The 116365-nt window shown below is 41.6% G+C and overlaps 9 protein-coding genes across 12 annotated transcripts in view; 3 read left to right on the forward strand and 6 right to left on the reverse strand.

Moving 5' to 3' along the window:
• LOC310991017 (proprotein convertase subtilisin/kexin type 5-like) overlaps positions 1-1219 on the reverse strand; it is a gene marked incomplete at its 5' end in the record, with an annotated part of 15914 nt that extends 14695 nt beyond the window's left edge. The window contains 2 exons of the mRNA XM_083978585.1: positions 20-122; positions 1189-1219. Coding sequence (XP_083834711.1) covers positions 20-122; positions 1189-1219 — 134 coding nt within the window. The remainder of the gene's footprint in view (positions 1-19; positions 123-1188) is intronic.
• Positions 1220-4714: 3495 nt separating this feature from the next.
• On the reverse strand, positions 4715-59171 carry pcsk5b (proprotein convertase subtilisin/kexin type 5b). Of its 2 annotated transcripts, none has more exons than XM_083978730.1 (21): positions 58520-59171; positions 53975-54079; positions 44375-44527; positions 42620-42763; positions 41604-41680; positions 38436-38524; positions 37451-37623; positions 33281-33493; positions 31817-31917; positions 26460-26563; positions 25170-25287; positions 19218-19406; positions 18467-18603; positions 17776-17919; positions 17407-17509; positions 14226-14419; positions 12128-12212; positions 9212-9315; positions 8870-9008; positions 7737-7852; positions 4715-6159 (listed from the first exon to the last, which is right to left on the reverse strand). In XM_083978730.1, the coding sequence occupies exons 1-21, from the start codon at positions 58697-58699 to the stop codon at positions 6053-6055; spliced, it is 2775 nt and encodes a 924-aa protein (XP_083834856.1). In that variant the 5' UTR covers positions 58700-59171; the 3' UTR covers positions 4715-6052. The 2 variants fall into 2 exon arrangements, with proteins under 2 accessions (XP_083834856.1, XP_083834855.1); XM_083978729.1 differs by having other exon boundaries at positions 4715-6168.
• Positions 59172-66405: 7234 nt separating this feature from the next.
• Positions 66406-83652, reverse strand: LOC310991133 (ubiquitin-associated protein 2-like). 3 transcript variants are annotated; one of them, XM_083978726.1, is made up of 30 exons: positions 83537-83652; positions 81952-82089; positions 81604-81681; positions 81332-81442; positions 80670-80829; positions 80270-80347; positions 79460-79523; positions 79151-79239; positions 78543-78595; positions 78326-78390; positions 77643-77862; positions 77255-77513; positions 76998-77132; positions 76226-76362; positions 75523-75770; positions 75055-75304; positions 74869-74908; positions 74487-74613; positions 74187-74244; positions 73834-74056; positions 73060-73151; positions 72578-72628; positions 71790-71868; positions 71289-71489; positions 69866-70039; positions 68941-69045; positions 68817-68849; positions 68410-68483; positions 67994-68185; positions 66406-67252 (listed from the first exon to the last, which is right to left on the reverse strand). In XM_083978726.1, exons 2-30 carry the CDS (start codon positions 82045-82047, stop codon positions 67157-67159), a joined length of 3588 nt encoding a protein of 1195 aa, XP_083834852.1. In that variant the 5' UTR covers positions 82048-82089; positions 83537-83652; the 3' UTR covers positions 66406-67156. The 3 variants fall into 3 exon arrangements, with proteins under 3 accessions (XP_083834852.1, XP_083834853.1, XP_083834854.1); XM_083978727.1 differs by lacking the exon at positions 68817-68849; XM_083978728.1 differs by lacking the exons at positions 68817-68849; positions 68941-69045.
• Positions 83653-84544: 892 nt separating this feature from the next.
• Positions 84545-91419, reverse strand: LOC310991018 (uncharacterized protein). Its single transcript, XM_083978586.1, has 15 exons — positions 91373-91419; positions 91078-91232; positions 90094-90972; positions 89801-89960; positions 89556-89653; positions 89155-89373; positions 88793-88880; positions 88228-88349; positions 87958-88063; positions 87769-87840; positions 87531-87640; positions 85593-87424; positions 85260-85497; positions 84856-84949; positions 84545-84740 (listed from the first exon to the last, which is right to left on the reverse strand). Exons 2-15 carry the CDS (start codon positions 91134-91136, stop codon positions 84594-84596), a joined length of 4224 nt encoding a protein of 1407 aa, XP_083834712.1. The 5' UTR covers positions 91137-91232; positions 91373-91419; the 3' UTR covers positions 84545-84593.
• Positions 91420-92853: 1434 nt separating this feature from the next.
• Positions 92854-95625, forward strand: LOC310991544 (Rieske domain-containing protein-like). Its single transcript, XM_083979291.1, has 4 exons — positions 92854-93106; positions 94357-94563; positions 94681-94715; positions 94935-95625. Exons 2-4 carry the CDS (start codon positions 94377-94379, stop codon positions 95223-95225), a joined length of 513 nt encoding a protein of 170 aa, XP_083835417.1. The 5' UTR covers positions 92854-93106; positions 94357-94376; the 3' UTR covers positions 95226-95625.
• Positions 95626-96054: 429 nt separating this feature from the next.
• Positions 96055-99831, forward strand: gtf2h3 (general transcription factor IIH, polypeptide 3). Its single transcript, XM_083978494.1, has 13 exons — positions 96055-96288; positions 96395-96474; positions 96570-96676; positions 97078-97220; positions 97392-97454; positions 97675-97704; positions 97809-97837; positions 97915-97989; positions 98076-98129; positions 98375-98443; positions 98543-98678; positions 99051-99087; positions 99229-99831. Exons 1-13 carry the CDS (start codon positions 96279-96281, stop codon positions 99296-99298), a joined length of 903 nt encoding a protein of 300 aa, XP_083834620.1. The 5' UTR covers positions 96055-96278; the 3' UTR covers positions 99299-99831.
• A 166-nt stretch (positions 99832-99997) lies between these two features.
• On the reverse strand, positions 99998-102334 carry psmd9 (proteasome 26S subunit, non-ATPase 9). Its single transcript, XM_083978495.1, has 6 exons — positions 102158-102334; positions 101932-102031; positions 100949-101142; positions 100728-100829; positions 100478-100566; positions 99998-100221 (listed from the first exon to the last, which is right to left on the reverse strand). Exons 1-6 carry the CDS (start codon positions 102281-102283, stop codon positions 100194-100196), a joined length of 639 nt encoding a protein of 212 aa, XP_083834621.1. The 5' UTR covers positions 102284-102334; the 3' UTR covers positions 99998-100193.
• Positions 102335-103197: 863 nt separating this feature from the next.
• On the reverse strand, positions 103198-109323 carry LOC310991246 (rab5 GDP/GTP exchange factor-like). The gene is made up of 9 exons (XM_083978880.1): positions 109087-109323; positions 107593-107777; positions 107134-107261; positions 106309-106460; positions 106144-106213; positions 105706-105841; positions 105514-105608; positions 104935-105191; positions 103198-104270 (listed from the first exon to the last, which is right to left on the reverse strand). Exons 2-9 carry the CDS (start codon positions 107748-107750, stop codon positions 103854-103856), a joined length of 1413 nt encoding a protein of 470 aa, XP_083835006.1. The 5' UTR covers positions 107751-107777; positions 109087-109323; the 3' UTR covers positions 103198-103853.
• An 878-nt stretch (positions 109324-110201) lies between these two features.
• On the forward strand, positions 110202-115993 carry cfap251 (cilia and flagella associated protein 251; the record flags this gene model as incomplete). Its single annotated transcript, XM_083978587.1, has 18 exons — positions 110202-110435; positions 110550-110690; positions 110823-110932; positions 111023-111131; positions 111464-111544; positions 111939-112162; positions 112254-112430; positions 112515-112765; positions 112879-113030; positions 113208-113384; positions 113499-113683; positions 113781-113895; positions 114154-114317; positions 114415-114505; positions 115066-115209; positions 115303-115531; positions 115655-115795; positions 115878-115993. The coding sequence occupies 18 exons, from the start codon at positions 110202-110204 to the stop codon at positions 115991-115993; spliced, it is 2841 nt and encodes a 946-aa protein (XP_083834713.1).
• Between the last annotated feature and the right edge of the window lie 372 nt (positions 115994-116365).

Genomic DNA, 116365 nt, shown 5'->3' on the forward strand with positions numbered 1-116365 from the left:
GTGTGTCAGTGGTCCTCACCGTGAGTCAGGGCAGCTGGTGCAGTCCTCGGCCTCCGGACCTGTGCACTGCTGGCAGGTCGCATCACACAGGTGACATGTGCCATGTTTACTCAGGTACTGTCCTGCAGACAGAGAGTGGGCATGAACAACATGACCACACACATGATGCTACACACTCTTTCTTTGACTTCCTTTTGCTTAGGCGTGAGCTCACTTCTTTTTTCTCTCTCTCTTACTTACAGTGACTTGAGTTGATGCTGTGATCTGTGTTTTATTTACACCAATTATAATAAACAAGTCATTTGTTACCGATTCATTCCAGTGAAGGTCCAGCTCATTATCTTTTGATTCCTGACATCTGTTGCACGATAACAACTATGCCTCTTCTTTTCTTGATTGACTTGTTTTTATATTACATGCCAATTCACAGATTTAAAAACGTGTTTGACAATGTTAAATCCGATGTACTCTCTATTTCCAAAGTGCTTTTACAATAAACAGAGATACAATTTGGACTTGAGATTTTTGTTTGGCCCCTTGTGAACTTGAAGCCACTGAGAGGAAAATCCAAGACTTGACAAACAAACAGAGATCATCACTGTTGACACACACACACACACACACACACACACACACACACACACACACACACACTTGCGCAAACTAATTCTAATCAGAAGAAGAAAGTTACAAAACCTTTATTCAAACCTTTGTGTGTCCAGTTTGCATGTTCTCTCCATGATCGTATGCTGTCTGGCTCACAGCTGGTGACTCTCAGTCAGTGACTGCAGCCTTCACACTCATACTATGACATTTTTTACTCATTGAACAGACACTTTTATCCAAAGCAATTTACACATGATGGACAACGCTAAAGCTTCAGTGCAGAAGGAGACCTTGAGGTGTGTACTAAGAAATGAATCTATTCAGTAAAGCAAAGTGTGAGGAGATAAGGAGACCATGAACAGGACAGAGTGAGAAAATATTGGTTGGGGGGAAAAAAACATCTTGGTGTTTTACCAGATTGAAGCCTTAGACATGAAGCATAAACAATGATCTGTATTAGTGACCAGATTTAGAAACCCTCAGCAGATCTGTGGCTCAGCTACATGAGGCACGCTTGATTTGAGCAACATCATAAAGAAACATCCTGTAACTATACCAACTTGCCATTTGCTTATTTTTCACTTGAGAATTCAGTGCCTTCCAAAGGAGTCATGGTCACATCCTCCGCCGCTAAAAATGTGCGTAGGTTCGGAAAGATTTTGTCGAGTTCAGCCTGGAAATTGACCTTTGGGTGCCAGAAATCTCAACACCTGGCAATGTAATTGCTGAGTTACTGGCACTGATCAAAACATGATCACACTCCAGGTAGATACATTACTGTGCATGTAATACCAAACATGTGATGCATTTTACAAAACATGTTCAGTTACTAAGCATGATCCTGACACTTGCCTGAATAAGTTTTTTTCGTAAACTTTGCTCACATTTGCTCAGGAAACAAAAAATATGTATGGAAGCTATTGTGTCAGGTCTTACTACAGTATAGGACTGAGAAAAATCCTTCAGCTTCACACTTGGCACCACTGAAAAGAGCTATAACAAAAGAGGCATAAACATTGTCTTCTACCCTACCTTTGTATTAGACAAAGGTGACAGACACTGGCTCAAGCATAAGGATGGAGCTCTCTGTGTGTATGTGTGTAAGAGGGAGAGAGAGAGAGAAGAGAGAGAGAGAGAGAGAGCGCGCTCTTCAAGGCAGCGGCGAGGTTGCCTGTGCTCTCTGGCTTTCTGTGAAAAGCTCAATTGTTCCTTTCAAAACAAAAGAGCTTCTTTGTGTACAAACACAACAGGCGGTGGCTTCCCATTCAGCAGAGCTCTGCTGAAACCATTCAAACAGCCCCCTAATAAACGCCGTCACTCTCCCTCTCTCTCTCTCTCTCTCTCTCTCACACACACACACACACACACATGGTCTCTGTCTCCCTGTCTTTCTGTTTGTCGTCCCCCTCACTCACTCGCACAAACAAACAGGGAGCCAAGTTCTCAAGGGATGGAAAGCCGCACAGCTCCACTCAGCAAAAGCAGACACTTTGGACTCCCACTGCCAGACGGGTAAAGAATGGAGGAGAGAAGAAAGTGAGCTTGTCACTCAAGGGAGTAAAACTTTTCCGCTGTTATGGACACGGCTGACCTTGTGAGGACACTGACAGTCTACTCTGTTTGCAGATATCACACCTGCGTCTCCATCCTTATCCTCCTCACACCCCCACCTCCACAAACTGGGACCAAGAAAGTAGAGCAACATATTCTCAGCGCCCTGCAACAGGTCAAGAAAGTATCAATCACTCTTTGTTGTCTGGTTATTAGCACAGTGAATTAACTTCTTCTTGACCTGAATTTAGGTAGACATTATTTGTCCACAGGATTTCATTTCCTATTACACCTTAGGGTCTTTAGAGGCGTCAAGCTCCTTAAGACAAAACACACTGTGATAACCATCGAGCCAGTGAGTTCCTGCAGGATTTACTAAGGTTTCTCACGGCTCCTCATATGACCTGACTGTCTTAAATATTAAAATATAATACTACATATTGGAGTTATAACATTATTTAAGTCAGCAAATTAGAGAGCTGTACCTCTGACTTCCAAGAGATATTTTCAATAGCAACATTTGTTTGGAGCTGGGTGAGGATTAAAATTTATTGGCCGACTTTTATTTCATCATTAAATAACTGAGCCTTTGTACGCTGGCTGTGGAAAAACCTATTACATTGTCTGATTTTATGACACTTGGGGGAATCCAAGCAAATTGTGCAACATGACAAACTAGGTCAGAACTGAACTGTGATACTACTGGTCAGAGCTGGTGTGTGTTTGTGTGCCTCCCCCAGATACCAACAGATGGCTGCGTGGGGTTGACTGGGATGTTTGGTTACAGGTAGTGATCAAAGATATGTTATATATTTAGTACATGTATGTATGTATGCACAGTTGTGTCAGGACTACGCACTAGCATTGAGATGTTGAAGCAAGGCTGAGGAACAGTTGATATTAATAGCACTATTATTTATCAATTAATATTGAATGGGTTTAAATGTAGCTGATGACAGTGAGGTTTGTTATCTACTCCCTCCTCTGACAGAAATGAGCTGATGAGTTATTTAAAAAAAACTATTAAAAGAAAATAGGATAAAAGAAGAAAAAATAGAACAGGAGATAAGTTATATTTCCAGGTTTGTATAACACCGTGTCCTAACTGAATGCAACGTGAGCGAGCATCGCATTCAGTTAGGACAGTATTAGCTGTCCTACGAATGTAAAAGTGGTTTCCATTGAATCCTAAGACAGAGAGATTTGCCCCAATAAGGCAGTAAAAGCTTGCACTGATGACCTGTTTTTAACTTCCATCTAATTGTCAGTGAGTACACACGTCTCCCTTCAAGTGTTCTGCCTAGGGCATGCGGAACTCACTTACTCTGATCAAGTGCTGAAAAACTTGAAGTTTTTGAAAGTAATGTTGTGAATTTCAATGGTCTTATGTCCTTTCATGAATTTTTCTTTAAACCAAAGGAAACACAAACAGGAAAGTGAAAACAAAGCCAAGGAAGTGAGAATAAAAGATGACCAAAAATGACGAAGGGATCAATTAATACTGATGAATATGCTGTAAATACAACTAATGAGAACTGAAAAGAAAACAAAAACAAGAACAGATTAAACATTTTAATAAGAACACTTAAGTAAAAAAAAAAAAAAAAATTTTTTCAAAACTAGAACTTTGAGTAACATTAATAATGCATTGTCACAGATATGTCACAGGTACACAATAAAAACAGCTTTTATATGAGGGGTGTGTGTGTGTGAGAGAGAGAGTGTGTGCGTGCGAGTGTGTGTGTATGTGTGAGTGTCTACTACCACACAATCTAAAAATCAATTCAAGTCATCTTAAACAATGACCAAGAATAAGTTTTTTGTTAACCAAAACAGGGGATTCATCAAGCTTTATTACAAATCATCAAGAACCATAACCAGTTGACAGTACAACAATTCATCTAATACTGTAAATGCTCAAGCTGCAGGTGTGAAGACCCACACAGAGTAAGAACCTTAAACATCATTATTATTATTTTTTTGCTGTTCTTTATTAGAAACCAGCACCACCAGAATAACCTTTGACTTTCATCGGGTAAAATTCAGAGACAGACAGGATGAGAAACCAGGCGTCTGAAGTCCGCCGGGCCTTAACACAAGTACAGTTTTGACTCGATATGAATGAACATTTCTGACACATTCCTGGTTCTGCTGTGATGCTTTCAGTTCACTTTCTGTTTTTAACAAATCGAGAAAAAAAAAATTGTTGTTAAATAGAAAATAAATTGATTGCCTCTATGTGTTTGTTGTCCAATTTTTCTTGGGCTGACTGAACAACAAGTTTCTACGGCCGAATGCGTCTCAATACCTACATTTTGGATAAACTCCCTTTTTGAAAATAACTGAAAGTAAAAAAAAAATGTCACAGCTCTGATTTGGACCACAGCAGTCTGTCTGCCCGTCAGAGACCTCTACCTGCAGATGAAACATGACAACAACAGAATATTTTCTGTGCCGATCATTGACCTTCTGTGTTGAAAGTGTAGAGCCATACCAGTACCATACCAGATGCGTATCAGTTGATAGGCATTTCCATTCAAATGGAATGACGAAGAGACATCTAAAACTCTACTTTATTTGACAGCAGTACATGAAGGGATGCACCGATACAGATCAATTATTCTTACTGGACAAACCGTCTTTATCATGGTTTCATTACGGCACATGGACAATCAAGCCAACATATGGAAAAGTTGAGGATCCCTGCAACAAATATAAGTTTGACTTCCATTATTCAATCCGATGACAACAAAATAATGGTGGAGCTTTAGATTGTTCAATCACAGTAATGGATGGAATCGATACTCGGTTTTGGGCCAAAGTTTGGTGTCCAGAATGTGCATCATGTGTGAAAAATGGGCGTTGGTGCATCCCTGGTACCACAAATTCATTATAACTCACTGCAGCATTGCCTTCCCTGCAGAAAGCTCCGGAAGGAATGACTATCGACTCGTCTTGTAGTACCTCTGGAATGAATCAATGCTGCCTGGGCTTACATCAGGAATTAATGGCATTCTTCTACACACACCAATAAAGACAAACACACTCACACTATTCAGAGGGCAGGTTTATGTTTTTAAATAAATGAAATGAGGTGGTTTTGGTCAGTAACGTGCATCAGTCTTGGCATATGGTGACACTGTGGCCTCTGTAACTTCAAGTGACGGCTGATTTATGTGTCTGAGTTCATGTTTATAAGTGTATGTGTGTGGTATATATGTATCTTTACGCTCTGCCTGTGTGTGCGTGTATGTGTGTGTATATAACTGTGTGTGAATTTGTCCTCCCTCCCCTAAACAGCCAAAGTCAGCCCAGACAGACATTATTTTCACATTACTGAGTGAGCTTCTCTTTTTTTTTTCCTCTGACGTATATTTACAGGCAGAAAACCAGAGCCTTTCCTACTGTATGTTCACTTTCCATCTGTTTATCGTTAACACTGGAAAGAGAGGAGGAAGAGAAGCCAAAATAAAAATGCACACAGACGTATTCAGAGTTCTCACAGGCTGAGTGGCTCCTGTTTTAGCTATGCTTCCTACACTGGCAACAAAAAAGAAGGTTCAATTATTTTGGCATCGATGCTTTGGTCACAAAATACCGACACGTTTATTCTTTTGTTTGTTTTCACTTTTGTTTTCATTTGCTTGTTTGTTCTTGAAATAAGTCCCAGTCATTTTACACCCTGACCACGTGTGTATGTCCCAGTACAGAAAAAAGGTAGGTTTGTTGTAGTCCTGTCATCGCACCTCCAATGCAGTCCCTTTAAGAGGCACAGATTCTCTTATAAATTATGTGACTGTGAATGAGTGGGCAGGGGGGCCTTGAGAAGGAGGGGTGCCCCCTGTGCCCCCACATCCCCCCCTGCACTCCCTTTACGCCCAGTGAGTACATCCCGTCACCCCTTTTGCGAGCACGTTCTGCAGCACAGTTGCTGCAGCACTTTCCTCTGGCAAAGATTGTTCTTTTTAACGAGCACGCAGAAACTGCCTTCCGCCCAAGATTCTTCATTTGCTTTCCACAGACCAGGAAGAGGAGATACAAGGGGAGTTTGGAAGGAGGGGAGAGGGGAAAGATGCACGCACACACACACAGACACACACACACAGGGTAGAACCATTAGAAATGGTTGAATGGTAGGCAGAGCCATGTGATTGGTCAGGAGAGGATTCAGGTAACAGGGAGAGTTTTTTGATCCAATCATAGGTGATGTTCATCGAGGTGGAAAATGATTGTAGTCCAGTGGAGTGATTGGATCCATGTCAGGAGAGAGGGAAAACAGATTCGGGAGAAAAAAAACAGAGAGAGAGAGAAAACAAACGTCACACAATTAGAAAATTGACGATTTTTTTTTTTCTCTTTTAAATTCACAACTCGGGAGTCATTTTTCAGCATTAGAGAAAACATAAAGTGGACCACCAGTCTGTAAAAACCTGTCAGCCAGTTCCTGCATTTATCAACAGCATCCAAACATGCTGGCCACTTCTCAGCTGCTTATCAGTTTAAACAATACTGAAGCAGTGAGGTAGGTTGTGAACAGACTGAGTGTGCACTTTGAGTAAAGTGTAAAGGTCACACAGCAAAGACCATTTTTCTCCTATGAGCTTTATCTCATCACAAGCCGTGAGACTTTGCAGCCACAGGTTCCTTTTGACTAGAAGGTCATGGCAAGAGCAGCAAATCACAGGCTAAGTCTCAAGTTAGTGAAAAAAGCAATGTTTATATTAAAAGATCCATAACTCAAAACATGCATTAATTGGAAAAGGTAAGACCACAAAGCATAGCAGAGGAAAAATGGTGAGAGCAAGTATAGACACAAGTGAAATCAGTAGAGTAGAGTACTGTAGAGGACAGCATGATATGGAACACGTCAAAAATGAGGAAAGGTGTTAAGAGGTAGTAGATGTTCAAGAAACTCTTTAGCCCATGCAGTGTGCGGTGAAAACTAGTAAAAGGGTGATTCATGTATGAGTGTGTAGCCCCAGAGAGTTTTTATATTAGTTTTACGCAAAACAGAGAGAACACAAAAGGCAAAAAGCAAGGACAGACCGCCTTCCTGTTTTGAAGCGACAACAGTGCCCTTTGAATGGTTTTATTCAAGAAGTTAGTGCAAAGCTTTAAAATGTAAAAAAAAAAAAAAAAAAAAAAAAAAGGCTACAGTTGAAACCTTAGCTTGACTTAATAAAGCAAAGTTTTGCATTTGTTTTATACCCTGTGGCATATTACACAATTTAATTTAAATGCAGATGCAAAATAGGCTCAGACTGGCAGTGAGTTGAGATGTAAATCTGCACCTCTGAGGCTTTTGGTATTTTGATTAGCTGGGGATTGTTTAGACAATAGTTTGTGGACTTTTGCCCTCAACAATTTGAAAAAAACATTGATGTGAATCTAATTTATTATAAAACTTTTTCTTTTCATGCTCTGAATGTCCAATTAAGTGCTCTAGGGGTCCTAGTCCTTACAGAAAATTCACTGCAGATCATACTAGTATGCAACCTGACCAAACTTTCCCTCTGAGGTGCAATGCAACAAATAAACACATCAAGACCATCTAGGAGATAAGAAAGCTGACAACTCACCATCTTTGCAGATGGTGCTGACCACACAGGCGCCTGCTTCCAGATTGTACCCACTGACACAGCTGCTGCAGTTTCTTTCACCGGGCCCCAAGCACTCGTAGCAGCTATGGTCACACCTGCAGACGGTTGAATGAAAGGTTAGATACTAGTCTTTCCAGCTCTGAACTGTGCTCACATATCCTCATTTAAAGCTGGAACTCGTCTTCAAGGACAATCCAGCCATCTTCTACTAACTTTGTTTGGTTTATTTCTTTGACCTGTTCATGAACACAGTAAGAGAGTACTTTTTTTTCTTATCTTTTTTTTTTAACACAACTGTTATCTCAAGAAAAACAGGATAAGAAAGTATCTGAAATAATCCTTGAGGAGCAAAAGACCAAAAATTAGGCAACAAGAAAACACTCTTATCACAATTACCCTCCTGCTAGCGTGAAAATGAGTCAAAACATTTATTGGAAACAATCTGATGTCGGTTTCTGAGACCAAGAAGGAGCTAACAGAGAATGAAGTAATCACGTATGGTAAAGGGTCAAGTGAGCAATAAAAAAAAAATCAAGGTTGGAGAGGAAAAATCCACAGGGAGGCAAGTCAACCTAAGCACTGATAATAATAATAATAAAAAAAAAGCAGCCAAGATGTCTGACTCCTATCACACCCACAGGCAAACTCCTCCACAGAGTCAAAGTAGTCATCAAAAATAGGAATATGAGTTTAGAAGTATGCGAGTATGGTCTCTCCCTTCTCTTTCACACATTCTAGGTTCACATTAGTGAAGAGTGAAGCAGAAGAACTGCATACAGAAGTACGCTCCTTTCAAAAATGTTCACATATACTGTACATACAAGTTGACTCAGGTGCATGCATGCTCTTATTGTAAACTTTTGATGGCAGCAAAGTCCATTGTAGTAGGTTATCTGGGTATGTTTCCTCTTGCTTCAGTTTATTAACCTTTTTTTTTACCCCAAGCAAAATTACTTAATTTCTATTTGAAAGGGATAGTGCAACATTTGCGACTACTGTGCACTACAGAGAGAACAAGTAGTGCTAGGAAAGAATAAACAGAGGTTAAAGATGAAACCTACACATATTTCTCTGTGGTGTGGAGCTTTTTGGATGTGTGTGGGGTGACTCACTTCTTACAAGACCTCTGCACCTGTCCGTTGTCTGAGGTCTGCTCTGACAAGTAGTAGCCAGTGCTGCAGGTTGACACACACCGCCACTCCTCAAGCAAGTAGCTCTCTGCACACTTAGTGCAGGCCTCGATACCTGTGCCTGACAAAGACATGAATACACGTTTCAGGGTTGTTGGTAAGGGATTAAAAAAAAAAAAAAAAAACATGATAAACAGAAGAAAATGACCAAAGAAATGTCTCTTAACGTTCAAAATGGCTGCAAAACAAAAAGTTAACACTGACCTAGTGAGTTTTTAGTAGGGGTGGTGCATTTTAACATTTAAATGGCTTTTGACCTCTTACCTGCACAAGTGGCACAGGCCCGATGGCAGGGTTCACAAGTCCTTCTGTGGCCATTGTAATAAGTCCCTACGTCACAGGTCATCTGACACTTGTTTGCTTGTAGACTGGAAAGAGAAAGAGAAAATAGATACATTTTTATTACATTGCTGAAATTGCTTGGGGAAAAAAATAAGTTTGTCATTTAAAACACAACAAGAAGCCAACATCACGAGTCAGTTAAACAAAATAAAAGCAGAGAAAACAAGCACAACAAATCGATTTATTTGCGGCGTCATAAGCCAGCTGCTAATGAACTATTTTCAAATATTTAGGGAGAAAGAAAAACAAAACACTGTAGCACCCGTGGCTTTGAGTGGGTGTACACATTAACATATGGCCTTTAGTTCACGTTCTGACTGATGTACAGGAATGTGACGTCTCCCGAATTCAAGTGAAATCAAAAGGAATTTGATGTTTAAACCAAAACATACAACTGATTTTGGAAACGCCAGATGTTGGGAGTAGCGGTCAGTTAAGAGGTAGGTGTTGAGGTTATACAGTCAGTCCTGTGAAGTCACAGTGAGGACAGGTTGGTGAGCTTGCTGCACTGAGCTGAAAAACAGCTGGTCTGTGTTAGCTAACGTTTCCCAGAAACGATCGCGCCTGGTCCTCTCTTCTTCCTCAGCTACTAACCGACCGTGAATGGTGAGCTAAATGTGAGAAGGGAGAGCTCTGCGTGAATGTGTGTACGTGTGTGAGCATGCGACTTGCTGTGGTCTCACTGGCTTTCAGAGGAAATTATGGCTTACAAGTGTCCCCACCTCCACCTCTGGCTACGCTGAACACCCGGTTCAAGACCACAATGTGTTTTAAACACTTCACACAAGTGTTTCCTTCCTGACCTATCCGGAATTCAAGCACTCTGAAACACCCTAACCATTGTCAGGTCCAGTGTAGTGGGGCAGTTTGAAAAGGCTGTCGCAGAAGTGGCCAGAAATGAAGTGAAACATGTCTGCATGGATAAGTAAATGTGTTAGATCAGAGGTTCGCTTCACTTCTTGTGGCTCTGCATAACATGTATATGTGGGCTTTAATAAGCCTGGGTCGCAGAGTGAAACTCAGTTTACTCAATTTGGGCCCCAAGTGGAAAACGGTTGGAAGGCCCTGGTTTCATTGGTTCATGCTGCGAACCCAAACCACAGTGTAACACAATGTGCTGGTCTACATTAGCAACACTGTGCTCCTACAGCATTTAAGCGTTTTTTTCCCCCTCAAACCACAAGAATGATATTCGAGTAAAACAGATGCAAAAAGATGCAACGGACTGTAATGTTAAACCTTACCAGCGATTTATACCAGCAGGTATGAAGGCAGCATGCTTGGGGCTGTATCACATGTTAAGGGACTTTTCCAAGCACACAGCCACATGGACAAATAATCGCTAATAATTTTTAAAAAAGATTAAGTATAAATAATGTCCCTCAGCTGTTTACATGTTAAATTTGGGTTGGCGTTAGTGTTCAGTTTCCGAAGCCAGAGGACACATGCCTGGAACATCACTATAAACCTTTGTTGTGCAGATGAGCACTGATCAAATTCACTGGACTTTATTTCAAATTGTAAAATTGATGTCCAAGTTTTAGTCTAGTCTTCCAGAGCATAAGAAAATGTAAAATATTATGCACAATACTGGAAGCTTAAAAAACCGTGTCTGGGATCATGTCACAGTGAGATCTGAGATGTTAGCACAGTGCTCCACTTGTTTGCATACACAGGTGGTGACAGTGAAATGCATAAAATGTGAAAAAAGAGAACCGGAGAGACTTTCAACTCTTGCTTACTGTCTCGCTTCCACGCACCTGGCAAATTTCCTGTGTGAAGTGGCTGCAAAAATTGCTGGAAACTGCAACCTCTATTTCTAATGTCAGAAAGGAGCAGGCAGAGCGGGCTTCAGACATTGAACAATGATTCTGCAAGCATTCAGTTTCAAGCACGGCGACGTCTTTGGAGGTCGACTGATTATGTGGTTGTAACGGGGCCACAGTACAACTCTGATGTAAGGTAGTGTTCAGGCAAACCCTACAGACCATTTCTGAGGCAGTTTTTCTAACTATAGCATTACTGTGGTAACAAGACTGGCTTAGGTCCTATAGTGTGGCTGGACCTTATAAGGTCTCTGTGCAAAACTGAGGACATTAAAACTAAAAACTGTTGTGGAAGCACTGTAAACAACTGATGTCATTGCAGTCTGCCTACTGTCAGGCAGTTTCAGTTTTGCTCTCTGTATTCAAACATACCCTGTATTTGATGCTGAATTGAATTCTCACTCCAACTTCTGATGTCAGATAACAGGACAAGGGCCGAGGAGCAGACCATTAAGACTGCAAGCTGTGCTGTGGCCTTTTGTCTATATTTAACTGTGAAATGATCATTTCAAAATAAATTTAGAAGCAGCAGGATGTCTTCCTCATATTGTGTCTCATCCAAAGCACAGCCAGCATCTAGGTAACAAGCTTCTGCAATGTCTCTCTACCATTTGAACAAAGTAAACACACAGAGGCCTGTGTCTGATGCTAGCAGGGGGCAGTGAAGACGACAAAAGAAAAAGAAGATGCTGTTCGACCAAAAAGTCACTTGATTTGTTCCTCAGTGCTTTTTTTTGAATGAAAAAAATTGATAAGGAGGTTGGCAACAGTGCAAGTTTTAACACAACTATATCACTCAGTCAAAAACATAATTGTTTATACTGTAGGGCTGGCCCTGCTTTTGTGGTCCAGCCAAAATCTAAACAGACTGCAAGTTATAGTCACAAGTCATGTAGCGGCAAACACAGCAAGACTGAAATCAGATGCTGTCAGGTCGCTAAAATCACAACTGTCACAACTTAAGTAATCAGTAACTCTGGTTAGGCTTTGCTTAGTGTGAATTACAGCTTACCTCATCCCAGGTTTACATTCTGTGCAGAGATTGGAGGCGTTGCACCTCTTACAGTTCTCTGGACATCTCCTGCAAATGTTGGAGTCTGGAAGACACAGGGTGAGCCAGTCATACACAGTGGCTAATATGAACCAGAGGTCTGGTTGCATTTGAAACAAAGAACGGGAGCAGAGAAGGAAGACAGTGGTGAAGGGGCAGAGGTAAAGAGAATGAGAGAGACCAGTGAGAAAAGTCGAGGAGGAAAGGAGAGGGAATAAGTGAAATAAGGGGTAGATTAACAAAACAGGAGGACAAAAGGCGGGGGAAAGAGATGGTAAGAGAGGAGGGGGAAGAACGGAAATGTCAAAAGGCTAGAGCTGCAGGGATAAAAAAGAAGATTGTAGTGTTGGTGAGGGACGAAAGGAATGTAGATGAATATTTCAAAAGGCAGACTAAAGGCAATGACACTTTGACACAACGCACATGGACCCTTCTGCCTTCAGCAGCGATGAGCATTGCCAAAAACATGTGTAAATAACACGTTTTATTATTCAGGGGAAACCAATAGACCATTTAGGAGTATGACTATAAATCAAAACTGTTATTTCTGCAAAATCATTGTTTATGTCTGACACAACCTTTTGTTTTGTTTGGAAAGTCATATGGTCAGAGCTTAGAGGAGGAGATTGAGGGTAAGTGAGGGATGGTCATATTTTCAGGAATCTGAACATCCTTAAAGGGTGGAAGCAGGATATGGACAAGTCACAGACAGAAAATGTAGAAAATATTTTACTGTTGCCTCCCAGACATTACTTTCCTATTTCAACTGCAATCTGAAGGTCAGAATAAGTGCTGAAATGATATAGTTGATGGAGCAATTAGTTAGTCAGGCACCAGTCCTGAAGATCTCAAATTTGAAGATCTGCTGCTTTTGTTGCTTTCTATTGAAGTATGTTGAGATTTTAGACTGTTGGATATGAGCATTTATTAGGGATATTAGGGACACAATAGTAGATTTAACACTAAAGTTAGTTCATACCCCACCAAACACAAATCTGTGTCTATGCACTGATAAAGGCAAGAATTCACCTTGACTTGCTGTCAGACTAACAAAGACAAAATAGACTCTAGATAGCTCATTTAACACAACGTGTTCCTCTTCAGTGCCAACAGTCGAAGGAAAGAAGTATCTGCTACATCTTGGCCTGCTGAAATGTTATGATTGAACTTGGATCAGATCACATCAGATCTGCTGCCAGAGACTCTCTGAGCTGCCAGGACTCACACTGTCTTGGCGGCAAACCAATATATAGATATAATTATAAGACATACATAGTTCCAGTCTCTCATTGCCGGTTGACTTTCATCCAGACTGACATACATCTTTGACATAAAACAAGGCAGTAAATGCACACATTTACCACTCCATATGTACGCACCGCTCTATTTATTATAAAGCTTTAGTTGACACAGAGAAAACAAGGTGACTCCTCGTATCATGATCCAAAGATAATCGTCTTGCAGTTCTGCTTTGTTTCACGTTTTGCTCCACAATAATCTGGTGAAGAAAAAAAAAACCTGCTAACTAGCGACCTCTTCAGCTTTGTTCGGTTCAGTAAGTGCATAGAAAATAAACAAGTGGCCAGACATTACATCAAGGATACAATGGCGTCATTCTGAGGTAGTGAACTGAAGCACTTCTGTTGATAGTTGTGATTATTTTTTTGTGATGCAGGTGCACTGGCATTGTCCTGATTATGGATTACCTCCTCCACCGGGAACAATACATTTCACTATACTCTAATCTTCAAGTCTTCAGACCTTGAAAATCTGATCGATGGGCAGCAAATTAACAATGGACTTGCCAGGATAGACAGTGACCTTGGTCGGGTGCAATGGCCAACTGCGGCTGAGCCACTGATGGATTTATCGTTAACAGATGCATTTTTTCCTGCAGCTTTTTGAGAACACTTACACACAAGTTATACGAAAAGAGATACAGACAGACAGAAAACACAAAAGAAATCCAGGCTGGAACAATGAAAGTGCAATCATGTGTGCACTCATTAGTTAGGAGTTTGTGCTTTGTAGAGCCAGTTTAGTGAGCAGTGAAACATACCATGATCGAGGTAGAAGCTGTCGGCACAGTTGGCAACACACGTGTTGGAGCCCTCGTTGAGGTGGAAGCCAGCCCTGCATGTGGTGCACTGGTCACTACGGCTACCAACACAGGTCTCACACAATGAGGAGCACTTCTTGCAACGCTTCCTATCATCACGGAAAAATCCACTGGGGCACTCCGACACACACATCCTGCGGAGAGTTGATTGAAGAGAGAGAAAAGAGAGATATATTAACTATATTTTCTCTGACAATGTTCTGCTTTTGTCACATATTTTTTTGCTGTTATTTGCTTCAAGTCCTACCTTGATCTTTTGTCTTTTGTTTAGCTCATGTATGTTGTATGCTTGTCTCTTGTTTTGTATTATTGACAGGGGTGGAACCTTGTACAAGTTCGCTAGGACTTCGTTCTCTCCTTGCGCAGCGTTATACACTTTTGTTTTGTGCTAAATAAATAAACCAAACCAAACCATATGGGGTAAAAAGGAGCGTCACTAAGGGCAAAAGTGGAAGACAAGAAGGTCTTCCTTGTTCAATCTGAAAATCCTTAAAGGGGTGGAAGCAGGATAGGGACAAGTTACGTAATTAAATGTAAAACATGGGCCTCTTGTAAGAGTGTGCAATTTTAAATTCAAGCTGAAGTAAAATACACTTTCATAGAGTTGAGCAGGGATATTTTGTTTATGATCATCTGAAGTAAATGTCAACTTCTTTTTCATGGATCAATAGCACATCATGATTTGGGAACATACAGACATCCAGGGACTGTGTGTGTGTGTGTGTGTGTGTGTGTGTGTGTGTGTGTGTGTGTGTGTGTGTGTGTGTGTGTGTGTGTGTGTGTGTGTGTGTGTGTGTGTGTGTGTGTGTGTGTCTGGCTGCTATATGGTGAACAGGTGTAACATCTGTTGGATAACTTCACAGGCCTGTGTCATTCCCCACTTCACCCCGAGGCTCCCTTCCTTAGGTGAAATGGAAATCTCTAGAATCCTCAGGAGCACAAAATACACACGTATGCACTCCTTAAGCCTTATTCACACAACTCCTTTTTCTGCCAAGAAACACATATGGCACGTGTGAAACACATAATCCACATGTGCCGTGCACACTACCATCCGTTTGTCCTCCAACTTCAAGACCATGTCTCTGCTATGCTGGAATGATTATGTAAAGAATGAAAGCATCTACATCAAAGTTCAAGGTTTTTGCTATCCACGTTCTTTAAATTGTGTTGACAATTGTGCTGTAAAAGTGTCCTAAAGTAACATGTCATGTTTTTTTCCCTCAAGGTGACTCTTATTTTCACATGGTTCACAATCATTCTTGTTATTGAAATGCAGTGAGAGTCCTCACCTCTCACATTGTACAATCAGGGTTGTAGCTACATTATGGATGTGATCATTTCCTCACTACTTTTTTCCCCAAACAGCACATGATTATATTACATCACCCTAAATTACCTCATCCTAAATTAAATAAAAGCAGATACAATATTGTTTTTTAAATTTAACAACTTATCCAGGGTTAAACTGGACAATTTTACCGGCGAAAAAGTTTTAGGCATACAAGTGTAACAAATAATTCTTCCCACTAACATTTTTTTTGTGGACGTAAAACTGCAAAGAGGGGCACAAAAAAAATCCTGAAAGTTCCCACCTTTTGAGTCTAGACCATCAAACACATATAAGGATGTAATTATCTTAACATTAAACACCAACACCACCTCTGCCCCTCCTATTTCCTCCCACCACTCCCCCACTCGTCATTCATCAATTGCTCCCTGTGGTGGCAGAAAAGGGCAGTGCACCTCTAAAGTGGGCTAATGATAAGGCAGGACCTAAGCTTGCACATTCTGATGCACCTGCATCGGTTTGTCTTTTATTAGTGCAGAGACCCGCTGACACAAAGGCAATTACAACTTTGATCCTAATGGGATCCTAAGGGCAACACAAATGTGCACACATGCACAAACTCATTGTCTAACACACAGTCTCTCTCTCTCTCTTTCTCTCTCTCTCTCTCACACACACTTGCAGACATATACCCACAATTAACAGAGGGGTGGGACAAACTCAACATATTATGACTAACAGGAAACAGCACCTCTGTTATCAGCCTGACAAGGTGAAATGAATCCGGTCACAACTGTTTCTTCACCTTATTCACACCATACGACCATCAAACAAGACAAATGAGCTGGGAACTACGAACTCACATGGTGTAGAAAAGGGAAATGTGTTGAATTCCACACTAACCACTGCAATACTAGTTTTAACACTGATGCACACTGTTTTACAAGGCTTTAAAATACAAGTGCGCTGAGTTCATCCAAATAAATACCTTAGTCACATCTCTTCTTTCTATTTTTCAGTTTCACTTGTCAGAAAGTCACCAGCTGCTCTGACTTCTTTGTTGTGTTCATAGAGAAAAAGAGGTAGATGGTCAAATCCTGCTGATGGGGTGATTATTAAATTCATTCATGCAAACTAGGCTTTTATACAAATGTTTCTTTGACGCATGTAAACTTAATGGAAATCTTGCCTCGAGCCGATTAAATCCAGTTATCGTGGGTCGGCAGGCATTAACATTCACTTTATAAAACTTTCTTATTAAGAACCCCTCAGCTAGTATTGATCCCTCTCTTTATTTGACTGTCTCTAGACTCCGAGACGACTCCACACATTTCAAAACAATCAGATGTTGTTTGAAGAATATACAGGCCAGACGTATCTTCTGTCTGTAGCGTTTTAGCTCAATGCATGTTTTAAATTCAAAGGAAAAAAAGGTGGCTTTGGTGGAGTTAGAACAGGCTGCTATTTAATTTGTATCATTATTATTATTATTAATTATTCCTCTAAAGTGACAAACATGAGTCTATTTTCAGCCACTTTCATTATGCAACCTAAAATTATCCAAACAAAAACATAGTTAATTAAGTCTGTTGTTTTGTCACTAACACACTCAGTATTTATATAACTTGTCACATAGTCTCTTATTTCACCTTTGTTATATACTAACTTTTTAATAGTTTGACTCATTTGTGAGCCACTTCGGGAATAAAAACAATGATAATGTGGAAGTTGATTGTCAGGCCAATATGTTCAGTAAAATTTTGAAGTAAACCAGTAAGAAAAAATATTGCCTGCAAAGCCAACATCAAGTGTGAAAAAATGCAGCCTGACCTGGTGTTGTTCTTAAATTTGAGGAAGTAGTGGAGGCAGTTAATGCAGTGATGGGGTCCAGGGCCCTCGCAGCCATTCTCATTGCATTCAGAGTCACAGGGGCCTGGAGACAAAGACACAATAAACACTTCAGTGATAGAAGAAAGAACCACAGGATCACAGCCTCATGAAGTCAACCCACTGTTGGAAGCAGCATTTTCCACGCTCTACACTCTCCAATGGCACCGTTAAACCATATGTTGCTGTATTTCTATTCGCCATAGTAACTGGTAAGTAAAAAAAAAATGTCTGCAAAAGAATTATGATACCTTTTAACACATGATAACATGGCTACTGCTGCAGCTAACCTGTCTGAGATTTATCTCTTACCATTGTACTCCTCTGTGAACTCCTCATCGGTGGGCGTCAGCATGTCTGTGGAGCGAGTCCTTTCATTGCGCAGAGGTGGGGATGAGGATGAGTATGGGTGCACAGAGGTGCCATACAGCACCAGTGACCACTCCTTCAGTTTGCCTGAGGAAACACAAGCACAGCAAGAGTCACTCTACAGACACAGCAACACTTCAATCGGTCCTGCTAGTGAGCGGATGAGTATGTGATGCTGTTTCTTTTTTTCTTATATCTCATATGTAGCACTGTCATTATGATCTAGTTATTTTTTGTCATGCAGTTGTGCATGTTTATTCTTCTACTGATATACATTTTTCACCATTATGTTCACACAGATCACATAACATGTAGAGACATCCACTACAACGAGGCACAAGTCAGCCGACACTACACTGATTCACATAACAGCGCTTTAGAAACTGCTACTCTCCATTTGAGACTTTATTATGTTGTTAAGTTAGTGGGTCATTTCAGCAGTTAAGTTCACTGCCTCCTGAGCGTGTGTGTGTTCTGCTAGTCCTGCACTCAACTCCACACAAAACGTCCCTCTTTTCTACTTACACCATATCTGTAAGTAACACTGAAAGTAGAAATTGGTTATCTGAACTTGTGATTCTTTTTGTTTGTTTAAAAAAAAAATCAATTACAGAAATCGTCATCACTTTCATACCCGGTACTTTCTGGCTGCGAAGCTGAGAAGGTGAGTCATAGATCTCTAGGACCCAGTCGCCTGCTGCCTTCTCTCCCCAGCAGTGGGTGGTCATGAACTCCCAGTTCTTAAAACCCTCCATGGAGTGATCAAACAACCTGCGTATCAGGAATACACATACACATGTACACACACGGAAAACATACAATGATATCAGATGAGGAAACAACTCAAGTGCTGCAAAAGCCAGAACAAACAGTCTCAACCACTCAACTCTGTACAATCACAGCCTCTAATGAACTGTGGACAAACATTGTAGAGGACTGTGGTTTACTTGAGGTGAATGTGGCCAATGTACATACACTGTGTATACACTATATCCATTATACAGACCCCTGGAGGTTTCTATATGTTTCTTTTGTACAAATTACAATAACTGTTGTTATTAAAGCAAGCATGGACAATTAGCATTTAGCTAATAATGCTCATTATTTCATTATTAGCTAAATAATAATGATACATAAATACAGAAATATTTTGTTAGCTAAGTATTTAACCCTACAACAAGACAACTGTCTTAAAGTACTTTGTCTCTTCACTGAAATCACACTTCACTCTATTTTACTGAACCGTCTTCAGCTTATAGATTCATTTACAAAAACATTCAATACACACTCACAATACAAAAAAATATATAATTAAGTATAAAATAATCAATTTGATCATTAGTGATGTGATATGACACTGCAGATAACTGATGGCATCTTTTTACCTGTTGGCGAGCAGCTGAGACTTGGTCCCTGAGGGTGAGGTCAGGTTGATTGACAGGTCTCCACGGCGAGGGTGTGTGATTGTAATACGTACAACCACGTGCTCCAGGTAGATCACATGGTGGTTGGGGTTGTCGTTGCATCCTGTGGCCTTGTACACCGACCGAACCACGTGCTCTGGACGGATGGTTCTAAAGGACAGGATAGAAACCAATAAAAGGATAAAGGTTGGTAAAAACATACTGAGACAGTTTATAAGTGACAGGAGTTGATGTTTCAGTTATGTTTTTGACAGCTAATGAACCACAAAGGGAAAATGTACCACCAAGTTTTTTTTTAATCAACACACACCAAATTCTTTAAGACTTTCAGTTCACTGATGGAAACAACAAAGTCCACTCAAAGTAAGCTTGACATACAAAAAGTGGGGAAATCTGAATTTTACAAATATTACAAACTACAACTAAAAACAACAAATCAGCAAATATCAGATAAGAGCAGAGTAACATATCCTGTTGCACTGATAAGATACACATTCATACATATGGCTGACGTCTGAGACAGTATAGGCTATACCTGTCTTTAAAATTCAGATATCTTTCTTCTTTGCAAATAATAACATCATCTGTGTTAAAATTAGTTCCCTATTAATAGTCACTACAGAATTCACTCTGCCACTACGCAACGCATAAAATTGAAGGCTTGATTCATGACATAAAGGAGGGGCTTCTGACAGGAACACATCAAAAGGTGAGGTGCTTTGGTTTCCCTGGAAGCTCTCCTCAGGTAATACAAATGGCAAAATGGTGGTGTGGGGCTACCCAGGGACTTGTTGACTGGGCCAGAGACACAGCCTTGGATTTATCCAGTCTGGGACTAGAGGGAGGACCAGTGAAGAGACTGGGATTTACCCCTTCAATCCAAAAGGTAATTATAGCTGCTGCGCAGCAATGGGTCGGGTCCGGGCTAATTTAGGCAAATTCTGAGCAACAAACAGGAGAATAGGAAGACAAGACAGTTGACCTTATAATGTTCAATTTGCACCAGTTGAGGATTGAACCCACAACCCGTGGAACCAAAGACCGTTGTCTATCGCACTGAGCTAATTGACAAGTGGCAGTTTAACAGTGGCTTCACAAATTCAGTAAACCATTCACTGTCGTGCAGGCCGATTTGAAACCACAGTAAAAAGAAAAATCTGTTTTTGAGGTAAAATTCTGGTATGTATTTGTCAAACATCTACTATGAGTCTAAGATGTTAGGAGCCTTCGCACATGGTCCAGTCCAAGCTATTTGTTTTTTTTTTAATTTAGAGGCTTGCTGTGATTCCACCATCAGTACAACTGTCTTGTATTTCATGTTGAGGACAACTGACATTTTGATCTATTATCATCATCATCATCATCACCCTTGCTGGGTCTCGAACTCACAATCTCTGACACCAAGAACCAGCTCCTAACGCGCTGAGCTAATTAGCTGGTAGTGAGACCTGCTGTGTAGCTTCATTTATCCACTCAGGGAGTCAGTGCCCGGGCAGCTGTTGTGATGAAATGGTCAAAATGTCAGAAATTCAGTCATCTAAACAAAAATCTGATAATACATGAATTGCATCTTGACAGCATGGAAATGTTGGTGATTTGTTTTTAATGATACGTGTTTTGCTTCATAAGAGAAAATCTGATGTTTAAAAATTAAAAAAGCAGAATTCAAAATGTTCTCAAAAATTCAGTTTTTGAGATAAAATTCTGATATTTGCTAAACTTCATCAACCATGACTCCAGAATATTGTCATTTTTTCAGGAAGTTTGAAAATGTATTTAGCAAGAATTGGATGGTATATGTTTACGGTAGTGTTTACAGTCAAACGTTTTCATGCACTGTTGGCTCAATTTTTGCTTAATCAAAAATCCGAGAAACAAGTTTTGTGGAGGACGGTCTGGAGATGCTCTGTAGCAAGTTTGGTGTCAATTGAGCAAAAATTGTGGGAGGAGATACATTTTAAAAGTTTTACAGTTATTGAAAAAAACAGAGTGATGGACTTCATAATTTGTAATAAGTTTAAGTGGACAAAAGTTTCAGCAGTATCTGGGCTACATTGTGGTGAAGTTTCAAAACTTTAGCATCTACCGTTGGTTTGGTAGGAATTTTTTTAAGTTTTTAAAGGGACAACGAGGAGTTTCTATTCGGTTATAAAAAAGTCTCACGTTAATGTGGATGAATCTCCGCTACCCACACTTGTTAATGGGCCCATTTTCGATAAATAGCCTATATCGTTTTGTCTCTATCGTTATTTTGTTATTATTAGTGGTGGCGGAAATGCTGGTCGAGCCAACCAGCATTTCCTTCGTGGCTTGTCATGAGAATAACGCAGCCGCATCGCTGTTTATGGTCGGAACTACGGTGGTATGTGGTATGCTCATTCATACAACTGGGTGTTTTAATCTGCCAGCAACATAGCACCAAGATCTTTCTTTAGACAGCAGTTGGGCTGATACTGGTGGCCATAATGCGAACACTAACAGCCTGAAACAAATCATTTATTGTTAATTTGATCATTTACACAAATAATCTTAAAATGGCTTTCTAAAAAGAAAGATGAGGAAACTTAGTGTTATACTGTAATATTTGATCCAGTCTTTGCGACATTCACCACTTTAATCAGAAGTGGCCATCATCTACACATCACAGGATTTACTGCTGAATGTCACTGTGCGCCCTCAGCGATAACGGACGTTTAGTCTCTTTGCTCTGTGTGGCCGGGGTCTGTTGCCGTTTCTCTACATTGAGCTATTCAGCCCTGTCAACTCTCGCCAAAAATGCTGCTAGTGACTGAAATAACACTCAATGTTAGGTTTCAATACACAGAGACGCCCATGAAAGCAATCTCATATGCTTCTTTTGGTTTAATCTAATCCAAAAATGCACCAAGTCCATATTAAGGTTTTCCATTTCTTAAACCTCAAGCAGGCAAAGAAACCAAGAAGCATGGGCATGATAAGAAAGACAAAGAACATTATTTGCTATTTCTGCTATGCACGGATCAGCAGCAGGAAAATCACCCAACAGTCAATACATCTAATATCTAATGACCCCTTCAATAACATCTGCTGAATGATCTAATACAATGGCATTACAATACCAAAAAAAAGTCAAAACATGGACAGATCCAGTACTTGGGACAATGAATACCATCTTGCCAGAGTGAGGCTTTGGAGAAAAAGAGTCAGACATTGCTGCTGCACAGCAGTTGGACATGGAGCAGCTGAGCCAACTCAACACATTAACTCACTGGATTACATGCAGAGTTTATTCACTGGAAACTAAAACAGAGCCGGTGAATTATACTTGCTGGCAGAATAACACATAAAAGGCTCATGATAATTAATTTTTGCAGGGTGGAGAGGTGAAAGATAAATAATGCCAGACTTGTGCTGTTTGATCCTGTATTGGAAACAATTTTATTAGATTCCCTGTCGTCAGGGTTATAATCACAGTGATGACACTTTTTAGGAACCAACTGACACAACACAGAAGTTCATCATCCTCAAGACAATTATCGGCTGGTAAAGACAATCTTTTCTTGGAACGTATTCCTCACGCTTGGCTCAGAGATTAATTGAGACAAAGAGTAACCTCATTGCTTATTTGATTAATAAGCGTTCTCTTTTACCATCCAGACCATGTAGTGCCTCTTGAGATCCAGAAAATATTCAATTACAGTCATAAATACTGGCTTTGAGCATTAAGTTGATTGCTCTAAGCTTGATTGTAACCATCTGAAATCATGAGAAAGTGGCTGTGTGGACAGTGGAAACATCTCATTCATTATTAATTCCTGTAAAAAAAAAAATACTATTTGTTCATGAACGGTCAAAATTAGCCATAAAGATGAAAGTGACGATTGCCGTCATTGGTTTACGTGGCAACAACAGTGCATCTCGCCCCTCTCTTATAAATCAGTGCATCAGTATGACAGGAGGGAGAGCAGTTTGTTATTCAAAACAGTGTTGTGAATTGTTTTCCCAGAACGCCGACAGGTAAACAATCTATGCCAATTTCTCCATTTGTTCTTTGACTCCATCTCTGATCATTTACATAATGCTAGACTGACCATGAGAGATTAATATCCAATATAAACAATTTACATTTAAACCAATGAAAACAATTAAAATAAATAAAAAACAAAAAGAAAATTGCATGAGTTCGAGAAGACTTGATGACATGAATAACAAAAAGAAAACACTGATTGTCTCTTTTGTAAGCAGTCAGTGACTGTTTGGAAAGTGGACGGCAGAAATGGCTGGGGAGTCTACGGCTGATATCACAGCTCTGGCTTCTCCATGACACAACACAGATAAGTGAACCGTACACATGGGAAGGAGCAGAGCAGATGCACAGCTGATTACCACCAGCCTGATTGCACACAGATCAGGCAGTGTTCCTGGTGTGCGCTCCAAGTGGAGTGAGGCGAGCGATTTTAGACAGACATTACCGAACGCAGCAGAGGGGCCAGCCAGAAGGTGTGTGGGAACACAGCAGTGAGGTTATGGCTGCACTTGCGTAGCAAGTTTCAGCAGAAGTACAAAACACACGCCCATGGCGATCTACCAACAAAGAAGAGACGCACATAGGCCCGGCTCCAGAACACGTTCCAGGAATCTTATGCTTTCTCTATGAACACGGCTGCAGTTCCCAGTCAGCCACTAGACAGATGTGTGACTGACCGTTTAACAAATCTCTATCCATAAAGACAGCCGACATGGGAAAAGGAGGACAAAATGACACGGTTGCTTTTATTTCCTCCGCGCAACAACATTGAGAATCTCCCCATAATCCAGCACACATTACATGAGTATGGAGGCCTGAGCACCACTGCCCGTGATACAGGCTTGACTTTACATAAGCCTCATATGGACTGACTTGTGCACTGGAGCAGAACAGACAGAATGACACTGATAATGCTGCAGTCGCTGGACACCAAGCCTTTGACTGAAAGTAAACCAGTTGAGGGCCAGAGTTTAGCCAGCCAGCCTAACACAGAACAGTGCTCAGGCTTCCAGCTGCATCAAGAATAACAAGCTGTGAAGCCCTGGCTCTCTTCTCTCTCTCTCTCTCTCTCTCTCTCTCTCCCTCTGTGTGTGTATGTGTGAGTGAGCGCACGCACATGTGGTAAAGGTCTTCTGTGAGAACCACCCTGCCAGAACTAATGCTTGGCCCCTATCAAGGTACAGCTTGCACAACCGCACTCTCAAACACATGCCGCTGCATAAAACACCAGGGAGAGGGAAAAAAAATTTAGAGAGAAAAGAAAGACAGTACAACTGAGGGAGTGCAGAGTGGACTGAGACAGAGACGCAGGGTGGGGGGGTTGTGACAGTCGCACAAAAACCACCATATTATTCTGCCTGTATTCAAAAATCAGCACGACCACATTTTGTCACTTTGGTTTTTCGGTTTCAAAGCTAGCTCACTTGTCTTGCGCTTCACTTTAAACTTGGACATTATACAAACACTAGACAGCATCAGATTTCTTCACATCTCAAGGGTCTGCTACAATTAATATACTTGAGGCTGTCCATTAATCTAGTTAACGGAAATCCTTATGCTCTGGCATATATTTTCAGAGAACAAAGGACTTGGCGAACTTGGCAGCAACAACGTGTCAAAGGCTTTTTTTCCTTCGAGGACAGTGAAGAAATAGTTGGCGAATACCTCATCACTAACATCAGTGTCTGACCTCATTTATGTGGGCAAATCAGGCATGAAAGCTGTTCAGAAAGTCTGGAGGCCGTCACAGCAGCGATTCAGCGTGTTCTGTCCACATACTTTCGGCCATGTAGTGTTTTCAGGTGAATGTGATATGTATGTGGTCTGTAGTATTGGCCTGGCCACTTGGGAGGATATACTGTAGCTCATCAAGGATGTGGTGCATGCTGAATGTGGTTGTATCTTACCTGATCTGACGGTCTGCGTTCTCCACACAGACGTGCTGAGTAGGGACTTGCCTCCATCGTTCTGCCTCCTTCACCATCGCTTCAGCGTCCATTAGACCGAAACCATACAAGTGGCTGACTGTGGGCAACAGTGAGAAGTCACAGTTGAACAGACCGGCACATCACTGTGTCTAGAGCGTCTCTTAGAAATAATGTTTGTTTTGTTTGGGGTTTTTTTTCTCTTCAAAATCCTGTTTCCACAAATAATACAAAAAAAGTGGTTAGGTTAGGAATCAGCAAAAACGTCCCTGAATAGGTCTGTAAGGAATCTAGTGCTGTGCTCTGTTTGGATTCCTGTGTACATTATTATCAAGTCAAAATATGGCCTGAAATTTTGCATTTTGAAAGGTACTTGTATAAAAATGTAAAGAGAAAGTTGGGAAGCTACTCAGTTTATGGGTAGAGCTAATCTAATATGAATTCCTTCCATACTTCTACCACCCCCCACCCCCCTCCCCAGTCCTGTTTCTCTTTAGTTCCTCTTTGAAAAAACAGTCACTTGGAAACTCTCCAGGCACACTGGGCCTGCAGCCTGGCTGACCCTTAGTTCTCACTCTCTTGGTTTCTCTCCCTAATACACACACGCACACCAAACACACACACACACACACACGCAGGTATGCATACACACTTAAACACGCACTCACAACATTACAAAACAGCAACCACAACATGGAGCCTGACAGATGGCAGCTGGCGGCGCAGTAGTTTAGCAAGATGGAAAAAAAAAATTTGGAAACTGCTCAGCTCCTATCTTCTGATTGGAGATTAAAGATCCAGGAATCAAAATAATGTTTTGTATTTTACTTTTAAAAACACTATATCCCAGCATAAACAGCAAATGCAATGGTTGCTACACCGACGTGCGTTAATGAGCTGAAACCACAGCAGCATTTACATTATGGCCCTCCATTCAAATTGGTGTCAAGTTGTAAAAACAGAGATTTAGTTTTTATTTTATTCATTGCTTGGGACAGGTTCTATCAGGCAAAAGACCTCAGGCGTGAGATGCTTTGGGAAGCTTTAATTTTAGGCGTATTTTTTTTCTCTTGATTGTTTATTTTAGTGATTTGCTGGTGGATTGAAAAGAAGATTTAATGTAGTATTATCAGATTAAATTGTGTCATGTTAAAATATGTTAAATAAGGGGTAGGGTAAAAAATTGGTACACAATGATGCAATTCAATCAATTCTGTCTGTGTCTGTGTATGTGTCTGTTCTGTGTTTGCGCGCGTGTGTGTGTGTGTGTACCATTGTAGCCAGCAGCATTGGTCTTCCAGTCAGGGGCGCTGAGATGCCCAGCTCTAGAGGTCTTCACGATAATGTGCTGTACATCTCTCCATGTTAGAAGAGGACTAGCAGAAGAAAACACACAAACAAAACATTAATTCATTTGTTGTTGTGTACAAATAATAATAATAATAATAATAATAATAATAATAATAATAATAATAATAATAATAACAACAACAACAACAGGAAGACATAACTGAGCATAAAATAAATAAGTGAAGTACAGCAATTAAGTGCATGGCATAAAAAACAAGAAAACAAGTGGTTAAAAGGTCAATATACAAAAGGTTCAGATAAAGGGGGAGGGAGGTTGAAAAAGAAAGCATGAGAAGCAAGCACAAGGATGAAATGTAAAACTAGGTAAAGGAAATATACAGTAGGTGGAAGATTACTGAGAGAGAAAATGAAAGAGTGCCATAGATGGCGGGCATAGATGCCAGTTCATCTGTCCCTCGTTTCTCAGATCTCACGTGAGATCCATTATGAGATGGCAGCCATGTGTCCCGACTCCTTTGATGTCCAAACGCTACATTAAAAAGGGAAAAACCAGGAAGAAGTGGGTCACCAAGTTTCCTGGGATTCCCTTCCATCTCATATGCTGGCCAGATGCTCCTCTCCCGCCCCTCGTGTCACTCCCTCGCCATCTGAGACCTCCAGAATCCAGTACTCCTCAGTATCAGTCAGCCTAAAACTAATATTTAAGCTTTGCAGCCCAGTATTCATATTTTTATATTTTAATTCAATATACACTGGTATGGTGGAAGAGGAGTGTCAAGCAGCAAAATGACTTTGACCTGAACACACTGTGCCTTTCCCTGTTGAGCTGCCAGTATGACGCAAGGCGCTGAGACATCTTTTACAGATAACAGTCAAAAGCCACCTTCACACATTCACATTATTCTGTGAATGTTCTTCTGACAATTATGTTTTGTTTGTGTTTTTATCTTGTCTGTTGTGTAGACTATTGTTCTATGTGATTTGTTTTATAGCTTGTGTTTTAAAAGTAAAGAATAAGAATAAAAGAAATGTCACATTTTCTTGTTTATGGTTGTAAATGTTGAGAGGTCCTTGTTAACATTAATAATCATTAGATAAAGACATGTAAATATGACATGTTATACCACGTGTGTTAGTCAGTGTGCGACTGGGAGAGACCAAAGTGTGGATGCTGAGCATAGATGTATGCAGCCAGCAGCATTTAGGAGGTTTGGTGTTGTTGGGTGGTGTTTTATTTGTTAACCTAAATACTTAGGAGAGTACTACTTTATACAAGTCAAGACATTATGTGCCAACTCATCTTGTAGACCTTCTCTGCTGGTCATGAGTCAGTCATGGTCAGTGTTTCAATCCTGCAGAGAATCCCTGGAAAATGTAAAAAGGGGGCTGGTAATCACTCGCACTAAGAAGCTGGGGGGGGGGAGTTAACTTTTTACACTGGCTGTCCATCATTCCTTATTGGGTTTTAAAGAAGAGTAATCAAACTGGATTAATGGACTGTTTAGCCAAACATTTTGCACTTATCAGTGTTTTATTCTAGGCAAACTGAAAAGGGAAGTGTTTGATTGGAAGATTTCATCTTTTTATAGTAAGCCCTCCTTGTGCTTAACCCAAAAATATCACATCCCCACGATGCCCACAGAACAGCGGTAGCTAAGAAGAACATTGCTGTTACATATGTTCAAAACTCACTAATGGCCTAATTGAGCCCACATTTCTAAAATCCAGTGGAAAAAAATACTCTAGCTGAAAATAAAAGATCAAGGAGAAAGCTACGAAATATAAGGACAAAATATAAGGATGGCACCACAAAAAAGAGCTATGAAAAGTCAGAATAATTAATCTTTAGATCAATATTAATAGGCTTAGCTTTCACTCAGTAATTATGGTTCCATAAATGTTTTATGGTCATTAATTAAAAGTGACTTTGGCATCGTTATCTAGGCCATGACAGCCTTCCCATAAACAAGCCAATACTAATTAATGGAGTAGCTCACATACTGGGGAAAACCAGCAGCAAATCAGAGTGTCTAATATAGGTTTCTCTGTGTTTTGCTCTCAAGTGTAATTACGGATAAAGCCACACACAGTTCATCTGTAGGGAGACAGCAGAAACAGGGGAGCGAAGGATGAAAATGAAGATGCAAAAGGGAATGTTTCAACAGTCTATATCAATCTGATCTTGGTTTAGTCCAGTGATGGAAAATTATCCACACTATAATCTGTATTTTTCACGCTAAAATCTGCCACCCCAGCATAAATTCTAAAACAGATGAATGGAGGAGAAATGAAGATTTCTTCTCGCCCATCTGTCCCTGCTTTGGTCTCTTGAAACCTCCCAGTAGACGAGGTTCGTATGGTGGGTTATCTTCGCTCATTTCTTGCTTATCCCTCCTAATTTCCTCACTGAAGTCAGCCGTCTCCATGTTCACTCACTTTTCCATTTCTTCACTTCCAAGGACAAAGGGAGAGAGGAAAGAAATAAAAGTTTGTGAAGCCCTAAAATGTTGCTCCTTGCCGTGCTAGACTCCATCTCATAAAGATATAAATCATGGGCTGACTTTAAGCATCTTAAACTTGGCAAATCTACAGAGAACAGACCACGGGGTGCTTTTCTGTAGTAACATGTTCCAAACCAATCTCATATCAAGGGAAGGGACCTCACAAGTTTAGTGAAGTCTAGGGTAATGGCATCTTGACATGTTTATCACAGAAAGTTTGCTCGCTTTCATTCACCAGATAAGAGCAGATACCGTCAGCACTGCACAGTTTGTCTAAATTGTTTCCCCTTCTCTTCCTCTGCGTGTGCATGCATGTCCATGTGAGAAGCTGAATGAACGGAAACAAAAGAAGAAAAGAAAGAAATAAAGAACGTTTTCCTTGGAGGAGGAAAAAAAAAGACCGTCGTGACAGTGGTGGAGGCACAGCAAGCACGACAGAGAGGAAGCCAGCAGAAGAGAAGAAAGCAAGCAGGCAGGCAAGAAGCAGTGTGTGATAATCTTGTTGAGGAAACAGGCTTATGTGCCCAGCACTGCCTGGAAACCGAGAATATTTTCTACTGGGAGGATTTGGATTGGATTATCCAGGTTAAATGAAGTGACCTCAGCTAACTGAGCTGCTCAACATGTGATGATGAGGTAAAGCCCAATTCAGAGTCTCTGCACCTGCTCTGCACTCTTTCTGATTCATTAATTCATCACAAATTAAGCACCTCAACAGGTTTTAAAGAAGAGTGGACATGCATTTGCTGTGACTTACACAAAAGCTACTGCAATGCACAGAAGGCATACAGACAAGAGAGACCAACTGAAAATACTTTCTTTTAGTATCTGTCTCATCCTCCTGTCATATTGGCACTCCACTCCCTTCTGGTTTGACATAAAAGCATCTGGCCAAGAAAAAAGTCTGTGTGTACTTCTGCTTATTGCAGAGATTTTAAAATCAAGTAAAACCTACAGTTCTGCACATATTTGCAGATGCACAAGAGTGTGAATCAGTATACAACAATATGCTAATACTTTGCCCACTATTACAATTATATCGAGCAGTGTGTTTTCAGAAAACCATCTGCTACAGTATGTGTGTAGAATTCATATTCTACATCTACTTCCTACATCGTGGGGAGTCTGCAGTTTTATATAGCTGAGATGGAACATGGTGTACCAAAGTGTGCTTAATATACTTTACACACACACACACACATACCGCAGCATGAACACATGTGATCATTCAAATTTGAAAATGGTCATAAACGGACAGAAGGCTGAACCGCCACAAAGCAGAAGAGCTCAGAGTTCAAATATCTGCCATAAAGCAGAGAAACGCTCTCTCTTGCCCGAGGATCCCAAGACTGCGATATTGTGATATTTGTGCCAGTGCATTCATAATGGATCACAAGGGACTGGCTCACTGTGCCAACTTATTTGACATAACAACACACTGTCACATAGGCAAGACAGTATGTATACACACCACCGCAGCTACACATGGTTGTGACTTCTCAATGGAGAGTTTAATCTTGTTAAATGTCAAGCACAGTTCACACCACTGAAAAAGAGTGATGGAAATCCATAGGCAGGCAGGTACCGTAACTGGACTATCAAAGTAGAACACCCCTGTACTTAATCTTATTGTTTACAGAAAAAAAAAAAAAGGACTCAGCACCGTGCACCTCTACTTTAAAATGTGCCCAACACACTGAAAACTCACTCAGACATTTCCCAGTGCTGGATATCAAAGTCACTGTTATTGTTGTACTGGGGGGCAAGAAAAAAGCGGTGAGCATCATCAGCTGATAACCGCTTTCAATGGGCTTTCTAACTTCATCACCTGATCCCACATATAGCAATGAAAACACAGTCAAACCTGCTTTGTTAGGACCAACAGGAGATCCAAGACGTTTAACACAAGGCATCTCTGCTGCCGGTACTAAGCTGCAGCAGATACAAAGCAATAATTGACTGTATCACTACACAGAGGCAGGTTAATTGTATTTAAGTGTTGAAACACTGAACTGAGAGGAAGCAGGTGTATAATGTATTACATTTACATTACATTATTTACATTGAAGCCCTTTGAGATAAACTGTTTGTAAAAACGGGCTATAGAAATAAAATTGCCTTGCCTTTGTTTGTTCGTCTATTGTTTGTTTGCTTTTATTTTAATGCTCTTTATTTTCACTATGTTTTGTTGTTAGTTGGTTGCTTGTCTTTAAGCCCTTTGAGACAAACTGTTTGTAAAAACGGGCTATACAAATAAAATTGCCTTGCCTTGCCTTCCCTTTAATACTCTTTATTTTCACTATGTAAATGGAAATCTTATGTTCAAAGGGTAGACACAATAAGCTATTGCTTCAGCCTGACCAATCTATGCATTTTGTCAGTCTCTTCTTTTTTTAATCGACCAAATGAAATAATAAACATTAAAAAAAAAAACTAACATTACATTGCGTTAATCATTATGTTCTCCATTCCTTCATCCAGATGATATGCTGGTATGTGCTCTTGCGTGAGTGTTTATGTACTGTATACTCCAGCTACCGTACCCTATAGCTCAGACACACCCTGAAACCTGATGCACCTCTGTACACCATCAACGTGTCTCTGCACGCACCTGGGATGGGATTAACCGATTAAATCAAAGAGCTTTTCCAAGTAGTTAAATGCATCTCCACCACTAACATGACAATGATGCATTTGTGGGAGAAGCTTCACGTGTTCCCCTTATATAGATCAATGGAGCCAGAGGACAAGACAGCATTAAAAGGTGAGCGAGAGGCAAGAAGATGAAGTGTAGCGATGAGGTTAAATGGATCTTACTTCGCCTCCAGGGCCAGAGCAACAATGGCAGCAGCCATAGGAGCCGAGGCCGATGTCCCCGTGTGACTGTCTGTACACCGATGTCTCAGGTCTGTTGTGATCTGCAGACAGAGGAGAAGATGAGAAAGTCAGAATGGGATGAAAGAGGGATGAAGACAAAATAAGAAAGAAATAAGTGAGACGTAAGAGGAAAGAGGAGGGAATGATGCAGGACAGGAGTCAAAGTCAAAGATGAAAAGGGAAAGGTTTCACAAATAAGGAAGCCATAAGTAAATGGATGAAGGAGAAGAGAAGAGCGTTACAGAGGAAGTGGAGGGAGAGGAGGAGCAGAATGTAATGATGATGGCAGGAGAAGAGGGAGAGAGAGAAACAGACAAAGAGAGATTGAAGTCATGGGGATCAGGAAGGATTTAGACACACCTGAAGCTCACATTCCAGCTTTGATACACTGCCTCGTTAGAGATAACAACACACACAGAGACTCACACACTAGTGCAAAAACCACCAGTTTCCCCAAAACTCCTTTTCTCCCGAGGAATCAATGGACAAGGAGAAACAAAGGACGAAGAGTGAGAGGCAGTAAGAGGTAGTAAAGGGTATTTTTAAAGGGCTGTATGTTTGCTTTGATTGTATGGACTTTAGACGGCCAACTAGTCAAACAGCTTGACAGTTCGTCAGCCAACAGAAGCTTAACTAAGTTCCAGTCTGAGCCCTCATCAAAGGACCTTTCCAGGGCTGAAGGGTTTGAGGGACTACCTGAAGACACACAGACACACAGACACAGACACACACACACAGACACACACACACACACACACACACACACACACACACACACACACACACACACTACATACAAAGAATCTGAAATGGTTCAGTAAGAAGGTAGTAGTCCAATAGCATTCGAGTAGACAGGACAGTATGTCCTCCAATATATTAGACTTACTTTCAGATGTGTGACGTTCTGCTGTGTGTACAAAGTCAGACAGGAACCACAAAGAATGCACGTGTGCTTGTGTGTGTGTGTGTCTCTGTCTGTAGCAACGGTACAAGGAATGTAGCAAAATACTGCCAGACAAGCTAGCCGACAGCGGCCAACTGTCACTGTCCATCGCAGTGGGTCGATCCAGGTCACAAAACTGGGCCCACAAGTGCATGCACATTGTGCGCGTGCACACACATACACAGCGCAGTTAATGGCATGTTGTATCATCATGCAGTATTCTTGAATGTAATTGTATATTCTTTATGGAAAGTTCAAGTTCCAATTCAAAACGAGGAAGATGTTTCAGTGTAAATGAACGATGAATTAAAAATCTTGTCCAGAATTCGGTTAGGATCAACTTGGATTTGCAGAGACACTGAGGAACACAAAAAGCCCTCCATTTCTGCCATAAAATTAGGCCAGAATTATGGGATTAGAATACTGACATACCAGAATCCACCACACACACCAGTCCTTACAATCTTTCGGTCGTAGTTCTCTCCGCTGCTGTAGGTGGTGGTCAGCGTGGACGAGCATTCCTCCAGGTACCAGGGCTTCCTCCCGCTCTCCGCTGTGCTGGAGATGGAGATGGTGTAGATGGAGTTGGTGTAGCCGTCACAGGAGCAGTGGTCTCTGCTGCGCCCACCGTTGCCTGAAGCCCACACAAAGATGGAGCCACGGCCTTTCCTCCCCTGACATGACAAGAAGCAGAGAGGATACATTAAGAGCTGGAAGATTTGTTTGAGGTTATAGAGGCAATTAGACAGTGAGTCTGATGGACACTACCATGAGGTTCTGCTTCGAGTGCCCCAAGAATGAAAGATCAATAACAGCAACAAAAAATGTTCCAAAAAAAAAAAAAATCAGTAGGCAGCCAGACAGTGTAAGTCCTGGCAACGGATCTGATACGATTTGATCCAAGTCTAGTAATCATAATGTTTTAACTGGCCAAAATATAGTGGAGGTTTTTCCTTTGAACCGTTGCCCATTGCTGAGTGCCATGCTGAGTTATTGAGGTTTTTTTTTTTTTTTTTTGCCTTGTTGGACTGTGTGAGGTGAATTTCTGCTCCTCCTGACATCACTACAAAAAACGGAGAAGTTCATTTACTATGTGACATCAGGCTTGGTCTATTTCTGCAACCAAATAAATACTTTCTTATTAATTAGTAGTAAGCCAGTTTAAAAAAAAAAAATCCAAAAAGGCTGCATGTGCAGACAATCCAAAATCTATCCAAACTTTTTCCTGGAACACATCCAGTGTATTTTCAGAGTCTTTTTTACAGTATGGAGAATTCAAATGAAGTCACTTTCAACTAGTAAGTTCACAAACTATTTATTCTCACGGGAGATATTACAGCATGGGAGTCATATTTATGCAACTAGAGGCAACTTTACTGATGTTACTCCTCTAGGATTAAAGAGTTACATGGGCAAAATGTATTTTTAACACTGTAACACTTACAATGCTTACATAATAAGCAGCAATCATTGATTCTTGGTGCTTAATTCATTCCACATTTTAATTTTGTTGCATCTTTGGTAGTTGGTATTTTCTGTTTACTACGCTCCCTTTTGTTTCACTATTCTGTATCAGCTCTATAAATATCAGTGGTGGTGTTTTGTGCAGTCTTTTTATGACTTCATTTTTTTTTAACTCTATTGTATCATCAATATTTGAAGAATGAAAGAAAAACATGAAAAAGGACCACACACAGTCAGCTTTAGACTTAACCTAATTGCGCAAATTCATGAAAAGAAGCCACAAGTATGACAAATAAAGACAACAAAGAAATGTTTTAAACAACATATACATGAAGCAAACATATTTGGTGTACTTTTAAGAGCAAATAAGACTTTAAAGAGCTTTAGTAAACTTTTCATGTGCATGTCTTGCATTTCATCGAGGTTTGGCTAGACACTGCACACATATGGATGTTTGTTATAACTTAGTCTCATTACATGTGCAGCCAGGCAGCTGTTTAATATTCAAATCTAGGGTTTCCAGAAGAGGTTACGCAGTACTAAAAGAAAGTTTCACTCCAGATGTATTTGGAAGCTCTCGCTAATGGTGAGGCTGCGGCCAGCTCAGAGTGAGTTTTCATGACTCAACGTGTGAATAAAGACAGTTAATACAGTATTAAGTCTCAATTAACTTTCATTGGAAACATACAAGTCCAAATGCCGTTTGACGTTGTATTTCAAGAATTGGCAAAAGCTGAAAATGATCTAAAACCTGAGCCCTGCAGAGACAGGGGGAGTCACTGTGCTGGTGATGATCGACCGAGTTAGGAAGGCAAAGTTCAGCCAGGAGTCAGCAAAAAATATATCTGACAAGTTGACTGACACACATGCAAGCGCACGCGCATGCACGCGCGCACACACACACAGATATACGGGAATAAAAGATAGTTTGCAGTTCTTCAAAAGGGGGCCTCTGTCAGGCAGCGATAAGCAAGTGGAGCCCCTCTGAGTGAGAGAAGGATCAGAGAGGAGCAAACGTTGACAGATGAGAGTGATGGAGAGTGCTTTGAAGAGCAGTTAGCAAAAGAAAGGACATAAAGAAAAAGGAGGACAGAGTGAGTGGAGTCACAAAGGAGAGAGTGGGATTAATGAATTTATCAACTGTCAGAGAATTAATCTATATCAAAGTGATTGATTCAGTGTTGGTCATTCATCTGGCAAAATGCCAAACATTCACTGATCTTCTCCACTTAAATGTGAATATTTTCTCTATTATACTTTAAAAAGTAAAGTGAATCTCACCAGAACACAAACATTAGAGAAGAATTACATCTAAAATAGAGTTTAAAGAAATATTATGATGGATGTGACTGTTATTGACAACCTGTAAATGTACATAAGAAATTTAAAGCAGAAGTAAGCGATCCGGTCGTTTTGGCTAACTTCTTGTCAGCCGATGGAGTTAGCAGTCCCCGCCCTCGTCCCTACGTCACCACATTCACGCGCATCCCTTGGCTGCACACACAGAGAGGACCGCCCCTTTATGCCGTTCTCTCTCCTCATTGGATAAAGGTTGTAGGATACAAGGAAAGTTTTCTCCTCGGCTTACAGCAGAGCAGAGTGACTGACAGACCCGTGTTTCAGACCAAACACTCTATGTAAGTCAGTACGTTTACATGCAGAGCTTAATCGAGCTATGCTCAAAATTCGATTTTGGCGTCAAGTCGGACTTCTGTCCTTGTCTCAATATACATGCAACTGAGAAAATTGAATAACTGACGGGGTCCGCCCCCTCATGCGCCGTCACCTGTTGTTTCAGCGGGTTAATACGCCCCGCAGTCCTGTTGACTTTTCTGTCACCTCGTAAAAAACTGAATATAAACAACTTAGTAAGCTAATAAATTCTCAACTGCAGTTCCCGACCAGACGCGCCAGTCTGGGCCGGATTCACGCTGAGAATAGCATACGGGCTTCCTCTCTCTCTCTCTACATGCACTTCAGTTGTCCAGTTATAGACGGATAAAGGCAATAATTCGTTTTTTTCAAGTGTCATGTAAACGTACTGATTGATTGCTGTCGGAAGATATAACTATTTAAGACTTATATTAACACAAACATTCCGCTTACTTCTGCTTTAAAGACACATCATTTATCTCCTTTCATATATTGCGAAACACAAGGGAAACATGGGAAACATGAGAAACGCATAAGAAAAATCCTGTCTGACTATTTCACACACACGGCAACACAAGCCAGAGTGCAACCTTCGCCACAGCTGTCAGTGGTGTCTCTAACACCTCAGCTCTTTGTGATAAACTGTCTCTTCAGAGTGTCACATAGGTACATGTTACACTCACAAGCATGCCATCCCCACTCAGCTTCACAAACACTCACACACACACAGAGGAGCGTGAGGAGGATATGCAAGCACATACACATGACCAGCTCGTACCAGCTGGACAGATATCCCCCTCACCTCTGTCATCTTAAAAGGCCAGCCCTGTCAGGAGCAGTGGGGACTCTCTTCTACTCACACTACCAACCTGTCAGTCCCTTCTTTTCTCTCTTCTCCCTGTTCTCTTTTTTGTAGCAGGCCATACCACCACCACCACTGACTCCCTCAGAAGCCCTCGCTCTCCCCTCCTTCAAGGTCTACATCTGCTTAACCAAATGGCAGGAAACCAGTTGTAGCAAACTTTGTGAATAACTTTGTGAATGTTTAGATGAGTGTGTGTGCATGTGTGCGTGTGTGTGTGTGTGTGTGTGTGTTTGTGTGTGTGTGTTGTGACCAGTAAATGACTTCACCCCTGTTAACCTCTGTTATAGCTTTTCCACTCCACTCGGCCAACAACACAGCGCCAGCTTGTCATTATGCAAAATAAGCTATGAATATGTAAATAAATATATGCTAATAGACCGGGTGTGTGTGTGTGTCGGGGGGGGGGGGGTATCTGTAATGTCTGGAGGACTTTCACAGGTAACGACGGACACAGAGGGGTTTAGGTTATGAGTATATAAGCATGAAACACACACATCTGCTTTGCCTGTGTGTTTGTGTGTGTTTATACCTTGTCCAACCATATGAATACCAATGTCAAAGTCCTGGCTGAACAGTAAAGCACTTTTTGTTTGTGCATGTATCTGTATGTAAATGCGTGTGTGTAGTTGCAACGTGTGCATGTGCTCACCATGCGGATGCCATTCTCGAAAGCCTGCCTGGCCAGAGACGCTGGTCCATCCACCGTCTTTCCATCATCATCAGGTCCCCAACTGGCACTGTAGATGTCGATGTGCTGCGGCTGGAGGCTCAGGGACTTCGCCTCCACCATGTCTGTTACATCACCATCCAGCATTCGCACACCTAGTCAACAACACAGAGGTAATACATGCGTTAAAAAAAACAAGTTGACTTAGTGCATGTCTAAAAGTTTGTAAAAGTTTCATCAGCAGCTACAGCTTGAAAGCTGCTTGATTTCTTGTCGCAATTACCACAATTAAAAACAAAAAACAAAAAAACGGATTAAATCATTAATCAGGTGATTGATTGGGAACTATTTAAGGAAGTATTTAGGATTTAGGGTTCACAAAAAATGTGTTATTTCTTTTTAATATACAGTCTATAACACAGTCTGGATTGTCTACTCTCAAGTAAGGATGAGATCTGTATAAGTAAAGCTACTATCACATGTGACGATGTTAAACACAACATTGTTGTGATCAACCAATGAACAGAGTTTGTTTGAGTTAGGGTTGAAATAAGCGTTAACACCAGGTACCATGGTAGTTCTCAGCATCCTTTAAGACGTCAGGCATTAGTGATTGTCAAGCCTGATACACTGATGTGCACGTACTTATAACACAAGGCATAATGTAGCTCTGCTGAGTAAACTGAAACATGTCAAGGACTGTTGATAGATTGCCATATTTGGGGCAACAGTATGGCTTTTGGCTGTGATCGCGTTTTTGTATTCCTCATAGCTCTCCATTAAAACAACCTGCTCCTCTTGGCTGAAATACGTGACCTGCGATTGGTCCATTTCAGAAATAGAAGCATGTGACGCCAAACGCTGCCTTTGATGTGAAGGCGCACAGGCTTAACAAATCAAGTTGAGAACCACGGTCGTGACACCAGTTAACTCAACAGCCTACTGACCATTATAGCCAGTCACTCACCTCCTATTCTAGCATTGTAGGCAATTCCCACAATGCAGTGGGAGTTGTTTGCGGCTGCAGCAACTTCGCCCGCACACCGTGTCCCATGCCTGAGGAAAAGAAATGGGAATCAACAGCTTATTACACAGATCCAAACACAAACACACACACACACACACACACACAACCTGGGTGAGAGCATGTCATGGACAAGGTTAACACAGGCAAATGTACACACAGGCAGCAGAGCACACAAGCTCCCAGATAACTTGAAGTGGAAAACAAGGACACGTAAACACACATCTTTACAGATGTCTACATTCCTGTTAAAATAATCCTAAGCAAAACAGTTTCAAGGCTTCGAGTGTCACAAATGTCGCAAGCACAAACACTTTCTACAGTTTTAGGGGGGGTTTCCTGTCTGGATAGGTGCACTGTGCTCCCCAGGGACACACAAATGTTAACACACAAAAACAATGATGGATGAAACGGTGCCCAGGATCAATGATACGTACATGAGACTACTCGCACTACACACACACACACACACACACACACACACACACACACACACACACACACACACAAAACACACACACAACAGGGTAACATTCCACCAGTAACTGCGGTGGTGACAATCGGCCCGGGTCAGTGACCAGCGTAAACAAACATAAGTATGTTTGCGCCCTCTTCCTCCTCCTCCTCCTCAAAAACACCACTTTCAAACACACTCAGACGCACGCGCACCTCCTGCAGAGAACATCTGCATCCCAACACCCCCCGGAAACAGCTCTGACCGCTGCCATGGTAACCCAGCATCTAGCTATCTAAACCCCCGGGGGAAGACACGGGGAAGTTTTTAAGTCCAGGGAAGCACTCAGACAGTGAAAAATCAATTTCACAGTAACCTGATGATTTCTGGTCAACATTTATTTAACAGCACGATCAAAGGTTTGAAAAAGCTGTGGAGGCTTCACTTAGCTGGGGTCTACATGGAAGCCCCCGTGCTTGGCAACATCAATCAAAAACCACCATCCCTCTCATCCATTTCCACTAAATTCACATCTAATTTAAATACTGGATATATAGACACATTATGTCTCAATGTGGAAACCTTCCTTTCATCCTTTATGGAGTCAGTGACCTCACAGGTTTACAGAAAGGCTAACATGAATGAAACTGTGTAAAGTTATGGCTGCAAAACCATGATAGGCCCCTTTATCACAGTTAATGAGCCAAACTGCTGTCTCCCTCCTTTAAAATGCTTCAACGGCCTTCACTCAGTTCAGTTCACTCCACTAATCCATAAAATTGTCTGTCCGGCCGTCTTTCCGCTCTTTGTGTTTGTCTGTATTTTCCATTTTCTATACATCTGTATCGCAGCCATCAAGGATCCCTTTGTGTTTCAGCCAGAGCCATATAACGTTTGTGCAATAGATGATAATGTAGCCAGTGGGAATAATACGTTCTCACACACCATAATTGATCGAATGCAAACACAGACTTTTCAACTTGCTGAAACTAAAGGTCACTTAAACTCACATACAAGTCTCTATGGTATACCTACATCCGATTTGTCTTATGGTACTGCTTATTTTATCCCTGCTTCAACTGGCTGTCAAATAGGCGTTAATTCTTTGTGAAAGTTTTCATAGATTTATGTTTATTTGTACTTATTTTGGATCTTGTTTGTATTGTTGTCACTGCTGGTCTGCAGAGCCACAAAACCAAGTTTTATCGTGCAAATGCATTGAGAAATTAAATCTTCTCTTAAAATGTGGTTTTCAGTGTGTGTCTAGAAGTTCGACTTTTGAAAGAATCTGTATTTCCTCCACAAGTTTTAATATGATAGTTTTAAGTGCCTACATCTATATGGAGATAGATAACAATAATGTCTGTTTTGTTTGAGTCACTTCATGTAAGTGGTAGTAAAGGGAAGGTTATAGAGAACATTGATTTAAGGTTCAACACACACACACACACACACACACACACACACACACAGGTAGAGAAACACGCACCGTCTCACTTTTGACTTTCATTTAGCAATTGGACATCTGACTCAAACACTGCTTTTTTCAATTTCATCTGTCATGTTGTCCCTTTAACTTCACTGGAAAGGCAGTAGATGCTGATTCATCCAAATGTGTCATCATTACAGGGAACTGTATGGGAGGTCGGTGCAGTGATGACATGATTGCTTTATTTCCCTCCTCAAATTCAAAGAGTAGCTGTTCGAGCCAGTTGTATACACGGACAACAGTAGATTTAAATCCACAAGCAAGCACTATGTCATTCTTGTTGCTATACAACACAAAGTTTGACAACAATCTGCCCTCTGCCAGGATGTAGCTCCAGTCAGCATTATTCCATAGAAATCTCACTCTCACCTTTCGGGCATGATGACCAGTTTTAACTTGTCCCCCCACCTCACGCAAACCTTTTACATTGATTCAGCTCTGCTGAGACACATATACCCCCATGTTGTCATTAAAATGGTATGAGCTCCAGTTTATGAATGTCACAGGAGAATTTGGTGTTAAACGTAGTAAATATAAAAGCAAATCACAGTTCTGTTCTGTTCAGCATTACAAGCCACCCAGCTCATTAAGCTGCATCTGTAAGCCTCGTGTCTCTTTAAGACAATGCATGACCAGCAGGGACTGAGCCGCTGCCAAGGCACTCGGGCTGCTGCAGCCAAACACACACCAAAATCACTCACTAAGCCAAACTGGCACAAGACTCTGCTTGGACTCGCTTGTCTACTTTTTTTCCCCTCTTACACACGCGTACACACACACACACACACACACACACACACACACACACACACACACACACACACACACACACACACACACACACACACACACACACACACACACACACACACACACACACACACACACACACACACACACACACACACACACACACACACACACACACACACACACACACACACCAATTCCTTCACACAGAAAACCCACAACCCACCCACAAATGTCACAATTAAATGCACTGATGTAACTCATGGCACCCACAACAAGGTCAGAACTGAGCAAATACAAACATGTTGAGGCCCAGTGCTTCTGCTAGAAATCAATCAATCAGAAAAACACCTAAACACTAACATTTATAAGTTTTAACCTGATCCCCAATGTAAACCATAAAATAAAAAAAACGTACTTGTTTTCGTTGGTTGCATCATAGCGAGGCATGGGATCCATGTCATTGCCGTTAACATCAAAGCTTGCTTGAGGGTCCTGGAAGAGACAAGGAGGTCAAAACAAGTACATCAAACACCAAAATGATCAGGGGAAGCATCAGGTAAACAAGAAAATTCATTATAAAAAAGCAGGTCCAACACCAACCGTGTGTGTGTGCGTGTGTGTGTGTGTGTGTGTGTGTGTGTGTGTGTGTGTAATAGACTTGTACGACGCCAAGAAGCTTCTCTAACCCAATCAAACTGGTCACATTAGCATCACTCACAACAGTTTTGTAAATCGAATGCAATCAGAGCTAACTCAATCTGCCACACTGCTCACCCTTCGGCATAAACAAATCCAGGCATTAAGAGTAGCTAATAACAGCAGCGCAGGCACTGCCAAACAGGGTGTGAATCGTTTTATCTGCACAGTTGATTGATAGCCTTACCTGCTGCCTCAGGCCAAGAACTTACTCTAACTATCTAGCCTTGGTCGGAGGTAGACGTACCTCGGCATGCAAATAAAGTATGTAGCTAGCCACAGAAAAATAAACATGTGCTCACAACATACCTGCACACCCACACACTTAAGGAAGCTTCCCCTCAAAGTGTAAAAGAGTGACACAGGATTAGCTGATCAACTATGAATTTATACCTTACAGAGTACCTTCTCTCAATGTTTATATTATGTGTAATCACAATACTGTTATCTTGTCATGCATGTGACAGGCGCACACAGATATGTACAAGTTATTTATATTACATTACTTATAGTCTAGCTATATTTTGAGGGATTTTGGGTAGTTGGTCAAACAAGTGATTATTAATGAGACCACCGTGTCTGTGGCCAATTTCTCCATCTCACCATGAATTGAATGAATCAAATGACAAGTATATTAATCAGCAATGATGACAATAACACAAACACACACACACACTCACACTCACGGACACAGCTATTCATAGCCGCCCTACACGCGCATACATACACACTCACGTAGTTCTGCGAGAGGTCTGGGTGGTTCCTCTCGATTCCGTCATCTAGTATGGTCACCACGACGTCTTTCCCCGTGTAGCCTCTCTTCCACGCCCCCATGATGTTCATGTCCGACTGGCAGTTATGGACGTCATCGTTACAGTGCTGCAGAGACGGAGGGAGAAGGTGACAAAGGAGACGGAAAAAAACTGGGAGGCAAATCCACCAGGGTCACGTAGATGTACTTAAGGGTTTATGAGTGGTACCCACATGATGACATTTTTCCACTTAACTTTGAGCAAGAAAAAACATCACCGCTTCTCATACAGAGGCCCAATCTCCCGTAAACAAGTTCAAACAAGTTTAAGTCAAGACTATTTGAAGAGGTCTACATACAATTCAGATGGTTTTGATCACTATAACATTGTTATCACTGAAAGAAATTACTTTGACCTGAAGACATTATGTCCTATTTCACTATTCAAATAAAGAGTCCGTGCTCATGCAAAATGATAAATTGTTAAATGCGTCAAAATAAGCAAAGGCGAAAATAAGATCAGAACAGTGGGAAGAAAGGTTTTAACACCCATTCCTGTCCTGACTCAGCAAGTTTCTCTTCTCAGGTCCATGAGCACTTCATTGTAAACGTTACCCTAAACCACAGAACAATGATGTTCTTGTTGCCCCGTGTCTGTTGTGTTATCACATGCCTGATTAGGTTTAATAACGGTATTCCAGCATCATTTATGGTTGTGTTCAAGGACAGTGCGTGTGCCATAACCCGTTATTTGCTTGAATGGCAATGTGACATTTGGGGACATAACATCCTAAAGTTAATCAATTCACTCACTGTATTTCTTATCAGAGTTTTTTACTATGGACACCGACTTCTCATAAAGCAATTAAATGTGAGTAATACAATTTGTAGCTACAGCAATGTGATTTCAGTATTAAAATCACTGATAGTAGATCATGTTACTTTATTTTAAAATAAGGGCAAGTCTGTGCTTCTGTCTCCATATTGATTTTAAATTCAGCCACAGGCTATCTCAGGTAGCTTTACTAGAAATGAGCCTGAGAAGCATTTTCTTTTTAAACCTGGGAGCATGTGCAGAAGTTACCAAGTTCAAAGAGTTCTGTCCTGGGGGAAAAAAAGTTAAAAACCTCTGGTCAAAGTATTAAGATTTATCTGTAGTAAGTTAACAATTGACAGAGGTGAGGACTCTCAGCCACACACACACTCACACTCTAGCACACACTCACACACACACACAAATACAGAACTAAAGGAGCAATGATCTCAGGGTGTTTGCAAACACTGGTGATAAGCCCTCAAATCTCTGCAGGGTGAATATGAAAGCTGTGTGTGTGCGTGTGTGTGTGTGCGTGTGTCAATCTCCGGGAAACTATTTCAAAATACAGGAATACACAACTATTTTTATCTATGTGGACAATTGTGAGACCAATACAAACAGAATATCTCACCTTGACCCTAAATTGTCTCTTCTCAAGAGGGGAGGGTGGGGAAATGTTTAGGCTTTTTTGCTCCTTTGTTTATTAAAACACACATAAATCCCTCAGTTGCACTAAACCTGCAGTAATCAGGACCACGGCCTCACCTGACCTTTAACCCACAAACTGGATAAATGTGCAAATAACAGCACACAACCCTCTGGACTCAGCATCGACTCCTTTACACTGTAACAAGCTACATTTTCCTTGAAAGTTTTGTCACTGGAAACACGAACAGGAAGAGGGAGTTTGTGTACTACTCACAATGTACCACATACTGCTCCACTTGGCGTCATTATAGAATATGTTGTTCTGGGCCAGGCTGCTGTGGGCGGGGCTTGACAGAGAAAGGGGTGGGGATGGCTTATAATCCCTCTTGATCCTCCTCTTCACCACCTGCTGCTGTATCCACTCCACCTGAAACACACACACATAGACAGGGGATGGCAGAATCTGAGGAGGGATCAAATAAGTGGTTGAATTAAATTGCAAAAATATTTTTCGGAAAAACATATTACGCTGGAAACAGCAACTGTAGCATCTTCAATAAAAAAAAAGCAAAGATACGGAGATTACATTTCTTCTTTGCCTTATGTGATGTCAACACATCAGTTTGTTTTTCATGTTGTTTTTACTCTGTATGTTTTTACTCTTTGTAATAGTATGTGCTGGACCCCAGGAAGAAAAGCCATTGCTCATATAATGAAGTAATGGCTAATGGGGATCCTAATAAGTAAACAAACAATAAACACAAACTCAAAGGCACACACTATCTTCAGGCAACAGATATGGCTAGTGTACTGTTATGCTTAATCAACCAAGACACGTAGAACATTACAAAGCAGCATAAAAGAGTTGCATTTTGTTATAGGTGAGCCTAGATTATATATTTGCAGTAATAATCTGTGCAAGGTGACCACCGTGCACCTTATGAATCATCTGTTACTAACGGTAACAGTGCTTTATATCAGGTGTTGTCCGTTTAGCCTTCTAGACATGACACATTGTGTTGGACTTCAAGAGCTTTGCTGTAGACTGAGTTCTTTTTCCTCTCTCCATCAGTTCACTTCTCCTTGTCTGTGAAATGGACATTATTTTACGCACGCACACACTCACATATGCACCAAAGACATAAATGTCTCTCAGGTAACATCAATCTCTCAAATGTTATGGGCTTGCTTCAAGGCACAAGGCATTCCTTGGCAGGAATCTCGCTCCACTTTCAGACGGAATTTTCCGATTTCAAAATCAGCATTGTTGGATCTGAACAAGATGGCTGGACCCACATGCTTGGCCCTGGTCAACTCTTTTTAAAACCCTGAAATCTTGTGTTTAGTCTAGCTGAAGTCCTGCAGACCTCATCTGTCTGAAGAGACTCCATGAGAAGTTTACATGTACCAGCAATGACTGCAACTCAAAGAAATATATTAGTGGGCACAATACAGTAAAGTTTGCACACTGTTGTGTGACACTTTACAAAGACTACAACAGGATTTTATCTGTATACTTTGTGAATAGCAAAAGATGAAATGTTGTGGAGCTTTTGCTTATTCGTAGAAGATTTTCAAAGTGTTTGCTGATCACTGCACAATCTACTGTGAAAATAAGGTGTCTAGCTGTACACAGGATGTACAGACAAAGAAACTCCACTCATAAAAGATTATCAATAAAATAAAGTGTTTTGTTTTGTTGCTCAGTTTGTCAGAAATCTGAGGCTTTAGCGAACAATGTCCAACTGCAAAGTCCAAGTATGTTTTCACATCAATACCGCTTCAGCAGACAGAGGAAAGGAGAGGAGAGAAAAAAAGAATAGAATAGAAAAGCTGACATAATGACTCCAGAGTGATTATCTGGTCTCATGCACTGAAACAATCTGCCTCGCTCTCCAGAGAGTTGGAGAGCGAGGCAACGAGACAAGATAAGACGAGAGAAGGAGAGGCGATAAAGAGCTGAAGAGAACGAGTCCCAGGGGAGTCGATAAAAAAAAAAGACAGAGCTGGAAGAGGAGGGAAGTGAAAACAAATAGCAAGAGAGGCTGAAAGACAGCAAGTGAAGGGAGGATAATTGATTTTTATAAATAACACTGATTTAATATCTCAAGTATGTAGCTCCATATAGATCATGAAGAAGGGAGAGACGAAATTCTGTAGCTGACGTGATTTAATAACTCAAGTGTGTAGACCTCCCGTTTAAAAGGGAGCGAGATATGGCAGCAAAGAACTGACAAACGGCAAACCGGGGCAGAGTGAACGAGATAAAGAGGAGAAAAAAACAGCGAGATGTTCTGTTTTAGTCCTGATGCTCCTCCGTCTGCCGAGGTCTCAGCTCATTTCACTCCAAGTTTTGTCAGGACCATCAGCTTCAAAGCAACCCTTTACACACACCATTAGCCCCAAAACACCACTGTCATCAGGAATGGTGCGTGAAAGTGTCTGCACAAAACCACTGGTGTATTATCACAATTTGCATACATTAGCACGGCGACAACCGCAATCTTTGATCAGCAGAGTCACTCTTAACCACTCCGGTCCGTAACTTGGTAATTCCAGAGAGATCTGACAATAAACGCATCGGTGCCTCTCATGTCGCAACCAATCCTCTCTAGCCGCCCTTAATTCTTCTGCAGACTGACGAGAGAGGGCACAGACTTTACACATGAAATTAGTGTGGAGGTCAAATGGGATGTCTCTGTCAGGGTCCAAATGAACAAGGACGTCAACCAAAGAACCTTAAGTTTCATGCGTGCACTTATGTGCTCACCCTCCTTAAGTGTCTTTGAATGAATTGAGACATTGAATTCCTATCACCTCGACTTGGTGCTGCTCTGTAGCAGATTAAGACATCTAACCTTCCCGGGGAGGTGGCAGCTGAGGAGACAGAAGTACAAAGTATTGCGTCTTTGTATGTTGGTGTTTAGTGACTTGATGTGAATCATATTTTTAGCTGTTTAAAGTCTTAAAGTCTTCATCAGCAGCTACATAGATGCAGTAGGTGTGCAGCAGTCGATGCTGTACGCATGATCAGTGTCATCATTTTCACACCTACTCGTCCTCGCAACTGCACATTTTCTTTTTAAGAAGCATGACACGAGACACATTATTTTATTTCCGAACCAAATTATTTGAATTATTCCAGAGAACTGTGACCGACAGTGTCGACACAAGTATGAAGGCACAGAAAAATGAAAAATAAGTCCAGAGGTTTCAGAGGGAATGTGAGGATTGTTGAAAAAGCCTTTGCTGGAGTTAATATACATAAACAACTCTGACTTCACTCTCTGGAGGGCTGATAATTTACCGATATTGATTTTTCTGGCTACGAAGAGTATTTCCAACTTAGTCCATGATTATACAGGGAACTCTGTCTCACTATAATATACTTAAAGTATTTGCTCACTAAGGAAGGGTGTATCATCCAGAACCACACAAAGGTTACAGTGCATTTCATTGTTCAGTGTTCTGTGTAATGGGTTTCATCTCTGCCACTATTAAGACTAAAAGAGCCATTTCTTTTTACCTTTGAAGTGGTTCTGTATCTTTTATCTTCGCGCTGCTACTGCATACACAGGTGGGTTTGCGTTTCTTTACTTGGATTTACATTCTTTTTTAAACACGTTTGTCCTCTATTTGTAGGACGACCCGAAGGAGACAAATGGTTTTGAAGTGTTTTGTAGAGCCTATCAAGAGCAATGCCATCCTTTGTTGTCCTTGCTAAAAATCACTCACTGATAACGGCCTGCAGTCATCCGCATCCATTGTCTCACGTTTGCCAATCCCTACCAAACAAAGACGACATTGCCCTCTATTATTGCCCCTAAAACTTGCTCATGTATCACTGCAGTCGTTTCAGTGCCAATACGCTGGCAGGCTCTCGTCTCGGGCATGATGATTGGATCTGCTCTCTTCTTTAACTCCAGCTTTGTGGGGCAGAGGAATGATCTGCTAGCACCTGCACCTTTCTGTCACTTTCCCTTTTCTTTCTTCTCATACCTCAACTCCCTCTCCTTTGCCCTTCTTTTACGTTACTCCTCTCGCTCCCTCGTCTGCCCCCTCTCCTTCGCAGATGCCCATTTCTCTGAGATTGCCTGTCTTTCTCTCTCATTCCCACTCCAACCCCCTTCCTCCTCCTCCTCCTCCTCCTCCTCCTCCTCCCCTCCCTCTCTCTCTCCCTCTCTCTCTCACTCAGTCTGTCTCATTTGCTCTCTGTGTAAGGGTTTGCAGGTGGCTCTTGCTGGCTGGGTCAGTAACCAGGGAAAACTAGGGAAGAGTTCACTTCAATAGAACAAATGGGAACAAATTGATCCACTTTCACTGCTGCTTTTGAGACGCCGTTTGAGTTGCAGGCAAACGAACTGAGAGTTTTTGTTTTTTTTTAAAGGTCAAAGGCTAGTGTAGCAGAACACCCATAACGACCTTTGGACTGACACAAGAAGCCAGTTCCTCTGCTCTCTTTAGTGCAATTCAGCCCAAACACAGCTCACAGTCACGCATCTTTTCACAGACGGTTTGAGCCCCGGGGTGCTGTGCTGGCCAGCTGTAGGTGCTCATCTCAGGGCGTCAACTCTTAATGGTTCATCTGTTAAACAAATTTAAGGCAAAAAACAGAATCCAGAGTCTATGGTGAAATATCACTAAAAAGCATCCTGGTTTTATGGAAATTTGTACTCGAGACAATATGGAGTCTCATAATACCTGTGCGTATCCATATTACCCCCAAGGTCCTGACAGGTGGATAAGCTCCATCTGTGTCGGCTCCTTGATGCTTTGAGTGTCCTTGTTTTCCACACATGCTCATGGACACATGGAGCTTCAAAGGCAGTTGGGCGATAAGAAAATTGTACGAGCTATAATAGCGGACAAATACTGAGCAGACTTTGAATGTTTTAACAGTTTAATAATTAGATTTGAGCTAACTCGAGTAGTTTTACTATGTGGTAAAATATTTTCCTTATGTGGCAAGCCTGCAACTCATAAAATATCACATCAGAGTATCCCAGAGAGGATTCAGCTGCAGACCACACCTGGCTCTCAGTTTTCCTGCACATGTGTGGATAAATGGCTTCAAGTAAACAAGAGTCTCGCTAAGCGAAACCGACTGGAAACACCATGCTCCCACAACAGAACGTCACAGACAGACAGCCGCCGAGGAGTTCAGCAGTTGTTTCTCTCTACTAATCTCTGCACGGGCTTCAAAAGGGCATTATAAAAGGGAGAAATAACCACTGTACTCCTAATTGTTGTTTACAGTAAACTTGAACTGGCTGGAAATAGATTTCAAACAAAGCAGACCGACTATGCTTGAACTCTTGTCGCACAAAAAAACTAATAACAGTGCAGCACTACAAAAAAGAAATGTCTGCGGCTGTTCAAACTCTCTTGGTACTCCCAGTATGAATGAGTCACGATCGTACGTCAGCAGAGCTGTGCAAGGTGCAAGCTGAGCACGAGTTCAGATACATCAACCAAGTTTCTATATGCCACAGGTTATTTCTTTTTTTTGTCCGTCTCCAATTGATTTACAGGGATGTGACTTCAAAAGTACATTGAAGAAGCAACTGTTACAGAAATTCAATACCTAAACAAACAGTATAAACATTTTTTCCTGTGATTTCTTGTTTAAAATTGGGTTTATCAATAATAAACCCAATAAGTGGATAAACATTTTGTCCTTCCATCAATAATAAAGTTAGAGACGTGCAGTGATCAATGGGAAGAGACACATGCTCCGTCACCAGCCTGGAGAAATTGCTCAGGTCTTTGACCTAAGTGGCGAGTGACACTGCGCTTAGGCGGATGCCATAAAGCAGTAATCTGTGCTGTGCTGCATCACCATGGTAACTTGCGTGCCAATGAGTACTGTGGATGGCAGGGTGCGCCTTTCATGGCACCGCTACACCCATCTGACTCACTCACACACAAACACACACGGCTGTCATTATTACAAAACCTGATTGCAAAACATCATTAGCAGTATGCCAGACTATGAAGGTGCCAAGCTCGCCATAATGTTGATCCCGAACCCACAGACAGGACTGCAGATTACACTGAAAGGATAGCGACGAAAGGGAAAACACTGACAGCTCCATTCCTCTCCACTCTGCTTTTCTTTTAGTTGGTTTCTCTAATCCATCTTTTCCCTCTTCCTTTCTCTCTCCAGCTCTTCGCTCTCTTCTGTTGTAATAGCCCCTTTTCCCCCCTTTCTCTCATTTAACCTCTCTCCTCTGATCTAGTCTTCTAAAATCTCAGACTCTCGGCCAGCTGGCATCAGGACACAAACCTTCCACCACCGTGGCACAGTGTCAGCCCCGAGAGAGAGCGAGAGAACCAAAGACAGAGTACAGACGAGCACGGTGAATGCAACAGTGAGGGGAGGAAGTGGGAGAGCGAGTCCAAGGAAGAGAAAAGAAAAGGGATGACAGGTAAGAACAGCAGACGAAACAAAAAAAAAAAACTGCTGACTGGACTGAAAAAAGTAGAGAAAGGGAAGAGAATTTAAAACTAACAATGAACTAGAGGACAACAAGATAAGTGCAAAACAGAAGGTGACAGGCACCGTCTTATCTCTTCTTCTTGTCTCCACACTTTCTGTTCTTCCCATTTCACTCCTTTATATAATCACACCGATACATCATTATCATTCCTCAGCAGTCAGCATGCATTCATGTGCATGCACAGATACAAACAGACTTACATGCGCTTGAATCCACTGTTCAAAACTCACACACAAAGCCACTGCTGCTGGATCAAACCCCAAAATCTCCAAAAACTGACATAAATGGGCTATTTTAAGTTCAGCTGTAATGGATGTGTGGAGTTTTGTCTTGTTTTCTCCAAAATCCAGTCCCACTCTGTTGGACAAAATGGCCCACTCCATCAAACAGCCAGACAACAACAAGTAAACTTTGTGTCAGATACAAATGACAAAAACTTTACCAAGAGTACAAGATTTCCTCGCGCCAGGCATGAGACATTTCCTCAAACTGTCTTGCCTTGCCATACACACACATAATGAGAGGATTCTTGTGAAAATCGCTACACTATGAGCTTGAAAGCAATTTGTCCTTTGTATTTTGTATTTTGATGAAGTTCCGAGTGGTGTGAGGTTTAGGCTTCATTAATAATGCAGCCAGCGTTTCATGACCTGGTGCTGTGGTGAGACAAGCACTGGCAGACACGAGTGAGGGTTTACCTTGGGTCACACTGAAGTTGGGAGCGCTGGTTCACTAAAAATAAATCGGTTGACAAAAAGATGCTTCACAAGCTTTTATTAATCTTGGTGAAATAGACATTACTGGAAATTATAATAAAATTATTTTTTTTTCATATATTCCTCAAGGTCATAGTAGGCAATATGGCTTTTTTTTCTTTTGGTGCAATACAATTTCTTTCTCTTCGTGGCACAACAAAGTCTGAAACACATTCTGGTACCTCTGTTTTGGATCAAGTTAATCTGCCACATATTAGATTCATTTAAGGGAATAAACATCTCTAGTGACAGACACAGACTCTCTGTAAACTTGTGTTTGAGGAACATGGCTCCTCTCTGAGCTACATAGCTACAATGGAAAATATAGATTTTCCATGATTTTTCATTTGACTGCTTTTCTAAGACACGACCATGCCCATCACAAGGAGTTGTCTACCGAGCACTTTTCTCACGGGGGGAAAAGGCAGTCTCTCAAACTCTGGCTCTGGCTGGGCCACTCAAGGACATTTGCAAGATTGTCACTAAGCCACCTCCATTGTCTTCTTAACTGTGTTCTGTCCACACGGACACAAACGATCTTTTTCTTGTTCGTTTTGAAAAAGTTCATTTCAAGAAATATCTGCGTACACACGGATTCACTCAAATTTACTCAAAACACTGTTGTACATTATGCCCAGCCTGTGTGGCGCTGTAACGCTGCCACGCATGAACACCAAAAGCAGAGGAAAAGACGGAAAGCTTCCCTGCTCTGTTCAAACTCTAAACATTACAAGTCGACTAAATGTTGACTGGGAGTTGTGTCAGTGCAAATATGACGATCGATGACAAAAGATCCATTTTGGGCGTCTACACGAAAATGTTGGAGTGGCATTTTCAGATTTTCCCACTCTGGGACGTGTTTAGAAAAAATACTCCCCCCCCCCCCCCCCACAAAAAACCGCTGTTTCTTTCGGGCTCTTAAGGTCACTGTCTTGTTGGTGGTTGAACCTTTGGCCATTCTTAGGCCGTAAGCGCACTGGATTAGATTCTGGTTTCGAAGAAGATCTCTGTACTTTGGTCATGGTTGAGGTGGAAGCTGAATGAAGCAGTTTCCAAGTTGTTGTCGCTGAGAAACGCAGAGAAACACCCAGTTGGGTTCTTATTCATCAGTGTTACCAAGACCAATTATCCCCACATGCTCAGTTCTGTCAGCCCTAGAAAGAGTTGTGGTTGTTACAGACTGAGAAATATTTGCTGTCTATCTATCCATAAAAAACCTTCATCCCCCCCTTGGCAATAACCACCCTGAATAACCAAAAATGAACAGTTTGCTGCTTTTAACAGCCCCCTCCTCCTTTATAGCATGATTGCACTTACAATGTTCTTCTTAACGTTTGTTTTTAATGTTTGTCTGTAATGTTTTTTAAACGAGCCTGTCAAAGAAGAATTTCTGTCATTCGTGACAGCCAAAGTTTATCCATCCATCTATCCATCTATCTATCTATCCGTGGGGAACCGTTATACTTTTTTTGGTATCTTTCCCTGGATCTGTGCATTCACACAGTCCTGTCACTGAGCTCGACAGGAAGTTCCTTCCTTCCACTTCATGTCTTGGTATTTGCTCTGATCTGCATCGTCAGCGGAGAGACCTGATATAGACAGGTGTGCCTCTGTCCAATCCCATGTCCAATCTGCTGAATGTATCACATGTCTTACACCCATTGACCGGTGATGATGAATATCCTCCATGGTCAAACCACAACCCATAAAAAAATATTACATAATAATATTTAATTTCCCACCTAGACCTTTCTATTACATTCTATGTAAAATAGAAATGCAACAGATCGGTTCTCACATGCCACTCTTCATCTATCAGGACTGTGATCGGCACAGTGTGAGATGACAGGAAAACTAAGATTTTCCTCCAGTGTAGTTGTGTTCCTCCTCTCATAAACATTTTGTCCCTGCAATAACTAATTTGTGTGCAGGTCTTGTCTGCGACAACAAGGACATGAAATCAGAGTCATCTGAGTCGGTGGCCTCTGGGTTGTATACAGTATTGACCAGATTGTAAAATCAGCACAATGCTTAAACTGGTGTGTCACACCTCATGAGCACCAAACTGATCAAACAGTCAGCCACAACTCAAATATTTATATTACGTTGTTTAAGAGGAACTATGCAGGATTTGAAGCTTAACTTTGCTCCACTTTTTTTAATTGTGATGGTTTAATAAATGGTTTAACTTGTTACAGGGAGAATAGAGGCTCTCTGCCTTCCATGTGCGTGTCACTAATTGCGTCTCTTGGTTGAAAAACTTTAAGTATGTGCCCATTCGTTTTTTACTCATTTGATAAAATAAAGTTAAATGAAGGTCCACTTACTTGCTTGCTTTACCTAGAGCTCATGATATTCATCAGCAGGCGTAGTTTGCTTTAGTCACAAGATAACAGGTAATCACCCTAATTCAATACTTAACTCACATGATGACAACTGAGCCATGTCCATGATAGCAAAACACATTTTATCTACTGATGAATACCATAAGATGTCCATAGAAAGCTTGAATGCCATCGTCAACCTTGAGTTCAAATTACATTACCGCTATCATTTAAATGCACAAGAAACACATCCTCTGAACTTCTGTGACTCACGAAAACTGTATATGAGGCTTACCTTGGGCTCCATAGAAATGAAACTGTGGCGTCCACGGCTGGACAAAGTCGACCGTTTGATGGTTCGACTATGGAAGAAGTGATAGTGGTCTTTAAGATCCCCGATCTGTAAAACACAAATACAGACTTTTCATTACATAAGTCTTCCTTTGACATTGCAATAGATAAGTAGCGTTGTGCTTGTTGGTAGAAAGTGTCTGGACATTGGCGTTTCTCGTAGAGATGCTCACATTCCACAACTGAAGTAGATATCAGACATGTATACATACATACATACATACATACTGTATGCATGACAGAGCTTACTAGAGTCATTACTGAGATGTTCAGTCTCTTAAAGTGGTAAAGGGACTTCTTTTTCTACATTGTTAAGCTAAGTCCATGTCTAATACGGAAATCTTTGTTGTGCTCTTAAAAACAGTCAGAGAAAAGATGAAGGAACGTGGTCTAAAAGGGCCGACGGGTCAAATGAAAACAGACAAACAGATGCAATGCATGCACAATAAGATGCAAGACTTTACATGACAGGGGTAAGGAGGCCAGAGGATCCACAGACAGACAACGACAGACAGACGGCAAGCTTCTGAATGGTGATTAGTTTTAATAATTGATAAAGACCATACAATCCCTCAGATGATCAAACTATCATGGCTGCCAAGGGTCCTGTGGTGTGTCACTGATCCATGGCTGAGCTCCACCACTACACAGCCCATTAGATCAGCTTTCAGCTCAGTGCTAATGCAAACACACACACACACACACACACACATTTGCAACTTACAGACTGATAAAATGAGAAAACATAAAGTGCCAATAAGCCTTGCTGGAGTACCTTCCGGACAGATCAAACATTATCTAAAAATGCAGCAGATGTCATAGGGTCTGGGTAATCGGATTATAAAGCATTAAACAAATTAGCAAAATGTGCTTCCATCATAGGAAGCTTCCACTATGGACGTTTCTCATAGCGTAAACAGGTCTCAACATATCATGCTTCCACTACCTATTTAATCTACCCTACATTGCTATTAGCAGGCCACCCTTCCCTCTAGGACTGCCTGTATATATGGAGCTACTGAAAGAGCTCTACACACTTTTAAAAAAAACCTCTAGTGCTTCTTTGAACTTGGTATACAGACTTCAAAAAGTCTAATTTCACTGTGAAATCACAACCTGTATCACAACGTCGACCCCTCTTGGGGTTACCCTGCACCTTACAGTCGCTGTGCAACTTTTTGACATAATTTTATCCTCAACATGAGTCAGCAAACATGGTTTGACTTGTTACTGTAGTAGTTATGACAACATGTGTTTAGATTCCTGTAATCAACAGAACTTACATTTTGATGCAATAGTCGACATAGTGAATCATTGCTTCAGCATAATCCTTGGTTGCTGGGAATTATGTTGTAACAAATTTGTGAAGCCAAACCACTTCACAGTGACACAGTTAAGTTTTGTTTTTTTTTTCCACTGGAAGCGTCACTTGATAGTATCCTACCAGGTTTGCCAAAAGATGATACAATTTTAACCATAACAGTTGTTTTGACTGCCGTATTGTACGGGTGGGTTCTTCTGAACATGTGTGGTTCAGTCAGTGTCATCATCTGTTTCCACATTAAACAGGGAAAAGACAGGCATGACATAAGATGATAAGAGATCACACACATACACAACCACACTGGAGGACTCTCGCTGCCATCAGTCTGTCTGCAGAAGTGCGACTGGGATTAGAAAAACTGTTTTCTAACTTCTTGCTACATGATGCAGAGGCTGCAGTCTTCCTCCAACTACATGGTTGAAATGACAGGAAAGGACAACACTGATAAAATATTAATTCCCCTTATTTGTAGTTGCATACGAATGCGGACAGTTGAAGGCAAGTCGTGAACAATTCTCTTTCTTTTTTCTGTTCAACAGTGTCACACACATGAATAGTCCTCACCAAGTTTTTCATCTCCACTCTCCGAACCCCAATAACCCACACCCCATTAAATTAAAATCCTCCACTCTGTCCCACACTTCAACAAACCAGAAAATAGAGGAAATAAATTACTGATTATAGGTCGCCACAGACACTTGATGATTTTCTTGGATAAAAATGTTCAGTATGAGAGGTATTTGTTGAAACATGGATAAATGTTCAACTTGACACCATCCAATAACAACACCCTGTTGGACTGATGCCTGCAAGAACTGTACAAACTGTACAAATAATCGCATAACTTGTTACTGATGCAACCACCTCATGTCCAGGTCTGGCTTCAGATCACCACGCTCCCTTCTCACTCCGTGCGTCCAAGTCTCTCCCGTCTCTTCAAAACTCCAGTGTGAACACAGATCCACGAGTGAGGCCTTGTCAGCTGATTTAGACTCAATTTGGGCCAGTATCTTAGTCTGGGAAGGGGGCTCCATGGTTAAGAGGATTACCCAGAATTCCCCAATGAGGTGCTCTCTCACTCCGTGCCAACTCTTTTCATCCATCCGTCCATCTATCATCCCTTCGTTCACCCTCTCCTTCTTCCATCTCTCAGTGTGTGGTTATATTTGTCTGTTCTCCTCTTTCCACCCCTGTCAAGAAGATTATATTGTCCCTCCATCACATGCCCCCCCCCTCACTCATTTTCTCCCTGCAACTACTCTGCTTCTCACACCTCTTCTCACTTTGCAGTCATATTCCCCAAATAATTTATCACAAACTGATGAACAGTCCAAGCACGTTTAATAAATATATTGAAAAGCACTTATAGTGTAGGCAATCAGTGTTTACAATCTACAAACTAACTGCAAAGTAAATTGTGATGACTCAGATCACTTCATTTTTCAGTTTTATTTTATTTTCCATGTACATCAGTGCTGACTGAAATGAGGGTGGGGTTTGATGACAGGGATGTCAAAGTTCACATTAGGAAACCAGAGTGTGCTGTTATCGCTCCCATGGGAGCAGCTTTCAGCTGACCCCAAAACCAGGAAGTGAAGTAAAACTCTTGTCTATGAGGTGTCAAAGTCCAATGAACGCCCCATATTGAGATGGAAATTAGGGCGAATGGTGGGGGTTGGGGGCGACACTACACTCCACAGGGGAATTCCTATGGAAAGGGGGGGAGGACTCCACACATTAGTTCCTGTCAAAGAGAGGGGATAAACGAGGCCATTAAGGCCTGCTCTCTGGGGAGTATAGTGGGTGGGCGGGCTGGATAAGGCGAGGAAGGAGGGGGGGTTCAATAGCTGTTGACTAGGCTACCCCACAACAACCTGTCAGAATGCCCCCCTCTGTTCCACGCCGTCCTCAGGTCGAGCACTGGCAAGTGCAGGCTTGAACTATCCACGTATTTTGGTCGTGACACTCTGGAGTATGTGTGGGGTCCACGTTTGTGTGTGGCGTATTTCTTTTATCCACAAAGAACACAAGGATTTCTCTTTAAACTTTGTCAAAACACTTTTCCAAGTGACCGGCTGAGCTCCTCCTTCTGAACCTGTTTAGACCTCTGTTGATTAAATGACATCATTTGAGGAGAAACTGACAAATCTCACATCAGTGTTTACTCTCTGTATTTTTACAGCTGTGGCTGGACTTTATTTTGGGCTTTGCCGAGCGCTGGCCCCTGCACTTGGCCTTTGAGCATCAGATGCAATAAATACTGAATGATTCTAAGGCGCCTTTCAAAATGAGAGCTGTGAAATATTAACTCAAGTCTTTCTCCTAAAATACGACCTGCGTATTTTAATATTTTCTCTTGTAGAGGTGCTTCATCATTCGCCCACTCGAGGAACTCTTAATGAAAACAGCTTAACCCCATCCATGTAGGAATGCTGAAAAAAAAACTACTTGAGATTTATTCCTACATGTAAACAGAGCTCAGCAGTTCTGCTTTCTAGCAGCTGACCCAGTGGGCCTAGTTATGAACCCAGTCAAGATCCCACTCAGGAGGACAACAACACTGTGGAGCATGGAGAGAAAAAGTGCAAAACTACAACAACCAGTTTTGGTTCGCGACATGTTCAATCACAGACATGTTTCCAATTGAAGACAAATCTGAGGAGGACACGCATAGCCTAATAAATGGCACAAGTACAACACTACAGCACTGAGCAGAGGAAACATTTCAATCTGTTAGAGGCGCTTTGGATGTCCATGATGATGCCAACAGCTCCAACCAAACTGTCTCGGGTTGTGTGTGAGTGTGTGTCAAGACGACCGAGCACATGAGGCTGCTGGTAGTGAGCTCCCTGTGGCTCCAAGCCCCGCAAAACTCAACACGATCCACGGAAACACAGCGAGGAGGCACCTGTTGTACCATCCTACTCCTGGTCTTGTTTCTTTGTTTCCCCGCAGCTTCTCTCTCCCTGTGCGAAGAGTCAGACTGCTTCACGGGCTACATGCATACAGGTTTGGACCTCAGACCTTTAGCGTTTGACCTCATATCGTTTGTCTGTCTGTTAAATGAACAATAACCACAATGGTGTGCTCCACTTTTACGAGCTGACACAGACAAGAAAAAAGGGGGGAGACACACGAATGAAAGGTAACTTTGGATGGACCTACCTGTCCCATGTTCCTATAGCCATATTTTTCCGCTATCCGCTCGGCCACATCGGGTCCCCCGGCTATCCTCACTGCCCAGTGGTTGGTGTAAATCCGAGCATTGCACGGCGGGGACGCAAAGCCGAGACTGAGCGCCAGGACGCACAGCAAGCTTCTTCTCCAAGCGGCGTTGCGGACCATCTTCTTCCCCCACTTTTAACCCGACTCTTCTCCTCCTCCTCAGCCGACCAGGCAAACAACCAAACTTGTCTTCTCACCGAGCGAGACTCTCATAGAAACTGAACTCTCAGGGCAAAAACAACTGAGAGAGAAAGAGAGGGAGAGAGGGGAGAAGGATCTGAGCCCCGCAGAGGGAAAATATACCTTATCCTCCAACCGCTGGTTTCCACATGGGAGAGTTGGAAGTTTGCGTTTCGTGTGCGCTCTCTCTCTCTCTCTTTCTCTCTCTCCCTCTGTCTTTTTTTTTCTTCCACGGCGGAGGAGGAGGAAGTGTGCGTGTCTGCTCGCCGTGCGTCTTGGCGCGCGAGTTCGTGTACGTATGTGTGTGCGCGTGCGCGGGGCTCCTCAAAGACGATTCCTCTTCTCCATGAACAACCGAGATGTTGGTCGTTCTGCTTATCGGGCTTATTCATGTGGCGAAATGGCTACAGCGCCTCCCCACAAATAACTAGCTGACACTCCGGAGAGTAAAACAACTAAAGCCGCGGGGTTTCCCTGCCGAGCTCCGCTGGGTCTTAAAGACACCCTGTTTGGTTCCACCGCTGACCGGCGTGTGCGTGCGTGCGTGTGTGTGTGTGTGTGTGTGTGTGTGTGTGTGTGTGTGTGTGTGTGTGTGTGTGTGTGTGTGTGTGTGTGTGGAGGGCCAGCTTCAACTGTTTCCTACACGTGAAATGTGACATGAAGAATAACTTTAACTTCTAAATGTTAAGTTTGTCATTCTGTAGTTCACATGTAGGCTACCACTGTCAAGGATAACCCTAACCGTGACCCTGCTCTGACCCTGTTTAACCCAGGGACTAACATCATTCATCTTCCGTCAATAGGTATAGAGTCGTGTTCAAACGGTATTTATAAGAAAGCCTGTGTAAAAATGTTTATCAAACGTGCTACATGTTTTTGTTTTTAAATGTGCAGCATTTAACAGGAAAGCGCTTTGAAAATAGGCTTATTAAATTCTAGATGATTATAGCATCTTTCAATTTTTTTTTCTTTCTTGTTCTTGAAGAAGGTTAGGGGGTGTTTGCGAGATGTGTTGTTTCCAGGACTGTTCATTGCAATCAACTGTGTAGTCTTTTAGTAGGTGACAGAGACATAAACACGTCTGTGTCACATTTTAAAAGTTATAACAAACCATTTCTGTACAGAAATGGCAGTGGTTATTCTCCCCTAAATCCCCTTTTAAAACGTCCACAAATTAACAAGTGGATGCATTACATTTTGGATACCACTCCCCCTTCCTACACCTCGAAATCTGCTGTGAATGCAGGCCTTGTCAGTCTCCTGGCTGGGCAATATTGACATAGACATACCAATGTAAAGCTGGGTAAACTATGACCTCTACTTTAGTCATCATCCAGAGAGAGCCACAGACTTAAAAAAAAAAAAAAAAAAAAAGCTTTTCCGTCTTTTTTTTAATGTGAAACACACATTTCTTTTAACTTTATCAATTTCATTATTTTTGGCATTGTAGCTGACTCGATTGATGAACAGAGTGGATGACTTTAAATGTTTCATACAAAAGCCGTGGGTAAATTTGACTGAGTTAGTTTGCCCTCTGCTACATCACTGAATGAGCTGAACTCAGTGTGTGTTTAACACTGTTACACTGTCACCAACCTCACAGATAACCTTCCTGTGTGACTGGGTTACGCACCCACCACTGCCAATTAGGCCTTCTGCCCTTCATACTGGCATTACCGCATATTTCCCCTTAATCAGTGAAGCTCTAGATGTCATGCCCCCCATCACAACACAGGTCACAGCTGACTAAACGCTGTCATTATGGAATGTGCCTGGTATTATCTGCAGTTGAGCCTTTCATTCAAGGCCTTTGTTGATTGATGGGTTTTTGTTTTGCAGCAGTTTCCCGGGGGTGTCTCTGTGCACAGCGAAAACTCTGTTCTACATGGGACACAAGTGAAAATCAGCATAATTGCACTAATTGCAGCCAATTTCTCACTGAATGGACCCCGCTGTCACATCTCACAACAAGCAGGGGACAAGAACATCTCATGGTCCCCCAGATGGAGATGAAAGGGAGAAAAGAAGAAAAAAAAACACCCAGTGATCGTTCTCTATTCAGCTGGATGGAAGGGCTTGTAATTTAACGAAAAAGGAGAGGAGACAAAACACAGCAGAAATTGATTTGAGTATCCAAATCAAGTATCCAGGTCACGAGGCCGCTTTGAGCATCACTGCCCCTAATTTCCATTCAGGTCTTAACTGTCGCGATATCTTGCGTGACAGCCTCACAAGCCACCCGAGTTTCTCTGGGGGAGTGAACCGAGTGAACCCCAACAAAACGTCTTTGTCAACATCTGAGAGCGGAGCAGTCACGAGTGTCAACAAATACTCAGAGGGGCATTCCTGTGTGCATTCCTGTGCCTTTTCAATGAAATAACAGGGTGCATCATGTGTTTAGGCCAAACACAACTTGGGAAAAAAACTGCACAATCCCCATGATACAAAACAATGGAAGGCCCCAGTAAGAAACTGCAGCCAACCAGCTTCATTCACCAAGGACACAGCTAATTTGTTCCTTCAGAATCAAGCCCAACACTTCCAGAGGGGAACCTCCCACATGATTTTCTTGTCCCACCAAGAAATTGGGGTGTTATCAGAGATGTGTGCCCCTCTTGCATTTAAATGCATTCATCTCTCTTTTTTTCTTCTCATGGTGTACCGTGGGGCACACATTTGGAAAACCACCCCCTTCATGTGATATTAGGCAAGAATGGGGCAAACAATGGCATTGTCTCTGGCCTTTATAAACCAAGGCTTCTTATAAATTTCTCCTGCTTAATAATATGTGGAGAAAGGACATTAATTGTTCCTCAGATGTAGACTGGCATACCATCTGGTTAAATATATCTCTGCCATCCACAAATGTAAAACATTAAATGATACACTGTAAGTTTATTCACAGATCTTATCTCACTCCTCAAAGACTCCATCAAATGAAGCTCAGAGACTTTTTCAGATAATAAAATTGGTACTTTCATCCACATGGTCTGGCAGTGCCCGCAGGTTAATAGGTTTTGGGTAAACATTTCAAGCATCTTGTCTACATTTATTTTGAGAGAGCAGTCCTTCACTCACAGTGCCTGCTGTTGCTTAATGACACTGCCATCTTAGAGTTATAAATCATAGTCATAGTCATAAATGAAAGACGTCTTTTGTTAGCCAGACTTACAGCTGCTAAAAGAGTCGTAGTTTGTCGCTGATGATCACCACATGCACTGTCAGTGAGGGAATGGCTCTCTGCCTACAAAGATATGGCCCAGTTGGAGTTGTCCACAGCTCGACTTCACCACGCCAAAACACAAAATATTTCATGTTGGTCAAAGCTACTACAAATAATATGTGCTTCACTGTAGTAACTGTAAGAGCACCTTCCTTTACTACTTTTTTCTCACTTTCAGATTGCTTTGCTGGACACTAAATAAATGTATCATTGCTTCCATTAATATGGAAATGACCAATAAATATTTTATCACAAAAACAACGCATTCATGTCTTCATGTTCTTCCACCATTTTCTTCCCCTCCCTATTCACAGGTGTTCCCTGGTTGTATATTATTTTTAACCTGAATGCATTGTTTTATGCTTTTTATTTTTTAATTCATTTTCACTAAATTGTGGGCTCTTGTTTTTACTCCTGTCTGTCCTCCGTGTCCCTATTTGTTCATTCAGTTATTTCTCTGACTGCCCTTATCTGTACCTCTCACTGGGTGGGCTTCCTGGGAGTTAAAGTTGACCTTTCAACTTCACATTGACCTTCGACCTTGTTGCTGTAGGCTCCTGCACTTAGGCCACAATAGCGCCTGCCACTCATCAACTTTCCATCCTCTCTCCTCTGCATCCCACCCTCCCATCACCACCCTTCTCCTCTTCCCCCTCCAAGCTCCCTCTTTTGTCAGCCACATACCAAGGTTATATAGACTAGTCCACGGTCTCACACACTATACATTCAGTGGAAAGAGAGGAGGGGGCTTTAGACAGCGTCATAGTCACTTTAAACTTTGCCCGTCCTATTCTGTGATTTACGTGAAATCTAATTTCCATGGTACTCACTCAGTATTGGTTATCTGCTCTCAATTAAAACACATCTCAAAATAACTCAAATCAGAGAGTATTGGGTTTGATTATATCAGGTTCAGACATTTTCACACAGAGGCAAACACAATGTCTTCTTATGATTAATGTATTCACTGCCTGTGTTTACGTCTTTTCTTAAGTTCTCTGTCTCAAACATGATTCACAACTGCATATTTCATCAGTGCCTCAGTCAATTTATGAAATATAATTATGGAGGGATATTGTCTCCCATTTAGTCGGTAAGGTATGGACTGAAGTACTGAATACCTTCAAAAGACTTATATATGGTAAAATATCGCCACCTGGTGGTGACAAATAAGATTATACATATGGTTGTACTTTCATTTACTATGTTCAGATTCATGTGTATTCACACTTTTGCAGATGAAGAACAACTAGTTCCTGAACACATTATCTGGATTTCAACAACTTCATTATGATTCTGTATAATGATCAAAGGAAGGAATTTTAAAGCAACGTAATTTCAATCAATTCATTGTTCGTTTCACCATTTCATATTTTAGAAGTTGTTTTAGTTGTTTACGTTTAGTTTAGTTGTGGAGACAACTGGGACAGGAGACGTCCACATAGCTCCAAGTCATGACAACGGTCGTCTTCAGACTGGCTCATCCTGGCAAATGCATATGGGTCTGTATCACACAAGCTGGTGCAGCTCACACTGGCAAAACATCATATCCCCAGATCTCATCACTGACCACTACACCAACTTCAGGATGAGAGCCTCTTCAGGAGCACTAACATCAAGCTGGCACACGGCCGAGAATGGAATTATCATAGGGTGAGCTACCGGTATCTCTGTAAATATGCCATGAATAGGCTTGTAAAGTCTGCTGTACCAGAGTGCAGGGGGTCCAAGATGAAGTCAACTCAACGCTAGCCATCCATCAGGGTGTTCCTGGATGACCTGACAGTCACTACTGAGTCAGTCCCAGGCTGACGGTGGATAATGCACTCAAGAAGCCAAGTTGGCACGTTTGCACTTCAAGCCAACCAAATCTAGATCAGTGGTGCTAAGAAAAGGTAAGGTGGATGACAAGTTACGCTTTAGTGTTGCAGGCACATCCATCCCAACCATCACAGAGAAGCCTGTTAAGAGCTTAGGCAAGGTGTTTGACAGCATGCTGGGGGATACGGCTTCCATCCAGTCAACATGCACTGAGCTGGATGGTTGGCTGAAATCAGTGGACCGGTCTGGCCTGCCAGGGAAGTTGAAATCATGGTTGTATCAGCATGGATATTGTGGCCTATCCATATCTATTAAGTTCCAATCTCGACAGTGGAGACCTTGGAGAGGAAGGTCAGCAGCAGCCACCTCAGAAGATGGCTGGGACTACCAAAGAGTCCAAGCAGCATCACACTCAATGGCCACTGTAGCAAACTTCAAGGGCCACCAATGAAGTCTCTGAAAGAGGAGTTCAAGGTGAGAAAAGCCAGAGTGGTGCTGCAGTACAAAGATTCAAGTAACCCAAAGGTGTCCAAGGCTGGCATAGAGGTGTGGAGCACAGAGGAGGTGGTTCAACAAGCTGATTCAAGACTGCACCACAACAGGCTGGTGGGAGTCTTGACATGAGGCTGGGCTGGGATCCTTTTCAACTCCCCCACATTGGCACCATCAAAGGAAAGGAAAGGCGTCACCTAGTCCAGGAGGAAGTGAGAGCAGCAGTAGAGGGGGAGAGGTCGGGAGGAGGGTGACTTGGGCTGAACTGTGGAAAGCTGAGTCCCAGTGATCCAGACAGTGTATGATGATGCTCCCCAGCCCCTTGAAACTACATGTGTGGGGTGGGGTCACCGGCATGTCCACTGTGCTCCAAGCATGGAAGCCTTACAATACAGATGGCACCATGACCAGGTCCTCAGGCGAAGAAGTTGAGTGGGCCAGGCGTTCCCACCCCTCCAATAGAGCTAGCTAGTGAACAGCCAAAAACATCTGCTGCAAGAACATCAGCAGCTATGCAGGCCTCCACGAAGGACTGGAAATTGTTGGTGGACCTCGAGCAACAACTGAAGCTCCCTAGCTACATTGCAACCACCACCCTGAGACCAGATATGGTTCTCCTGTCTGAGTCCACCAAGAAGTGGTTTTGTTGGAGTTAATGGTTTCTTGGGAAGACCGCTTGCCAAGCATACTCTCAAAGGCCTCTTCCAGCAGTTGGGTGGAGAGCCAGGTGTCTCCAAACAGAGGTCGGATGCGGTGGATTCGCAGCCCGACCTCTGTCCTCCAGAGCCTTCAGCAATTTGGGCATTGAAGGAGCAAGGAAAAGGGGAACCATCCACAATACCACCACAGCAGCAGAGAGGCTCAAGATGCCTCATCTGGTCACAAGCTGGGGCTTGATCACCCCCAGCTGGGCCGCTGGGAGGAGAGTGTATGATGTAGAAAGACCCGAAACGCTCGATGAATCCAGGAACATCACTGAAGATGTGACCAGTAGCATCAATGAATGTACTGTATGTGCTCAGTTGTATGGCACTGACATTATTTTTTATTAAACTAGGAAAGCCCAACTATTTAACAGCCTTATTCCAAGAAAGCTCCCCAGACATTAGTGTACACCCTCCACACTCCACCTGCATTACTTCAGAATGGAAAATGGGGCTCAGACAGTCCAAAGCATGGGATGACATCATGGTTTAACTTAAACATACCATTGTCTTTCTGCATCTATTGACCCTCATTCTGCATTAATGCATATCTTAATGCACGGGATGATTACTGTTACATCGCATCTCATTGAAACCACTTAACTGTATTTCTCTTTTCATAGTTAAACTTGCAGATTTTCCTGTGCAATGTTATTTAATTAAAAAACCGTTTTGCTCTTTCTTTTAATTTGTTGCTAGGTTTTTATTAATAGCATCATAAAATGTGTATGGCATGGGGGGTGGGTGGGGGGATTGTATCCTATGATGGATTCAGTATAATGAGACCTACAGTATGTCTCACTCATGCTGGGCCACCATATGGCCAACTGGCTTAAATGACTAGAGAATAGTTATCGCAACCAGATTACAAAATATTTTTGTTTTATTCGTGTTGCTAAGATGCTTGATCTCTCCAAATTTGTACAATGTACAGTAGAACCACATTATGTAAAAAAAACATTTTTTTCCATGGATCCTCGGGGAGGAGTGAGAATAAGTGACGATACAGATTTCATTTAACTGCTGAATCACCTTTTTTTGTTGTTATTGGCATCAGTTCCATCCATCAATATAACTTTACATAAAACTGGATGATATTGTTTACATCTCCCATGTTACCATGGTTGTTTTAAACTGGTCTCAAAAGAGGAATGAGTTTGAAAAAAAGCAATAGCTTTTCACTTAAAGGACTGACTTACCGGTAGATACATTTCATCATTCATCTTTTGACTTTTTACTGTATTTTCTACTTATGTCTGGACCTCTATTATAAATGAGGGTCTGTCAATGTGTTTGAGAACATAAATAAATGATTATCTGCAATTAAACATTAAATCAGATTGAATTTCAAAGACAGTCAAAAGGGTGTGCAAATAGAAAAACAAGAGTCAAGACAAGAGTTCCAACTGCTCAGAACTTTTATTTCGCGGGAAATGAGGGTTAAAATTAAATTAAAATATAAAATTTAGATGGACAGGTCTGTCGTTAAAGGGAAGGTGTGACACAAGGAGAGTGGGCAGCCCTACAGAAGAAGGGAGGGAGAAAGGCAGGAGGGGAAAGAAAGGACGCTACAAAATAAAGTTTGGAGGGATGACCCGGTCATTCAGGATGTATAAAAAGGAAAAAGAAAAAAAAAGGAGACAGATGCAGTTAGTTATTATAAACCCCACCCCCATCTGAAATGTCCTCAAATGCAATCAGTGCTATAGCTCTCTCCTTTTCCTTTTTCTGGTTTCTTCCAGGAAATTTTTGATCATTTTTCTTCTTCACTCGCTCTCTCACCATCAACTCATTCTGTCTTAATGTAACATCTTTTCCTGCAGTTTTGAAAAAAGTAAACAAAAAGTCCTTCAAAAATAAAATGCAGCAACCACATTTCATGTTCTACTATTACATATACAGTATATATATATATAAATACATACATAAATATCTTACATGTACAACCAATTTTGAAAAGGGGGGAAGAGAGAACCCAAAAGACTTATGAGGACTTGTGGAGGTGGGGGGAGCAGGGCAAAGAGGCCCAAGGTTGCTCATTGTGAGGGTAGTGTGTCTTTCGGTTTGCTTTTTTTGTTTTAGCTTTACACACACACGCCTGCACGCGCACACACATACACACAGCCTTTTGGGGGAGGAGGGAGTGGGATGCATTCCTCAGTTGGCCCAGTAGGGAGAGCTGCCATAGCTGGACTTGCTGCCTTGGGTTTTCTGCTGCATGCTGCTGGACTGACTGCGCTGTCCAGGACCACCCTATGAAGAACAACAAGTCACTTTTGTTAATCATGTGTAAGATAACGACCAACGGGGTTTTCTTTTTAAATTAAACATTTCCAACCAGTTAAATTGCCGTTTCCAACTGTGGCACCTTTCCAAGAACTTTCTGAGTGACTAAGCTTCGCCACAACATCTACCACAGGAACCTACAGAACCAGTTTTGGTTCTTGGGTGTGGTTCCTGCTCCTGACAATTATCTGTCTAGGAATTACTTTTGATAGCCAAGGAATTATTAGGGTTGGAACTGAACTTTAACAATTTACAGCCTTCACTCGGGTGCTGCTTGTCAGCACTGAAATGATTCATCATGGAGGTGTCTTTCAATTTCATGACATTTAAACATACTGTATTGCAATTGAAACACGGTGCAGGGAACTTAAATTCTGCATGATTTTCCCCTTTGTTGCAATTTCCAAATAAGGTGGTATGATAAGCAGATCATTTCAAATAACTGAATTAAAAAATATAATCTGGAGTCTTGTGTACAAATAACATTGTTTAATCCACCACATTTCTTGAGGAGTTTTAAAAACGCAACAAAATGACCACAGGGATTTTTAGTAGTTTTCTTTAGTCTAGATCTTGTTTTGTGGACAGTTTGGTCATAAATTCCAATATAGGTGTTAAATACTGCAGGAACACAAACTGGTCATCAAATTCACTAATTTTGTGATACCGTAGATGGGATGTGATGTATAAATAGAGACTTCAGTCTACCTGTCCGTCCTGTGTGAGGTGATGGTGTAGCAGCTGGGAGTGGGGCTGTTGGTGCGGTGGCAGGATGTGCAGGAAGGGAGCAGGGGCGTAGCCAGGGGCACCCCCGGGATTCAGGGGTCCTGTTCCCCCGAGCGCTGAAGGTAAGCTGAAGGGAGGCGGTGTCCCTGTGTGGAAGCCCTGCTTGTCGAATGACTGATGAGGAGAACCAAGAGAAGACAAGAGATTAAATTCAGCAAATACAAGAGGTTTAGAAATAAATCCAATACAAATCATGCACATCTGAAAAGCTCTTGCCTATGCAAACGTGATACTCAAGGGGATCTGATGTTGATGTGTACAGTTTTAATTAAGAAAATTAATTGCAGGAGAGGTCTCGTGTCTCTAGTGTGATTCAAAGTCTTATCTAAGTTTCTCACCTGTGTTTTACTGTAGATTGAACCTCCCATGTCAGGTACTGCTCCACTGGTACCTGACCCCGACAGTCCTGGTGCTGAGAGGAGAATGAAGAGAAGGAAAAAGGACGGGATAAAGGAAAAGATTGGGATTTAAGAGGGAGGGGAGGAAAGCAAAAAAGAATGATAAAGAAGAGGGGAAAACCAAGGGGTTAATAGGGAAGAAGAACAATTCTGTCACTTCACTGCTGATGAGTGAATATTAAGCACTGAATGTTAATTTCCACGGTTAGTAGGAGGGGGGCCGGCCAGTAGGAAGAAGCATATTTAGTGAGGAGGCGCAGAGGCATGTTTCTCACTTATTTCCGCTTTTTGGCGTGTATCCATTTATGTGCACGTCAGAGTGCAACCACAAACATGCATATACACACCTTTCTCCAGAACACTCTTGACGGTAGAATCATCTGCAATTGTGAGTACATCCGTTTTTCCCATAGGAAAACGCCCACTGACTTTCTGTGTGTTGTTAGATTGTGCGCACAAGTGTGTGTGTACCTTTCCCTGGGCCGCTGCCCGCTGACTTGGCCTGTGACTGGACAGAGCCTCCGTACCCTCCCTTACTGTACTCCCCAGCGTGGGCTTGAGACAGGTCATCAAAGGCTGAAGGAGGTGAAGGACGGAAAGTACAGAAGAAGAAAGGAGGCAGAGCGAGCAGAGGAGAGAGGGAGGGGGTAGGAAGAGAAAGATGGGGTAACAGATGAGGTTTAAGAGAAGAAAAGGAGGAGGAAAGAAGTCGGGAATAGAAGAGAGAAGGGGGCATGGGAGAGAGAGGCAGTAAGGTAAACCTGACTAAAATAGCAGCTGTGTCTATAATGAGCCATGTCCAACTTCAGCAGGGGGTTTGAGCTATGCATGCAGCACAAGCAAAAAACACAGGCCCAACTCCACACGCACATGCAGCATTTGTGTACATGTATAAAGGGTTGAAAGTTGATTTCCCTGTTGCCTCCTTAATTTATCAAAACTCATTTCTGCCATGGTCTTTGTGCGCACACCTCATGTCTTTCTCCCAAAACCTGTACTTGTAAAACACAGCTGTGACAAACTGTTGCGGTACATGAGACACCAAAAAGCACTGCGTCTGTGTTTGACACACCCTATCTTGTCAGGCTCTTCAAGTTGATCAAGAATCCCTCTAAACTACTTTTTATGCCAAGTTTTTTTTGTGACAGGTTGTGATACTGATGCAGTGTGTTTGAAAGTAACTCAAACAAACCTGTGGTCACACTTCAAATACACGCACAGGCTGAAGCCATTTAAATCAATTAAAAGTTGAAGTAAAAACTGCTGGGAATAACCTTCATGTTAAAATAAATTCCTAACAATCACGTAACTTTGAAGGAAATGTGCCGTGTTAGTCATCTGACAACAAAAATCCATCAGTGACAGACACAGCCCTCTTGTGTAATGCTCCTCTTACCTGCGCCGTATGCGTGCTGTCCGTAACTGGGCTGATGCTGTTGGTGATACTGATTGGAGGGGTTGGCCAGGCCCATTGTAGGTTGTTTGGCCGAAGCAGGAGGCACAAAGACGGTGGGACCATACTGAAAGGCTGAAGGAACCCCAGGCACACCAGCGTAGGCATATGGCAGACCTGTAAGTCAGTCAAGTGTGGTGTCAAGTGTGAGGAACACAAATTGCCATACAAATGTGCATTAAGTGGTTGCTTTTGGATGTACCCCAGGCCAGGACAGACCTTGGCAAAACATCATTCTCCTACCATGCACCATGGTCTTGGAATCATTTACAAAAAGTTCTTAACTTAAAAACATTTGTACCTGTGAGTGACTTCAAGTGTATTATAAAGAATGCAGTGAGGGAAGAGTTTCATTGTTTTTCCTTGTATGAACTGTGTGTGAGTATCTGAGTTTTGTTTTATATCTTGTATGGACTGATTTTACATGGCTGCTACCATGGCCAGGGGTCTCTTGTAAAAGAGATCTCAATGGGACTCAGCTTTAATCAGTGTCTCAGCATGTTTGGCAGATATCATGTTTGATCAGAACCTACTAAAACACAGTCATCATCAACACTGAAACGCTGCATAGAGTGAGCAATGACCTCAGTGCAATACATCTTCAGCTCAGTGTTTCTATACACAGAGGCTTGATGAAGATATTACACAACTACCGTAGTCACTTGAGGCAGATACCATCATCCATCTATATTTAGTGATACAACCATCATTTCCTTGTATGAACTGTGTGTGAGTATCTGAGTTTTGTTTTACATCTTGTACGGACTGATTTTACATGGCTGCTACCTTGGCCAGGGGTCTCTGTAAAAGAGATCTCAATGGGACTTCCTGGTAGCCTAGAAATCTAGACGCACCCTAGCGGCAGCAAATATATTTGCTACGCAGGTGGGTCTAGAAACATGACAAGATGGCTTTGGCAAAGGAATCGTTTGAATCGGCGTTGGCATCAACTTTGAAAGAATGAAAACATGTCATTTTCTTTAAAAGTTGAGCAAGAAACTGCACTGAAGTCATTTCGAAGGAGGATGTATTTGGTGTTTTGCCGAATCAAATCATCCTGCTCTTTGCTCTGATTAGTCGTAGCGCTACCCTAGGCAGTTTGAAAGACAGCTTTCATCCCGCCCCCTGGATTGAGCCGAGGTCTACCGGTCGTTACCAGACTATACATTTTAATGATATAGACTGGCTTGTCAGGCTAATTTACTGGTTAAATAAAAAGGTAAATAATAATAAAAATCTTTTAACACGATAATGTTGAAGTTAGATTTCACAGCTTGTGATCTGGCGCTTACATTTGCATGAGGTGTCAAGTGCATGGATGATTTTATCAGAGAGGAATTTGGACAAGATCTGTGCTTTTACATACCAGTGTATCCGTAGCCAGGGGGCAGAGGGGGGTTTAGGAAGGCCTGGTTCTGTGCCTGCTGACCCTGGCTCTGACCCGTGCCCTGGCCCTGTGTCCCTGCCTGTGGTGCCTGCTGGGGCTGTGACTGCACTCCACCAGTGGACAGGCTGGTCGGTGGAGCTGGAGACGAAGAGTCATTCCTACCAAACTTTGTTGCCTCTCCTGGATGGAAAACATGGGTAAGAAAAGATTGAAGTTGCAGAAGTGCATCTAAATAAAAATATTGCCAAACAGTTTACATGAATTGGTAAAGAAGCCATTGAATTAAGAAAAAGACTTCTGTCTTGTCATAAATCAACTTAGTATACTCAAATCCATGAGTGGCTATACAAGCAGCATCAACAGATGCAAATATTGATGTAAAAAGATTATCAGAGTCACTTGACAGTCCTTTTCAAAACACAATACAAGATCAGTGTGCATAATGTCAGAAGCTACAGTTCAATGTAGAAACTGATTTACCAGAATACGGATTATTGGCCATGGCATCTCTTCCAGGCATAGCAGCTGTAGTACCGGGGAATGTTACACCATAATAATCCTGCAGGAAAAATAAATAAAAAATGACTACGCTAAACACAATGTTTTCTATTGACACTGGCATTAGATACAATAGGTAAGTGCATAGAAATCACATTTAGTCCCTTTACTTAAAGCAGAAGTAAGTGATATATTTGTGTTAATATAAGTCTTAAATAGTTATATCTTCCGACAGCAATCACTTACATAGAGTGTTTGGACTGAAACACGGGTCTCTCAGTCCCTCTGCTCTGCTCTGAGCCGAGGAGAAAACATTTATCGTATCCTACAGTTTTTATCCAATGAGGAGAGAGAACGGCATGCAGGGCTGTGTGTGCAGCCAAGGAACGCCGTGAATGTGGTGACGTAGGGACGAGGACTGTTATGGTGCGTTCAAGGAAACTCGTATTTTTCCGACCGTGAAGTCGTACCAGTTCGATCTGGTACGAGTTCACCGGTCGGAAGTTACGAGTGGCCGTTATAGTGACTTTCACCGGTAAAACAGGTCGGAAAAACACGAGTGGGTTGCCTGAAACGCTACAAAGTCGTAAGTTGTGACTTGAAGCTGTAATTTACGATTTCAAAAGCCTGCCTGGAATGCAGCATTAGCGAAAACGACCGGACCACTTACTTCTGCTTTAAGATAAGCCAAAACTCAGTAAAACATAGACTGCTAATAAAAAGACAAGAATCAAAGTAATATGCAGCAGGGTATATGACAGAAAACTCACCATAGGAAGGCGAGACTGCAGCATTTGCAAGTCCTCATATCCATAGATCTGCTGTTGAAATAAAACAAAAACAAAAAGGAGGGAGAACAAGTGATTGTTTAGTGCCATAATGAAGCCACTATTAAGCACATCAATGTGGGCAAACTCTATTTTAGTTTTATTCTCAATCCAGGTTCAGTTAAACTCAGCTTTAATAAGTGTCTCAGCATGTTTGGCAGATATCATGTTTGATCAGAACCTACTAAAACACAGTCATCATCAACACTGAAAAGCTGTATAGAGTGAGAAATGACCTCAATGCAATAAATCTTCAGCTCAGTGTTTCTATACACGGAGACTTGATGAAGATATTGCACGACTAGTCACTTGAGGCAGACACCATCATCCACCTATATTTAGTGATACAACCATCATTTCCCTTAAACAAAACCAGAGCACTGGCAAGTACAAATAGGTTAATAAATTAGGAATGTAGTTTTTACCGGGTAAGCAGGGAGCAAGCCACCAGGGCCCATGATGTACTGGTTTGCCAGGAGAGGCGGCACTCCTTGGGCCAAGTTGGGAGGAGCTTTACCTAGGGAACAATGAGGAACAGACTTGAGTGAAAGAAACTCAGTGTACAATCAGTGATGAGTTTTCTTGTTACGTATGTATGGACAGAGTTATGTAGTCTTGGTTGAGTATCAAAATAGCCTTAACATATTTTCTAAGAATAAACACTGCCCATCCCAAAAAGTGTTTCAGCTGGCAAAAACTTATTTAACCCTAACTGATGCAGTCTCATTTCTTAAACAACCATGTTGGAAGACATCTTATAGTGGTGGAAACGATGTTGATCTGTTTCAAATTATTGGCATGCATCAAGAAAATAAAACATCTAAGGAGATTGCTGAGACTAAAATTGGGTTAAGAACTGTCCAATGCATTATTAAACTGAAAGGATAATGGAGAACCATCATCTCCAAGGAAGAAATGCGGTCCAATGTGACCAGAGTCCAGACCATCACTCCATTGAGAAGAATCTTTGAAAGATTAATGCAACTCTGGATGGAAATAAAATGTTGTGACTTTGCAGAAGCTTATGGAAACGATGCCACAGCAAATGTGTGTCATAATCAAAGCTAAAGGCAGTCTGACGAAATATTAGAGAGTGTGACTTTTTGGATGGGCAGCGTACAACAAAATGAGGAGTTGGATTTGAAGACAACATGTAGTTGTTCACCGAGATGTGACACAAGACTCAGCTGTGGACCTACCAGAGGTGGTGGTGAGCAGGGGTGCTGTGCGGCTGGCTGCGGCCGAGAGCGAGGCGTTTGTGCCGTTAGGAGTCAGGCCTGGTGCTCCAGATGGGTGAAGACCATTGATGGCTGAGCTGCTGACAGCCATGGGGATTGAAGGACTGGGATTGACAATTTGGCTGGACGATGAAGAATAGGCGTGGAGGTTTCCACTGCCACTACTGCTGTCGTCGTTACTCATCTGTTGATACAGGACAATAGAGGGTGTGTGATAGGAGAACTAGCATGGGTGTCTTCCCAAAAAATACATTTTCTCCAAAGCCTCAGCAGAAGAACTTTGTATCTATTTCAATGTGCGTACACACACTTACCGTCAGGGATGAACTTGTGGTGAGGGCCGAGACAGATGAGTGACTACTGGTCACATGACTAAAATGGAAAAAGAGTGATTGTGTCAGTCTGCTAAAATCTCACGAAGCCACAAAAGCAAATCACCCAGGAAGCATGGACACAAGGATGGGAGATTCAGTCAAAGATGTTTCCACATTGCAAGATTAGGATATGTGCTTGTAACCATCATTATCTCCAGACACACAAAAGGCTCATGTGAAAACAAAACAATCACTGAGCAGTATAAAATATCTATGATATAGATCTGAACCAGTCCTCACCTGCTGAGCGAAGGAATGGGAGCCGAGTGGGAAGGTGTGACTGCAGGGGAAGGGATGTGGTGACCAGGTCCACTGTCACTCGTCATAACAGGAGACCCTGTCTTCACTGTCCTAGTTGATGACGTAGCTAGTTTAAATAAATAAAAAGATATCAATTACATTAATAATTCTTTTGGTAGGAGGAATGCAATTGAATCAGTTGTTGAATCAGTTTAAAAAAAGCACAACACTGAGTGGGTCCAGTTCTTTATCAAACATCAGCTTTCACAAATGACTCTTTCCACTCCCCACCAGATGCTTTTAACAATCAATATCTACTATTAGATCTAGTTTTGAATACTGCAGTGAGTTCTCGAGAACTGATGACGCTTAGAGTACTTACTGTCCTGTGTGCTGTGTGCCTTCATCCCGCTGTAGCCGTTCTATGAGAAGACAACATTTTCAAAATCTAGGCTTTGACATTTGGCTTTTTGTCAGGTATTATGATGACACCAAAATTTCAGCAGTTGTGTACATCGTTCTTTTTTTTCATGTAGAGTACAAACAGAAAAATAATGTTTATACTCACTGTGAGGGGTCCACCAGCGGCCGATGAGATGTCTTTGCTCTGTGAGAAGCCGAGATGTGGTGGCAGGGACCTTGGGCCACTGCTCTCCACGCGGCTGGCTGGGGTGGGGGCTGCAGAAGAGGGTGGTGCGGCTGCACTGGGAAGACCCATGGAGGGTGAGGGCGTCGCACTGGGTAAGCCCAAAGATGGTGAGGGGAAGTTGGGATCCGACACAGCTGATGGTAAGCTGGGCATGTTGCTCATGTGGTCACTATTCAATGACATGAGAAAGGTAGTTTGGGGTGAGACACATGAATATACATATGACACATGCAATTTCTAACAGTCTTTCTTTAAACTCATTTAGCTAATTCACAAATGTGTTCCCCTGGCAGCAGTCAATGCTCTGCTTTATGCAATGGTCCCTTTCCTCAAATAAACAGACAAAACCCATGTTTCCAACTTAAAACACCTCCTACACACACACACCTCACAGATCCTGGCTTAGAGAACAGGCTGCTCTGTGGCTGCTGTGTGGGAACTGCAGTAGGGGCAGACATGGGTGCTGGAGCTACTGGTGCTGGAGCCTGAGCGGGGGCTTGTTCCCTGGTCATCTCCATCTGTCCCATGTCTACTGCTGAACTAGCAGCCTCGGAACCAAAGTCTAGAGCTCCAAACTGCACATTCAGGCCAGATATATCTGCTGAGCCGGGCATCTCCACTGCTGACGACGGGATCTGAGGTAGACAAACAGGCAAATACGTAAAATCAATTACATTTTTTTGGTTTGTAAATCATATAAATAATAGGAACCGAACTATTTATAATGTGTGCACTTCAAATTAGTCAAAAATGACTTGACCACACCTTAGTCAACTTCTATTTTTTTAAAAAGCCACGATTTAAGCAGCAAGCATGTTTTGATGGCTTACAGTTGAGATGTGAGAAGTAAAATTGGAAATTGACTGCACGTTTGCACCTTTTATCTTCGCTGAGCTTATATTTCTGATTATAAGAGGTGTAGTCATGGAGGTGGACTTAAGATCTTTTAGAAAATAAGATGTTTGTCCTGTCGAACATGTTACAGAGACATGGTAAAGAACCTATTGCCCTGCAAGTAACGGTGCTCTTTTGTTTCCCATGAAGATTAAGATGTGTTTTTACTGACAAGGTTCAGACAAGACAGCAGTACCTTCGAGGGAGGTGGCACTCTGCGTCTTTGTGTCTTAAGCTGCCGCTGTGGTGGTTCTGTGATGGGAGGCTCCATGCCTGGCAGCTTCACCCCTGGAGAAGCTCCGTCTCTTACAGCAGCGACGGAGGACTCGTGACCTGAAGGAGATTGAGGGTGAAAACAGGAGTTGCCAATCAGAACATGTTACAGTACAGATGATGTTAAAGTGGTGTCACTACTCGGGACAAAAAGTTTTCTTTCCTTTTCAAATGTGGTTACAGTCCATAAACAAAGGGTTACATTTGTTAGTTGGCAGTTACCGATATCCTTACATAATTTACTCAATCATCAAAATGAAAATAAAATCAACTGAAAAAAAGACTGGTATCTATGTAAAATACAAAAGTTGTGGTATAAAGTGCTAGTATAAAACAGAGTGTCCAAGCCTTAACTAATGGATGGACAGAGTGAAGGAAATAATGGAAAAGACGACATTCTCTCAGATCTAGAGGAGCGACCTTTCTCAGGAAATGGGAGAAATGGACTGCTTTTATCAAAACAATTTAGGATGCTACACATTAACAAGTAAAGACACTGGACATTGAATATAGGATTATCAACAGAGGAGCCCCCATGTTTTTGTTTTGTTTTATTTCCTTGACATCTTGTTGTCAACTTGTTTTCTTGAAAATACTAAATAAAAAAGTATCAACAAAAAATAAAATAAACTCAACTGATGATGCAGACCACGACAACTTTAATGCTATAATATGATACAGTTCTGCAGTCCTACCTGGGGGTGTGGGGACCTGTGGTGCATGTGACTGAGACAGCCCCAGATCTGTGGTGGAAAGGATGGTGGACTGCTGTTGCCTCTGAGCCAACTGGCTGAGCACTGCTGATGGCTCTGGTTGAAGCTTGATCTCCACTGAAGAGATTGGGGATCAATTTAAATATTTATTGGACAACAGTACACTGTATCCTTGCGTTGTACACAATTACTTTAAAATTTGATTGTCTTAATTTTTCCATTTACTGAGATAAACTTACAGTGTTGGGCAGTAACAGGGCCGTTCTCCACTCGCTGAGCCTTCATGTCCACAGAGGGAGAGGAGGCAGGAGCAGGACTTTGCATCGGAGGTGGCCCTGCGTCTTTGGAAACAGTACTGCTGCTGGCGGCAGTGGATAACGTCTGATTGGCTCTTTGACCAAGCCGAGGCCCGTTGAGCTGTTCTGATGTCCTGATGTCAGAGGCAGGTGTCGGCTTAGGTGCGTTCAGAGAGCCAAAACCAGAACCCAGGACTGAAGACTGAGAGGGTGAGAAGAAAAGCAAGAAGAGGTTACACCAATAACATATCCCAAATGTGTAGGAGTACAACATATGTAAAGGATGCTGATGCTTGCAAATGTTTATGGGTGTATGCATCGCTTTCTGTACCAGTGCAGCGTGTGCGTAGGTGGTACTAGCAGAGGCGGCATGGGCATAGCTGTTGGCTGTGGCGTGTGCGTAGCTGTGTGTTGCAGTGCGTCCATTGTGGTGAGAATTGGTAAACACCAGGCTTTGGGCCAAATCCTCTGCTGAGGGGCCCTCGACTATTGCCCCCAAGTCAGAGTCCATGGGACCCCCTGCCTTTGGCAGTAGGCTAGCCAGGTCCACACTGAAGAGAGGCAAGAGACAAGAGAACTGGAGTTACAGGTTTGGTGAGGAGGATTGACAGCACAGATCTTAAGTCACGCTACAAAATACTAGGGATGGGCATTTCAAGCAAAAGCACTATTGGATTATCACCGGGAACTAACCGACCATTCTTCAAATATTGTCAATCACTAACTATAACCCAAAGTCTGTCCAAAGTCCTTGAAGAGTTTTAGCTGCAGCTCAGTTTCATTTGTTTTTTATTTGACAGAGTTCCACACAGAACTTTCCAATGGCTGTAGTCATCTTTCCATGTTTCTCCTTATTCTGCGATAGTAAAAAGGGAACAACTACATTTTTTCAGACAAGACGTAGTCTCATAAACTATTTAATTTGTTTTAATTGAATGATTGCCCATCCCTACAAAACACAGCTCATTTCTTGTACTGTTGTAAACTGCCTGGAGTTCGGGCAGGTTGTCTTACTTGTGTCCAGGTGTGATGTGGCTTGCTGGAGCAGAAGAGGCAGTGAATACTTTGGTCTCAGACAACTGTAAGAAAAGGAAAATACAGCCATTCAAATAAATACAGGTATAACACCAAAAGCCAACACCGATCATTCCAGGCCAGTGCTGATTTAAAGCAAACCAATTACAAAACTTTGTACGAAGCCATTTCAAATCATTAAAAAGTGATGCCTTACATCCTCATTCCAGTCCTCTGAAGCCCAGTCTTCCAGATTGCCTGCCCATGTTCCTAAAGGAAAGAAATGTCAGCAACAGTCAATTTCCCAAAAGACGGTGGCAGAAAATATTTGATTTGTTTATTTCTACTTGAATTCTGATTTTATTTGGGACCTAACAACCTGAAATTTGAACATTTTGCCAACTCTGGATATGTGAATGCTGGACAACGCTGATGCTTATGATTCATTAAGCTATTGCATAGCAAAAGCAGGAAATGATCAAAACACAACATCTTTCAATAGGCAGGTTTCCACTGCAGGAGTTCCTGGTAAAAGGAGGGGGTAGGAACCTCTACAGGAACCGTCCTCTCGGTGGCCGTGTCTCCACTGCAGACAGGACCCACCGGGCTCTTATGGCGACGAGTGACAGCCCCACCAGGACTTTTTCAGGGCCGATCTGAGTACCTACCCCTAGGCAGGGACTCCGTTCGGCCCTGTAAAGGTTCCTGTAAACAGCCCTGTCGGGGAGGTTCCTGCAGTGGAGACACTCACCAACGGGGCTGGCCCCGTAAAATTACCCTGAAGTTCCTGCACTGGAAACGCGCGTATTCTGTCATTTTCCTTACCAGTTCCCTCAGCAGGCTCGTTGCCATCCCCCTCCCATGTCTCCTGGCGGGCTCCAGAGTTAGCCGTGTAGTCAGCCGGATTGAAGGTGCTGAAAATGTAGAGGAAGGAAAGGGAAAGCAAGCAAAGTAAACTTAAGAGAAAGTTTTCTGACCAACAACTTGAAACTGGAAAATATTTAGTAATTTCTTTAAAAAGGAGATTCAGAAATTTGGTTCTTTTCCACATATTTGTTTTTAAGATATGTGCTTGTAATCAACATCACCACCTCCTCATTCTCATTCAGACTTACACTAAACACAGATTCTTACCCCATTCCCTGGGTGGAGAACCGGTTACCAGCAGCTGCTCTGCCTCGACCACGAACCCCTGCCCCTGAGGACACAAACAGAACAACCAGATGACCTCTGGCTGACTGGTCCTTTCAGCCTCAACTCTTCATTAAGCATTTTTTAACGAAAGTATCAAACTCCCATAGATCATCAGCAGCAAGTTTTCTGAGAAAACATTGACCCTTGTCATTTATTAGAAAACAGTTTTCATTTAAAATGATAGCTACAGACATGCGTCTAGTTTTATTTTCCTTTGCACCTATCTTTCCCTTATGATTTAGCATTGCTTTAGAATATTCCAACTAAATAAGTAATGCAGTGCACAGTCATTGTTCTACAAAACCTCCTTCCCACCTTCTCCAATCTTGTTATCTATCGACAACTCCCCCCCAACACACTCTCACACTCAAGCAGCTGCAGGGACTAAGCACATTCCTCACATGTTCACTGCAGCAATACTCTAAATGCCTGCAGACACAAATAGATACGTTTCCAGCTACATCACCAAAACATCCACAATAATGTTCCTATCTAAAGAACATCAATTACAAAAACCGACAATATTAGGATTTTCTTTACTATATGCAGATGCTTGAATAAATGGTGGACTGAGAGGTTTTAGTATGAAGGACATCCATAAGGTGGACATTTTCACAGTCTACCACAGTCACATATAAACACAATATGTTTAATATGTTTTTTATCTTGCTTGTTTGACCATTCATGTTATCATGTGTTATTTTCTAACATGTTGACAATGTATCTAAAATATTAAAGATATGTTCTCACCTCTGCCACGCCCCCTGCGTCCACGGTCCCCACCCCTCTCTCCAGGAGCAACCTCAAATCCATTTTCCTCTAGCCGACCTGGAATTAAAAAAAAAAAAAAAAAACAGAGACATGGGGGTGAGACTCTGGATCAATTACTTATTACTATTGAACTGGCAGAAAAGACAGTTCAGTAGTAACCCTAACCCTGAACTTCTTCAAATTAAATCAAAAGAGAAATTAAAGTAGAAGCACATCATAGAAAAGGTGAACTGGTCAGTCCATGAGCTAACTGAACACGAATGATCAATTTCAAGGATGCAGCAAAACACAGACAAAATAGGTAAGGAACATACATCCCCAGGGTTCATGATATTCATCCCATAAACAGGACTAACATTTCCTTTTGTCCCAGTCTTACCTTCACGCCCTCTGCTGATGCCTCTGCCCCTCCTGTTGGAGCCTCCGCGTCCACGACTGGCCTCCCTCTCTCCTCCCTTCTTCTCCCTGCTCTCCTTTATCTCTGAGGGTCCTCCTTCTTTCCCAAGGTTTCGCTTCTTCCCCACAGTCTCCCAGGAGTTCTGGTGGAAGTTTAAAACAGAGCAAGTTAAAGCATAAGTAAGCGATCCGGTCGTTTTGGCTAACCTTTTGTCAGCCGATGGAGTTCGCAGCCCCCGCCCTTATCATGGATCTATTGGTCCTCGTCCCTACGTCACCACATTCACGCACATCCATTGGCTGCACACACAGCCCTTCATGCCGTTCTCTCTCCTCATTGGATAAAGGTTGTAGGATACAAGGAAGTATACAAGAAGTTTTCTCCTCAGCTTATAGCAGAGCAGAGTGACTGACAGACCCGTGTTTCGGACCAAACACTCTATGTAAGTGATTGCTGTCAGAAGATATAACTATTTAAGACTTATATTAACACAAACATTCCGCTTACTTCTGCTTTAAGTAAAACTATGTTTGCATTGTTCACGCTACTTTAATCTCTGCAAAAGCCCAAAGTACTTTCCATATGACATGTATACAAGCAGCACATTATCAATGAATGTGATTTGTGCAGTCAAAGAGTCTTACTGTGTCAGAGTGGCTCTCCAGCAGAAAATTAATGGCTCTGTTAACATCTTCGTTGCAATCATGGAGGGCTACCATGCACTCATCTTGAGTCTTCCCAGTCACTTCAATCAGCTGTGTTCATGTAAATCAGAAAAAAAAATACACACAGCATAAAGTTAGCTCATGATGCAATAAAGGCTCCAATGTCCAAGCCTTCAAGGGCATTATTATTATTATTATGCTGGGGATTCTGAGTAAATTTGTCTAAATGTGTGTTTGCACATACACATTACCTGTTTGACCTTGTCTTCGAAGTCAGCATCATTTTTGTCATAGATCATTTGGGCTAAACGAATCTGTTCTGCTGTGGCCTGGCAAATACACAGTTGCATTAAAATCAATACAACATGACAGTGACATTTCAGTGAAATACACTTTAATCCTGGTGAGGTAGTACACCATGTAGGATGGAGAACCTAAAAGTCTCTAAAAACGATTTTAAAGCATGCAATTTAAACCTTAATTCAATTTCACTTTTTAATACTATGAAAATCAAATACTGAATAAGGCTATTATATTATATATTATTTTTGAGTAGGCCTGGATGCAATAATACTGTACATATAATGGCGAAAACTCACCTGTATCTGTTTCTGTGGCTGTGTTGTTTGTGTGGTGGTGGGCAGCGTTCTGTCCCGAGTTCCCCGGGCTTGATTGCTGACCACTGAAGTCATCATATACAGTATATACAAAACAATGTATGTACAAAATAGAAAAATCTGGAAGAAGAAAAAAAGGGGGGAGAGGTCACATCAAATGACAGCCACCTGGGAGACTGGTTACATTGCATTACAAATACTAGTAAAATATAATACTGAATGCCCAATGCCAGTACAGTATTCTGAATATAAGCAGACCGTGGCTCACTGTTGTCAACTATACCATGTAAGACTATAACCCCATCTGTCGCCCCCACCTCCCCTGGTTAAATTTAGCCAGCCAAGAGGGGACTGTCCGGGTGTCAATTTACAGCCCTCCTTCAGTCTCCCACACAAAAACACCGCGAATATCCACCAGCATCAGTTATAGGCAATGCCAATTTATACGTTTTTTCAGCCACCAACGACGCCAGGACAACGTCAACCCGTTGGTATTTGACGTAAAATACCAAAACAATTACAAAATAAGATTTTAAGTCAAGATAATCGATCATTTGAGGGGTAAAAAGGCAACCACCTGCGCTGGATTAAATTATACAATATAACTGGTCGTTAGCCAATACCACCAACTGGCAATTTATCCGCATGGTAACAAAACAAACGCCATTGTCTCCCAAATAGTATGTTGCCTGACAACAAGGTACTGTTCATAGTGTATTGTGTAACGTTACCTAATGTCGTTAGTTGTTTTCATTTGTTTTTCGGTCATCCATTTCACAGTGTAAATGGCGAATGAGTAGTAATCTTATTTTGGTGGACGTTACACAAAGCTCAAACGGAAACATGAGCCGCACTGGCTAACAACGCTCACATTAGCGCTAGGTCAACTAGCTCTCGTTAGCTTTAGCTTTGCTAACTTAGCGCTCGTCTTTGTTCCGTGTGATTCCCACCATCAAGTATTAACTTACACCGGACAGACATTTATTAAAAAGCAGCGAAAAATAGTAAATGTGGCCGTCACCGGAGCCGCTGCCCAACTACAACCCAACCAAGACAAAACAAAACAATAAACAAATGCGAGGCGTGCTGAGTGGTATCCTTTTGTGTAAACCAGAGAAAAGCTAACATTAATCAGTTAACTTGAGTGGCAGACTTAGATGTCGTCAATAGCATACTAACATGACTAAATCGAAACGAAAAACGTCGTTAGTGTTTCCATCGGTTGTTGTCCTGTATTTGGTTTTTTACGACTTCTACAGGGATGCGTGGGTACAAAATCTGTCGAAAAACGCGTGGCCCTTCGAGGCTACGACAGCTATCAGCAGCATGCTAACCAACCCGGCATGTGAACGGCCCGTCCGCATACAACGCAGCGCTGCAGCCCGGATACAACGATGATGAGCTAGCGACTTAGTTAGTTTGCTAACCACCGAACAAGACGAACGGATCCTCGGAAACGGTCGATGGGCTCTCGTAAACGTATTCTAAAAATATTCGATAAGACCGTGGAGTGGCCAATAACATCGTAAAATAACAATAACTCCATGTTTTTTGTTCTTTCTTTTACCTGCTAACACGCTTCGCTCAGCCAGCAGCAGCAGATGCTGTCACGTGACCAACGGCGCCGTTGTTCAACGTTGTGACGTTGACTCCGCCAATCATAACACACGAGCTGGTCACGTGGTTCGACGCAGTCTCAATACGTACGCGTTCACGTACGGGCGGGCACGCGTTCCACTGGAGCGTTTCTCGCTGGTTTCCAAGCCGGTGTCAAATGAGAGCCAGGATTTACTTACTGTTTATGTGTCATCCACTTTTAACTATACATAGAGTCAGCGTTGGTTTATTTACTGAAAAGAGATTAGGTATATATATGTCCAATTGCCATCCATCTTGAAAGTGGTAATGCTCCAGTTTTTTTTTTACAGAACTGAACAGGTTATGTGAGTTTGTAGGTGGAGTCGCCTAATTATGTAATCATTTTCTCAGGAACTCTTTAATAAAGCAGAAGAAGCTACTAAACACTAAACTTTTTGTTTGCTGTCTATGAAGTTAATATTTTCATTTGCAGACAACAAGGACAAAGAGTAGACCAATAGTTGACTGAAAGTACAAGCTTTAAGATTAAATAAATGATGCAGGATACAGTACATAGATAGCACCTATTCAAATAACTTAATTTATGGAATTCAAAAATCTTGAAATTAACTTTAAATAATTATTCAAATAACCAAATGTGCATGAATTCCATCAAATAATATAGACATCTAAATCAACATGTAAATAAAACCGAGGAAGAGGAAAAATAACTACCCAACATCTGAACACAAATAACAAACCAAAACACACACCACTAAGAGAGAGAGAGAGAGATAATACCTCATGCAACACATCTTGTCACACACATCAAGTGATACTTCCATCAAACTCTTAAATCTTTAACATCTAGAAAATAAAAATTAAATGGTATTTTGCTTACATTGCATTTAGTCTTATCAGTGAAAAACATATTGTACAGTTATAAACACATAAAGACCATGCATAACTATATCATTTCCTCAGTGTATAGGCTGCACATAAAAATGTAAACATTCCTGCTGATTAACTCAGGTAATTCAAGTATTTCAATTGTTATTATATTCACTTTGGTTGTGTGATTGGTGGATATGAGCAGGCTTCAGATATGGCTCCAGCTGAGCTCTCATGCTTTGGATACAACAAGCTTTTCTCTCCATGATCTCTTCCAGCTTGAGGACATATTCCCCAAATGCCTGCAAGACATTGAGATAAATAGTGAGGATTCACTAAAAGTTTGTAGTCACTATAAACAGGGAGGGAGAGGACATAAGAAATTAGCTAACAATCGTGGGCTTCATTTATTCTGACCATATCAGGCTGCTGACAAAGAAGGGTCCCCTCTCGATGACGTAGATCTTCCATCTCTTCCAGCTGCTCCCAGTGGGCCTGGGCAACATGCCACCTAAAGTTGGATTAGAAAAGAAAAGAGATATAAATTAATTCAAACTAACCCTCATTGCTTTTGTCATGTCTGTTGGATTAAATTATGTGAAGTTTCAGTATCTTTCTTTTTCAATTAATACCGTACTAGGAATTCTGCTACTTACTGGGCATAGTCCAAGTCCTCCAAAGCAGACAGATGGATTATGGGTCGAATTTGGTGATTGCTCTTGCTTTCTTGACTATTTGACTCTGCAGGACTCTTTGGTTGGAGTGAGGTGTTTGAATTGTTTGAATGTGCAGTGTGATACTGGCCCAAGACATCTTCTGACTGTGATGCTGAAACGGACGTTTTGGCAGGCTTGTTGTGCATTTTGTATGCATATTTTGTTGGTATTTGTGTGGCACCACTAGGCATAGAGCTGGATGAATTAGTGACCCCAGAGCAATGGACAAGGGGTGAGATGGACTTCATCTTGCCGAGGACTGGTATGGTTTGGGGTTTCTGACTGTTGTCTTTGTGTTGGAGTGAGACCTGCATAACCCCATGCGTAGGAGGTTTCATCCTACCTGGTCAAGATAAAAACATAGATGTTTTTAAGCATTAGTTAGTAGTACACACACTTAGACAACTCACACATGCTCATATATGGCACAACACATACCTATTCCTTGCTCAGTGTGATGGACAGCTGTTACGGCCTCAAAGGTAGAAGGGCAGTTGGTCTTCGGTTGTGGCAGCTCCAAAAGAGACAGACGTAATTCTACGTCCTCATCCTCTACAACTTGCCCCACTATTCCTGAACACATATGATTCTCTTTTTCTACTTCCCTCCTGTTACCTTCTCCTCTTTCATACCGTGAGGTGGTGTTCTGTTCCCCTGTGAGGAACGAAGCTGTTGCGACATGTCGGTCAACTTGAAGCAAGGACATGCTGAGGGGGCTCATGATGTGGCTGGGAGAAGTTTCATCTTTAGGTAAATCAGACATATTGGCTTTGGAGCGGTGGGTATGATCTGGATCACTTTGTATCGGGGGGACGTTGATATGTTCACAGGCTGGGGAGAGGGGTCGTTCTGCTGGAGCTCGCCGATGGGGTGATCCAAAAGGAGGGTGGTTTAAAAGGCTGTTGCGGTCATTGTTGCCGGGGATGGACACCACACCGTAGCTTTCAGCTCTTCGTTCCTGCTCAGTACTCCACACTCCATCAGCTGAGACATCCGAGGAATCCACCCTACCCTCACCCACATGTCCTCTGTTTTCTGAATGACGGCTGTGAGACACTTGTGCCGCTACATTTGTTGGTGTTGCACCTGTCATCATGTCTGTTTGCTCTGTCTCTGTTGTTGGCACCCAGGCCCACCTCCTCTCTTCCCCTTCCATCGCAGCTGGCCTCCTCTCTTCCTTTCTTAATGTTTCACCTAGTGTCCCCACTGACCTTCTCCTATCACTTTCACTTCTTTGTCCAAATTTGATCTCTTTTCCTTCCCAAGATACCCCCCAGTCTTCGCCAACACCACCACAGTCACCACAGGTATCTTCATCGTTACTGTTATTGCAGCTAGGAGAGGTTTCAGTTTGCAGGTGAAATTGTCTTTTATTGTGGTCAACCCCAGCTCTGTATGTATCTAAAACCTCTTCCAAACTATGATAAATGAGGGCAGAAGCTGAGGAATGGGAGGGGTGTGGGAGAGAAGAAGAGGATAATGGAGAGATATAGGAAGAAAGAGAGGCCTGACGAGAGGAGGAGAGAGAAGGACATGTAGAGGGTGAGACAGGACTGACAGATGAGGAAGCGGTAAGGGGAATGAACTGCTGCAGCTGCAGGTGATACTGTTGCAGGTGCCTCTGCTTCTCCTTATTCCATTCAACAGCCTTTTTACAATCACTTTCCCTGAGCTTTTCTACTTCACTACATGTGTCTCTACTGCTTTCCATTTGTCTTAGCTGGTTTCTCCATCTTCTTTCCTCCTGTCTCTCCATTTTCACAGCGTGATGCTGGTTCTCTTTCTCCCTATGGTTATTTCCAGATTCCCTTTGAGTAAAAGACTCTTGTGCCCCCCACAATTCAGTGTCAGTGGTGTTTTGATCACATACAGGGTGGCTGTTAGTTCTTCCATGTGTTTCACTTTCTCTTCTCCTGTCTTTTCTCTCACCTGCTTCCTCCTGCCCATGGCTCTTATCACCCATTCCCAGCCAACCTCTAATTGGTGTAATATGTTCAAGTCCAATCCTTTTTTTGTGCCTCGTGTTCGTTTCTGCTTTCCATCTGCTGCTCTTAGGTGTGGAGCAGAGAACTGCATCTCTGGTGGCCAACTTTGTGTTAGGTGTGGCAGGAGAGAAAGCCTCTCTTTGTCTCCCTAACTTCTGTTTTTTAGGTGGGCTTTTCCCACGGGTGCTACCACTGCTGTTGTTGGATAGATTATGTTTGGGGGAGGGTATTGTCTTACTCCTTCTTCCTCCTCTTAGTCCTCCTTGTCCCCTCAACTCCTTCACTCTGTAAAAAAGTAGTAGACATGACATCTCAACTACCAGTCAGATTTCTACCCCTTAAAGCTTATGACATCAATTAGGTTGATAGAAAATACAATGAAAACACTCACCTATCGGCATATCTCAGTGTATTAAGCGTGTGTTCAGTTGCAAAGTGACCAGGCGAAATGTTGGCAATCATGCACGTCATTGAGTCACCTACAAATGAATCTTTCAAAACCTGGAATGAGAGCAAAGTGGTCAAATATTAAAACACAGGGGAGCTTAAGTGGGCAAAGGAAAAATCTGATTTGCATTACATTATTAATACTCAAAATGGTTACATAGAAAAAATGTTACTTCACTCACCTGAGTAAGTTTGCTTTGTCTGAAAGGTGTGTGCGACTGCTCTTGATCAAGGGACCGAATACATTCTTTGAGCTGAGAGAAAAAACACACCGATGAGAAAGCGTGTGAAGTTCCACAATACATTCACAAGTATTTTTGATTTAATTCGGAATCTCTTTGTGTGTGCGTGCGTGTGTGTGTATATCTTACAGCCAGGAGACTCTGGTTTATCTCAGCTGCCTCCATACGGCTCTGCCTGTCTGGTTCTCTGGTGTCTGATGCCCTCTCACTTCCTGCCAGGTCCACAAACCACATTCTATGGGAACACACAAACAAGCATCTTTCAGTCATTTTACCTCAACACTAAAGTTGTCATTTGATCTACTTTAGTGCTTAAAAGGATAACACAAAACCATCAGAAAGAATGTACATCATAATAAGCCCAAAATACAATAAAACACACTGGATGGTGTTACTCACCTGCCAGCTATCTGCTGGTTTGGACATCTAAGCTGAATCTGAAGCAACGCGTGAGATCGAGAGGAAAGTGGATTCACTCCACTGATCCCCTGTGTGCGCTCCTCTGTACCTTGTGAAATCACCTTTGGAAAGGCAAAGGGAGGAGGCAGGGAGAGATGAAATGTTAATAGTGACTGCAGAAGTTATACTTCGAAGTAATTCAAACTATTTCTTGGCCAGTAATATTTAATGAAGTTAAATACAGTAAAGGGTTGTTGTATCTGTGAGAACGGGAGCCTAGACTCATTCAACCTGAGATGATTTAGCCGGTACTGAACTTGCATGTATATTTACTGTTTCTCTCCACCAAAAACACCAAGCAACACTTCTGTTTTTGTCAATAATAAGAGGCAAAAATATATTACAGGCGAGGTTTGATTTAAACATGGTACTAAGTCATCAGTCTTCGACCATGAATTTGGAAAGCAGGACACTTAACTTAACGTTGGAGTGCTAATCAGAGCATAGAGACAAAATCTGGACTACACAGTATAGACATGCAGCAATTTTAAAGAAAGTTGTGAACCTCCAACAGTGAGCTGACTGAGTCCACCTGGACATAGCACAGTCCTGCAATGTGAACCACCTTCTGTCCATCCTCCCTCGCGAATAACCTAAGGAAGAAGGAAGTAAAAGAGAGCGATTAAGAGGGAAACAATGGTTCTCTGATGATAATGCCACTAAAAAATACATGATCCCCAAGAAAACTTGAGGACAAAAGTAGTAGATAAAAATAATACACATTCCACAATAACTTTAGAGGCATATAGGAAATAGTCACAATAGGAAATGTATAAAGCAATGACAATATTACATTATCTATTATTAATAGAATCATATTTAGTTTTTCTTTTACAACAAAACACAAACACTCCAACTCACACACACCTTTTCCTGTGGTCCAGCAGGTCATACAGCTGACCACAATATATCTCAAAGAAACTGACATATACCAGCAGGGGTGAGTAAATGCGTGTGGTGGACAGGTGAGCAAAAATGTCCCGGACTGCTAGTGCATACAAGCCTGGTCTCCCGGGGGAGGGGCCCAACATGGTGTGAGTCTTCCCAGCACCTGTCTGGCCATATGCAAAGCAGGTGGCTTTGCCGCTGTGGATGCACACATTACAAATAGTTCATCGCAGATGCATAGGAACACAAAAACACCTATAAGAATGTACTTCAAACTGTAAACATGACTCTGAAAAAGACATATGGGTAGAAAGTAATGCTGGGGGTGTTACAGTAACATACAAAAATCCAAATACCATATGGCATTAGTGCTGACATACCCATTAAGCATGTGCTGCACCAAAGGATATGCAGTTTGTTGATACACCTCCTCATTGGAGCTCTGCTCTCCGAAAACCTTGTCAAAGTAGAACCTGTGCTGAAGGAACAAAACAGCAAGATAACATTGAGATAAAAATCCACCCTGACATTCATATGACAAAAACACATGTTGTCACAGTTTAATGATATGTGCTAAATTGGAATTTCTGTCAGCTTTGGTGATAACATTGAAATCATCATCTACCTGTAGTATGTATTCTGTGAGATCCACAGCTTCTTTGCTTTCATGGACAATCACACACTCTTCGCCTGATGTGGTCACAACATCTGCTTCTCTCCTGCTCTCTGCACGTGTCAGAGGTCTCTTCCTCACACACACACTAATTTGCTGATTTCCTTCTTGCCTGGCACACACACATAATACAAAAAGACACAACCATGTTAAATTGCCAGATGTCTTTCATGTTCATTAAATAATCATTTGTAAATAGTGCGTAAACAGTCACAGTGAGAACAATGCAAACCATTGCCACTCACTTTTTGTTTGAAGCTGGAGGGAAACTCTGTGGTACTCCATAGTTGTAGCCAGCTGTTCTCTTTGATTCATAAACAGGTGTTGGCTTAGCCATGTGCCCCATCTCCCCATTATGGCCTATTTCCTTCTTAGAGATTCTTTTCCTGTCCTTGTGTCCACCTGGTTTGCTGTCAAACCTCTTTAATGCCATGTTTGCAGGCATGGGTTTTTGTTTGTTGAATGAGGTAAACTTTGGTGATAATCGCGTGTCAGAGTTGTACATGGTAGTTCCTCCTCTGATCTGGTCTGGCTTGGTGTTTCCTCCTGTGTGATGATTTGACTGACGACTGTGGCCATCCTTCCTGAAGTTGTGGTTCTGTTTGTATTTACATAAAACAGCACTTCCACTGCCGAGGTCATTCTGCAGAGGTGTAGCTAATCCTTTGTTTTGGACTCGATTATCTCTAACATGACTTGTACGGCCATGCGCAGAGCCGACTTGATAAGAAAGTAGCTTCTGTTGACGATCAATGTTTTCGCAACTGAAATCAAGCCTTCTGCAAACACGCGATGATGTGGTAAAAGTGGCTGCATTTAATTCATTTATGGTACCACGCCTCTCATCCTCACCATCATATAGGCCTACATCTTCATCAGGATCTCCATAGCAGCCACCATAAGTAAAACTACCATCCACTAGAGCATATCCTTCATCGCCACCATCAGAATCATAATCATCGCCATCTGCATATCTAAGAGCTTCAAGATCAAGAGATTTGACCATTTGGACCAGATGGAACAGACGAGTCCTGTCCTCCATGGTGTGGATTCCCAGGATGGGATAATCCTCTATAGTCAGTGCTGATAGGTGGGTTGCATGATGAACTCCCATGGAGGTAAACCTGAAATGACAAGAGGCAGAGGGATAGTGGTCATAGGAGAAGAAGACACAACATAATATGTGTGTTTGGATCGTTTGGATACATCCTGGGGGTGCGTGTACTTACCTAGCATAGCAATGCTGTAGCCCAGCTGCTCTAAGGCACTCATTCAGACCAGGTGTCATTTCTTCTCCTTCCTTTTTTCCTCTGTTGTTATTTTATTTTACTCCTCATACCCTAAGTGACGGACGTCGCAGTTTAGTCTCTCCATCAGTTGGTCACTAAAAAACAAAAGACATGCAGAAACTAATGCAATTACAGTGTATGATAACAGGCCAGACTTACACAGTAAATAACTCAAAATATATACTGCAACCACACCACTTTCCCAAAGGCAGTGTGTCCTTTCTGTTATCCTTACCTCAGTGAATTCGGTCACAGACTGATGACAAATGGGCGGTCACTGTGTCATTACTACCACACTGCCTCCGTCCTGGTGGTAAGCAAAGGACATTGGTATGATGTTGAAATTTGACACTTGGTCAGGATGGAGCCTGGGTAGCACAGTGCAGTCATGTCACATGTTTCTGTATCATAGCAAATATGATAAATATAGCAGACACAGGCAAGCAACTGTTGCTTCCTTAGCGTCTGCAGCTGTAATACCCCTGCCATATGGCACTTGGGCGAAACCCTCCTCATATTTATACACAAGGTGAGAGTGTTGTTCATTACTGTGCTTATGAATCAGCCCTATGCTTCAAACCATGTCACAAAAAGTTAGGGCAAATGTTATATATTCACATTTCTTTTAGGCTGAGCATACTAATAATACATCCAATGGTGAATCCCTGTTGAGAATTCATATATTTCCTCTGTTACATGAGGCAACTTCAAGCAATGGGAGTTCAAATTACACTCATGGCTGCAGAGCAGTAAACAAAATAGGAAGTATGTTGTTGACACTTGTCCAAGTATGTTGCTAAAATAACCATACACTCTAAAATAAGTTGGTTAAATGACTGCCAACATCAAATGATTCAGTGCAATAGTTTTCATGTAGGACTTTCCTACTAAAACCTAAAATAAATAAATAAATAAAATAATCTACTGAAAACTTACCAAATCCACTGCAGACTTTCTTTCTTTTTTTTCAGCTTGAACAAAAAAAGCAACTGGAGAAACGGTACCGGTTTCTCCGAACAAGCAAACTGAATTGACAAAATGCATAAATTTTTCACAAAGTTGCTGGCTTGAGTAGGATCACCATTTCCGTACACAGTGCGTCACCATAACAACGAAAACGGTTTCCCGCTGCAAGTGAAACAACACGCTCCTGTGCAGCCGTGGACAGACCAACAAGCCACGATGGAGCAGAAATTAAGACGTTCAATGAGAGCTGAATGCAGAAACACAGAGGGACAGTCGGTCAGTTAACGCTCAGATCAGCATAAAAGACAAAGGTAATCCCCCTGAGGGCTTAATGCCCACCAACAAACCCACTAAGACAAAAAGCCTTTCTCAGACTAACCCCATCAGACATTTGCCCCACTGCCCGTATGTGCCAAGCATGAAATAGACTGCCAATATATCTGTGTTTAAAAATTATGTATTAGTGATTGATAATTATTACCTCGACAATTTTCATAATGTATTGGTATGATATCGTTATATTGTGTTTTATTTCTAAACCCACCATAAATCCACTATCCAGTATAGTGACAGGCTATCATACACCATTAATGAATAATATCATATAATGTAATATATAATCATTATCATATATTGTAACATTGCCTACACACCATGGCAAGGGGAAGGAGATTGTGTGCTGACAGTCTGTGTTTCACTGGGGACAAATTTAAATGTAACACACAACAACATTTGCACTTTACCGGGAGAGACTTCCTTGATATGAAACGCTGACGAAGTTTTTAACATTTGGCACATGTTCAAATGAATGCAGAAGGACTGATAAAGTACTAGCGCATTCGTGTGTATAATTTGTTTAGCAAGATAAGGTCTCGTGTCCCGCCCCCCCAGGACGCGTGACCAAAATTAGCAACAGAAGCAATCTGTTGCCATGCCACCCGACAGACCATAACCTGTATGGGACGGACCAGTCAGAGATGTGACCACCAGAGGACACTGAAAGGTAAATTAATTTACGTTTACACTGACCACTTTGGATGATAAGGTAATTAAAACACTAGAGAAGAGAAACTTCTGAACCCCTCTGGCACGTTCGTGTCTCCTGTATTAGACTGGGCTGTAGTATTATATCCCTCTTTTTCTACCCCACTTAAGGGAGAGTGGGGTAAGATGAGCCACTTTTCATATTCAGGATCACTACATCAAGACAATTATAGTTTTGTTACTACTTGATAACAATATATATTCATAATATATACATTTCAGGTTGTTATGCATCCCTACAAACAAACAGAATGAGTGTAAACATAACTGTTTTGAAATTATAGTATCTCCAAAAAGAGTGGTCCCGTGGCTCAATTTACCCATGTATGGGGTAAGTTGATCCACCCCCCTCCTTCCCTTCCATCCATCTCCCACCTCCCTCTTTCCACCTGTCCAGATTGCAAGTGAACACAAACAGCTGGGACCTGCTGCATCTTGGGGAGAATCCCTCATCTTTCTCTTTTAAAAGTAAAGCGTGGCTCACCATAAACAACTTTGCCTGTTTTCAGGAACATGTAATCATAAACATCCAGGGTCTTGATTTAATAATTAAGGCAGGTGGCTCAACTTACCCCAGAGCTACCATATTGACTTTGTTAGTCCACACAGCTAAAATGGTGCACTTTCACGCATGTTCATTTATAATTATCTATTTTGGTCTAAACACAATTCTCATGAAACTTGGGATCGACTGAATTCACTTTTCGAGAGTGAAAAACATTTTTTTGGACATGAATGTCAAACTATTTTACCCATGTGGTTCTTACTTTCACAGACACTCAATAAAATGATGCCTTCCTCCTAAATATTTGGTCACATGCTGTTGCTTTTTCTTATGGTTTGCTCGCAATATGGGGTGGCTCAACTTGCCCCTATGCTCAACTTACCCCACTCTCCCCTACTCAAAATGGTAAAACGAAAGGCCAGTACAGTGACACTACATGTGTAAAATAATTAACAGGAAGGGAAAATGTCTGATACTAATCTGTATGCCTTGGGAACATTTTGATTACTTCCTCCTTTTATTTTATCTCGTTATTCAAATATTCATCAGCCACATGATAATTAAAAAGTTGGAGGAAAAGGGAAAAAAATAACACAAAGTCTGTGCCATGTGTTTTATTTATATGTGTATTTATGTTATAATTTATCCATTTTGCAAATGATAATATCCCCAAATAAAATAAGAAAAATGCCTGTAATTAACAGGAAGCTTGAAGTAAGAAGTGATGGACATGTCCTCTGAAGAGGAGGCCTCCTCCTCCTCCTGCTCACCTCCTCCTGACTCGCACTTCGTCGGGAAGAAGGAGGATATTGTCAAAGCGGGGCGCATGACCAAGCTGGTGAACGGATGCAGAGACATACTGGTCCTGTACCACCAGGAGCGGCTTCATGCAATGGACATGCACTGCTACCGTAAGCTGCACTTTGACTGAGGGTGAACTCATTCTCAGCAACGACTGTTTAATTCAGTGTTTAATACACTGATTAAAAAATGGCTGCGTAACATGACACTTCTTTTTCTCCTGTCAGATTCTGGTGGTGCATTACAATATGGAGACATTGAGGTGAGTTTTATTTTCTCTGACTATTAAAATTAGTTTACTGAAACAAAATTTTGCACAATTTGACACAAATGCACCGATGCATCAAAGTTGATGTGTTAGAAGTTGTTTTTTCTGGCTTCATTATACGTGAAATAGCTGATAAATACAAAATGTTCCTGTAAGATTGCCAGTACAGCTGTTTGATCACAGTCTAATCTCTTTACCACTTTACACCATTAGGAGTTCAACGGGCGGATGTGCATCGTGTGTCCATGGCACAAGTACAAGATCACACTCGCGGAGGGGGAAGGGCTTTACCAAGCCGTGGACGATCCTACAGCCAAACCCCTAAGAACTCAATGGCGCTCAAAGGGAGTCAAACAGAGGATTCACAAAGTCACTGAAGTCAACGGGGATGTGTACGTAACACTGAACAACTCAACCGAGACCATTGCCTCAGACGAATACCAGACTGAGGAATACAGGACTGTCTCACTCAAGGCCCAGCCAAAACCCAAGCCCAAAAAATAGATACTCAAGGATACATTGAACATACAAAGCATGACAAAAAGGCTTTTATTTCCAGGGAAACATGAAAAGTGTAAAGGGAAGGATATGCAGAATGTGTATTGTTTATTTTAGTAAATATTTAATGCATACGTAACTATCTGGATTTCTGACAGAACATTTTTCTTTTAATAATGCATTGATTGATGTGGAAAGATAATTAGGTAATTGATATTGGGGGGGGGGGGGGGGGGGGTAATAAATTGCAGCTACAGTTTATTGCGGCTGAGTACTATTATTATTATTATTACATTGCTTATATGCTTGCAACATGTTGTGATGTTCTTTGTTTTCTATGTGAAAATTCATCAAAGATATTTTGCATATACTGTATGTACATGTAAAAAACCTTTACAATGGCCATTCCATATGTAATAAACTTATATTTTCAGATATCCATCCATTGGAATTAACTCTGTTTATCTGTACATAGAGCTATCTATCCTATTACTGGGCTGACAGAGAGACAACTTCACACACTTATATTCACAATATAGCCACTGCCTGTCTTTGGGCTGGGAGGAAGCCGGAGAACCCATATGCAATGGCCCCAGACCATTACAACTTTTTATTTTGTTTTAGTGACATCTTTTCAATAACTTAACCCGCTATGTGTGACAAATAAATATCATGAAAATTTGACACAACTGACACCACTGAATTTTAGGTGCTACACCTGTATTATGCTGTGTAGGGCGGGCGGCGCCAGGCGGCAGCAGTCGACCCGTGGTGCTCAGATCTGAAGTAGAAGAAGACAAATATGGCCGCAGCCACTGTATGATACAAAACACTGTGCAGTGTGGCTCCAGATTTGGGAAATAAACGTAGCTGGAGCGACTTGTTTTTGTTTGTTTTTTTCAAAATTTGCACAGTTTTTAATGCGGATTATAAGGCGTAACTTGTCTACATATCCAGAGTCGAGGCCAAAGATGGAGGCAAACAGGAGATAAAAGACTCTACAGTTTCTTCACTTTTAAGTTTCTTTTCTTGTGTTTTAAACATAGACCTTGCTGTGTGATGGCGACAGGTAACGTTGTGACTTGTGTGTTTTGTGTAGTAAAAACTTAGCTGATGAGCTCCGTCGCTGAGTAGCGCTGCGTTGTGTTGTTCTAAAGCCTCCGCATTGTTTGCAGAGGATGAAGCCAGTCTGCTGGTCATCGTCGTGGATGTGAATCCCATCTGGTGGGGGCAGCAAGCTCAGCGAGAGCCACAGGTTGGGCCAAAGTGTTATTAAATATGAGATGTACATGGGTTTCTAAATGCTGAGTGGCTCTGACCAGCTCCCTCTGTCCTCTTGTCGCCGTCCAGTTCACCCTGTCCAAATGCCTGGATGCTGTCATGGTGCTGGGGAACTCACACATGGCCATGACCAGGACAAACAAGCTTGCTGTCATAGCGAGCCACTGTCAAGACAGGTGACTTTATAGCACTTCACAGTGGAGAAAAGTAGCTCAGTGGTTGTGTATTGTTAAATGAAGAAACACATGACAAGCTTGTAAAAAAGAAAAAGAAAAAAGCAGGTTCTTGTTGGGGGCTTGTGAGTTGTACGCATTTTTAACCAAGTGATTGTGGACATAAACTTGTCAGATGGTTATTTAAATAACAGTAGATTTGTTTAAATAACTGTTTAAGGCCCACAGAGATATTATCAATAGCCCAAAAACATGTAGTTGTGGGAAGAGACTCCACCTTGACCAGATACAACAGTAAAATGGTTCATACACCCATTGATTCAACAATGTGGGTGGGGCTGAATATTATGTATTCACTGCTGTTACTGACTAAATACTCAACTCTTGCACTTACTTTGTTTCAGCCACTTCCTGTTTCCCACTAAGAACTGGAGCGCTGGGGACAGTGGCGGAGACGATGCGTCCTCCAGTGGGGATGGGAAATATGAACTCCTGTCTGTTGCCAACAACCTTATTGCTGAAGAGATCAGGAATGTAATGTCGAAAAGTGAGTACAAGGTTCTTTACAGATGGTAGCCTGCTTTCTAAACAAACTGTAGACAAACCTGTGGATAAGTTGGAATATTTATTTTCGCATAAAATGTGAAAATGGCCCCTTCACTGTCTTTGCAATTGTTGGTAATCCCTGAAAATGTATGAACATTTTATGTGATTACAGCTGAAGTGAGGGGGAATTCAACGGATACTCTGCTGGCTGGATCCCTTGCCAAAGCTCTCTGCTGTATCCTTTTGTCAGTTTTCTGTTTTATGTACTGTTCTTTACAGTGAATATAATATAATATTGTTCCTGACAGACGGTGTGCACACTGCACAGTATGTTTGAAATCTGCTCATATTTTGTGTTGAAGGACAGAAGTGTTTCATACTGTTGCTTTGCTGGTCCATATTTTGCATGTGGTTCAGGTGTTTTACAAATGTCCCTTAATCTTTTTAATATTAAGATATTAACAGGGTCTCAAAGGAGATGGAAGGTAAGTGTTTAATCCATCCATCCATTCTTCCATTCACTTCCACTTATGTTGGATGCGGTTGTGGTAACAAGCACTCTTCTTTTTTCCCCCTTTGTTTTCTTTAGCGGGGCAGGAGGTGAAATCAAGAATATTGGTAAGTCCCAAACAGTATAATTTCACAAGTGCTTTTGTTTGATTCACTCAACTCAAATCTGATTTGACTGGACATAGGTGATAAAAGCAGCTGCGGACTGTGCCCTCCAGTACATGAACTTCATGAATGTGATTTTTGCTGCCCAGAAACAGGTACAATGAATTTCTTACTTTACCTTTTTTTTTTTTTCAGTATGTATTTCATTTATTTAGTGACTATACTTGCTCTTCCATAACAGAACATCCTGATAGACGCCTGTGTGTTGGACGCAGATTCAGGTCTTCTTCAGCAGGTACTGGTTCTTTTTTTCTTTTTTTAACGGACTTGTTAGGACAAGGACAATTCAAGCAAGATGGACATCAAGTGTCTCTCACCACCCTGTCTTGTCTGTATTCCCTGAAGTATAAATACAGTATATTATCATCGTCAGCATAAGGTATGCCAGGGGTATGATGACAATGTGATACTTTTAACTGGGTTGTCTTAACCTGTGAATACGAAAGTTGTTGTTTTTACCATGTGCTATTTATTTTTTAGGCTTGTGACATAACTGGAGGATTGTACCTCAAGATACCGCAGAAAATTGCCCTGGCACAATACCTTTTAGTGAGTGCACTGTATTTAAAACATTTCTAAGAATACAATGAGTCTTGTTTAAAATGAAAGACAGATCACTTTGTGTTGTTGTTGGTGTTTTCTGAACAGTGGGTGTTCCTGCCTGACTTGGAGCAGCGCTCACAGCTGGTGCTTCCGCCTCCTGCACACGTGGACTACAGAGCCGCCTGTTTTTGTCATCGTAACCTTATTGAGATCGGTTACGTGTGCTCGGTTTGTCTGTCAAGTAAGTTTATTTCACGGCCAAAAGAACGCATGCATGGCGAAAGTCTTTGTTTGGATGCTCTGACTGATCGACTGTCGTTAATGCCCGTCACCGATCACCTGTGGTCAACGCACCGTGTCTGCGGCTTAAAAAAAGTATGGTCCATCCACGGTGCGTCACAGGCCATCAAAATAGATCATGTCAGCTTAAACCGTTGTCTGTCATGCAGGCCAAAAACGATCAATATTGGGGGTCGATCAGTTGATACGTACAAGTGATCAGTTGCAGCGGCTAAAACAACATGGAGTAAACCTAGTCTTTATAATACTTTTATAAAAAAGTTGCAGTTACACTGTTTTGTTTGTTGATGCTTTCTCTTGTTTCCTTTTTCAGTATTCTGCAACTTCAGCCCCATCTGCACAACTTGCGAGTACGTCTTTTTTTTAATTTTATATACAATAAGCAGAAACGTTTAATGCCAATCCCATTTACACTGTACACCTGGAATTATACAATGTGATTTCACCCTCACTTAATCAGCATTACCATCAAAATCTTTTTCTTTTTTTAGGACTGCCTTCAAAATCCAACTACCACAGATGGTCAAGCCCAAAAAGAAGAAACTCAAGCAACCTATGTGATCTTTGCTGAGATTAGACCGTCTTTTTTTTTTTTTTTTTGATATTTAGATTATACCACTTTTGGTATAAGTGTGTAGAGTGGGCATAAGAACGTGTTAACTTGACTCACACTGCTTTGAATATCTTTACACGTCAATGCTGTTTTCAAAATCACACTTGGTCATTCCAGTTTCATCTTAAATTCACCCCAACCTGACAAATATTTCTTCTTGTTGGGTAAAGATGATTTACTCAGCCTATGTGTAAACTGAGTTAATGCTTTGAAAGAAAAGTAACATTTGACTTCAATTTTTGTACAATAAAAAGAGATTTTTTTTTTAAATCACACATTGCATTCTTTTGTTTGTTGTTCAATTTTTGTCTTCCTCTTTATCGTGTTAAACTATTTAGATTCTTCAGTTCTTTTGGACTCAATTATTATGATGTGTGAAAGTGGAAATTTTATTGAGTACAGTAAATTATAAGAGATATAAACTTAAAATATTTAAAGTTGACTAAAACCTATAATTACATGTGGAATACACATTTTGGGAATAATGTATTATCTTTACGAGATTCTCTGATTTACTTTTGTCCTTGTGTAACATCTGATGAGTCATGTTTTTTTAGCTTTTATTAATGGCAAAGATGGAGCTTATCAATTATTTTCCAAAGTCTAAAGGCATTGATTACCATGATTTGTTAATCACTTTCAATCACTGTAGCTAGAGATGTTTATTCAGCTATCACTCTGTGAAACTGACATGTAAGTCTAATATTTCTGAAGGCTGTACAACAAGTTCTGGTAAGGATGCTGAAAAATTAAACAAGGGAATTTCTGCAGTATGTACAAATTTACTTTGAAACCATCCAGCAGTAGCAAGTTGCACCAGACGGTTTCTCCATGTCATTGTGATCACCGATGGATTGGGACAATGTTGCATCTGAAAAAGAAAACAAGTACAGATTGTTGTGAACCAATAGACACTTGTCAATATACTATTTAGATAATGACTCATTCATGTTAATGTTAAAAGTATTTAGCCAATATCTGTACCTGGATAAGTAAAACACAGACATTTTTGTCACACTAACTCTTCCACATCTTTATTTATGTGGACTCATTGGGTAGCTGACAATTAGAAGCTAAGAAAACTCCAACTAAAACTACTAGACTCTTAATCTGTGTCTTGCACTCACCCCAGCAGACCTCTCCCTGACCATTTCTGTGGAGTCAAGCTCATCTGAACTTTCTGGCCGTCTCTAATGATTGCGACACGTAGTGGCTTCTGTGGACGAACAGACGGCAGATGATATCGCAGTTTACATTTCAAATAAAAATCAAAACGACATCTCAGCAAAATATAACTTCTAGTCATTGTCAGTGAAATGTCTGTAAACAATAAGATCTGACTGACCACTACACCAATGGGCTATTTCTACAGCTTACCCCCTCACTGTGTTGCACCACAGCAGCGATGTTGTGGAGGTTCTGAAAGTTCTGCGTGTTCACAGACCCGAACTCAGTGACTTCATCACCAACTCTGAGGCCCTTTGGAAAAGAAAAGAACAAATAACTACAATCACAGCAATAAAACAATCTGAACTTGAAACCATTTGTGATGGTTTATCTAAAACTGCCAGATATAAAGTCTACTTCTCATTACTCACAGCTCCACTGGCAGGTGAGCCTTGCGTCACTGCATCCACTCGTGCAAACGGAGTCGGCAGTGTGACCTGAAGCTCCATCGCCTCCACCTGGGCCTCCGCCTCATCCTGCTCCCGCTTGGCTTTCTCCCGAGCGTGCAGCTTGTGCAGGGCTTCTTCTATCTCCGCCATGATAGCTTTGTGATCATTCTGCAAGCCTGAAAGACATGGTAAAGAAATTACCTTTGAAATGGCAGTAGACTGAAAATAGATTATGGTACGTGAGAGAGTACATATCTATACAAGAACAGATTCACAGAAAATTACTTAGAAGAAAGAGAAGCATCCTGTCTGTATTTTTTTTTCCAATTACTGGATATGTGGCATTTTAAATCATTATAATTTATTATGGTATATATTTACTAGCTTTTGTATGGTTGGTTGGTGCAAAAGGGACATTTTGTTATATCACTATGGGCTTTGGGAAATTTTCACTGTTTCTGTCATTTAAGAGGAAATCAGCAGCTTAGTTAAAAATTACTTATTAAGTATCTACTGCCTTAAACTGACATGCAAGTCAGATGATGAAGTGACATATTATAAACATATCCAAAATGACTTGACCATGAGCATTTGACAAATTATAAAGGTGACTTCTGTCATGAAATTTTCTGATAATGTAACAAACATTCAATATAAGATAAAGAAAATGGACCTTTATTATTATTATTTACTTCTATTAACTGTTGCACTTTGTTTTCATGTTATGTAAGTGAGGAAACAATCAGCATTGGTTGGTTAAAAACAAGCTGATCCACCCGTACAAGGAATAATTATATTAACAATGTTATGCGTTGACCTCACACCATAACAACCTACAGGGCGTTGTTGTTCTTCTATCACCTTTTTGACGATGACAGACTTTCATTTCATCCTATAACAGGTGGCTACTCGTAGTTGTGCTTCAGCCCTAATAAAAACCTCACAACAAGCAAGCTGCAGCTTACATGAGATGTTGTGTCTCGCTGTCCTGATCTGGTATAAGTTCACATCTGCTCGGGGGAAGCCTTCTGCGTCCACCAAAGGACCTTCAACTCCCACACCTTGCTGTAAAAAGTGAGAAAGAAAGAAAAACATTTCAGACCAGCAACAACAACCACCACTACCTGACAGGCGCCGCTAGCCTCGGGTTAGCTTGGCGCTACGCTGCGTTTGGTTGTCCAGCGGACTTACGTCTTCTAACACGTCGTAATAAGCTTGGATCTGCTCCTCGATGTTATCTTTCATTTTGATGAGGTTTTTAACATCGTCCATCGTCATTTCAGAGTTTCCAGAAGTGTTTTCCTCTGTCATCTTCATGACTGCTGCTCACATCTGACGAACAGCTCTCTCCTTCTACTACTTTCTGGCACGTCGGTGTCGAAAGCCTCACTGCCCCCTACCGGTGTTTGAGTGTCAGGACATGAGAGTGCAGCCATGTACAGTGGCATGCAAAAGTTTGTCCCACCCCTGGTCAAAATTTCTGTTATTAATGTGAACAGTTCAGCAAGTGGAAGATGAAATGATCTCCAAAAGGCATAAAGTTACAGATGATAAATTCCCTTTACATTTTAAACAATTATTTTTTTCTATTTTCATCTTATAAAGTTGAAAATGGCAGAAACGGAAAAGGGCCCTGCAGTAAAGGTTTGGCCACCCTGCATAGTTAGTACCTAGTAGCCCCCCCCTCCTTTGGAAACTATCACAGCATGTAAATAGTAAATAGTTTGTCTAATAGCTTGGTCAAAGAAGTTATCTGAGAGCTCAAGTCTCCTGGGTTTCCCCGCCCTAACCCTAACCCATTCTTTTGCAAGGTGCTGCTTTGTTTCCACTTTTCACTCTAAAATTGTAGAAAACATATTCTACACTGATATTACTTAAAATGAGTGTTTCATGTATAACTTTATGACTTTTGGAGACCATTTAATCTTCTACTACAACAGTAATTTTGACCAGAGGTGTCCAAACTTTTGTATGCCATTGTAGTTGACAAATAATCCTCAACTCTTATCAGTTACAAAATGTGATGTGAAGCAAATTGAAAATACTTCCAAATGTTACAGTTCTTATTTTTCATAATACAAATGAGTTTTGCACTGTGTATGCGACTCATTACATAACACTATGTTATTTGACAGAAATAAAGGAATTACAACATACAAAAACAAATGATTTAATTATGCAAGTCCACTTTAATTTTATAATTAGATACAATCATTGAACACAAACCTCTTAAATCTATTCAGTGATGTTATAACAGTTGTAAACAACACATACCTTCTGCCCACTAAGGATTTGTTACAAATTGTTTTGCACCACTTTTTCCATCTTTGAACAAACAGCAAAGGCAACAACACACTGAAAACAGGTACACAACTCTCCAAAATGTGGTTTGTCCAAATACACCTCGTGACTGGTAGTGATCCACAACAGCTGTCAACATTTTTACTGTAGCACTTCTTTTTTCACAGCAGTTTACATATAGGCACAATGGTGTAGACCATTAGAAAAAATATTAATATTAAATGAGCACCCTGAAAGTGTTAAGTGATATAATTGTGTAAGTACCCTGAGTGCTTTATTACTTATCACCACCCCTCTGTTAGCACAAAATGGAATGTAATTTTAATGGCCTTCATACTCAAACAGGATACAAATCTAAATCATGTTCAACAGTCATTATAAAACCTTTGTACCCTGTGATAGCGAATGCAGAAAGTTTCCTTCAAAAGATCGTTTTCTTTCCTTCATGTTCAGCTGGCATACAAATCCCAGCTTTCTACAAGTTAAACTTGTGCAAATGTGGCATTGTAATATAAATCTATTTTGAATCCTACATTAGTGAGTGCTGATGATTAAAAAGAGTCAGATTAGGTGTTTGTTAGTATTGCTAACAGTCTGAATCCCTCGGCTCTGCACGTTGTTCTCCAAGCACCAGTACCGAATGGTCTTTGTCGTCTCCTTGCACCAATGTTTCATGAGTTGAGGATGCTGTAACCTGAGACATCTCTTCTTGAGCTTTAATCTCCTTCTGCACCACAGCCAACTGTGATGTTGCATCATCCAGTTGTGTGTTAACTGCTTCCACCCAGTTTTGTAGCTGCATGTGGAGAGCATCCATCCCCTGGTCCAGCTTCTCCTGCCGGTCTTTCAGCTCTTCTAACAGGTGCTCTGTGTCACTGGCCATCTGCATCCTCTTTTTTGCTGCAGAGGGAGCACGCTGATGCAGCATGTAGCCCTCAAACTCTTCTGGACTCAGGTTTAGTGCTGGTCCATCCAGCTTTTCAATGAAGGCCACAGCACATGACTAAAAGAAGAGGACACGGTCATAAGTATTTAATCATCTTGTTACACAGCACTATATGGTGAATGATGGATTAAAGCAACACTTACCTTTCTGGAAATTTTACACTTTTCTTTGTTCAAGTTAAAATGATATTAATAAGCTGAATGCACACTAATGTGTAAGAGAAATCCACCAGGGATAGAAACTCATCATTATTCTCATATGGGTCTGATAAAAAGTCTGACCAATCATTGCATTCGGCCATTGTCACCCGACAATGCTCAATATGTGATAACACAGCATCCAGTTGCTAATGGTTATTGTAGGCTCTGTAACATTATCCTCCTTGTGCGCCTCCAGTTACCAGTAACATTACCATCTAAAACTATATTATAAAACTCATCACAACCCTGTTTAAGTTTTAAAACTCTGGGGTTTGTGTTTGACTGTGTTGGTTGTGCAGTAACCTCTGAATCAGACTCATGACTCCACTGTCTCATTTTTGTTTCACTCGCTTTCTTTTTCTGTTCATCGTTACCTTACCAACACACACAGGAGGGGCTGGTGGAGGTAAGGCAGGAGGAAGAGGTGGAGGACGGTGGAGTTGTTGATGTTTACATTTTTTATAAGTGCTGTGTGAAATACCAGAAAAGTAAGAGTTTCTTTAACTTTGCAATCTACTTACCAGATTTGTGAAATAGTAGCCGCTCTCCCCTGCCATCAGGCTGTGAGGGAGACCAAACCTAATCACATACTGCATGTTGGAGTGTAAGCGGGGTGGATTGGCCTTCACTACCACGTATATCAGCCCCGACAGGAAGTCATCGGCATTGGCAGGCTCATTGTTTGAGCTGGAGAGCACCTCGAAGACATGCTGACTGCATTTGGACACACATGCAAGTTTGTCCTGAGGTGCTCGTTTGGCATCCATTTCAATTATGGCTGAAACAAATACAGGGCAGGGCAAAATGTAAAAGGCCGTGTTTGAAACGTTCCACTACCTCTCTTTAGTTTGGAGAAAGAGTTAAATACTTTGGGAATAACACTTACTTGTAAGGCTACAACTAGCAACCAGTTAGTTTAGTGTGGCATAAAGACCAGAAACAAGGTAACTTCCTACCAGCACTCCTAAACGTCAACACTTACTACAAACAACAATGTTTCATTTTAGAGGGGGTTACATTACATTTTTATAATTTTAACAGATGTGTCAGAGTGATAAGTTCTCACCAACCTCTCCACCAGAAAGCAAAAAGCTAATCACCTGTTATAGCAGACAGAAAGGGGTCGCTTGTGACTGTCGTGTTTTTATCAGGAAAAGGTACGCTCAGCATCTGCGGAGTAACCCAGTTTAAGGAGCTGCAAAGTAAAGAGGTCATAAAATGTCAAACAGTTATAATAGGTTTGATGTCTACTTGTCTCGTACAACAAACGAGTGACTAGTATGGAAAGTTACCGTATCCTTCTCTGGAGAGCCAGGTCCTTCTGTTCATCGTCACAGCTGTCATGGCAGAAAACCCATTTATGCAACCGTGTCATTATCAACTTCTCCACATGCTCCATTATCTGAGTGACCTGAGCCTCAGACAAACCTGAAAACAAAAACAACAACTCTCTCACAATGTTCCTCAGGCATCTTTATGTTGTTCCAAACATTAAACAAGGACAGTGAATACTGCATTCCCTCTTCTACTCCGTAAACATCATGTTCAAAGGCACTGATGAGGCTGATCCAGATAGATAATTATCAATATTACGCATATTGATTCATCTTTTGGACCCACTAATTTGGTTGCTTTCTTCTCTTTTTTCCAAAACTGCATCCTGCAAAATTGAACACAGCAATGCTCTCACAATTAACAGCCCACAAAGTGCTGAACTGATCTGTACGTACCGCCAAAATGTTCGGCAAAAGACTGGTAGAAATCCTGCACAAGATCAGACTGTTTCTGTATGGGCAGATCCTGTAAAGATGATGAGAAGTGATGATCAGAACAGCTCGTATCAAACTGAAGAATAAGAAGTACACTGACTGTTAAGGTTTTAATGACATAATTACATGGTAGGCCTCCATTGTGTTGAGGAACGCTGTACATCGGGACTGCAAGCGCTGGGAGGGAGGGCTCTTGAGTATTTTTAGGAAGCCAGTGAAGTCCCCAGGTTCAAGGCTCTGGTACGCTTTCAATGCATTTGCGTGGCTTTCAGACGACTCTATAGGGGTGAAAAGTGGAAGTTATTTCAGATAAATGACAAACCAAAACATGGCATTGAGCATGGTTGGTCATTGCATTTCGTAAAGCAGCTTTGTAAGGCAGTGGACATGCATATGGGAATCTACCCATGTAGATAATTATAATAGTTCATTATATCTTATCTGGCCATTAGACCGTTATGGGCAGATAAGATAATCTCTCTATAGTGTGTGCTGAGTCTACTCTGGGTCGTCCTACCTGTCGGATGGATGTGCATGTAAAACTGCCAGTGGAGGGCATCCAAATCACCTCAACTGGCTCTTTTCCACAAGGAGTGGCTCTACTCCTGGCTCCCTCTGGATGTCTGAGCTCATTACCCTTGTTATAAAGCTGAGTCCAGACACCTTACCGAGGCAACTCCATCTGGCCCACTTGTATTTAATCTAATTTACTGGCACACTCACGACTCAAAGCTTAAAAACCTCATGACCAGACAGAGATGGGATGAAGATTGACTGGTAAATCAAAAGCTTTGCCGTCTTCAGACTAATTATACACCTTTAAAAGTTTATATGCCTGCCAGGCTGAAGTGACAGCATCCAATCTTTTCCCTTTTTTTATTCTCCAAATGTTTTACAGATACTTTGAACTGATGGACCTGTGAATCAAAAGGACACAGTAGACATGACTACCTTGACGTTTTGGAGGTGACGGGCTGCCCCAGAAGAGTCTCTTCATTGTGTTAATTCGATGACCTTTCTCAATGTTTTTCTTCTCCTCAAACTTGGAGAAGGTGAGGGGAGTTCCATCATTTCTTGGCCTCCAAAGAACGACAATTTCAAACGTCAAGTACCACACCAAAAGCATTTAAAATATGACATTTAAGAAACCAGCTCCATTAACAATGCAGTTGTGCCGAGGAGTCCATCAATTGTCATCCTACTTTTTTTCTTTTTTTTTTTTTTTTACGTTTATTTCATTGTTAACTGGTTACATAGCTGGTGTTAATATCAACATTAATATCAATTGTGTTAAAGCAAAGTTTCTACCATGTGTTACTTTTAAGATGCTGTGACAGGAATCGATCATCACCGTGACATTATTAGCCCAACATTTTTTAGTGAGAACGCTACAATAAGCACCAATTTTACCTTGCGTCTCGTCTAGGGGTTTCAGCTGTACGTGCTTTCTCTCTCCAGCACTTGGAGCAGAGGCCTTGCCATGCAGGGTTTCCATAATACCCACAGGCATTCTTACAGAGGAGCTCCTCCTGGGTCACTCTGATTCCTCTTTGCTTATCTGTCCACATTGTAGAGCTGTCATATACTTTTTCCACCTGAAAGATACAACGTCAATGTTTCAACAACCAAATAAGTTTTTCAAAGATACTGTGGTAGGAGACGGGTCTAATGTAATTTCCTTAAATAGGAAACTGAGTTTGTTCTGACTGTGACTGCAGGAGCTCAAATCTTACAAGCTTAGTGATCCCTACAGCCTGACTGTGCTAAACTTGGCAAATACCCTCAGGCATCTTTACATGGTCCAAACATTAAACTAGGACGTTGAATACTACAGTCCAGAAAACCCAGGATGGTTGACTTTCTTTGTTCTTTTCTTTCATAATTTGTAGATGATTTCAGTTTCCCCCCTCCCTTTTCCGTGTTTTTACACATTTCCTCTTCTACTCTGTAAACATCATGTTCAAAGGCACTGATGAGGCAGATCCAGCTAAATTATTATCACTATTACGCATATTGATTAATCTTTTGGACCCACTAATTTGGTTGCTTTCTTCTCCTTTTCCAAAACGGCATCCTGCAAATTTTTCATAAAACCAAACTCAATACCTTTCTAAAGATATTATTATAATATGAATATGATTTTTTAGCTTTTTTCTTAGACTGTGTGTATAATTAACCCTATTGTACCTCATAAACGTAGTGCATCCAAATGTCAAAGTCATAACTAGACTCAATATGTTACTATTGACATGGAGAAATATTATTTGCTTATACCTATTTTTTTTTGTGATGTCCGCTTTCATGAAAACAAAATCTAGTTTCCCAAACACTAGAAAAGAAGAAGCAAAAACACCTGACGAAAACAGTGATGGGTGTGTTGATAATTTCATAACTCGCCCGCTACTCCTTATCCAGAAACTTCTTTTTTATTTGCACTCTAATTTTAGAGGACAAATACTGCTCTAACAAATGTAGACCTTTCATCACTCAATCTCAAAGCTGTCAGACTTCTTTGCAAATTATTCGTATCCTTCATGTGACCGGTTACAGCTGTTTACGTCAAATGGAAACTTAGCAAAGCACAAATAGCCTCACTGTAACTGTGCTACGACGACGGTTTACTATCAAAGCTAATGTCACAGTCAATATTCAATAACTTAACACAACAGTGTAGGTTTAGGGGCTGAGAGTTGGGAAAGAGTTTGTTAGGATAGGAGCCCGGCTGACTGTCAGCTGAGGAGGAGAACTGAGATAAGGACCAGCAGCTAATGTTAGCTACCGTCCAGGGGCTAAAGCTACCAACATTATGTCAGCCACCTGTAGAAACTAATTCAACTCGACTCCCGTCACCAAAATAAAGACACACAAGGATTAAAAGTTCACCATCATTACACGTCTGCTCACCTGTAGCTGATGAAATCATAATTAGCCGCTTCCTCTACGAAACGCGTTTGCCACTTTCTCACTTTCTGGCGACGTAACTGTCGGAAACTCCCCACTGTATGTCATTAAAATGTCGACAAATTAGATACTAGTTACAAACTGTATGAAACAGAGGTTGCGGGGAAAAAAGACGAAACTGGGTTAAAATGTTGTGGGCAGTACAGAGAGAGAGAGAGAGAAAGCCCAGATGCTCTCAAACCGGTGGGACCAGGAGAAAAATCTGTAAAGCTCCAACAAACAGCGGAAGTTTCGAAACAGTGCTGACATTTCAAAGTAAAAGCATCACTGCTGCAATGTACTGATTCATGGCTTCAGAAATGTCAAACTCACGTGTACAATTCAACATTAGAGTTTATCACGACTGTTTTATCCATAATCTCACGGCGATATTATGTCGAGTACTGTATCCTTACTTCTGCATTATGTAAATCTTTTATTTTGATATCCACTCAGAAGTCTTTCCGCGTTGTTAAAACTCTTTCTTGACGCTCCTAGATCCATGGGTTACATTGCCCTCTGGTGGTTACCTATGCTTACGTACGTACCTGTATCCAGTAGTATCAAACAATAATTTTGAATTGTTAAACTGTTGCGAATTTAGAGAAGAACAGATCTGATGCTATTTTGGAAAAAAAAAAAAGAAGAAGAAGAAGAAGAAGAAGAAGAAGAAGAAGAAGAAGAAGAAGAAGAAGAAGAAGAATAAAACTGAAATATTTTTAGTGCGTTATATTTGTTTGCACGTAGTCTCTCTCTCTCTCTCTTTATTTTTTTTTATTTTCCCCTCAGGGCTTTTAATTTGAAAGGCCTGATCACGTCCTGTGCGTCCTGTGCGGTGGTAACTAGGCAACGAGACGCTTCGTTAGCACTTGATTGTTGAACAGACTAAGCACCAAAGTAGGCTAGATGCTAAAGTGTACAGGTGTTGTATCATCAGCTAACGTAAATTGTTTTGTTTTACATTTGTAAAGCTAGCTGTAAATTAGCACCGTCAGACGGACGGAACAAGAGGGAAAGCCTCAAAGAAGAAAGAAGAAGCTAAAACCTCTAAGAAGGGATTAAGTTTGTGGTCATACATGATGTCAGATGAGCCGTCCACAAGCTTCAGTGTTGAAAAGCAACAGGGGGAGGACAATGGATCAGCAAGTAAAGATGAAGAAGAGCAGAGGAGGAGCAGAGATGAAGCTCCACCAGTCAGGAGAGAGGAAACAGGGCCCAGTGCACCTCAGATGAGCAGACAGTCTCTAATCTACACTGCAACCAGAGACACACTTTTCCCAAAGAAGACAACTCACAACAAAACACATGCTCTGGTAAATATGTACTTGCACAAAAAGAGCAATGTTTGTTTAATTTAAAAATAACTCCCCCAAATCTGAGAATATCCACTGGATCATTACAATAATGCTAATTTGCTCTCCATCCAGTCACCAGATTGGGTCTTTGGGTTGAATCCTGCTCTTCCTGTCTTCAGTCTGCAAGACCACAATGAGCTGTTGGTCTTCTATGCTGCAGCTCACATCGGTATCATATACAATCACACCTCAAACTCCCAGCACATACTTCAGGTGAGGACTTTGAGGAATATGTCATAAGGATGAGATGACAGCATTCAGTAGTATGGGTAGCTCAGCTCTAGATATCTTTTGAGAGCTTTAACATACTGGTTATTAATTGTAAGAAGGTTATTCTTTTTTCAGGGTCATTGCCACCCCATTTCATGCATGTGTGTGAGTGAAGACAGACGCTGGGTTGCAACTGCAGAGCAGGGAACAAAAAGCACGGTGATGATATGGGACACCTACTCCGGGTAGCACTTGATTCTTTACACATTAAGGTATGAGGTTATGAGGTTGATTCTTTCTCTTGGTCGAAACCACTAACATGGTCATTATTTCAGTATTCCTGTGCAAACATTGTTCGACTGCCACTCTGGTCAGGGTGTCTTCGCAATGGCATTTTCAAGAGACACAAAACATCTGGTAACCCTTGGGGCTGAAGAAGTTCAAGTGAGTATGAAGATGACCTTCATTGAGACATTATGGTTTGGTATATTTATATAGCCTATATATTGAATCTGTCTTTTTTTGACACCATGTTGTATTAAAAAACAAACAAACTAAAAGATAGAAAGTATGTTATCTTTTATCAGACGGTCATTGTCTCAGCTCTGCACTGTTCTCTACATACAATGAAGTAACATCCAGTTCTCAAAAATACAGAAAGAGCTTATATGGTTAATGTTTCATACTGGGTTTGCCATCACAAAACAATACATGTCTTACTGGAGTGAAATTTAAGCTTTAAACTGTCTGCTAACTGTACAATCATCTTTTCACAGTTTGTGTGTGTTTGGGATTGGACAAAGGAAACAGAAAGGCCTTTGTGGTGTACTGAAATTGATCCTAATTATGGTTTTCAAGTAAGTTTTGCCTTCCTCTAACATCAAAATGCCACCTGACTGAGGCGGATGAGGCATTTACAGGATCAAAAGTTCAAATCTCTGGGTTGTTTTTCAGGAGAACATCACTTACAATCCAAACAATAGCACTCAGCTCATCAGCAACAGTAAAACTCATGTGTTATACTACACCACAGTAAGTTCTTTCCATTTAAATATCTAATACAGCTCTTATGTGTATAATTAGGTACATTAATCAAATTGACTTTTTTTCAGACCGAGAAAAGTCTGCAGCACTCTGTCCTGAACCTCATGGAGGTAAAGTTGATTATTTGTAGAAAATAGATTGATTTGTCTGGTATGAAAATTTGTGTTTTGATTTTTAAAACATTGTTCCACCTGTTCACCACTGCAGTTCTGTGATGCGGCCACTGGCCGAACTGATGCTCTCGGGCCGTTTTCTCACTCTTTAAACCTGGAGGGCAGGCCTTTCAGTCTATCTGTGTTTCACTGGAAAGAGCCTGAGGTCCTAACAGCCACTGGAGCAGGGAGCTTTGTGGTGTGGGATGTGATAGATGATAGACTCCAGCTCATCGAGCTTCAGAAACATCCAATTACAGCTCTCACTGTATCCGACAGGTAGTCAGAGTCAGAAATGTTCACAGTTTGTTTCATAGTTGCTGTAGTTTCTGTTTACTGGTCTCTAACCTCTGTTTGTTTGATCTCACAGTTGCCTCGTAACTGGTGACTCGCGAGGCCACGTCAAGTTTTATGATGAAAACTTCATACTTCTCACTTGGTTCAGTGAATTAAACCTGGATGCTATCGTGTCCATTTCCTTTTCCAAAGAGAGTACAGAGGGATATGTGGAGGACTACACAGTGGAAGCAAAACCGTTAATTATCAGGTATCAGAAAGACACTCCCTTATTGTCTTCAGTCTGTGTTTTGCACATTTTTGCCTGGCTGACATTCTTTTTTTTTCCCCACAGGAACTTTGTTGTGTCCACAGCCAGTTCAAAGGTAATACATGTGAGTCCACAAAAAAACGTCACTCGGATCCTGCTGCAGGAGAACTGCAACCCTCTACACGCAGTAGCCTGCCACCCCAAACAGCCAGCTGTGGCAATGGGCAATCATGCAGGCATTTTAAAGGTGTGGGACTACAACAGCAGAGTGACCATCTCTAAAAGGGTCTTTGAGAAAGAGAAGCAGATTCAGTGCATCACTTTTGACCCTCAAGGTACTGTACATCAATATGCCAAATAGATATTGCATAGAATCAGTGTTGCTCTGCTACTATTTGAAATTGTATTTTGCCATTATATAATAAGCAGTGTTTTTATATCCTGACAGGATTATACCTGGCAGTGGGTTTTGGCAGTGGCGCTGTTCACATACTGAATTCCAGCACGTTACAAAGTGATCCCGCAGAGTGTTTCCATGACACTAAAGACAGCATCCATCACATCACTTTCTCCTTTGAGTCCAATTATCTTGCCACTGCGGTGAGCAAGTCATTTTTGTACTTTAACATGTCCAAAAAAACATTTGTCAACAGTGGTTCTGGACTAGATTGTGTGGAGCATTATAGTGTATATATTCGACAACATCAATTCAACATGTTTTATTGCATAAAAAATAGGTTTGTGGCCATGATTATGGATTTCCTTCTACACTGTTAGGATGCTGGAAATGCAGTGACAGTCTTCCACCGGCAGACTTCTGAAGACTCTTTACCTCGCTGGACGTATCTAGGCAGGTATTGCTCCCACTACAAACCCATCAAAGACCTTCTCTTTGGTGTTCACCTGGACAGCACCCAGCCCAGACTGCTCTCCCTGGGAATGGACCGCCGTCTGGTTCGTCTACTTTGTCAAAGTTGTATGAGACGCAAACAAGTGCAGTGTTTTGTATTGCTGCTTTTTACCCTCGATGTTTATGCCTCTCTGTGCTTGTGTGGAACCATATAATAGGTGGAGTACGACCTGGAAAAATGTGATGTGAACCAGCTTCCCATCTTAAGCTCAGAGCGCATTGAGCAAAGTGCTGTGCCGATGTGTATGACTTGGTATCCTCCGCTAACGGCAGAGCAGTTTCTCCTCGTTGCTTCAGACCAGTACAAGATTAAGCTTTTTAACAGCACGACCAAGATGTGCAGGTTTGTGAAATACTGTTACAGGATCTGATTTTCTGTGACTGACTTTTGTCAATGCAAATCAATGGAAAGCATTTTTACACATGTTCTCCAAAAACAGAAAGACTCTCCTTGGCCCAAAATATGACTCTCCCATGAAGCAAATAGAGGTTCTTTCCACGCTTAAACAACCTGAGACAAACTCTTATTACCTGGCGTACATCACAGGCGACAAGGTCAGTGCTGCTTTATAACTCGTCTTAGAGAAATGAAAAAAATGAAAGGAAGATATACAGCATGTAGTCTGCATTTGTGTTTAAAATTGCCAATAGAGGTATTCGTTGAGTATACAGAAGATGAGATGTGTTGGTGACTATGTTTTATGAGATTCACCCCTGGACTCTTGAACCATGATTAGATTTGGTCCTGTTTTGAACCCAGTGCTACTCCGGTAATGAAAAGAGATGTTTGTTGCCTGTCTCTGTTTTCTCTAGGTGGGTCTCCAGATTTTGCCTATGGATGGGAACCCCTTCAAGTCCAATGCTTTGATCTGCCACCCGACAGGGGTGTCTGCGTTTGCCTGCTCCTACGACGGACGATTTGTTTTTACTACAGGAGGCTCCGACTGCACTGCAATGTCATGGGAGATAAACCTAAAGTAAGCTTTGTCAGTATCAGTCTTGGAAGCAGAGGAAATGCGTGAGCAGTGTATTTCTGTTTCCTAAAACTAGTCCTCTCTCTTGTTGTGAATGCAGCGCCTTGGAAGCAGCATCCTCCCTGGGAGGAAAGGGTGTGGAGCCCTTTTATACTCTTTTAGAGGGAGGGAGAGACGGCAAGTTCTACAGGGTGAGTTTAACGTTTTCCCTGTTGCCTACAACCACTGAGTGAACAAATTATTCCATTAGCTTGAAATGAGAAGCATGTGGACCATTCCCTGATATGCAGCGTAACCAAGGCCATTAAAGTTATGCATCTTTTAACCATCGTGCTGTTGGTTCAAAATGTTTCCATACAGTTTGATTGTGCCTGTGTATAAAACTTGGGTGTAATATAAATTAATGGATCATATTCTTCCAACAATTGTTTGAATTCAGTTTGTTTTGATAATGAAGAGGACAGGTTTAGCTTTGACATTAATGTCATTTTTACAAATTGAATTTAGGTTTGCTTTATTTGACTCCTTTTTGTGATTATCAGTGATAGTGTGATATCACAGAAATGTAAAGCAAAAGATAATTGGAAAAATTTACAATTTTGGACAAGATATCTTTATGGCAAAGCACAACATTCAAACAGCACACAAACATTTGTCTGTCTGCATTTGCACACATATACATCTCTGGATTTTTGCTTCTGCAACCACTTTTACCACATACTCTCAGTTTTCTGGGCTTCTCTGTTTTTAGGAGATTGAGGACTTTTTCTATTACTGCCAAATCCGTCATCAAGGCACTGACTCAATGGAGAAACGTCAAGTTTCTACCAAAATTCCCCTGTCAGAGGTTCCCTCTCTAATGAGAGCTTTGGCCTACTTCCCAACTGAGCAAGAGGTACAATCACTGTAATTTTAACTGACAATAAAACCACTGCAAAAAAATCTGCTTCATACCACAGACTTTCAATTGCTATATGATTTTCACCAGATTGAAGACTTGCAAAATGAGGTCAAGTTCAGCAAATACGCTGAAACAGGGAAGTATGTGACTGACATTGACCTGGAGGAGTTTATCAAGCTGTACGTCAACCATCGGCCGGCATTTGGCATCAACAGGGATGAGCTTGTTCAAGCTTTTCACATCCTTGGTAACCATGACAGTGAAGGACGGCTTGTTCTGCAGAGACAGGAGCTGCTAGAACTCCTACAGGCTCGAGGTGCAATTCACTCATTGTTGAGAAATGTCTTCTGAACACCTTCTATTCCAGTTTTCATTCACAAAGTTTATGTTTCTTTGTCAGGTCCAATATTAGTCATAATTTTGATCTAATTTCTGACAGGAGAACACATGACAGAAGAAGAAGTGGCAGAGAGTTTTGGTAGACTTTTAGGTCTCACTGAAGAGAAAGAAGAAGAGGAAGAAGAAGACGGAGGAGCGGGACAACAGGAATATTCCCAGCATGGCATTTACAAATCAGGCGGTATGTAAAAGAAAAACTCACCCACTAAGAATTCATGTAATATAATGAAAATCATCATCAATTTTGACGTGTCTGTGTCCAGGATATTCCTTGGAAGGTGCTATCCCAGATGAGATATCAATGAGGACATTTACAGGCTACATCCTGGGATTCCCATCCTCAGCAGAGCAGAGTAGCAGATCCGCCCCTCCAGAGTGATGACAGCAACAAACAGATGAATACAGAGCAATATTTAGTTAGACCCTCAGCTCTGTGACCTGCTACTACAAATAAAATGTGTTTTGTAAGATACATTCGTAAGTCAGTAAGTGAAATTTAAGTACAATTTTGGAAACATAGCTTTTATCCAGTATTTTGGGATATTTGTAAGTAAAGGACCAGAGTGCTTCTCGAACGATTGTTTCCATTAAATTTCTCCTTGCAGAAAAGACATTTGAGCACCAGTTGTGTCTATACTTTTTTCCTCCATAATGTGATTATTTCAACTTTTGTAGAGGTGAAGCTTTTAAACACCATGGACCCTTGCAGTAGTGGCCTGTGATGTGAGATCCTTTTTCAACTGTCTTTCAG

This window comes from Trachurus trachurus (genome assembly GCF_905171665.1).
Source record: "Trachurus trachurus genome assembly, chromosome: 9".
In the NCBI taxonomy this organism is placed as follows: Eukaryota; Metazoa; Chordata; class Actinopteri; order Carangiformes; family Carangidae; genus Trachurus; species Trachurus trachurus.

What these genes read in the sequence shown, in the direction of transcription:
- pcsk5b (XM_083978729.1), bottom strand. Translation starts at nt 58,699, where the DNA reads ATGGTCCGCAACGCCGCTTGGAGAAGAAGCTTGCTGTGCGTCCTGGCG. An exon ending in CTACAATGCTAGAATAGGAG is followed by an intron (nt 37,624 to 38,435) that starts GTGAGTGACTGG and finishes GTTGTTGACTAG; the next exon opens with GTGTGCGAATGCTGGATGGT. An exon ending in TCGAGAATGGCATCCGCATG is followed by an intron (nt 33,494 to 37,450) that starts GTGAGCACATGC and finishes TTGTCATGTCAG; the next exon opens with GGGAGGAAAGGCCGTGGCTC.
- LOC310991133 (XM_083978726.1), bottom strand. Translation starts at nt 82,047, where the DNA reads ATGATGACTTCAGTGGTCAGCAATCAAGCCCGGGGAACTCGGGACAGA. An exon ending in CCTACGCACACGCTGCACTG is followed by an intron (nt 77,514 to 77,642) that starts GTACAGAAAGCG and finishes TCACCCTCTCAG; the next exon opens with TCTTCAGTCCTGGGTTCTGG. An exon ending in GGGCAGCGGCCCAGGGAAAG is followed by an intron (nt 68,850 to 68,940) that starts GTACACACACAC and finishes TCACAATTGCAG; the next exon opens with ATGATTCTACCGTCAAGAGT.
- LOC310991018 (XM_083978586.1), bottom strand. Translation starts at nt 91,136, where the DNA reads ATGACACCTGGTCTGAATGAGTGCCTTAGAGCAGCTGGGCTACAGCAT. An exon ending in GTGCAGCACATGCTTAATGG is followed by an intron (nt 89,374 to 89,555) that starts GTATGTCAGCAC and finishes GTGCATCCACAG; the next exon opens with CGGCAAAGCCACCTGCTTTG. An exon ending in TTTGTCAGCAGCCTGATATG is followed by an intron (nt 84,741 to 84,855) that starts GTCAGAATAAAT and finishes AATGTCTTGCAG; the next exon opens with GCATTTGGGGAATATGTCCT.
- LOC310991544 (XM_083979291.1), top strand. Translation starts at nt 94,377, where the DNA reads ATGGACATGTCCTCTGAAGAGGAGGCCTCCTCCTCCTCCTGCTCACCT. An exon ending in AATGGACATGCACTGCTACC is followed by an intron (nt 94,564 to 94,680) that starts GTAAGCTGCACT and finishes TTCTCCTGTCAG; the next exon opens with ATTCTGGTGGTGCATTACAA. An exon ending in TACAATATGGAGACATTGAG is followed by an intron (nt 94,716 to 94,934) that starts GTGAGTTTTATT and finishes TTACACCATTAG; the next exon opens with GAGTTCAACGGGCGGATGTG.
- gtf2h3 (XM_083978494.1), top strand. An exon ending in AGGTGAAATCAAGAATATTG is followed by an intron (nt 97,838 to 97,914) that starts GTAAGTCCCAAA and finishes GACTGGACATAG; the next exon opens with GTGATAAAAGCAGCTGCGGA. An exon ending in TTTTTGCTGCCCAGAAACAG is followed by an intron (nt 97,990 to 98,075) that starts GTACAATGAATT and finishes CTTCCATAACAG; the next exon opens with AACATCCTGATAGACGCCTG.
- psmd9 (XM_083978495.1), bottom strand. Translation starts at nt 102,283, where the DNA reads ATGAAGATGACAGAGGAAAACACTTCTGGAAACTCTGAAATGACGATG. An exon ending in ATTACGACGTGTTAGAAGAC is followed by an intron (nt 102,032 to 102,157) that starts GTAAGTCCGCTG and finishes CACTTTTTACAG; the next exon opens with CAAGGTGTGGGAGTTGAAGG. An exon ending in TCAGGGAGAGGTCTGCTGGG is followed by an intron (nt 100,222 to 100,477) that starts GTGAGTGCAAGA and finishes TTTCTTTTTCAG; the next exon opens with ATGCAACATTGTCCCAATCC.
- LOC310991246 (XM_083978880.1), bottom strand. Translation starts at nt 107,750, where the DNA reads ATGTGGACAGATAAGCAAAGAGGAATCAGAGTGACCCAGGAGGAGCTC. An exon ending in ACCCCTAGACGAGACGCAAG is followed by an intron (nt 107,262 to 107,592) that starts GTAAAATTGGTG and finishes CGTTCTTTGGAG; the next exon opens with GCCAAGAAATGATGGAACTC. An exon ending in TTTTGCCGAACATTTTGGCG is followed by an intron (nt 105,842 to 106,143) that starts GTACGTACAGAT and finishes TTTTGTTTTCAG; the next exon opens with GTTTGTCTGAGGCTCAGGTC.